Raw genomic sequence first — 144,179 nt, 5'->3', positions numbered from 1 at the left:
ACACCTTCGCCAACGCCCCTGTTAATATATTGATAGAATTTTAAGGTTACGTGATGATAGCCTGTTGGTTCATTACGTTTGTGTTACGTGAACGCACCGTTAGAGCGAGTTGGCATGTGATTGGTAGAGAAGGGTGCGAGGAGCGGAGTTGGCAGTGTGCCAGCAGACGGTTTACGGCAGCTGCAGCGCCTGCGGCGCGTCTCCATGGCAACAGACGCTGATCTTCTTTGATCTCCTCCATGAGGTGTCTCTAACGGGACATTGTACTGGACAATTTGTTTGGCAGTTTTTCGGGGGGATTTATTCAGAAACGATGAGATGTTAACTTTCCAAAATGTAATTGGTCCGTGGACAAATCACCGCTGGCGATTTCAAGTGCGATTTTGGTGAATAGTTTTGCGAAAAGTTGGTCAAATTCACAAACACTCGCACACCGGAGGTAAAAATACTAAAGAATAAATTTACAAAACCCGTTCACACTCATCCATAAGCTCTGATCATAACCTTCCCTCTTCATTTCCTTTCCTCTTGTTCCAGGTGTCTCTCTTGTGTGAATGGAAAGTTCCCATGCCACTGGTGCAAGTATCGTCATATGTGCACGCAGGACGCCAGCGACTGTTCCTTTCAAGAAGGACGCGTGAACACCTCCGAGGTTAGTGTGTCAACACGCGTACACACACGCACACACATTTCTTGGCAATCCAGAACTTGCCCAGTTCCACTTCTGTCTTTATGGAAGAGACCAGAATACCTGGAATCAACCTCACACCCCAAGAAGACACGCAAAACCTCACATGCTTGAAACAATGGCGGTCTCTCTTTGAGGCAAGCATGGTAACTCATTGTTTACACCTTTCTCTCTCGCTGAATTGTTAAACGAGAGCTCATATTGTGTTGATGTATTTTCGTCTTCTCTACCAAAGAGACTAGTTCATTCTTCAGAATTTCAAATAAATTTTTATACTGTTGGTTGTCAAAGAGAAATTAGTCTGCATCAGGTATTTGCAACCTTTATGACCAAATGAGCCGTTTTCATGATTTTCCACCAATGAAATTTGTCTGGAGCCACAAAACATGATAATTATCTGACACACTGAAAGAAATATGCAATGAAATTGAAAACAAAAAATAAGGTTGCATCAAGGAAGTGTCATAGATACAATTTATATATAGTTCATTATGTTTGTCGCTGTTGTGGCCATCTTGACTTTTTTTTTTCATGGATTTCCCCACTTTAGCCTTTTTATACATCTGGGCTATTTTAGCCTCTTTGGGTATTGAGATGTTTACAGCCGCTGGACGTTTTCCAATGGTTCGAGCCGGTTTAACGTTTCCTCTTTTATCCTTTGTTTATCCTTCTTTCCTTTCTTCTTTTAATCATTCTTTTCCTCAAAGCTGTTCTGTCTGTTTTAGCTGCTTTACCTTCATTAGCCATGCAAATTAAAAGAATTAAAACAGATATTTATTTACATTACTTATTATGAAAGGTTCTGGGAGCCACTGCAGAGGGGCTGAGCAGGTTGTAGACCCCTGGTTGGGCAAGTTGAGAAACTTTTTTGAATTTGTGATAATACTTTGTGATGGATCAGATTTTTCTAACTGCACAGATACTTTGAAGAAACTTCCAAGTCATCTATGAATGTAATTGAACTGTCTTGATGTCGGGTCAAGTGTCCTCTTTTTTTTTTTTTTAGAAATCGAAATATGGTCACCTCGCTGTAAACAACAGTTTATACAGCACGTACACACGCACACACACACACACACAAAGCATACCCAAACATCAATGAGCACATGTAGTTAAACACGGCCTTACTCATAAAGAAAGATTCCGATGCACAAAACAGCCCATGAATACATTTATGAGCACAAATGCACCCGTGTACAGTGGCGTAGTAACACAGAGGGTGCAGCTGGGACTCTGTGTGTGTGTGTGTGTGTGTGTGTGTGTGTGTGTGTGTGTGTGTGTGTGTGTGTGTGTGTGTGTGTGTGTGTGTGTGTGTGTGTGTGTGTGCGCGCGCGCTCCGCTGCGAGTGCCCCAGCAGCAGCTGCCGTACTCCAAGCAGCGTTGGATTTATTCACTTATAAACCATGCAAATATAACATTTGGGACGGCGGCGGCGCTCCCATTTGCATACTCATTCACCACGACTGAAGACTCTCATCTGTCCAGGAACCAAGGCGTTCTCGCCGCCGTGCCACTCTCGACGAACTCGCACAAACTCTGAAATTCACACCGACAAGAAGAGCAATAGATATTTTAGGACTTCTTTCTCCTCTCAGCCGCCTTTCTCTCCTTCGCTACCTTCTTTCCTCACAGTAGCGTTACGTGTTTCACGAGTTCAAGGGGCCATACAAGTACTCGGAACCGAGTATTTGGCCGAACTCCGTGTAAAACACCTCTGTTTATCTCTCTAGACCTCACACATCCATCCAGAGTGAAAAGTTCACCAATTCACATCAATACGTCACATTTAACCGCACAATTGTAATGTGTGTCCTACCTGTGACGATACTCTCATATACTATAAGTTTGCAGTCATTTAATTCACTCCTGACTGCTTGTTAACCAAACTGGAAATCCACGAAGTGGTTTTAATTGGTTCGGTGAATCAGTATCTGCTGGTTGTGAACATGTGCAGTGAGCTACAGTGTGCTTATTGGCTGCAGAGTCCGCTAACCAGCTGAGGGTAAAGTTAAAAAAAACAAAAAACTGTCTGTGTGGTATAATTATATTTTCTCTCTGCACCAGACTATTAGTGGTATCACTCTGCCTGCTGTTGTCGGTCCCATCCATCTTTGTAGATAAATCTCAATTCCAGTTGTTAAACATAACAGTTGCAACCTGACAATATTGCGGCGCACACACTGATAAATGTAATGTCTGCCGGTCGGAGCAGGTGGACTCCTCGTAGTTCAAAGCCCGGGGCTCGTGCCCCGGTAAGCACATAAATTAAAGCGCTCCTGCTCGCTCTGCTAATTACTATTGCATAATTCACACATCCTTGTAGAACTGAGCTACCGCACCCCTGCATTTTAATATATTTCCAAACAAGTGTAACCATGAGAGGAGCAACCAAAGAATTAAGCGTGTTGATTTTGAGTGTTTGCTGCCGGCAGTCTGGTAACTGTAGATTTAATTATTAACTGTATATAAATCATCCATCCATCCATCCATCCATCCATCCATCCATCCATCCATCCATCCATCCAAGCACTGGGTACCCGTCATGCGCACCACCGTCTAACTATGCTTCTCCAACATAAAGTACATTTCCGTCACCCGGATCACTTTCGGAGCCGCATTTCTAACTTCATGTCGAAGAAAGCCAGTTTGAATGTTTCCATCAGACGGCTCTCAGCCTGGCTGTGTGGCTGGTTGTATTCCGAAAAACACAGCATGTCATGTATAGTTTACACCGAGTAAATTCTGTGTTTGCATAATGACTGACTTCACCTCCAAATGGAGTCATACAATCTTTCGAAGGGATGAGAGCGTGTGTGTGTGTGTGTGTGTGTGTGTGTGTGTGTGTGTGTGTGTGTGTGTGTGTGTGTTTGCGTGCGTGCGTGCGTGTGTGTGTGTGTCATTTCTATAGAACTGCATGGTGCTGCTGTTGTAAGGATTTTGTCAGTGGATATTTGTGTGTGGTGGAGATGAGGCCGGGGGGGGGGGGGCAGACTGAGAGTTGGGGTGCGGGGCGATGACACTCGAATCCAAACACAATATCAGGACATGGCTTGCCCTCGTCCCAACACGTCAGCCTGACAACCCAACTACATCTCGTTTTGGAGAGTCAGCCCAATTCATCCTCTATTTATTTATTTATTTTAGGAGGGTGGGGGGGGTGGGGGGGGGGGGGGGGGGGGGGGGGGTTCGTCACTTTCTCCTCGCTCTCTTCCACTCTATCTCTTTGGTGCAGGTGTTGCTATGGTTACCAAGACACTTTGAATGTCAGAAGGGGTTTGTTGAATTTTGATCGACACACACACACAAATACACAGCCTGGTACCATCCCCGCATCCTCACGCGGATTATTGTCATTATTGACGGAGCAGACGGAGTTGGGCTTATGTGTGTTCATTGAGCAGGGGTAACACTTTATATGCCCGCTCGGGCTCGCGGCGGCGAAGCTTCTACGTCACACATTTATCTCTCCCAGCCTTGATTTTGTTCCAATTTGCCAGTCCGTAGCCCCTGCTGAAAGCAATATTGCCCATCACGGCTGCCTGCGGAAAAAAAAAAAAAAAGTGTCCCCCCCTGTGTCATTAGCAGTCAGTTGCCAAAGTGATTGAATTCACACTACACTGGTTATCTTCCCAAAGGCATTTGTCATATTTCTCGAGGCTGACTTCACTTTATATCTGATCAAATTCCTAGCATCTGTGAATCCGCGGCACAGGTAAACCAGGGAAATGCACATAAACAGATAACCACTAATGCATAACCCCCCCACACACACACACCCCTCTTTTAGTAAAGTAAGTAGAATTCTCCGCCGTCACCTTTTACATTCACAAATGTATATAAATCAGTGGCGTTTTTTTTTTTTTTGACAGCAGATAAACAGAGAGGCACATTAGGGGCGACCAGGCAGAAAATTGCCAAGAGTCGGGAGAAACACTTGAGAAGGCCATCAACAGAAATGCATATAAACACAAACAATGAGAGAAACAAAACACTAGTAACAACAAACAAACGCAGAGACAAACAAATTCGCTCTGCCCCAATGAACGCCGGCATCCGGGCACCGGCGGAGTCGACCGGGCCGGCGCCGGGCCCGGGAGCTGCTACAAATGACTTAATTTTAGAGTCAAGGAAATAGGAAAGAATAAGACAATATTAGTAAAAAAAATAAAAAAGCAACAAGGAACGAAGTGATAGAAACGCAAGGCTTGTTCCCGCTTATTCGTTTGTCCACGAGCTCGCCTGCTTTCACTCATTTATTGATTGCAGTTCGCCGGCTTGTTAATTAAGTCGTTCATTCATTTTGCGTGTGGCTGCTTTTCAACTCTGGATATTTTCATGTCCCGCAAAAGAATTAATGCAGCGCATGATTGACAGCAGAGACACAAAATAGCTGCCAAATCACATCCCCTGATGGGAGCTTTGACAACGAGCAACTTATTTTTCTTTTTTCCATTCTGTGTGTGTGTGTGTGTGTGTGTGTGTGTGTGTGTGTGTGTGTGTGTGTGTGTGTGTGTGTGTGTGTGTGAATACAGTTTCACCTCTACTTGTGACCTGAAGGGCTGGTGATTGATGATACCCTAGTTGCGTCCTTGTTGTTGAGTTTTGTCGGATTCTTCTGAAATATGCAAATTAGCCAGAAAGGGATGTGTTTTAATATAATGCGATCAAAACAGCTGAAGGCGGACATTTCACCTCAGAAGCTGTTCGGTCAACGCCGGCACCAGGACGTTAGCAGGAGATGCTTCAGGCTACAAGATGGTTAAAAACAAATAAAAACCAAGTTTCCAACTTCTTCAAATGTTCATCCAATTATTAAGTTGGGAATTGGAGGCGCGGGTCAAACCCTGCACTCTCCGTCACATTCCTTTGAAGCTATTCTGAAGCGTTTCCTCATCCATTTTTTTGCTGTTGGGCAGTTACAAAAAGCCACTGGTAACTTGCTCATCCCATGTTATTTCCAAGATGGTGGTCCATGATTTACCTCCGGTAGACGGTGTAAGGTTCCTTTCGGTAGCACGCTGGTGCACAGCTCCGTCAATTGGGGTTTAGGGTTACGTGACCTCCAGAAAGTTAGTGACGGGATGGCTGAGGTAGAACAAAAGCCGAGTGCCAATCCGTTGCCTCAGATGAATATTCATCTTCTGATGATGTTTTTCTCAATCCAGCGCCTGGTGGCTGTGGCGGGGGCGTGGCTTTGGCTGTTAGTTGAGGAAGGGGCCTTTCACGTTCGGATAGTCTCGGACTCGGTTCACTTGGGAGGGAGGATGAGCCGAGAATTTTCACACCTTCATTTGGATCGGGTGGCGTTCATGCTTACCTTTGAGACCGCATCAAACCGCCTGGACAATGATACGCAGTTACAGCAGCTGCTGGTTTGGGGGCGCCAGAGAGGGAGTAAAGAAGAAACACGACTCGTTGATTGGTCCGAACCGAAACCGGGAGTCCTGCCGCTTTAGCCCGTGGTGGCAAGGCTCAATCAGAATGTTGCAGGTTCAATTCTCCATTAATACCACATGTTAAAGTGTCCTTGAGCAAGAAACCAAACCCTAAATTGCTCCCATTGGATGGATAGTGTGCCTTGCATTGAAAAATAAATTTCCCCAAGGGAATTAATAACGTATGATTAGTTAGTTAGTTAGTTAGTTAGTTAGCTATTGGTGCTATGACCAGGCTTGTTATTTTTCTCCGTTCAAACCGGCAGTGTGATTTTATCAGCTACTTATCATAGCAAGTGTAGCTGTGCTGACAAAAGCTCGTCGACAGGACCCTCCCACACCAACAAGAAGTTGCTCCATATGCACGATAGAGTTCCTTGGCTGCCATTCACCACCATTGCAAGTTTGTGCACTGGTTGAACTGCCTTTGGCAGGAAATAACACAGAACACCCCACAAGATAGTTTCTCTTTTTGTCACGCTCCAACCGATTCCTCGAGCAATCCAACTTTGATTCTTGTCCAAGTTGCCCGAGATCTTCTCTTCCCGTGCTTCATCTTGAGGAGTTTACTGTGTCCATGAAGCCTAATGTAACCCGACACTCTGCAGGTGCCAATTGTCAAATTGCATTAATTCCCTTCTCAGGTTTTTTTGTGGGGACTTTGTTGTTGGGAAGGGGTTGCACTAATAATAAAAATAGACCCTTGACCTCCATCAGCTCACCAGAGCGCCTTAATGTAGCTTCTCAACGCATCCTAGAGGTTTCATAAAGTATGATTAGTTGAGTTAAGCACGGCAGCACTTAAAAGGATATGATTGAAATTAAAAATGCCTTCAGTATTACAAGACACTTTTCCAAAGTTTGAGGGGCCTGATGAGCTTCGACTCGGTACTTCAGTCCTGACAAGTCTTGAAGCAACATGAACTCCACTACTGCAGCCTGCAATCTATAATAAGTCTCAGTAAAAGTGTAACTTTTAAACCCAGGCTGTGTCAGGTTGTTCTTTTACTGTCAGCAGTATTGAGGTGTTGATATTGGACCAGTCGATTATTTATTTTTTATTTTTTTCCAATTTATTTATTCAGGCTGGAGAAGAGCGTGGCTTCGAGTGGATATTTATTTGGGCCTGATGTATTCATTAAGAAGCCGCCTCCGTGAAGTCGTCTGAATCTGTCAAAAGAAGTGCTCATTATGAGCAGGAGCTCGCTCTGCATCAGCTGCTCTGACGGAGTTTAGTTAACCATGGAGGCGCTGACCTTTTCAGCGTGTGAAGCTGGAACTCGCCGGCTCCGACTGCTTCCAGTGCGATCTTCTCTGCCTCTCTTCTTTCTTTCTATCTTTCTCTCTTCTTTCTACATTCTATCTCTCCTTCAGTTTCACCCTTTTCCTCCCTGGTGCGCGCTCTTGTTTCCTGACCTCTTTACACCCGGTGAAATACAGTAGGTTCCATGATGCATTGCTGCTGCACGGGCGGGACCGGCGCCGCGGTTGCGTTGCCTCGCCTCATTGATAATCATTAGCGAGCTGTTTTAGGCACTCGGCGTGCAGGAGGTGAATATAGATATGCGGATCATCGCTGGCCTCCGTGCGGCTAATTAGAGGATGCGTCACCATGATGAGCGAGTCGGTCAGACGCTCGTATGTTCCTGTCAAGTCGCGGCGCTGCGCCAACGCAGGCAGGAAGAGCAGGTGCGCGGCGTGCCACGCTCGTGAACCCGTTTGTGTGCCGCCGCCGCGGGGAAAGTGCCGCGTCGCGCCGGTCTTCTCCTCCGTACCGACCTCCCTCTCTGATCCCTCACCCGTCGAGCTCTTCCCTCCCGTCCTCCCGCTCCCTCGTCCCCTCAACAAGTCAATTAGCAGCGGCTCGACACCGTCTCTCTTTGTCTCTCGGCTAAGGGTGTCAGACTTACAGCTGTCTCGCCATTGTTTCTGCTATGCTGGAACTCGGGCGGGTACACTGCTCAGAGCTGCCCAGCTCAGAGGCTTTGGAGATGGTGCTGGCACAGATTGAGCTTCCCTTTCTCCCTCTGGGTCTTTCTGGCTGGAGCAGTGGGGGGGGGGGGGGGGGGGGGGGGGGTTGCCTGCTACTGATAGACTCAACTGCAAGTGTGTGTGTGTGTGTGTGTGTGTGTGTGTGTGTGTGCTCGCGTGAATGTGTACGTACACGTTAATTATTCAAAGTGTATTAAAGCTTAAAGATGCATCTCCAGATGCCTCTCTGATCGTCGGCGTGTTTAATGGAGAGAGACAGATGAGACGAGAAGCGAAAGGTGGAGCATCCACAATAATACATAAGGGTAGAAGTGTGGCGGTGGCCTAGTTGTTAAAAGAAGCGAGCTTGCTAAAGTAACCAAAGGCCACATTTATGAATGTCTTACACAACACGGAAACCGGGAACCGGTTTCACTTCTTTAAAATCTGCTTTGTGATTTTTTTTGCATTCGGCCTCTTCTGGTCCACACTCCTAATCAAACGTTATTATTTATTTCTGCTCTCGTTCACCCAACATGCAAACTGTAGCAGCACCTGTCTTCTTTGAGAACTGGAAGAATGGTGAGTGCAGCTTTTAAAAACAAAAAAAAGCTCAAAAATAATATCTGAATAACTTACCTGGGTGTCAAGCACGTAAAATAACTACATGGATTCTCTTTAAAGAAATCTGGTTGAACATTACGTGAAACCTTTCAAACAGTGCAAGATTAATGCTCTGTTTACAGGACAACCTTTCAAGTGAGAACACATCCTTTTGACATTTTCCTTTCAGAAGAGTTTTGCGTTTACAAGGCATTTTGAAAAAAGATGTCCATTTACACTGAAGTGGCAGAAATGCTGAAAACCATGTGGTTTCCGGGCCATGAGTTGGCGCTGTTGGATTGTTTTTGGAATGAAACCACACACACACACACAAACATTAACAGCGGCGAGGGAACCGACATTCGTATGGAGAGCTGACAAAGTTGGATTGTTATAAAACTCATAGGCAGTAGCAGCGTTTCAGAAAAGGTGAGTTTCCATGACGACGGAGTCGGGGCATTTTCGAAAAGTTGCAACTTGGGAGCCGTTCTCAAAAAGTCCGAGCACTGTTTTCATCAAAACGGACACCCAAAACGCAACAAACGTTTTCTGTTTTCACTTGAAAACGTCATTTAAACGCTGCCTAACAAGTGGAATAGTAATAGAAAACACATTATAAGAAAATTTTTACATAATGTTGTTTTTTTTTTTTCCTATCAATTCTATTAAATGTCATTATACTCATTATAAATATCACATGCTTGACACAGTTGTTGAAGGCCTTTGTGAAAACTGAACATGATTGAACATGTTCTGAGTTTTTATGATGTAATAAAACGAAACAAAATGAGGAAGAAAAAAAAATGGAAATTGCACCATCCAAAAAGATTCAAAACTGACAAATTTAAGACACGGCTGTGTAACGACTGGCATAGACAGAAGGACAGGAATGATGCTTCAGATCTCGAAGCAGTCAGGAGATGAAAGGGTAGCAGGGAGTGGTGACGTGGCCTGGTGACTTACTGTATGTCTCTTTAGCATCTACTCAATAATTCTTTGTCATTTCGCTCCTGCTATCTGTCCTACTTTAATCCTTCCCAGAAGTCGGGCTGCTGAAAGTCAGTTAATTGTGTCATAAGTGTACATTAGAGAACTTGTGTTTGCCTGCATAACAAACAGGAAAAATTCAAATGCCACAGTTGATTAAGTGCCAGACAAGGATTTGCAGAAGAATCATTTCTATATTTCTTTTTTTAACCAATATCATTGTTTAATGCTTTCCGTTTGTTTATCGCTGACACCCGCACAGCGGGGCTGATCTGTTTCTATGTTTTTAGCGATGAATTGGGGCTAATGGGGCAGAAATATCAAGTGAAAGCCGCATGTAGGGCTTTTGTGTATGGCAGTCCAAACTGTGCCTTCCTGTGTTGTTTTTCTTGTCTGACCTTACGTCTCCCTCATGCCAAAAGGCTTAATGAAGCTCACTGCAATGCGGCTCTGAAGGCACACAAGTAATCACATGTGGGAAATTGGTTTTGAAAGAGTTTTGATGGCGCTCGCTGTCTCACTGGGTAAATTTAATGGCCATCAAACTGTTGAATGGTGCACTGAGGAGGAGAAGGAGAGCAAATTAACTAGGGTATAAGTTCTCCTCAGTCCATTGTGCCGCGCTAACCGAGGTGATTTGGCAATATTTTCGAGCAACCTTGAAGTGGGAATGCGTCGGTGTTTGTTCAAAGTGTGCCACAGCGCTTGTAGCATTTTGTACGTAGAAGTCCTCCATTTTGATTTCTTTGTATCCCTGGGGTTGAATCGGTTTCACATTTAAAGGGGTCATATTTCGCAAAATTCACTTTCTAATGGTTTTCCAACAAAATTATTTGTCCCCATACCTGGAATGACGCCCCAGAAGTGAAGACAGTCTGTCCTCTCTCTCCCTGGCTAGTTTCAGTTTTTAAAAAGTGTCTTGCTCCAACCAGCCAATCAGAAATCAAACCCTATATAGTGTCATCGGGGGTTCAGCCAATCCCAATCAAGGTAGGCCCCTCCCCTTTGACCCTCCCACACTTAGGCAGCTTTGCTCTGGCACATGGCACCACGAGAGGAAGTACTTCCTCCTCTTCTCAAGATGGGCATGTGTGGGTGGAGCCAGTCCAGCTCACACAGACACAGCAGATTCTGAATGCAGCTCCTATGATCCAATAATGGATGAACACCAAGGAAAAACTGCATTTGGAGCAATTAAGTTTGAATACAAGGTTTTTGGGCCAACGAGACCATGTGAAAGTGTTGAAAAGTTGGATAATATGACTCCTTTAACAGATTCCCCCCCAAAACTCTTCAAAGGCTTTTGAGGAATACTTAAAAAAAAAAAAAAAAGCAGAAAATAAAAACCACTGGGGACAATATTGGAATTAAATAGATAATCGCACCCAAGATGGCAGACAGCCAACTGATTCAACATGCAGATTGGTGCGGATTTTATTTGATGTTACATGTAAGACCTTCAATTGAAAAAGGTGCGAACAGTCTGGATGCTTGTAACATTTTCAGTCACGGTGTGTCACAGAATCTGATTGGCTTTGTTCTTTTGGCACTTAGTACTGGTAGAAAGGGGGAAAAAAATCACCTCTGAAGATTCTCATGCAAGTAAAATGAAGAAATCCCACACTGATTGAGCTGTAATGAAGCTGAGGTCTTGCTTATGTACATATATTTACCCAACTATGAATATTTCACTTTATAACAAAATCCTCTGTCTTCGTTTTTAACCGCGTCCGTCGTCTCTGCTGCGAATCCCCCAACAGGGCTGCGAGGAGTGGGTGGACACTCCAAACGGCTTCCAGCGCGGTTCAAAGTGCTTTTCATTGAACAGAGGAGCTCCGACTCCAGTGGGATGGGGGGTGCCTGCCCTCCTTCCACCTGAGACTACGGCTGAGGAACTGGGTTCATTTGAGCAAAACAGATGAAAAGTTTTCTCGTCGGAACGAAGCGCAGGAGATGAGTCATGGATCTCGAATAAAAGATGAAACGGGCTCTCTCGCAGAGACGAGCGATTGCTTTCAAAAGTTTCCTGGCCCTGGTGAATTTGCATGCCAGATACGGTGGCGCCTTTTGATGTGAAGTTCGGGTGCTTGTGCATTGTTTAAGATTATTTTCTCCTTCATGTCCTGAGATTAATGATGGGAAACGTACAAGATCAGAAGGAGGCTGCGTTTATCATTGGCCTTTATACTGACCTTGAAAGGTTGGATGATACTTAGTTGGGTCACCGAATTCTCTTTTTATTCACTGGGTCATGGTCTAAAATTGGTTGAGAGTCTGTTTTTGGTTGGTTCCCAAGGAGCTCTTTGTCATTTTCCACTCACAAGATTCAAATTCATCAAATTTTGATCCTGCGGGCTGGAAGACGAAGAAAAAAAAATGAAAAAGAGAGAGAGAGAGAGCATGATGGCAACATGGGACTCTGCTTAGTGAGGCCATCCTAAATAGTTTCTTGTTATCTGGCATGTATCCACTGTGTCACCCTCAGAAATACCCACACACACACACTCGCACAAACGGAGTGTGTATCTGTAGAGGCTCCTATCGATCCACCGACTGATGCTTATCGTCTACATCCTCCTCTTTGACCATCCGGACCTGATAGCAAGCAGATAGACACACAATCGCGCCCGGTCATCAGAGATAGCAGGCAGGGCCCCACTTTTCTAATGGAGACTTGTGATGAAGAGCTCTGTACAGTCAATGGAGTGGAGGGCTTTTCCCAGTGGACACCGTTTCTTTTCTGTCGCTTCATTCTTGTCTAGAAGTTAAAAAGGGTCCGAATCTGTCTGAGACTTTGTCAAACCTACATGAAACTTAACCGTTTTTTATGCATTGTTCATTATTTATTTTGATTTATACATATATATCACTTTTTTTAACTGTTGCTTTTGACAGTTTTGTCTTTTTTCTCATTTTAATCTCCTAACTTCCAGTTTATATGTGCTGTGGCCAGTATTCTAAATCCATCCGTTGATTCTAACCAATGCCCCCCTTGGATTTTATTGTGTAAACGCATTTTTTGAGGGGCTATCACCTTCCTCATTAAAGGTCACTTTATGTCGCAATCTCCCATCTTTACCTTAAATAAGTAAGCTCTATAACTATTACTAGAATATAAAAAAAGAAAAAGCACCATGCTTCTTCTAAGTCACAAAGTGCTATTATTTAGCAACAAAAAGCATTTAGGCTCATCACTTCTCGTAATTCTACAAATGTGGAAGGTAACCCTGTCCAAGTTAGTGAGCTCAAGACGAGCCTCGGGCCTTTTTTTTCCCCAACACTCACATTCAACACTGTAGATTTGACCTAAACTAGAGTTTAGAGCCGACGTTCGAACTGCGAAGCTGAAAACTGAACAACTGTGAACCAAGTGAAATTGCAGTTTAGTGTCACTGACAAGTCTAGAGAACTCTTGGCTGGAAACGATGGCAAACATCGGGGAGCGGCGAACAGAAGGTCAATACTGAAGCGATAAAAAGCCATTTGTCTTCTTGCCTTTTCTTGGAAATATCGCTCATATTAAAAGTATTTTTTTCTCATAAGAAGTGATTTCAGTTTTACATAATGAAAGTGCTTGGTCTTACTACCTTGTGGGGCTTCCTACACATCCTATTCTGCAGTAGTAGTTAGAAGTTTCAATATGAAATAACACTTTGTGAACCATCTTATTCGCAATAAACTGCAGACTGCCACATTTGGATGCGACTTGTCAGACATACTGGAGCGTTTAGCTACTAAAACGACTGGTACTTCCCCCAGGACTTGGTGAAGACCTGAAAAAAACAGAACTGGAAGAAGAGAAGTATTACATCTACATTCATCAGATGAACAGAATTATCAGTAGAATTTCCCAAGTGGCTACTCCATATGTAAAAATAATTTTTCATGCAGAATATTCTACTGTAGGCATGAAAGGATAGAGTAATCTAATAAAGAATAAGTGTACTTAACTACATCCCTCTGCTTCTGGGGCTACCTTAAGGAAGAACAGAAACATATTGTACCAGGATTTATGCAGTACTTCAAAGCTTCATTAGCTAAATACTCTACTTTGTGACTTCAGGGACGACCTTTTTTTCCCGCAGAAGGCAGCAGAAGAGGACTCCCCGTTTGTTCTTTAAATGTGAACCTAAATGAAAGGATAAAAAAATAATTAAAAATACAGACATGAGGCCTCAGTAAAGTGCCACAGCTTTAAGAGCAATATTGACTTACACTCTTGAAAATATGTGAAAATACACAACAGATTATATTGTGCAACATATTTATGGAATAAGGAAGGATGGGTTAGCTCCAGCTCGTCCGTACTTGCAGTACCACTTTGTACCACCAGGTGGTGTAGTGAGTAGCTGGAATAGAACGACCATAGGTGCTGGTATTTGCGATTCAGATATTTGTGATCCGGATACAATTCCACCCACTAAAACGGTGAGAAGTGATTTCTGAGAAGCGAGATAAGCCGCTTTGGGATCAGAAGATCACAGGTCTGAATTCCACGGTGGACCGGTCACTACTGTGACCCCCTGAGCAAGACCCTTGACCCGCATCAGCTCCCCCGAGAGCGCCGTGACGTGTCTGCCACCACATCCCACAAATAAGATGGGCTAAGAGGAATTTCCCAATGGGATTAATAATGTACAATTAGTTAGTTCAGTTAGTAAAAAGCAAAAAGTATTAACAGCCATGCTGAGAGACCGACTGGAGGCTACACACAATAGCAATAGTGTTTCTTAATTTTCACACCATGAACTTTAAAAAAAAAAAGAAAGAAAAGAAAAGCAGTTCCATGTTCTCGTGATTGCCCCTGTTCACATGTTGGATTTTATTATTCCGCTTGCATTATGGCCCACAAGAGTACCACAGCACGGCTGCAGCAGTGATAGAAATCAGTTTATGTCTGGCCTTCAGTTGACCTCTCCTGCTTGTGTTCTTATATAAAAAGATCCACGGCATTCAGTACATTGGCATCCTCTTGGGAGGGGGTCTCATCGTGCGGCGCGCTCCCCGAGCACATCAAGAAAGAGCGGGATGCCGCGATGTATGCATCGATGAAGCTTTCTTTTTTTTTTTTTTTTTCCATCTCTCTATTTTGACTCGTTCTTATTTGCTGCAAGCCCGTAAAAGTCAGATAAAATAAAAAAGTAGGTAATGAAGTGCCAGAGAGGCAGACTTGGAGAGGAGGTGGTGTTTGAGTGGGAGAAAATATTTGAGCAAATCTACATATACTCTGGCTTAAATCACGTCTGTCTGCTGATTGAATGGAGAAATCTGTTGGGATTTCTCCCATGATCCATTGCACATCTGGCGCGCTACTTTGCGTTAAGCTTATTCTCTAAGGGGGGTAACTATATTACCATTGAGGAGTGAGACATTGCTTAACACATGACTCCTCCGCCGTCTCTCCTGGGAGATGTGGTCATCATATCAGGTCTTTTTTTTTCTTTCTTTCTTTTTTTTGGTGTGTGTGTGTGTGTGTGTGTGTGTGTGTGTGTGTGTGTGTGTGTGTGTGTGTGTGTGTGTGTGTGTGTGTGTGTGTGTGTGTGTGTGTGTGTGTGTGTGTGTGTGTGAGAGAGAGAGAGAGAGAGAGAGCCTCGGTCGATGGGGTCTCGCCCCCTCCTTTCAGAAACGCTTCATTGGTCTGTAACGCTAATCCATCGGGACCCTCTACACTGTGTTGACCCCCCCATCCCCATTGACACACGCACACATAGACAAACACGCGCAGACGCCCTCATCCATCATACTCAAGAGGTTGTCCGTGAGGCGGCCTCATCGGTGGCTGCCGGCAGCCAATCGGACCACTCGTCTCTGACATCACCGGAGGTTGCGATATCTCGCAGTGGGCGAGAGTGAAATGAAATATACACGACTTCAGACGTGCCGCAGCTAAATATAAGTTTAGTAAATGTCATGTTAGTATCTTTCTTTCATCCGTCGCATTAATAAGCTCACTTCTTTGTCTTTTACCTCTTCCCAACGCGTCTGGGTGGTTAAACTTGCTCTAACCAGACTCCCTTTGTCTGCACAAGGTCTTCAGGCTGGTTTCTTTGTGTCGCACTGCCCTCTGTTTGGATGGCCTGCTCGGCGCACCGTCTCGAAAAAACATCTCGCCCCAGCAGCCAGTGAAGAGTGAAGACGAGGGTAGCAGAGATCCGAAAGGGAAGGTGGGTGGGGGGGACCAGAGCGAGGGGAACGAAAGAAAGAGTCGATCGGAAGACGCAGCAGAGCAGCATCTCAGGCAGCTGGAGTTCATGACTACAGGCAACACAGTGGTTAAATAAACCACAGAGCAGGTAGGGAGCAGAAGGCGAGGGGAGAGAGGATCAGAGAGGAGGAGAGGAAACTTGAGGCTGAGAGAGGGTGGGAGCCAGATTGGTAGGAACACTCATCTGTCACTGAGGGAAATAAATATGACCAAGGATCCAGCAAATGTGTGTAGACTGTTGCATTTTTCATTAAGCCGGTGTTGAGGCGCCCATTCAACGCGAACGGCGAGAACACCGGCAACTCTCAAGAACTCTCGGCATCTGTGGTCCTGCTTCACCTCAGGCGGGATATCAAAAGCTGGGATTATTCCTACGTCTCCATCTTGATCCAACCAATTCCTGAGCAGAAGTGATCCTGTGTCTGTTAGACTAAAGACTGAGTGTCGACTCAAAGCTGTCAAAAAACACATTGAATTCCTCATAAACATACAATTACATTTATTCGATCATTATCCGGCTTCAATTCTGAGATACTCTGGTCCTTCATCGTTTTATGCCGCCATCATGTCCGTATGTTCCATATCAAATCTCACAGTAAATCAAACCTGTTGGGACATTTTGAGAGTTTGGTGATTTTGGCCATGTTCTGGTAAAAAAAGAAAAAAATACTCCAGTTTGGTTTTAAATAACATAAATTCAAGCCTTTGCTGTTTCTGAAGAGATGTAACGTGTTTGGTCAAGTCAGGTAGTTAAACGGTGTTGAAGTAAAAAAAAAAAGAGATGTAGAAGTTTGATAGATGGACGGAGACTTTCATCCGTCACCACATTCAGTCTGATAACTGAAAACTCAGGTAGCAGAATTTACCTGACGGAGTCTTTGAATCCTACTTGGGTTCGTTTTGGAGGAGCCACTGCATCATCTATGTTTTTTACAAGTCAATGCCCTGAATGTTCATGTTATAGGCATTGGATTTCTTCATTCTTGTCCTTGTTATTATCATTTAACGACTCGAAGTCAGACAGCATATACTCTCTCTTCAGTTATATTCACAACAGCAAGTATTGGCGAGCGATCATTGGAGATATGGTTTTTGAATTGATTACAATAATGTATTCAACAACTGTCGGTCTTGGCCATCTGAACCCATTATCAAGAGAATTGCATATCCAACTGTGACCAGTCAAAAATGCCAATAAGGTAACATAATAGTTCTCTTTAAAGTCTTTGGTAATTAAAGGACGATCAATTTCAAACTGAAATCCTTTGCTCCCCATTAGTGGAGTGGCTCTAAGTGCTGATTTTGCCATCTTTGCCATCATTGTGAGTTTTCCAGATAAATGAAGGGTCCCACTAAGTGCAGTGTGAGTGGTTTTAATCAGGGCAGTGAGCATGAACCCCCTGTAGATTTCCTAAAAGACAGAAATCACATTTGTTATTAAGTGTGGCTGGAGGTAAACAGTAAAATTATCCACCTGGTACGACCGCATATAGCCAAAATAATCTCATTAATTGAGTATGCAGAGTAAAATATACATGAATTCTTCTTTTCCGTCATAAAATAATGACATTTTGCCTGTATTATTGTCAATTTCTAAACCAAATCAGTATGCAAGCTAAGAGGAAAATAAACATTTGGCTATAATGCTCTCTTTGATATTTGAGATGAACAGTGTGCAGGCCTCTTGATGCTGGAGGCAGCTGCCAGACACCCCGGGAGAGATTTCACCCCGGCAGTATAGGAGAGGAACTTCGACTAATTTTTATTTCTTTATTTATTTTCTTTCTGAAGGCTTACCTTTGCACCTTTGATCACAGTATCTGTGTATGTGGCCCCGAGGCTACTGTAAAACACTCCACAGGCCTAAGCACAAGCTTACTGCGCAGTGCCAGAGGGTAGATTTAGCTGGAGTGGAAGCTCGAGGTGTGTGTGTGTGTGTGTGTGTGTGTGTCAGTCTGTTACTGGTATTTTGGGCATTTCTATCGGGATGGAACATAGTCGGTGTTTCCGTGTCTGTATTACTCGTGTGGGAATTAGTTGAGATCTGAGCGGTGTTTATGACTCCCATGATGCCGAGCTCCACCCCTGCCTGGCTCTGTCGGGAACTTGACCCCTCTGACTCGCATCCACCAGTTTAATAAACGAGTGGACGACTCCCAAGACCTCGCCTCGCCTCTTCATCTCCTCCTCTCCCCTGTCTCGCTTCAGCTGACTAACCCTTTCCTCGCTGGCAGTTTATCGCTGCACAGCTCCTCCATCAGCGCTCGTCCATGTGCAACCGCAGTAAATTCACCTCGAAAACGCTTGTTTTTGTAAAGAAACCACACACGTGTGTGTGTGTGTGTGTGTGTGTGTGTGCAGAGGACAATACATTATAAACATTAACGATGGCAAGTGCGTGGACATTCGTATGGACAGATGACGAAGTCGGGATGCTGTTACGTGGAGTCTCAATAATAAATGGAGAATATGGACTGGGATTCATGCCACTCTGGATGCTGCCATTATTAATGACCATCTACTGAGCAACTGAGCATGTGCAGAGGAACTGTTTACTACACTGCAAAGAAATGGTATATATATATAAGATATATACACTATATTAGAAAAGAAAATTACATAAGATAAGTGAAATTATCTGCCTGTGCTGCAAGTAATTTTGACTTGATAAGAAAAAAGATTTTTAAATCCAGATTTGAAATTATACTGGTAAATAAATGACTGAAAATAAGTGAACGATTTTTAAAAGAAGCAAGAAATTATCCATCATGTGTAAAAATACGATTTCAAATCTTGGCAGGTGCCAAATAATTTATAGTGTGTGGCTGTGGTGGGTCCGTCCCCCCCCCCCCCCCCCCCAGTTTCCATGGTAACAGTCGGAGCGTTGTCAAAAAGTTCCACCCCAGGAGCTTTTTTCCAAAACTTCAAGCACTGGCGTCATGTGAACAATGAAAGATTTGCGTTTCGCTTTCGTGTGATGATAACATGTTAACATGACGATGACGTCAACTGAACCAGGGATCAAATATAATCAATAAATCAAAGTCATTCCTATTGATCAAAATTAGAATGGTAGAGTCAGTCTCTTACAATAAAGTAGCTGCTGTAATTCTAATAAATCTTTGTGACAGGCAGGTAAAGATCATTTGTGAGAGCGGCCTCGCTGTTCTTTCAAGAAGACGTATCTTAGATGGAACTGCTTGTAAATTTTGCTCTCAGGCCGTCTGAATCTGTTAATTTAATGAGTCTTTGCTCACCGAAAAACTCCACCAAGCTTCTTTTTTTTTGTGTGTGTGTGTGTGTGTGTGTGTGTGTGTGTGTGTGTATCCAAGTGTATCCAAGCAAACAACATCTAAAGGTTGTAATCCACGCCACTACAAGGGAGAGAAAGATGATGCTCAGAATGTAAAGATCCAGTGTTCGCGACGTGAAGAAAGGGGAGGGCAGAGTAAGAGAGGGATCAGAGAAATCCCCCAGGTGAAGAGATTGTTGCGTCTCTTTGTGTAGAACCGCTCCGCTATCTGATGCAGACTCAGCTCTGACACCTGTCACCACTGCTAATGAAACAGCTCCCACAATTCTCTGCTCCCCAATCCTTTGTTCAATCTGTGTGTGTGTGAGAGAGAGAGAGAGAGAGAGAGAGAGAGAGAGAGAGAGAGAGAGAGAGAGAGAGAGAGAGAGAGAGAGAGAGAGAGAGAGAGAGAGAGAGAGACCCTTTATGTGTTTGCGCAATTGGTGTCTTTGTACGATAAATGTCGACCCGAGGTGGGGGGGGGGGGGGGGGGGTGTTTGTATGTGTGCCGAGGCGTACATGTGTGTATTATCATGTTTCTCAGCAGAGTGTCGCGCTGAGCTTTTTATTCCGACTGTGATGCACCAGTTAGGAGAAACAGACCCGGGGATAGCGCATGCTGCTGAAACAACGGGGTGCGGAGAGGCCATTGGAGAGGCACAGATGTGGAGTGGCGTGTGTTTGTGTGTGTATGTGTGGGTGAAACCGAGTGAGATTTGAATCTTTAGCAGTGTGCTCAGATGTACGAACATGTTTAAGGACCAGTAATTGACCATTTCATTGACGGTATCCCAATGAGACGAAGCTTTCATGTCGCCGCACCAAGATGTGGTATTGTATGAGGCAAGGGTGTCAAACATAAGGCCTGCGGTCCAAAAGCGGCCCGCAACGGGCTTCAATCCTGCCCTCACACCATCAAGAAAACTGTGACAATATTTTTAAACAAATTTTTAACACAACACTGCGACCGTAGCTGACATATCGGGGATGCTGGTGTGAAATATCACTACCTTGTTTTTGGGACCTTTCACTGTATTTTGCACCACAAAGTATCATAAAAAATGGCTTTATGTTGAGATTCTAGTCGTTTTTGGGAGTAATTGTTTGGATACTCTTGGTAACAACAAAAAAGTTGCCCACAAGTGGCATGAGGTTTGTAACAAACAATCATGTAATTAAGGCCAATCACTGGGGATGCACCAATACCAACACCAATATTGGGGATCGGTTCGATACTGCATGGAGTATTCGTACTCATACTGGGAAAAAGATCCCAGAGACAACCCGTCACGTTCTACATGACGTCACACGTCAGTAAGTTGCCCGCAGATACGCAAGGGAGCACGAGTGAAATCAAGAGAAAGACGAATGTAAGACAGATTGTAAACTATGTTTTGCCACAAAAGTGTTTCAGAATAACTGGCCTCCCTGTTATTTGGCGACAGACTTTATTTAGCGTCCGTCGTTGCTGCTGGTAACATCAGATGTTAAAATAAGACTCACACAAGGTACAACACTTTGTACCTTGTAATTCCGGTTAAATGGCGTTCTCTCGAACAACTACAAACTTTCTAATATCAGCTGTTTTTAGCTGCAACAAGGGACTCTAAAGATAGTTTGTCACCAGTTAACAGGGAAACCAGTTGATGCCAAACACTGGCTATCGCTCCAGCTGTGCTACATGCTAAGGAGTTTTGGGGCTCACACACTCGCGATGCTACATGCCACACATGATTAAAGTATGACTGATACACTCGTTAACAGCGAGCTGGAGCGTGTGGCGGCGCACGGCGCGCTCGGTCCCTCGGTCTGCAGTCTACAGTACGCAGAAGGCCGTGTGTAGCGTCTGTTTACATACTGCTCTTAGGCTAGTGGAGATACGTATAGCGTCACCGCAGAGGCTGTGTGTGGCGGAGGTTTGCGGTAACGTCCAAATGACAAATTTCACTTTCTTTATGTTTAATCTTTAAAAAAAAAAAAAGTTCCCATTGTATCCCCTCTTTGAGAAATGCCTTTTCAAATGTGAGCCACACATTCACTGAAGAGTAGATCAAAGTGATGCTTCTGACCTTGATATGGGTTTCAAATGTTCCCCTCTGTGCCGTTTTACCCGGCATTCTCCCATCTGGTGCCTGTACAGTCGTCACCTCTGGCGATGGGAACGCGCTGCGTTATTGTGCGAGGATCAGAAGAGTGTCCCGGCGCCATTACGCCCAAAACTCACTCCACCCTCCCGCCACACACACGCCCACCCGCTTCCTCTCTGCCGTTCCCAGGCGAATCTTCAAGTCATTACTGGTGTTCCATTAGGCGCCGCCTCGGCACAGAGGCAGGCCCATATCGAGATGAGCCCGTTAAGCACGAAGCTGCTGGTTGGGCTCAACTTTAGCTATCCAGCCCTCCCCACCCCCCCTCCTCCATCACCATCCCCACCCCGATAAAACGGTGTGGAGCTCCCACTGATTCATCACTGCGAGCCGCCGCGCTTCCTGTCCTAATAGGAAAATTATAGTTTGCCTAATGGCGCTTTAAGTGGAATGTGATTTAATTTCGCAACTCCAGTTAAGTATTTGTACGGCTCTCGCGATCGGCATCTTCGGGTGAATACCAAACAAGTTGGTGGATGGGACCGGTTCAGTGGTAATTACACGTCTGATGATATTGCAAATGCACGTTTTCCCACTTAAACCGTCGACAATGACTTTACTGTTATTCAGACTTTTCCACGAGAGGCATTTAAAAAGCTCCATATGATTGGGTAAATCACCACTATAGTAGTGAATGAGGACGACACTTAAATCAAGCATTCCCAGGAAAACAATTGCAATTTTTTTTTCAGTCTTTGTTGTGGAATGAGGCTCCTACTGTGCTTTTTATATGAACAAAGCCGAACAATCCAGCTTAACGGTGGTTTACAAGTTACGGAAAATCAATATTTGAATACATTCAATAGTTTTGTCTGTAAAAAAAAAGATGAGAGCTTTTACTTTATTTTACGAGTAATTGAAAAGAACTACTTAGTTACTTGCGAGGGTATGTTTCAAAGTTGTTGTGTGTGTGTTGCTCACATGAACTGAACTGTCAGCACCGTTAAGAAGAAGTTGCATTCTTCACTTTATCAGTCAGCTGAAGGCAGACGCTTGTGGAAGCCATTTTTATATATCTCTTCTTTCAGGATTTGAAATATTATAGAATTTTTGTGTAGGTTGAAAAAAATATATCCTACTTTCTTTGTTCTTTTAAAAGGTATTTCTATTGGTGGTGTGTTTGATCCTTCAATATCGGCTCTTCCTGTTAAATGCGAATCCTCCAAGCGCTGGATTGTTCACCCGCTACGAGGGAACGTGAGCTGGGCTTCAGAAAAGTTTGTGTTTACATGGCGACATTTTGAAAACAATGTCCGTTTACGTCGACGTGTAAATTGAAGCTCAGGTGAAATGTGCTCCACCCTCTTTGTGTTTTGATGAAGGACTCTGGACAGATGATTTACTGAGACAAAGAGATACCGCAGCTCTCAAACTGTCCAACAAAACTAACCCAAAAATAAAACAAGCTGAAATGAAAAGAGATGTAATTGTTACATCTTTCAATCTGGAGCGATGTCCGCCGCATATTGTCCTCAAATATACTAAAGGTGGAAAACTCTTTTGGTCCCATTAATATGGCACAAAGCTCCCGTACTTGCCAGATTGTTATTGATTGAAAAGCAGGCGAGAAGGCGTGGAGTTGGAAGCACTGACCCCCCCCTCAGTCGTCTCCCTCCCTCCTCTCTAATCCATTAGGAAACAGGGACGACACTAATTCTTACCACCCTGCACTGTAAAACTGCTCCAGTCTAAGCGACACTGCCTCAGGCTCTCAATTTTGTCGATCCAGGAATAATTACAACATCCTTTGGTGGATTCTTTTAGGTAAAAAAAAAACAAAAAAAACATGCCTAATATCCATAAAAAGCTCATTAATGTGGAGAAAGGGCTGATTCCAAAATGGCATGCACTGTTTGAGACTACCACATTCCATATGGAGTTCTACAGAAAGAAGGCGAGGAGAGCGGATCCTTCAGGGCGTTGATCGTTTTGTAAGCCGAGGTTTTAGCCTGATGGGTTTCAGACGTGTGGATGGACGCTCCAGGGACGCAGAGGAAATGATTCTTATCACACACATGAGGTCAGACCATGGCGATGGATAAATATGACCAAGAATCCATATAAAATGTTGCAGGAATCATTCCTCAAACCAATAAATTAGAATTGTTGATTATCTCGAGGCCAATTCTCATGTATAGGCATTAAATAAGTCCACTTATAGTTTCAGAGTTTTTGCGTTAAGTCTTGGGTTTGATCGTTGGGCCTCCAGGTCTAATCGGGGTTCACGTGCACAAAAAACAAACCAAGTTGACACAACAACATCTCAAGTGAAAATTCATCCTTTTTTGTTTCAGGAAAGTTTTGAAAACGTTTTGAAAACGATGTCCGTTTACACTGAAATGGCAAAGACGCTGACAACGGTGTAGTTTTCATGTACTGGTGGGTGTTGTTGTTGTTTGCAGAGAACAAAACGCTATAAACATTAACATTGGCGAGTACACAAGCATAAGTGACGTTGGATTGTTGTTCCGACTGACACTCAGGACTACCAGGTCCCAGGAGAATACGGACTGAGAGACGTGAGCATTGTTGTTACAGACCATCTACTGAGCATGTGCAGAGGAACTATTTACTACGGCCATTCTACGGTCATTGTTGTTGTGTACATGGATACACAAAATGCTACGAAGGTTTTTGCCGTTTCACTCGAGTTTCAAAGCTTTCATTAAGAAAGGCGGCAACACTGCCAATGATCTATCACCGTTTTTACTGCCTCTCTACACAACTCCACCAGTTGTCGTTTTTATCATTTTCAGGATGACGTAAAGAGCAATACAGACATGAATCATTGCTGAATTTGGTATTCTCCGTACTGCATTTTGGGCAACTTGAACAAGAAATAAACTGCCTTTAATGGTATTCGCATTTACATTACAGAGCTATCATGGAGGAACTGCCATTAATTTCAATAGAAGAAGAAATCAGACAGACAGGAAGCCCGGCTAAGTTACGCTAACCAGCAGCCTAACGGTTTGTCGGATATCAATCCAACTGTCAACTGGAAGTATTTTAAGAACTTAGATACTGTCTCTCTTCTTGTACGTGTTGTCTGAGTTCTTTTACCTCTTCTATGGCGAATCAGGTTATAAATCATAAAGCCGATGCTCAGTCAGGAAGATTATCTTGTTAACAAAAAGCGACTGTCATAAACTTTTTTGTGTGTCACATGAATTGTTCTTCAACACATCAAACACCAATAGAAAAAAGGTTTTCTGTGGAGAAAACCAAGGTGATGCCAACTTCTGGCATCTTCTTTCTTTCAGCTTGGCATACAAAGGAAAAACAGCGTCCCCGCAGCAGTTTTCTTTTTTTCCCCCTGGAGAAGGAAACTGTTATTTCTTGTTACTTCATCACTCGGGCAGCGTGTCCAGGACATTCTGTCTTCACATCCCCAAAAAAAGATTTCGCAACACTGATTGAAAAATACTGAGACGTGATTGTAAAATTGCCGATTTTTCCCTCACCTGCAGGAGTGTCCTCAGATCCTGCCCTCCACTCAGATTTATATCCCCGCCGGGGTCATGAGGCCCATCACCCTGCTGGCCCAGAACCTTCCGCAGCCTCAGTCCGGACAGAGGAACTACGAGTGCATCTTTCACATCCAGGGCAGCACGCACAGCGTCCCGGCTTTGAGGTTCAACAGCTCGAGCATCCAGTGTCAGAAGACCACGGTAAGAGCGCCACACAAACACAAGACACAAGCATTAAAGAGCGCAGTGGAATAATAAAACCTCGCAGAATTGATATAATCTGCCGGTCAACGTCATATAATGATACCACGAGCAACCACCCCACCTGACACCACATTACGGCAGCTTGACTTCACCAGACATCCGACCACCAACGGCCCATCTTATCCATGAAGGAGGAGCGTAAACCATAGGCTTGTGTCAGTGTGTCAGCTCCCTAATTTAGATCAGGTGCAGTTCTCTGCAGCACTTACTAATACTTGTATTCCCACAGGGAATGCCAGGCAAGGCTATTTTTAACTAAAGCCGAGGACTCAGAACCAGACAGTCTACTTTACAGAGTAACTCTTCATTTAGAAGCAAAACTACTCGTGTTGATTGCCGATATTTCACTTTATTTTAGGGATCCACCGATACCAGTACTGGATATTGGGCCTGATACCGCATGGCGTATGCATACATGTAAAAAGTTCAGAGTATTATGTGACGTCATGGCATTTAATTAACACTTGTCTCAGTACTCGGTATCACCAAGTAGCTAAAGTTTAGTGCTCACGCTTTGTACTTAAGAAAGTGGTATCGGTGCATCGCCACTTGTATTATTCAGCAGATCATAAGTGACAAGTCACAGAAAGTGAACAACAGTGCTGCTGGTGGGAAGTTATTGAATCTTGGTTTGTGTGAAGGGAAACTCTGACGTTCTTTTCTGTATACTAAGTGTGTGGTTGGTTTTAAGTTTGTGTTAATGCCATGTCGGTCAGCATTATTATTATTATTATTATTTTTTTCGTCTCGGTGGAAAGAAAGTTTCTCTTTGAAAACCTGTGGAATGAAAGCGTCGACATTTCCTCAAAGCAAATTTCAATATCACGTCAATGCTGCATGTGTAGCCGCGAGCACCGGTTCCTCAGCAAAGCAATTTGAAACGCAACTTTTCAACTTTTCAATGGGAATTCACCACAAAAAATCTCATTATTTCTCATATCGAGTCACGAGTTTGAAACAATATGCATTAGATGCTCTACATTTCATGTGCTTATTGTTTTACTTAGTATCGGCAAGTTGTACTGCCAATACTGTAAAGAAAACACAACTTTCCTTACCATGACGAGACTTTACGACACAAAGAGAGTCACCATGAGCCTCCCTGGTCAAATGTTGACACGTCAGCTTCGTCCCGCCACCCTCTCCTCTTTCCTGCTGCTTCATCCCGCCTCCTCACCTTCACTCAAACTGTCGCCACTAATAGGCAGCGGCCATTTCGCCCATGTTCATTTCCTGAGCGCCGATCGGGGCAGAAGGCCGGAGGCAGGCATTCTAACGGCGCCAATTGTGACTTAACTTAACGAGACACGCGATGAACATGCGAGACGCGCGACGCGACGCTCGCCCGTCTGGCGCGGCCACCGCTCCAATGTGACGCTGTCGCAGGAACCGAGCTCCTTTTCTTCCTGCCGGCCCGTCTTACGCCTCGTACGCAGTCGCGGGTCATTTGGCCGACTCCCGTGCCGTCGGCAGGCTGGAAACACGTCGCTTGATTTGTCGCCGCTCGCTGCTTTTAAAGCTGCTTCCAGTCGCCAGCTTTAACCCCCGGCAAAGGGGAAGATTGAGCGAGGCGTTTCGATCCTCGAAGTCCTTCCGCCTCCGATGCTGGATGGTGACATTAAAAAGTAGTCACACCGACGTGTTACTGAAGTTGATTTCCCAGATCACCGTGATGGCTCCTACAGTTCCTTTGTGCTACTCGGAAGGTAATTTGCGCATATTTAGTGCGCCCGTGTCTCCGTAATTGCTTCACACAAACCCGAGTTCTTTCAGATTTGACTTTTTTCGGGGGTTGTTATTACTGCTTTTAAGCAGATCTGTCCTCGGTGACCTGACGACTTGAAAGCCGGTTGAATGGAGAACGAGCCGAGAAAATAGTAATTGCCGAACATCAATTTGAATATTTGAATAACTTGGTCAAAGTCGCAAGCACGAGTCATTTTTCTAAACCCAAATTAGGCTCTCCCTCCTGAATTTGAATGAAAACTCCGCACCTTAGGCAGGGGGAGGCGCAGACGTACGTTTCAGCCTCGATCAACGTCTCGACACTGACGCCTGCCAGAAAGTGTCACGTACAAGCCTCCTTTTTTCAGAACAGTTGAGACACTGTTTGTAATATAAATGAAAACAGCTGGCAAATCCTTGATAAAGCAGTTGAACCAGATTCATGGGTGAGGTTTGGACGTGTTTGTCTGGGCCGTCACTTCAGACCTGTCCGCGTTGCGTTGCCCTACCAGGAGCTTTTTCTGACAAAATTTTTTGCAGTCCGAGTTTTGGATGCCTTGAGGAGAGACACCGTTTCATATCTTCAGTTTCACCAAAACATGACAGTGAAGCCAAACGCTGGTGGACCAACCAAGTTTTACAGAGATATTCAAAAAGGAATCTTTAAAAAATTTAAGCAAAGGGTAGCTTTCTTATGGTTTTTTGTTTTTTTTTTCTTTCAAAGTAGGCAACATTTTGGGAAATCCCATGAGCGTTGCTGAGGTGGAAACCACTGAAATGCTTTCCAATCCCTCATGTTGTTTTGTTCCGTTTCACAAAAAAAAAAATAAAAAAAATTAAGTGTTTATTTAGCACACAATCTTACTTGATTTACATTTTACACAGCGTCCCAACTTCTCTGGCACGGGGATTGAGTACACATAGCACACATCGAGTTTCCTCTTTGTTATTTGAGGAGCGACAATGTATTCAAAGGCCTCCCACTCCTCCAAAACCAGCGCTCACTCCAGGAAACATCACCGAGCAGTTTGCTTCCCCTGGTGTTGGAGCCACTCGAATGCATTCATTACTACATCACTGCTTCTGCTGAGAGCTGCAAATGCTGGAGGACACACACACACGCACACACACGCACACACACACACACACACACACACACACACACACACACACACACACACACACACACACACACACACACACACACACACACACACACCTTCCTCAGTGCGCTCAAATGTTTTCTGAAATCTCAACGTTATCTCTGCAGGAGTCTGGAAAAATAGTCAAAAGTACAGGTCTCAACACAACTTTGCAGCTGTTGATGAAGCGAGACATAGGAGGCCAAACACACACACACACACACACACACACACACACACACACACACACACACACTGGTGCAGTGTTAAGGTGGTGCGAGCGAGCCCGCTCCCCCCGCCTCCCAGCTCGTCAGGTGGGACGGTGATAGGATCCAATTAAGGGAGCTGTAGATAAAATGATGATGGATTGCTGTGGTGTGGAAGACTGACAGACACAAACACACACAAACATGGCAAATGGAAAAGAAAGAAGAAGAAAAAAAAAAGAGACAAAGAAGGAGAGAGCCAAAGAGGAGGTGAGGGAATTAAGGGAGCAAACAATGACGGCGCCACAAAGAGCGCGATGGGAGGAAGAGGAGGAGAGAATGGGAGAATGAAGAAAAGACGGAGGGGAGGAAGGAAAGACTAAGCTCAGCAAGCAGACTGAGGGGGAAACAAACAAATGAGGGAGAAACAGATGGAGAGAGAGAGAGAGCGGGTGTATATGGAATATGAAAGACGTGCATGTGCGGGAAAGTGGTGCTGGAAGCGAGAGGGAATCGTGATCCGTGAAAAAGTGAAACTTGCTGAGATTAACTGGAACAGCAGCGGGAGGAAGGACGTCCGGGACAGCGGGGGATTGGCGACAGAGTTTCTCAGCCGTGTCGCGGTTAGTTTTTTGCAGACGTGCATTTACGGTGGTGCGGTGGAGGAGTCGGACGAGAGGAAGCGACAAAACAAGAAAACTGATAATGCGACATGGTTTGACCTCGTCAAACCTGGTAAATCGGGACAAGAGAGGCAAATGTGAAAATAGTGGAGAGTGTAGCACAACTGCTTTGCTTTGGGACAAGTGTGAAAGAGAAACTGTTTATATGACAGCTTCAAAGGTGGATTTTTTTCCTAAAACGTTCAGACTCTGTTTCCATGGAAACGGGGGAGGGGTTACTGAACTTATCTGAAACACTGCTACTGAGAGGACCAAATAAAAATAATAATCATGAAGAAAGACTGTTTAAAGGAATTTCAATGTTTACAGTGTACTCTGTAAACATTCTCCGTGATGGTTTGATTACATAAAAACTGCTGCCCCTATTGGCCCGGCATGCCAACTACATCATTTTCATATCTTCAACACGGACATAATTTCCAAAATCGTTGCCATGAATCTTTTATGAAATTAAAACACAAAAAGTTTACTTAAATATGTCTTTTGAGGGGGATCTAAATCTAAATATCTAAATTCTTATCTGATGTGTAGCATTTTAAAATGCTACAAGATGAAACCACACAGGGGGCTTTTGATGGGGGCTTTTTTACGCCTCGTTCAAACCAAATAAGGTGATTGTAGAACGTGTGTTTGTGCATTTGTGTTTTTCCTGCGATGGACTGATGACACGTCCAGGAGTTATTGTCCCTCTGAACTCAACTTGATGGATTGGATTGTGGTGTTCAACAGCCCAGCTGTATGGGGGTCGACCAAAACCCTTGTTAATGTTAACTCTCACTACACATTGGTTTGTTTTACTAACCCTTTACGAGGACGTGACATATTTGCGAACTGCTTATTTTCTCGGGAATTTTTTTTTAAATTATCACAAGTTACGTAACTTTTGCTCTAAACTTCTCACAATCACACGTACACTGTTTTGTGCTTTGACTACAAATTGCCTTTAAATATGAGAAAATGTTCAGTATGATTACAAAATATTTAATTGCATTTATCGAATGATTGGTTTGTAAATAAGACATTGGAGTAGCCGATCTTTGGGGTTTTCTACTCTTATCCCTGAGAAAAATGTTGTTAAATATTTATTCCCTAAATAAGCATCTTAAAAAAATTATAAATAAATGTTTAAAAAATGAGTGCATTAAATTACTTTCATCCCTAAAAGTATTTCAACAATAAGACATGTTGACCTCATGTCGTTTGATCTCTTCTCCGTTTGGTATTTGGTCGCATTAATTCAAAAACTTCCTACTATGGTGGCGATGTCCTGTATTGAAGGTGCAAATATTTTTGCTTTCTCTTGCAACTTTGACCCCGTACTTCTTACAATATGTGCACGGAGGAGAAAAAAAAGAAAAAAAGAAATGAGTTAGGAAACATTAATACAGCACGACAACAGACAGAAGATCCATCGGTGATTGAGAACCGGCACGCCGGCGAGCATTGTGTTCAGTATTCTCAGCGGGGAGGTGTGTGTATATGTATCACAGCTGGCTGCGACTGGGATTGTAAAGGTAATAAATCACAGAGAAAATTAGCCGGCAGTAGATGTACACTCATCCGTTCAATCTTACTGTCTCTTTGTGCATTATTTAGCCCCTCACCAAACACTGAAACATTGAACTTGCATACTCAAATACACCAGGGACGCTGCGATGTGCGTCGGTGTGCCCTGGATTGTTCGCAGGAACACACACACACACACACACGCGCGCGCGAGTGAGTGGGATGCTTGCAAGCTGTGGGAATATCTACTGGTTTGTTCGTGAGTAAACACACACACACACACACACACACACACACACACACACACACGCACACACACACACACACACACACGCACGCACACACACACACACTCCCTGGGGGATTGGAAGCCCATGGTGAAGCAGACATATGGAGATTCTCCACATGATCCTCTTCCTAATCATGTGGAGCCGACAGAGACTGTAGCATCAGCAACAACCAGCAACCTGCTTTACATGATTTATTACACCCACACACCCACATACACGTAAACATAAATACACGCACACACACAACCACACACACATGCACCGACGCAGTAACTTTGCCCTGTACGTCCGCACATCCGGAAGACTTCCTTGGTAAATTTTGGGAGGCCGACTGTCATCCTGGACTGAATCCTGGACTGTCAATTACAATGCAGTTTATATATAAAATGTGTTTTTGTGTATTTAATTTACATCCGTTGAGTATTTTTTTGGGCAATCCAGTCAAGTAGATGATGCTTAAATTTCACACGACGATCATGTTTGTTAAGACAGATATTATTCAGGGGTGTTTTGGTGCGTGAGCATCAGTTATATTGATGCTTTGGTCGGCTGCACAATGCTCTTCATCTCCACTAAAGGAACGTCTCAGGTTTATTTTTTTCAGTAAGGTGGTGTCTTGTATGGGCAGAGTGTGCACACCCGAGGCCCAGACTTCAGGTTATAGACCAGGAGTGTGAAACATAATGCCTGCAGGGGAAAACCGGCCCACCAAACACTCCTGCAGGCGGACTTTAGGAAAGTGTGAAATTCATTATTTAAAAGAAATATATATAAATTATATTCCTAATTTATCTTTAGGAAGACAAATTAGGAATCCCGATTGAATTCCTACAACAACCTCATCATGCAGCCATCCATCTTCTATAGTGCTTCATCGGCTAGATCTGACCCCATTGAGGTAAAACTGAGCTGGATTAAGTTTTTTGGGTTTTTTTTGCGGTGAAATATTATCAGGACGATAATAAAATGTGATCGCTGAAAATCGGAGAAGGGGTAGGATTGAATAAAGTGGTTACTTCTTTCAATTTGAATTGAACAGATGAAACATAAATTAGAGGGACTATAGCAGTGTGTGTATGTGTGTGTGTGTCCGTAGTGTATTTTTAACACTCTCAGGTATCCTTCAACATGACTAATTACACGGGGGTGACCCGAACATGGATACACACACACACACCTCACTTTTTTTTACCCAGACCCCCTCCTCTCCAAACCCCTCCGCCAGCCAGCTGCTCTGTTTTGTTAACATCGGCAGTTTTCACTTCATCCCTCTCTCTCTTTCTCCCCCCCCCCCCCCTCTCTCTCTCTCTCTCTCTCTCTCTCTCCCCCTCTCTCATACACACACACACACACACACACTCCTGCTCTATCTATTCATACAATCCGCGGAGACATGCAATCCATGGAGACGATTCATGTAGCGGGAGAATAAACGAGTGTGGGAGCAGATAACGAATGAACCCGAGCCAGGCTGCTGTGTTACTGTAATGAGGCCAGGGACGGCTTTGTGCTCACCTTGTACTTTTTACACCTCCCCTCCCTCTTCTTTTTTCTCTCCCCATGTCACCTCACCCTTCCTCCCTCTCCTCCTCCTCCTCCTCTCTGCCGTCTCCCTAAACTCCTTCCTCCCACTCTTAATTTCTTCCTTGTTCTTCTCCGACCGTCCCCCCATGCTAGCCCTCGCCGTCTCCCCTCTTTTCCCACTTTTGCTCCATCCTCACTCTCTTCAGATCCCCGCTAATCTCCTCTCCTCCGTCCATTATACGCCTCCCTCTCACTTCCTCGTTATCTGCTCTCGAACTGTCCTCTGGACGCAACTTTCTTTTGCCACAACCTCTTCTTTTCACCCTCTCCTTGCCTCGACCACATCCTCTCCTCTCCTCCAGTCCCCAGGGGTGGGGAAGGGGAGGGGAAGGCGGAGGGGGTTTCTACGCTATGAGTTGTCTCAGGTAGATTAATTACATGCAGTGACATGAAGGAGCTGGCCAGAGGCTTCCATAATGAGTCTGATTACTCATCTCCAGCAGCTCCGGGCGCTCAGGGGAGGGAAGTCAGGACAGCAGGCCAGCAGAGGGACCTCTCAGTAGACAGAGGGGGGTGGAGGGGTGGTGGGGGGGTGGAGGCACCTTTTATCTACTGCAACACCAACAATGGAAACACTGGAACCACCATGCCAATGAGCTCAATATACTTCGACTGCTTTACAATGAGTGGTCAGTGTTACATTCTTTTATGCAGGAACACGGCCACAGTCTGTGGCCGATGGTTCGGGTAACCAGCAACCCTCCAAAAAACCAACCATTTAATCTTCAGTTGACGAAAAGAAAACACTTAAAAGGGGGATATTGATACACCGAAGCCAAGGGTGAAACCCAGTGTGGCTTGGCGGAGACACAAACACACAATGAAAAGCAGGAAATGAGGAACATTTGATGATCACTAACACAAGAGATGGCAATCTTCCCTCATTAAGTGAAGAGTTTGGGAAAGGAAACATGATTAAGGTGAGGTTGCTTTCAACCTGAGAGTCAGAACAACAATGGAGAGGATGCTTTTGATCAGGCATTTTCTATTATCGAGGAACTATAGTCTCATTAGTTACCATGCTCCTTCTGTTCGTCTTTGAAGCCGCCGAAGTTTGAAGCCTAAGGCAGACATTCAAAGATCAAATTCAACCGATTTGAGCTCAGAGGACTTGATTGCTCAGGAATGAGAGCTCATTTCAGATTTTAGTGAAGAGCACATTGACTTTCGGGAGCAAGACAAAAGATTGAACGAAACAGAAGACTTTCAAATGATATTGTGCTTTCAAATGCTTTTACTGGCACTTAGTGTTGTACCTAACCCAAAACCAAGACAAGACCAAGACCACAGACTCCCAAAACCACGACAAGACCAAGACCACAGACTCCCAAAACCAAGACAAGACCAAGACTGCCCAGGGGCAGAGAGACTGTGGCAAGACCACGATCTTGATAACGCTTCAAGAGGAATTGGTCCCAACACACAGAAATGACACAAAAGGCCACATGGGGTTCTACTGAAAACCCTCTTCCACTGCCTTTTCTCTTCAAAGTTCATTCCCTTTTTTCCTTTCTTGTTGTCCAGCATTAAATCAGCCTCCTCAGGAAGCGAGTTAGACGACGGGTGACCGGGTGGCACAGTGTCAGCGTGTGGTTTGTGTCAGCACTTTAAACCATGTGACAGTATGAATAAAGCATGATGCGGCGGGCAGCAGGGTGGGCAGGGACTGACAGGGGAACAAGCTCGCCCTGTGTTTTGGTGACGGCGGACACGTCCGAGCCCTTAAAGTTTAATGGGGGCCAGGCCACAGTGAGAGGAGGAGTGTGGGCATATGTATATCTGTGGTTTTGCAGGACTCCCATACACACGCTTTTAGCCGGTGGGATGTAATGGTGATGCTTATAAAGTCAATAGCCAGCCTCATGTGTGATGGATCAGGGTCACGCCGAACCAGTGGGAGAGGATTAACTGTCGTTGGCCCTCCCTTTGTGACGATGCTTGAATCTCTCTTCTGTGGAGCAGCTGACCTCAGAGAATCCTGTGGTTTCATCGGTTTCTGTTGATCGCATCGTCTCAGAGTCTCAATAGAAGTTCAGACTTCCCACATTCCTTCTTCTGTGGTGGCATACAATGTCTCCTTTTTACGTTTTTCCTCTTGTTTTTGGGGTTTTCATTTGGCTAGTTATCTTATCTTGTTGGCCTCAGGGCTGAAGCAAATCTATGACTATTAAAACAAAACTTTAGCTTCATCTGTATTGTATGTCAGCTACAAACAACCCGTCATTGTCCGTTATATTTTACTATTGCCAACCAGAACGTGATAGATCACCAAAGACTGGAATTAATAGAGTGCTGTTTGCGGTAATCCACATCAAATAACGTTTGTTTCGATGTAAACAGACATTTTCTTCAAAACTTTGCCGCGTAAACACGGAATTCCTTTTAGATGCTTCTAAGATGCTAAAGGTTTCAAGGTTTTCCTGACTAATCAAAGGATCAATGACATATATCTTATTTAACAAATCATACAATTTGTCAATGTTTGTCTGACGTCTTCTATTGGTCTGTGCTCCTGAGGCACCTGAGGTCAAAGTTTAAAAACTAAATGTATAGTTGTGAATAATATCCATAGTTATGGACAATAATTGTATGTTTGTAATCAGCTCTGATTGAATAATAGTGGTCCGAGAATAGAACCTTGGGGTACCTCATACATACAATACTACCCGAGTTTAAAGTGTTCTTTTAAGACTTTATGTAGACTTCCAAACAGGCAAATCCCCCTTTTTGTCTTTCCTCTTCATTATTTTCACCATCAATTGTGGCACCTGTGAATGACCTACAAAGATCTACGTCTATTTGGCGGTTTAAGCTGTGGTGGAACAGGAAACTTAAAATATAAACATCTCAAATTGTCTTGTTGATGTTGTTATTTAACTGAAAATCTGAAAATTATACTTTGGATGAAGGTCTTATGATTACTTTGAAAAAAAAAAAAAAAAAAAAGCTCTTCTGGTATGCTGGTGACTGCCAACATTTAGTCTTGTGACGAGGTTGAAATAATAACGTTTCTTCCAACGGTTCAAACTGCTGATGTCCAACGTCATGTCTGGCAAAGTTTAGATAGAAGAAGCCTTTTTCTAAAAATGTGAAGACTGTTTACTAACCTTGGGAAACCTCTTCATAAAGACGCAACAGTTTTGAAAACATTGGTTTCTGTCAGCCTCATGATCTTTCCTCCGTCTTCCCACGTCAAGTCCTGAGTTAAGAGTTGTGCACATCACTTCCACTGTGTCACAGCTGATTCCAGGGTCAATTCACTTTAATGCAATGCAATATCGAGACACCTTGACAGAGGGAAAACCCAACAATTCCAGATGAGCAAACATAGGAGATGGAGACTCTGCTGTTCTGGTTTGGGTTAGTAGATAGGAAGGGACAAAAGGATAGAGCAGACCGATTTTTGGAAGGGATTTACAAACTGGTTTTGTGTAGCGAGTAAGATTTTTTTTACTCTTGTGACTTGCACGAATTATGTATCACATGAGTGTGAATGGCTTGAGTGCAATTTCGGGTGCAAACTTAATCAAGTCTTTTACAAAACTACTTGATTCAGAAAGTGATCTTTCACTTCTTTGTTCAAGCACTTACAAACAAGAATGTCTTACAAACCAGATCAATAAAATACTTGTTTTTCAGGGTCAAATGAAATTCAGAAGTTCTCTATTGTGTTGTCCTCATCATGATTTCAAAAAGAACTTCACATATTTGGACTGATTGTTTCCAATATTTCAATATGAATTGCTATTTTCTTGTGGAACACAATCTTTGGTTGACAACAATAAGGCAACAAGCCACAAGATCAAAACGTTCACAGGGTTCCATTCTGAAGCCTCGGTTTTGGGCCTGTAAATAAATTGCTCGAGTCGACTCTGTTTTTCCTGACTGTGGTATGGACAGTTTAAGTACGGCGAAAATGCCTTGACCTCGAGAGGTAATATCTTCTTGATTCACTCTGAAACTTCAATATCAGATATAGCGCTTGTAATCAGAAATAAGAAATTTCTATATTTCAGTTGTTATTAAAGTCAGCAAAGTTTTCCAGTTTGCCCGAGCATTTTGTGTCTTGAAATGCTAGTTTTCACCACAAGATGGTGTACTGAGTCTCGCAAAGAAGCAGGAGGATGAATACTTTGACACATCGATAGCTGAGATCCAGGAATCTCTGCATAGACTGTGCTGTTATTCGACAGTAATGCGTACCGAGAGTAGAACAAATCAACTTTTTAGAGCGAAGAGGAGGAAAGTTTTGACTGTACCGTGTGTGTGTGTGTGTGTGTGTGTGTGTGTGTGTGTGTGTGTGTGGGGGGGGGTGTGTGTGTGTGTGTGTGTGTGTGTGTGTGTCAGGCTGCCTTGCCCGTGCGGGATGGTCGAGTGCCGTCGACCAAATCCAGTGTGTCAGCGAGCAAATTGGAAATGCCAATTTCACTTTACAACCGCCCCATATCTTATCTCTGCCTTCCCCTCGTCCCACCACTTAGCTCATGTGTAAATGTGTAAAACACACACACACACACACACACACACACACACACACACACACACACACACACACACACACACACACACACACACACACACACACACACACACACACCAGTGCTCAATCTCTGACTCCCTCATCTGTCCACATCCCCTCTCTTTCCTCCTCCTCTCCTCTATCTGCCCCTCGTCAGCCACCCTGTCCCTCCTCCCCCCTCTTCCCCCCTTCCATGCCCACTCAACTGTAACCCCATCTGTTATTTCTCCATGTGTATTTGTGAAATATGTCTGTTTTTTTTTTTTTTTTTAATCTATTAATTTTTTTTTTGGGGGGGGGGGGGGGGGGGGGTAGATATATGCATGGATGCCTTCTTGGATCTGTGTCGCCAGTAACTCACCATGCAAATGAAACGATATCTCACACGATTCCCAGTTTGCATCAGTTCTATTATAAATCAGCAGTTTTCCTCCCTGTCTGTTTGTGATTCCTAGTACGACTATGACGGCGGCGACATCAGCGACCTGCCCGTCGACCTGTCGGTGGTGTGGAACGGCAACTTCGTCATCGACAACCCCTTCAACATCCAAGGTAGGGTTTTTACTTTGACCTATTTTGCCTCTTTTGCTGAGTCACACTACCGCACTTTGGGCCAGCTGTGGCTCAGTCGGTAGAGTGCTTGTGTTTCAATCGGAAGGTTGCGGGTTCGATACCTCATCTCTCAACATGTTGAAGTGCTCTCGAGGAAGCCTCAACCTCCAACTTCCCCTATTGGATTAATAGAGTGTCTTACATGGCAGCCACATCCATTGGTTGCAGTTTAGCAACTAGAGAAGCGACCTTGGGCTCGCATCAGAAGTTTGCAGGTTTGAATCCCACAGCGGACAAGTTACGACTGTGGGTCCCGGACCCATGAACCCCATCAGCTCCCTGGAGTGCGGTAATGTGACAGGCCACCACATCTTTTTCCTTTTTCCAAGGGGATTTATTAGGCATGATAACTTTATTCTAAAGGGGTCATATTATACAAAATTCACTTTCTAATGGTTTTCCAATAGTAGTATGTGTTCTCATACCTGGGAATGATGCACCAGAAGTGAAGAAAGTCTGTCGTCTCTCTCGCTGGCTTGTTTCAATTTTTAAAAAGTGTGTTGCTCCAAAGAGCCAATCAGAAATGAAACCCTATATAGTGTCATCGGGGGTTTAGCCTATACCAAACAAGTTAGACCGGGAGGGTCTCCCTTGATTGGGTGACCCTCCCACAGCTCTGCTCTGGCACATGGCACTATGATGGGCATATGTGGGCGGAGCCAGTCCAGCTCACACAGACACAGCAGATTCTGAATGCAGCTCCTATGATCCAATATTCAAATGGATTAAAAAAATCAAGAAAAAGCTGGATTAGGGGCAATAAACTTTGAATACAATGTTTTTGGACCAACGAGACCATGTGAAAGTGTTGAAAATCTGGATAATATGACCACTTTAAAGTGAGATGACACTGGTTGTACATCTCTACAAGAATAGAGAAAATATTTCTCTCTCCCAGGGCTGAGAGAAAAGATTATTTTTTGGGGGCGAATAAAGTTCTCGGCAGACCTTTCTTATCGTGTCGTGCCCATCAACTATTGTGTGATTAAATGAGTGTGTTTAACGTGAAAAGCATTAGCACTGTGAGGGCTTCCGGGGAATTCCGCAGATGAATGAAACGTCCGAACTAAACAAGTTTCTCGTTCCAAGTAATGTATTTGCTATAAAGACGTTTTATTTCTCTTTCCTTGAAGCAAGGACACTATTTATTTTGTTCTCTCCCCCCACTTACATAAGAAATCAGCAATTTGGTTTTTGACAGGCATCAGAGAGAAAAGGTGAAAGTGTATCATTTGTTTGAGGGGGGAAAAAAAACACTTCCAGAGAGAGGCAGAGCGAGTGATTGATAGACGACGATGATAGCAAACAAACATCCAACACAGAAATTAATAGGGATGGATGTTGGAGAGGAAGATAAACAAACAGAGAGAGAGAGAGAGAGAGAGAGAGCGATAGGCAAGAGAAAGGATGAAGAGGACGAGCGATGGGCGGATGACAGGGTTGATAAATGCAGCGTGTAATGGCGGAGGGGGTAGGCGCGAATGAAGGGATTGATAAAGAAAAACCCAAAGCGACACGGAGGGATGGCATTTATTATTTTTAATCGCTATTTGCGCATGGAGTGGAAAACAATTACCAGTTCTAAATTCTTGATCAAGTGGAATGCATTGGGTTGGCGGAGGCTAATGATTTTAGACGTCCCATTACACAAGATAATACAAGTCCCGCTCTCAAGTGTGTCATACAGATTTTTTTTTTTTTTTTTTTTCCTTCTTTTTTGTTCAGAATGTCTGCACGGAGTCCCATTAACTAGCACTTTCTTACTCTACTCTTCCTCTCATGCTTTTTTTTTTTTTTTGCTGGTGTTTATTCCTTCAATCTCGCGTGTTTTGTGTCGTGCGTGACCTCATTTTGATAAATGTCAGACACACAGTTCATTCTGCAGATTGCGAAGAAATTAGTTACTTATCGGTCGTGACCCAATTCTCTTGCCCATGTCGGGATTGAATTTTGTGTACGCAGCGATGTATTGTAGCTGTCAAAACACAATAAATAATCCTGCTCTTTATGCAATCAAGTAGATTGAGCCTATAGTGGGATTTTCACGTACAGTGTACCGTAGATTTGATGGCCGGTGTTGTCCTATCAGATAAGCACTGCAAAGTGAATATTCATCTCTGTACATATATTTTATTTTCACAAATAGTCAGGATTATAGCAATTTAACATCTGGAATGGGATGCTTCTTTTTCTAAAATTCAATGTTGCATCATTTGCTGCTAAAAGCAGTGTGTGTAGCAGTGATAAGGACTGAGTGACAAACCCTAAAATGGAGTATACTGTGCTGTAGTCTGAATGGAAATCTATTGTGCCTTTCAATCTTTTGTCCAACATGTAGGCCAATTTCTCATGTATTGACGTCATCCATATCTTTTTTTTTTTTTTTTTTAAAGTTTAGCGAAATTCATTATTTTTTAAATATGTCCATTATAACATTCAGACCACAAATGGGTGAATTGAATGATACTGTTCTTGTCTTTATCATTGCATATTTGAGTGTTTGTACCACGCAGCAGCACGGCACGGTACAGCACGGCAAAACGCATCCAGACCCAAATCTGTTGCGTCGCAACCGCCGCGTAACGACGCGGGTATGTGATGTCATTGTGTGACAGTAACCCACGGGACCAACACGGAACACATTTGGTGCAGCGGCACTGCTCAGGCGTCCAAACAAAGCCGTGAGCCTCTTTGAGACAGCTTAGGAAACTTTTTAATTCCGAGAAGGGACCTCGTCGAAAGACCGCGGTGCCTTGGAGCGCGACGATATTTCAATATACCAAGTTAACAAAACAACCAGTGTGTTCAAAGTGGCGTCGGTGAACAACAATGACAGGCCTTATATGACCGATGCGCAATTTAAATATCGCGGGCTTGTCGAGAGTGACGATCGTCACTGACCAATCAGCTCTACCTTATGGGACAGTAAAGATGTGCTGGGTACCTCAATGGAAGGGTTATGAAAATGTTTGTGTCTGGGTACGGTACCTCCGGTACTATCCACGTCTTTTGTCAGTAGAAACAGAATCATACTGGCACGTTTCATATGAAAACTCTTCCGGTTTACGTTTTCAGAAAAGTTTCGCATTTACACCTCGAAATTTTGAAAATGATGTCCGTATACATGGAAATGGTAGAAATGCTGAAAATGATGTAGTTACAATGCCAGGCCACCAGTTGGCGCTGTTGGTTGCCTGTGTAATGAAACCACAAGAAAGCAAATCGCTAGAAATATTGGCGAGTACAAGGTCATTCGTATGACGACCGAGTTGGATTGTTACTCTGGATGACTTTGACACTCTGGAGGCCGACATTGTTGTTATTGTCTAACTTCTCATGCTGAAGAACTATTTACGAAGGCTGTGGCTGCGCGGGAGCAGTGTTTCGGAAAAGTTGTGTTTCCCCGTTTCCTCGTAGACGGGACAGATTTTTTTGTTTTTATCTGTGAATTATGAAAAAAAAAAAAGAAACGAAGCAAGATTGTAGTAAGATGCTGAGATTATGCAAATAGTGAAGAACTATGTAAAAAATGTATTACCAAAAGATTACTGATATAGTTGTTTACTGAGGCTTATGAGTGTGTTACAACGTTGCTTGTTTGAGTTTTTGCCATGGATTTTTATTTTGAATCATGGTTGTGTCGTGTCTTTTGATTTTCCACGACTGCTTCTTCTTTTTTATATATTTGTGTTGTGGCTTTTCCATTGTGGCAAACCTCCTGACACGCCGCAGTGTGAAATCCAATTATATTAAGTTCAAGTGAGTCTGTGAGAACTTGATAGATGTGTTTGTGTTATTATGGCAGTGACGAAGCAGGATTTGACGTTTCAGGTGGCAGAAAGTTTTCACGGGCAGCATCCGAGGCTGGTGGTGTATGTTCATAAAACAAAAAGACAAAAAAAAAACTATAAAAATCTAAAGACTAAACCAGATATCAAGGTTAGGCATGAGTCATTAGTGTGAATGAACAGCGTCATAAACGCCTCGCCGATTATTTCACACCAAAGCCTCACTGAATACCCATTTCCATTAGATAAGTTCTGTGTAATTCTCAGTGTTAAAGGTCTAATACTCTTTAAAAACACGTTTTATAAAACTGTCGTCACTCACGCACAAATCTCACAAAGGCCCTTCTCCTCCTATTTCTCCTCCAGTAATCCCTCCCCGTTTCCCGTCCCCGCCTTTCCTCTTGCCGCGTTATCCGTCTGCGGCGCCGGCCCGGCTCTGCCCCGGTGCAAAGCAGAGATGTTAATGTTAATTAAATCATTCATTTGGTTCAGATTAATTAGCGCCGCGCTACTTTTTAAGCCGAGCCGTGGCTAATCAGATTAGGCCGAGCCGAAGGGCCGCGGCGGGCTGACGGCAACGGGGTAGAGGCTTTGAAGTCCGGCCTCCGTCTGTCTGCAGGGGAGTCGGAGGAGGGCAGAGACTCCTCCACGCTCTGATGCTCTTCTTTTTTTCTTCTTCTTCTTCTTCTTCGTCTTCTACTTCTCTCTGTTTTTCCACTCCACCCGATCTCAAATCTGTTTAACCGGTGTGACGGCAAACAGACCTGCCTGCAGGTTCTGGCAGCGGAGCATCGGCTGAGATAATTATGACGGCGATTAGCAGATGACAAAACATGAAGGCATCTCCACTACTATCTCCTCCGTTTCCTCTTTTCTCTCGCTCTCTTTGTTTTCTCCCCGGCCCTCGCGGGGCGACACCATCTTTAAATTCATTACAGCCCGTGTTGCCGTTTTGTTAACAAGCGCAGCTAAAAACTTCTCCTCCCTCTCTTTCCCGCTTCCTTTCATCTCTCTCTCTTCCTTCTCAGGTGTACCAGGCTTTCATTTATTTATTTATCTACTTATTAATTCATGGTTTGTTTGGGTTTTTTTTACTTTTAATGACTTTTTTTTCCACTTTGCAGACTTTTTTTTCTTTTTTTTACATAATAAATTCCCATTTCCCCTTTGGTGCGTCTGAAGACATTACCTGTTGAATTAATTTCTGTGATATCCCTCTAAGGCAGCTTTTTTTTTTTTACATCCATCCATCGCTATTTACCTGCAGAAACAGTTATTTTCTCATCGTCACAGCCTCGGAGTGGGAATAATCACCTACTGAAGGTTTGAGGTGTTCTGTGGGTGATTAACATTCATTTATGCTGTTCCTCTGCTCTCGTGCTCAGGCTCAGAGACACATAAAGTCCTGATTACTTTTTTAATATATTTTTTTACCTACCATCTTTCAAATTCAGTGCTTATAAAACTTCTCCCTTCTTTAAAACAATTTTATATTACGTACTAGACCTTTGGCTATCCAAAGTAACCTTCACCGCAAACCATACATAGCAAATAATCCTAACAAAGGCGTCATACCAGATTATAAATAAATGTCGAAGCGTTTCTTGGCATCAGCCAAATTCTCATTCTCGTCCACAGCATTTCTGCCTCTGTAGCAAAAGTTCATATTGCCATTCACAAGTATGAGGTTCTAAAATTCTAAATTTAATAGTGTTCCTAAAGCAGTAATAAAAGGTGTATAAACCACTAAAAAAACCAAAGTAAAATCCTAAAATGTCCCATTGCCCTAATTGGTAGCTGGTTGTAAGAGACGCTTGCAAAGGTGTCAAATTTGTTAATTAACAAGTACACGGTCAGAAACTTTTTCTTTAATACTTAAAGTTTTTTGTCTGATATTTAAAAAAGAAGGGGTGTTAGACTGAATGCTGCAGTAAACAACATATTTAGTTGGTTTAGATATATACGTAGATGTTTTCTCTACCGGCCAGTCGCCATCGGGGAAGGTAGATCTGCTTGGTTAAGTTTGAAATATCAAGAAGAGCATAGACCTTGTATTGCATTGTTCTCTACATTCTACCTTGTACCATGAACTTTGCATTTGTTCTGCACACATGTTCAGCTAATTGGTCTGTTTCCGGTTTGTCTTTCCTCACCAGCCCACCTGTACAAGTGCAGGGCGCTGCGGGACAGCTGCGGGATGTGCCTGAAGGCCGACCCCAGGTTCGAGTGCGGTTGGTGTGTCCAGGACAGGAAGTGCTCCCTGAGGCAGGAGTGCACCGGAGGAGGGAATTCCCACCTCCCGTTGCAGCTGTCCGAAGGCGGAGGGTGGATGCACGCTACGTCTGGGAACAGCCGCTGTACCCACCCCAAGATCACCAAGGTAAGACGATGGAAGATGATGTATGGGTCCGATCTAATCGTTCCCAGTGAAAGGAGCAACAGATTGCCAAATTGGGAAGGAATGTCCATCCCCTTTTAGATGCCTGCACCCAAAGATATTAGGCCACAAATGTAGAAGTAAAAATATTTGCCATACCTTCTCGAAACACACCAACTCTTTATGTTGATGCAAAATTGACTCCCTCTTGAAATGCAACTGAAATTGCTACGAGAAAAGTTTCTCTTTGTACAACCGTTAGTGTCTGCGCAGCACTTTCTGAAAGTTGGAGTTAGATGCTGCAGCGCAACCTGATGGAAAAACCAGCAGGAGCTCTGACCTCTGCGCCGTGCTCAGTCAAAACACAGCAAATCGTAACCTGACCAGGCCAACGGTGCCTGGAAGGAAAGCCTAAGCACCCGGGACTCTTAAAGTTAGACCTTTTATAAGACTGTTTACAAGCCAGTTTGCTATTCCTTCATCACCATCATCAACAGTATATACTCACTAAAAACTACAAATCACTGTGTGCATAGTCTTAGATACTTCATTTCCCACATGAGCAGAGTAGGGAAAGTCAGCAGTTTAAGATACTTGCTGATTTTTCTTTAATTGTTAATATTTGGATGGATGATGTGACAAACAGACCTGTTACTACTTTATATTAACTCTTAAACCAAAGGTAAAATATTCTGGGGAAAGTAAATTCTCGTAAATGGTTGGTCAGTATATAATCAGTGATTGTACTCTAACATTGAATAATATGTAGTACTTTTAACACTTTGTTAGGCAAGTGACTGGTGAATTTAAAATTTTTCCTCTAAAAATAATTGAAAGTTTTTTGTCCTTTGATCGACTGGTGACCTGTGCAGATTGTACCCTAACTCTTAGATGGATGGATGGATGGATGGATGGATGGATGGATGGATGGCTACCATCCTGCAGGAAGTATCCTAACTCCACGCTTTACTCAAACAGATTGCACTTTCAGTTGATCAACAAGGAGTAACTTTTACGCGAACCAGAGTATTCCAATAAGGATTTGGCACGCTGTAGCCTCAGAAGAAAGATGAACCAGAAATGCTTCTTTTTCCATGTTCATTTGCTCGCTTGTCGTGATTGGAAAGAGCCCTGAGCCCCTACACGCTTAAAAATGTAGATAGGACGTGTTGGTGGAGGAAATTATCAAACATATCTGTGGAGAAATAAGTCTGAATTTGGCAAAAAAACAACAACACAATCCATCAAATCACAAAGTCAAAGTTTGAAGTACAATTTCAAAAAATCTCGTTCCTTCAGTTCCTTTGGGGTTTTATCGAACACTAGAGTCATGTCAAGATGACGACACAAACGCACATACACGTCTGACGCCGCTGAGGTGAAAGCTGCACAAGTCAACAGTGTGTTGTCGGGGGCAACGTCACGTTGTGAGGAAGAAAGGGAAAAAGGGGGAAAAACAAGCCCCTCCAACATCGTCACTTGACAACAACCGAAAAGAAAAATTCCTCTGATCAAACCGGTCTCCGGTGATCCGGTTCTGAAATCACCTGCGCTGAAGAGCAGCGCAGCCACTTTGGAGCGGAGCATCATAATCCCGTCAACTCGTGAAGACTGTAATGTCACCCGTGGAGATCCAAGGCTGCTAAAACCTTGATAGGGGGTTGCGTCAGCTCTCTTTGTTGAAGCCCCCGTGGTCACAAAAGCCCTACGTGTCCTGAACCCCCAATGAAAGCTGCTCCAGTTTAATGTGCCGCTATTAAAACACACACATGTTGGGACCTTGCGCCTGCCCTTGGCACAGAAATGGTATTATTACTCACTGTTACATCAAACTGGGCCCCCGGGGACCGAAGCCATGGGAAAGTTTGTTTATTTTTTTTTATTTCCTCCGACTGTCTTTTAGCTGTGTTTGTTTTTTTAAAAAGGATGTCTTTGTAGTGATGTGGGAGACTGTTGGGGTCAAAGCCCAGCATCCGTCTCTCTCTCTCTCTCTCTCTCTCTGACTGCACTCATGAGTTTCTTCTGTTCTTCTATTAGTCTGTGTCCTGCCTTCTTTTTGTGGCTCAGCTTTCAGTAGGTGTTTTCACAGCGGTTTAAAAACATGTGGGAGGGTGAGCTCCCGCATAGGAAGCACACGTTGAAGTCTTCATGTGCTAGTTCGATGTTTATGGTCTGTTAAAAGGGATTTTATTATGCATAATTTCACTTTTCAACAGTAATATGAGTTCCTCTACCTGGGAGTGACGCCCCAGAAGCGAAGAAAGTCTGCCATCTCTCTTTCTGGCTCGTTTTATTTTTTAAAACGTGTGTTGCTCCAATAAACCAATCAGAAATCAAACCCGATATAGTGTCATCAGGGGTTCAGCCAATCCCAATCAAGGAAGGCCCTCCCCGTTGACCCTCCCACAATTAGGCAGCTCTGCTCTGGCACATGGCACCACGAGAGGAAGAACTTCCTCCTCTTCCCAACATGGACATGTGTGGGCGGAGCCAGTCCAGCTCACACAGACACAGCAGATTCTGAATGCAGCTCCTATGATCCAATATTCAAATGGAGGAAAATCAAGGAAAAGCTGAGTTTGGGGCAGTAAACTTTGAAAAGAATGTTTTTGGACCAACAAGACACAAGTGAAAGTGTTGAAACACTGGATAATACGACCCCTTTAAGTACTGATATAACAGTTCTATGTTATGATTAGGGGTGGGTGTTGGTTCGATTTAGAGTTGAGCACCTCTTTATAGTCTCTAGTCATGGCTTTGGGATAGAGGTTAGGTTAGTAATTGCCCCAATAAAGTCTAATTCCTACTCCAGCCACAAACGACACGCAAAAGGCTTTACGTTGCCGTGAACCACATCCGCAAAGTCTCTGTGAAATTCTCACAATGACTCTGCTTGTTTCTCCCCATTGATTGTTTTTTGACTTCGACTCTCTATGGCGAGCTGATTAGACCGTCTGATTCTCAGGGCTTTGGAGACGGTGTGGACTCTTAGAGCAGGAACATTGTGACGAATTGATTGAAGATATCAGGATCCAGGAACTATATTTAAGTACAGACTTGCGCACCCTCACAATACTAAACATGTATATCAATGTGAAGGACGAAGTGTATGTGTGTATCCAGGACAGCACATATGATGCATCAGGCATGTGCAGGTTTCAGGCAGCCCGTTTGTTATGTGTCGCCATAAATGTGTGCATTAAATATGCATTTGCAGATTTATGTGGACATGAGCGCATACCTGTTTATCTGTGTTTACGTATCCACGCTTGCTGTGTGCACACACGTCGGGCGGGAAATGGAAGCGAGCGCCAGAGTGATGCGTTTCAATATTGTAAAACATGCATACATGTGGCGTGAAGCCGGTGGTAATAAATGTACAATGAATGAAATGGAAAAGTGAATTACATCTCGATATGCACATTCTTGTTCAAATTACACGTTAAAGTTGCTTGATTCGGGAGAGGAAAACATTATGAGACACTTGGAATTGGATTTTCTTTTAAACGTATCAGTAGAAATAATTGAATTAACTTTTAAAAGAGTTATGCTAATTATGAGAATATAAAACGGTGAAGCTAAATCCAATTGAGTCGCATGAAAGATGCATTTAATACAATTCCACAAATTTTCTGTCTAAAGGAAGCAGCTCTGCCAAATGAAAAAGTGCAGTCAGTTGTAAACACATGACCAATGTGAAATTTCATTAAAAAAAAAAAAAATTAATTTCAACAATATTATGTCTATTTACTATTTACATCTTCAAAGGCAGAAAACATTTGTCCAAATGTAGCTGGAAATTAGACATTTAGCAGGCTAGTTCATATTATGATTAGAATACAAACGTTTCTACAACCTGTGAATCCTGATCACCTGAACAAGATTTTCTACATGATGCAGACTACATGGTGCGCCCCTGGTGGTCAAATAAATACATTGCAGTTAATGTCATAATTTCTCACAGCTGGTAAATTTAATTTTGCAGACCGGATTGGATTCTCTCGGGAGGTTTCTGACTCCCAGGTTCTGATACCCCTGATTTAGATCGTTTATCTGGTCTAAGTATGTATATCTCAATCAAATTTCACACTTTATTGTCCCAGAAAGTTAATTGGCATGAGACAGGGTTTGAACAAAACAAACAAAAAAGTTTATTTCTAAGAGAAATGCCAAATACAGCAGGCATTTATAAGTTCTTTATGATTCAGTAAAAGTAACTACTTTATATATATATTATTAGGAGTTAAGGCAGAGCAATACAGCATCATCTTTTAACAACCATAAGTTAAATATAACTGTACCTTTGAGATGCTTTGCAGTCAAAATAAATAAATAGATAAATATATAATAATCATTTTGAAGAGAAAAGAAAACCCTAAAAACTTTGGACAAAACAAACAACTAGAATAAATTAATCGTAATAAGAAAAACAATGGAAATAGTAATGAGTAAAGTATGAAATACACAACTAAATGATTACTAATACTGTAAAATGATGAAGTCTTCACTAACAGAGCTCTTCTAGGTGAAGAATGAAAAGATGTTTGTGGAAATACATCAGGTGTCTAGTTTGAAGTGGCTTCATGTGCAAAACCAAAAATCCTTTTTACAATATCACAGTCTGACAATCAGCCCATCATAGTGCACATTTGAAGATATTTGAAGATAATCATGCACAGTGTGGCCAAGAATGCCAGGACCGAAGTCTGAACCGCTGCCGGGCCTCCGAGGCCCCACATGATGTCCGTTTCCGCTCAAACCACAGACGGATTACCGAGGTTCTGAACACTCGCGCTAAGAATGTGGATGGGGAGCTGTTCTGAGACCACGGCTGCAGTGATGAGCTTCGATGTGGTTGGATCTGTAATACCGAGCGACGACCAGCACTTCACCTCCAGAAAATGTTGTGGTCGGTGTTATTTGGGAGAAGTGGTCAAATAAAGGATAACTGATGTTTAGTGTAATAACATTAGGTGGATCTATTTCCTTGAAATGCTAAATGATGTATGAATTCAGTTTGGCATTGCAAACCTCATAACAGATTCCATTTTGAGGGTGTGACTGCATGAGAAAAAGTCTCAGTCTCGTCATGTCTTTCTACTATATTTTCTGTACAGTTGTTGGTCACCGCAGCGTCGGAGTCGACTCGAAATGACCGCTGAGCTGCCGGATACGTCTGGTAAATCATCGGCGATCGGTTAAAACAAATCTGATTCCCCCTGACCGCACAAGAGAATAAAATGCAGCATCGGACTGAATAAGCGAGGCGAGGCAGTCATTCTGAATGTCATGCTATTAGCCAATCAGAGTCCAGTGGTTAGCGGCCGGTGGTTGGCAGACACTGTGTTGGACGAGCGTGAGTCTTTCGCCCTTGTGGTCCTCGTGTCACTTGAACACAGAACAATTATTTCAGACGTTGTTTTTTTTTTTTTTTCTTCCAGTTTCTACGTCCTCGAGCCTCTGAGTGAATGTGCTTCTGTTGTATCAGATTAAAGCGCCCAAACCGCCAGAGGTCCATTTTCAGCTTCAGGGAGTCTGTACTTTACATAACCCAGGAAGTAAGTGGTGGTGGTGGTGGTGGTGGTGGTGGTGTGCCTGATTGTACTGGCATCGTGTCAAATCACTGCAACGTGAATCCAAAGCTGCTTGAGGTCCCATTTCCACACTGTGGCGTCTCCGCAGGCCCGCAGGCTCGCTGAGTGCCGGTTATCTTATGCGGTGCCGCACTTCTCCACCTCCAAGATTTTCAGGCTCCGTCGTCTGCGCTGCGCCGGTCATGTTTCAAAGCCGGACCTCCTCCCGTGGTGTTTTCCAGGGGACGCGTTGCTCGCTCAGGACTGCTTTGACAGATTCTTTGTTGAAGGATGAAGTGTTTGTTGTTGGTTAAACCCAACAAGGTTTTAGGGATGTTAAGATTTCCTCTCCTGTTTCCACAGAAACTTGAGCTTTTTGACAAACTCCCTATGGACAAGTGGACACTAATATTTGCTGAGCGGCTTAAATACCAAGGTGTATGGCTTGACATGTATTCGGTGAATAGCGCTTCTCTTCTCTTTAGTAGACTAATGCAATGTACTCTTGACATGTTTCCACTGGAGTCTCACGTCTTGGTGAGAATTGCCTCCACATCACCGGCTGATGAAAGAAACGTCTTCTACCGCCACCAGAGGACGTTTCTGACAAAGGCGGGATAATTCAGTCAAAACATGTCAAAGTATGTATACTTTTATACAAACTGAAGCCATAATGAACTTAATTCAACTATGTTTGCTGTTTTTTTTTTTTTTAATTAACTGGAGACATGGTGACAAAGCGTTTGGTCTGAATACCGTCCCTTCACCCGTCCGGTTACTTTCTTTGCAGCGTTTTCAAAATGAGCCACCGAGGCTGTAATTGTAGGTTCTTTGTAATTCTGTAAAAAGAAATAAAACGACATTTTTATCAATGATTCTGCCAACGAATCAGCATTTAAACATTCAGTTTAAAGTCCCGACAGTCCTATTAGTTGAAACTTGGCGTTGGAGTTTAGTAACCTGCTGCTGTGCTGCTTGTTCCACTTTTAGTCTGTTTCTTTTACTCTGCAGTAAAAAAAATTTTAATCTACCTTCACTTTACGTGCAATCATGTCCAAAAGCTGTGTTTTCCATCTAGGCCCCAGTATTTCTAAGGGAACTGCACTTTGTAGGAGACCATTATTCTCCAAGCAAAGTTTGTATTCTGACTAATGTGTATTTCAAACTGCCATTCCCTGTAATGTCTGAAAAATGCTTTATATGCTGCAGACACCATTGGACATTAGTGGTGGATATAGACATTAGCACCATAAGAGACTGGTGTAAATGTAACGTAGCGATGTATGGGGTCTATATGGAGGGATTGTGAAGCTTTCTGCCGTGGCCTGGTAGCTATTATGTAAGATCATGGTGTGAAAGTATAGGTTGCCATATTCTTCACTGGCCTTTTTGTGAATACCCCACAGATAATGATGGTAATCCCTTTAACAGCACCCGTCTCTCTTTTTCTGTCTCTCTGTGTGTGACTGTGCCAGTGTTTATATCAGCGAGCCACCAAGCCCTGGGATATAGTGCTTTTTTTTTTTCCTGTGGTATCATGGCTTCATTCTTCCCAAACCATCTGAGGCTCCATTTCCACACCCTGACATCTGCTGTCCATATCGTACCCTGGAGCTTAATGGCGACTCGCTCTGGTCAGTGTTTACCAGCCATTGTGTTTGTGGGACCAAAGTTCCGAGGCCCTGCCGGCGCCTCAGGTTCCAACGTGAGTCAGCTTCCAAATAGTAGGCAGCATTATCCCCAGCCAAACGGCTCTCTTTCTGCCCCCTCCTCCCTCGATCTCACGGCTAATTCACCACAGACACTGTTGTTTTGTGGGTTTACTGTGTGTAAATCCCAAGACGCAGCGCTGGTGTCTCCACACTAATGGACTCAGTCATTGCGAGGATTATCTTTTTTTTTTCTAAAAACACGTCGTTGTTGTCCATTTCGGTGAAGGTTAAAGCATAGTAAAATTGTCTCTTTTGTAGTTTACTGAATTTCTTCCAATTGTGCGCCTTCCAATGTGATATATCTTCCAAAATGTGGATTCTCCAGGCAATCTGTCTGACTGTTATTTGGTGGATTGTTGGCAAGCTGAGGATCAGGTTCATTTAAAAAACAGTAATTAGGTGATTACATTGGATTTAGAAAGATTATGAAATCAGATGTGCAATTTTGTGCCACTGTCTCATCTTTTTAGATGATTAATAAATGAGGATATGTGGGACGGTAATGGTGAATCACGGTCGTGTGCAGGCACACATCTGTAGACTCACCTGTCCTGTCAGGAAACGCCTCAGTTTGTTTGATCATTTCATAGAAATTGTACTTTGTTAGCTTTTTATTTTAATTTTTTGCACAATGGGACAAATTAGCTTCAGTTATTAAGTATTTATAACAATCAGTTATAGTAACAAAAAGAGGCAGAAGCTCTGAATCCCCCCCTTCCAACGGTTTTCAACAATGAGGCTCCCAAAACTCAGAATGTAACTGTTGAGGAGGATGTTTGACTGGTGCCCTTCAGCAAGGCATTTAAAGCCACTATTGTGAGATTGAATCTCAGTTGGAACTTATTTGAAAGACAGAGCGTAGAATCCCGGCCTGGCCTCCGTACAGGGCTGGAGGACTGAGTGTGTTTCCACACCGGGGCTGTCGGCTCAGCCGAGCAGCGCTGGAGAACAGGGCAACAGGCAGATTACACATAATTACCTTGTGAAGCTTGTTAGGGATTACGCTTGTCTGTGTGTCTGTGTGTGCAGGTCTTTGCTCTCACAGTGTGTGTGTGTGTGTGTGTGTGTGTGTGTGTGTGTGTGTGTGTGTGTGTGTGTGTGTGTGTGTGTGTGTGTGTGTGTGTGTGTGTGTGTGTGTGTGTGTGTGTGTGTTTATGACAGCCGCCGTCCATCAGTCTCCATATTTGTCTTGTCACAGCGCACCTGTCCCCGTTACGCGCCATAATCTGGCGAGATGAATCACATTACGGCCGGGCGATGCGGCCGAGCGATACGCCGCTGCAGCCCCCGTCGATGAAACCAAGCCGCCGTAATAAGTTTCAATTAAGTAGAGTTTGGTTCCGTATGTCAACACCGCTTGTGTTGTTGGCTTCTGCTTATCTCGTTTTCAGTTAGGATTTTTATTTTATTTCTTTTCTATGATAAAGACCTGAATCGGCACAATTTTTGAAAGGATGCTTATGTATTTGTTTTTGATGTGGTTGTGATGTGGTTCCCATATGTCCTCCTCCTCCTTCTCCTCCTCCTCCTCCATCCTTTCTGACTGCTGTCCTCCCTCCGCCTGTGTTCTAGCTGTTTCCTGAGACGGGGCCCCGTCAGGGCGGGACCAGGGTGACCATCTTGGGTGAGAACCTGGGACTGCAGTTCAGGGACATCCAGATGGGCGTCCGGTTGGGGAAGGTGCCCTGCGTGCCCGTCGAGGAGGAGTACGTGAGTGCGGAGAGGTACGTCACATTACGCACTGATATATTCCTGCCCAGGAAACCCAGAGAGCAGCCATCCCTCCTGCACACAGATATCCTCTCTGACCAATCTGAACGCCGAAGCCGCCTCGTTTGGTGGCAGCAAAGACAGCGCCATCAGGTTGTTGGAAATTCCATCTGCCTTTCCCCTCCATTACTCTCAACATATGCTCTTTCCTTTTTTTTTTTTGGCATCTCTCTCTCTGTGACATTTACTCCTCTGCGGGGTCTACACGGCTGAGGGATTGAGTTCATCCAGATCAAACAATCTCTCCGTAGTGCAGTTAGTTGAGAAATGAGGCATGTTGAGATCGAGGGGATCTCTATTCAAACATTGCACACACATCACTTATTCTGCACGTTATTCGCGACATCCCAACATGACATCGTGGTAATATTTGTCCCGTTTTTTTTTGTTTTTTTTGTCGGCGATCCTCGGCGATAGATTTAAACCTCCTGTCCGAGGCGTTTCGTTGCAGCGTGCCGTCCACAGACAGCATTCTTTGGTCACGTTCACTTTGCATCGCCCGGCGGCTGCACGCACACATCTGTACCTTTACAAACCCAAACCGTGAATTTGAAAATATAGAGAAGCCTTTGGACTTAATAAACTTGTCTTCCTCTTGCAGAATAGTGTGTCTGCTCAACGACGCCACCGGCTACAGGGTCCAGGAGGCTCAAGTGGAAGTTTGCGTGAGGGACTGCGTCAACGATTACCGGGCCCTTTCCCCGAGGCCGTTCACGTTTGTGGTAAGGACCCGAGAAAGAAAAGTCCTCACAAGGTCTATTGTTGGATTAGCTCTGCGGTAAATAACTCGCTATACAGTGATGTGTTATTGGTAATGCCGCTCGCCCTCAGCAGTGTCGAGGTAAGAAGTGAAGCTTAAAGCTGCCCACTAATGCTTCATTCACTTTACTTGAGTGTTATCTCAAGCAAAGAGCCGCTCTGAAATACACCTGACTAAATGAACACCACTGCTGCTAATGCCACTGTTTGTCTTTATATGTATGTGTGATGTTGTATAGTTGAACTGTTATTTTACTGTCTTTTATTGTTTATTTTTACATTCTGTGTAAACGTGGCCTCAGTCACAATTGAAATAATCACATTCCTGCATTGAACCGACAGATCAGAACCAGATGACACGTTTGGTTTGGTTATAGACAAACAGAATCATTTGGAGTATTTTGCACATTTCTGATTGAATCTTGGTATTTTTTTATTTTATTTTTTTCCTTTGTTCATTCCTCCAGACTCCCTACTTCACCCGCATCCAGCCGTCTCAGGGGCCCATTTCGGGCGGCACCCGCGTCACCATCGAGGGGAGCTACCTCAACGCCGGCAGCTACGTGTCCGTGAGCATCGGACCGCAGCCTTGCTACTTCAAAAAGTGAGGAGGTGTTTTCTAACCCTCTAAAAGTCACACCCGGTGTAAAAACAGGAACCGCACAGGGTTTAGATCAAACTCGCACAAATGAGTTCATAAGCCATTTCAGACTTCTGACTGGAGTTATGGTCAATAACAACATTTGCATAAATAAGGGTTTTCTGTTTGAAGATCTGTTTATACTTCACAGAAAGCTATTATCATAAAGATGTTACATGCACATGTGAGTGTGTAATCGGTGTGTCAGGTCAGGTTGTTTTGTGTGTGTGTGTGGGTTAACAACCTGTTTGTGTGGAGAGCATGCTTGTAGCTTGCAGACATGCGGCATCTCTTTGTCTGCACTCACACAGGCTTTCTCTAATCTTTCGCATGGCAAAAAAAAAAAAAAAAACATCCAAACTATCAGCACAGTTGCTTGCATGTCAAATGCATGGATTAGCCTCTCACAACTAATCTCCATTAAAGCAACCGTACGCGAGCTTTGATGTGGCGGCGGCAGTCGTTTTTTTTTTTCTCCCTGCCGCAGCCTCTTCACCGTAATCCCGCCGACTCCACTTCGTGGCGGCGGCTGCTCGCTCACCTCGACTCCATCTTTATCTGTCACACCCCGACGCCGCGGCTTACGATTGGGGCGTCTTGTGGCGATTGCTGGGAGCACTTGTGAGGGCTGATATCAGAGATTCTCCATCCCTTTCTGCTCACACTCTGCCCCCTCACTGTGTGATTGCTGTGGTATATGGAGGCACAATAGAGTGTGCGGCAGTATGTTAAAAGTGCACACACACACACACACACACACACACACACTCTCACTCATATATGTACACACATGCATTGACTCTGTGAAGCCGTGGCCCAGAAATGCAGCCACCACTCAACTGTGCTAAATACATATTAGATAATGTAGCAAGTGGGGGGGACTGCACTCAAGACTGCAATTCAAAATGTTATTTTGCCTGGACCAGTGAGCCTTGACAGACACACACACACACACACACACACACACACACACACACACACACACACACACACACACACACACACACACACACACACACACACACACACACACACACACACACAATCACACTCACACATACACACACACACACACACACACACACACACACACACACACACTAGTAGTGCCGTCGACAGACTTCATTAGACATGAGTTTGAAGTCCTTGTTGTTGATTTCCACTACTCTAAAAAAAAAGAAAAACCATTTCCACTTCTTTCAAGACATGTTTCATTTATCACAACACAGAGAAGCATTATTTTGATTATTGTCATTTTGAGGCAGCCTGATATCGAGACCACATGTGTAGCTGGCGTCACCTGGAGAGTGAAAAACATGTTTTAGTCTAACTTATACGTCTGACATTGGCCAAGGACACATAGACATCACATTGCAATCTGGTATAAATGCAATCTGAAGGGTCAAAAAGCACATGTCCAAGCTTTTACATACAAGTCAATCGATATAGAGTGAATCAACTCATGGCATCGGTTCCCTTTTGGCAGAGGTTAAGAGTTTGGGCTAATATGAGGGAATGAAACATAAACAATCCATTGGAAGATGGTTGTTTCAGTGTTGTTCAAGGCTAAAGCTGGCCACGATCAGGATAATGGGTAATGTGTTTGATTCCCCTGTGATTAGGATTTTTTCTTTTTTCTTTTTTACCATAGTTCCTGACACTGCAAGGATTCATTCTAACGTTGTACATACAGTGAATTGATTACATTTCCGACAACTGGCAAAGGTAGCAAATCATTTGAAAATTGAATTGACAATAAAACTAAACTTAAAGTGCCACCTCACAGAGGTGTGTCTCTGCCATTTAAGTATTCTCGTAAAAGGTGGTGGATGTCAGCTTTCTAGAAATGCACCTTTAAAAAATAAAACCATCTGACCTCTGGCCACCAAAATTTGATACTTCATCGTTAAGTTAAAGGGAACATGTTGAACAACTCTGAGATATTGCAAAAATGAAAATATATAGTCAGCATATCATTGACAATTGGTCAATTTTGAGTGAAAGTGAATATGTGTGCAAGATTGGATGACTTCCGTGTGATTGCATTAATGACAGGAAGATCAGACTCACATGCAACCTAAAACATGAATCTGTTCTTCCGTTGCTGCTTAAAGGTAGAAGCATTAATGAATAATGGATTATTGAAGGTGTGTTATTCCTGAAAATTGAGTGATTCTCACCGATCCGCAGGTTTCAGTTGTTTTCCCTTTCCAGTTCACCTGACAGGAAGTTATTTATGGGGCCTCTGCAGAGCCAGTCAGTTATTCCTGACCTGTAGGTTTGTGACTCCTCAAGAGTTCAGAGTCAATGATCTGGGTTTCATATCGGAGGCAGCTTGCTTAATGTGTTTATACAGTTATTATTTCTGCTCTGCCTCGAATTTGGTTCTGATCCAAAGCTCCTAGAGTCTATCAGGCAATATTTAATTTCATTTATTCTTTTATTTATTTTCATTGAGACGATTGGTTGAATTACAAACCTTGTCTGGTTCTACGGGCTGGTAGCTTCCAGAATTATCTCATCAAACAGGCAGGTTACATTACGCTTTAAAAAGCTGCAGATTAATTGGATTCGGAAAAAAGACATTAGTAACCATAGAAGGGAGTCATTTGTCAACTCTTTATCTTGGACCTCAGTATTAAAGGAATGGCCGGGCTCAGGAAAATAATCGCTCTCTCACTATATTATGACGAGTTTTTAAAACGATTCGACTCACCGGGGCTGACTTATAGCGAAGTGTACATATTGTACTGAACATGAATTCTATACCTCCCCATGACAAAGACATGTTCACAGCTTTCGAGCACCCCTGATGGAATCGCCGTCCTTTCCGTCTGTGCAGGAGGAATGCCCGTGAGATCGTGTGCGTCACGCCTGCCGGACTGACGCCGGGCAGCTCCTCCGTCTTGGTCGACATCGACGACGCTGAACTGAGAAACCCCGAAGTGAAGTTTAACTACACCGACGACCCCACCGTGCTGAGGATTGAGCCTGATTGGAGCATTGCCAGGTAAGCCTTTGTGTTGTGTGGACACTTACTCCACTGGATCGCTGCCTTTTCATTTGTACTTCGCATTAAGCCCGTTCAGGAAACATTGGCGTACAGAGGTAACAAATCTGAGGGATAACCGACTCGCTACAGCAGCAAATATCTGCTGTCGCGGCGATAAATCCAAGCGGGGTTGCGGAGTTCTTGTAGGGACGTCAATAAGAGGAGCAAAAGTCTAGTTTCCTATCGGAGTTTGGTCTGGGAGGAGTCCGTAATGAGTGCAGGGTGGATATTCCCTCAAGCTCGTGGCTTAACGAGATCAGAGGCTGGTCCTTGACTTTTACACAACTGCTTGTGATGCGGGAGCACGGGCAGGGCAAAATTGAGGAAGTGTTCTTCAAGCAGTCTGAGCAGACTCAAATGCTACATGAGAGCTCTGACAGCGAGCTTAGATGGAGGTAAATTGGCGATGCCTCCGGAGATTTCTCATCCGACGCAATCGGGACATTCTCAGTGGAGGAAATCGGCGGCGGCAGCTGAGGCTGCAGCAGCAGCAGCAGCAGCGGCTTGTGTCATCCAAAAAGTGGAAAGAATGCAAGCATGTCGGATTATACAGCCCATTAACTGTTCGAAAGCAATCAGAGATTGAAAAGGCAGCTAATGCTGGTCAGCTGACGGGTGCGTGCGAGGGACGTTTCCTCTCATGAGCGATTGCGCCAACGAGGGAGTCTGATACTCGGCTCTCTGCAGCCTGTCACGCTGCGCTCGATCTCAGCAGCTAAATAAATAAAGAGTGCCACGGCTCAGCATTGAACATGACAGCGGTGTCACCGGGGAGGGGACGCACAAGCAAACGGTCTCACATTAAAGTGGATTTACTGTCAGGGAGGGCAGGCGCGCGCTCGTATTGCTCTTTACGATGGATACATGGGTTCGCAGTGAACAACTTGGCTCTCACCTCAGTGACTTCTCCCAAACTCACACTCAGCCTCAGCAGCACTTTGAGTGGGAGGTGGGCCGTTGTAACGGAACCGCAACGATCACTGATTCTGTGCGCTTGCCTCTGGCACGGTGCAACGATTACTATCCTAGGTTCCTGTTTCATTTGACGATTTTGGGTTTGGCAAACCTTTTCCGCAAGAAAACGCAAAAAAAATTGCAAAGTGGAAGGGATTTTGGTGGAACTGGGAGCACAAACGCCAAAAAACACAGCAAAACGTGTGGAAAATTCAGTTATGGAGTGCTATGTCTTTTGTTAACAATTCTACAGACCGTTTCCGTAAAAATCAACCAAAACAAAAGTATTACTGCCCATTCAAAGCAGAAAGGCATTTTGGTATAAAGCAAAAGTATAATCGTCAGCAGCGAGCAGCAGGAACGCAAAATTTCAAATGAAATGTTCTAGATTTCATAATTAGTGGGGAACAAGTGAGATGCAATAAAGTTGGAAAACTCCCCGTTCAATTGTCACGATGGGATCACCTTCCAGTAAATGCATTCATCAGTGAGATATGTGACTTTTACTATTGGGTATGTTCCTTTCGTATAGCTGCTACGCATTTCCTTTTTTTTTCTTCTTTTTTTCAAAATAATCCAAACTTCACAAGAAAAGAGAAAAAATGATAGTAGAAGCTCATGTCCTGTCATGTTTGCACCACCAGTGGTCATATGGCCTCCTGCACCTTCCAGATGCTGTAAGGTAAATAGAGTTCCCTTATATACCGATTGAACAGTCCGCAATTGTTAGTCACATTCACCCGTTCACACACACACACATTCACACACCGATGGAGGCAGCCGCCGAAACCTCACAACCTCCAGAAGTAGAGCAAATTGTCGTAAGAAGATCCTCCTAACACAATCACACCAGTTGATGAAAGGCAGCATGGAGCCCATGCTGTTATGTTAATTTACACCAAATTGTTGAGAGGGCCATCTGCGAGTCGTATCGTAAATTAAAACTAATGAAATCATTTTTTGTCATCTTACGCTGAGTCTGTGTGAAATGTAGCCTCGGTTTCTTGTTCTAAGCTGACAGGAGCGACTCCCGGTGAAAAGGCCTTCTGGTGCTGCTGTCCATATATTTCAGGGGTTCTTGTACGCAGGTCACCTCGTCTGGCACCAAACGCCCAGCTTGAGTTTCTGATTCGGTCTTTTCCAGTTGTTGCAAAAGCAAATAAAAGGAATCTACTCTCTTGTCCGTGCAGTTGCCAAGACACCGTAAACTTCCAGCAGGTCTGACATTTGAAGGGTATTGCACCTGCTTCTGTTCACCACGGTATTCATTGCTACCTCAAACACCCACTGATTAATGGCACCTTGTATGATTTAAGTCCTGTCTGGCTCTTGTTCCAGCAGAATATTTTGTCCAATTAAAAACTACCTCCTGTGATTTGGCAGTGGGTAAAGATTTTCCCCAGATTGATGGTTTTATTCACTCAAGAGCAAAGGCAATTTCAGTGTTTTGTTGCCCACCTGTCATGCAGGCCTATACCCTCCATAAGAACCTGGTCGGCACGGTTTCCTGCTCCGTAATCGCCGCCAATGAAGGTTTCTTGTGCTTTTGTTTGACTCCGATTTAAACCTTGTGGTCATCTCGCCCCGTTTCCCCTCCTGCGGGCGCCTTCCCCGCGCTCTCCTCCTTTAACTTGCTTGTCTTTCTCCCTTCCCCGTTGTTACTCATCAGCAGATTGCAGGAGATAGAGGCAGGGCTTGTTAGAGAAAAGTGTTGATGAATCCTGCCCGGTTCCCTTTTGCCCAGTAGGTCTCGCCAAGAAGCAGCTGAGTCCCAATCACTGCCCTGCTTACCCACTGTGCCGGTGTCTTTGTGTGCGCTTGTTTGTATGGCAAGTTCGAAACTCGGGTTCTGCTTCAGGAAACGCACTCAGGGGTGATGATCCCACATAAAAAAGAGGCACGAATGCAGACATAGACACAAAGCGTCCCGCTGATTCCCAGAGTCCCTGATGTTTGGCCCCACATCCCTCCTCCATCTGGCTCTGGAAAACAACAAAACAACTCACAAACACACAAACAGCAGCCCCAACTGTGAAAAGAAGTAGCCGGAGTGGTGCTTTCTAACTGGTGGGGGCTTTAATTTTAGCCGGCACTCCGTGTGTCACCTCACAGGTTCAGGTAGAAAGTCGGAACAAAGCACCGAGATGCAACGCTATATCGCTTCATATCTGCCTCATTGTCTGCCTCCGTGCAAATACATGTACGCCTGCCGAGCTTCGTCGCCGCCGCCGCTGCGGTCGGGAAAATGATAGCGAGAGTGGATAAAAGACAGTGAGAAGAGAAAAAGAGCAGGGGTGGAGAAAGAGTGCATTATCATTGCGCCTGGCTGATGATGTTCCATTTAGGAGGAAGACAAAGCACTTCAGAAAGAAATCAATGAAGAGTGCTCGTCTGGGATACGGCGAGGAGATATTTGGGCAGTGGCAGAGGTTAGAGAAGCGATTTCTGGAGCTAAATATTCAAGCAGACACGGCAGATGATATTACGAGCTGAAGGAGTTGCAAACCTCAAAACCCAAGGTGCCCTTGAGCAATACATTCAGCGGCGATGCAACTGAAGTACAGCGATGACAAGGCACATCCAACACTGTCCTAAATGTTGGGATTACTGAAACTCCGCATTTACGCAACAAAGTTTCAAGTGAGAACTCGTCGTTTTTGTCTTTTCGTTTCAGAAAAGAGTCTCGTTTACGGCGCAACGGTTTGACAACAATGTTTGTTTACATGGAAATGACAAAAAAATGCTGGAAATGATGTTCTTTTCGTTTTGTGCCCCAAGTTGGCGCTGTTGGCAGTTTTTATAATAAAACCACACACACATGCACACAGAGAGCAAAACATATAAACATTAACGACGGTGAGTTCACAGACATTCGTCTGGAAAGACGAGAAGTTGGATCGTTATTACGTGAACTATGAAACTACCAAGTCCCAGCAGAATATGGACCGGGAGTCAGGACATTGTTTTCCAATGCCCAACTTCTGAGCATGTGCAGAAGAGCTACTGACTACGAGCAGTATAGCAGAGTCTCAGAAAAAAGCTTCATTTTCCACAGAGACGGAGTCAGAGCATTTTCAGCTGCTCTTGATGTGAACAGATATAAGTTCCTTCTTTCTCGGTGTCACTGCAATGCACCTTCCTAGTTAATACTGACATCAGCATGATAGTTTTCTTAGCGTTTTCCTGCTCTGAAGCTTTTGAGCATTCTCTGTTGTTTGAAGAACCAAAAAGACGTCTGATGGCGAGAGGAGGAGTTTGACCAGAAGCCATGTGTGAACACGGGAGTGAGAAAAAAAACAAAACAAGGCATAGTGAAAGAGAAAGAGGAGGAAGAACAGGCAAGAGAGAAACACTAACAACACTGTTCGGATCCCCCCCCCCCCCCCGTATCCCCGGGAGTTTATTCTGATTGTCTTGTTGTCGGTTCCCTGAAGCATGTACCTGAGCTAAAGAGACTCACTTAGACAAAGAGAAGAGCAACAGGGACAGAGGGACTCAGTGCAAATATACATCAAACTGAGGAGGAAACAGGAGGAGGAGGAGGAGGAGGAGGAGGAAGGGGAGTCAGTATTATAAGAACTGTGGCTATCTTCTCCTGTGAGGCATTTTGCAGCACTGACTTCTAATTAAAAAAAGACACTCAACTTCTTTATTAATCAGCTACCTTCCACTCTTGAAAGAGACCAAAATAATGTTTTGCTGGGTCACTTTTTGAAGTATATTCTTTGGCACAACTTATTCGCATTAAAAGTGGAATGACCAAGATTAAAAAGAGGGGTGGGGGGGGGGGGGAAGGATAATTTAAAGAGTTTGGATGGAAGTTTTACAATATTAGAATTTAAACACGTAGCGTTAATTAAGGCCTGCCCAACAGAACGGTTTTGATTTGTACAAAATGAATGTCACTGCGTTATAGCGGATTTTCCCGGAACTCAGCCACAATGAATTGAAGTGTCTCCCGTCCAGATATTTAAGCTGAATTTGGCACTTGGCGAGCTGAAGCAGAAATTACAGAAATACAGCTTTACACAGGGGTGGTGGTGCGAACACCCCGTAAAAGTAAAAAATATTTTTAAAAATCTTTAAAAAGCAGCTGTCAGAGCTCATGTCAAACAGAAGACTTGATGCCTCGCATAACATCTACAGTCAAATCTTAAACATGCCCACGTTATCCAAGGAATGAAAGAGATCAGCGCTCCTTTGCCAGTAATGGGCAACCTGCCAAAAGGAAAATAAAGACTCTGAGAAGCCCAGAAGAATAGCCAGACATGAAGCCTTTTATCTACCTACAATGCAAAAGATAGAGCGCCTACCTTTATCATTTATCCCCCGTCCCACCCTATCATTACCTATTGTTAAGTCTGGCTGCTTCGGAGTGAGAGATGAATGTCTAGTGTTCGCCTGCCACAGTCTCTTTTCAAGATATTAAGAGCTTCTGTCTTTTCTTTCTTTTGCTGTATCATTTACTCTGCTCTTGATGTTTATACAATAAGTCTCTCTGGGTAAGTGTCAGTTTAATGTCGAAAGTGAAAAATATCACCTGCGTTAGTGCACAAGTCAGCGGGGAGTTTATAATAACCCATCAGATGTGTGTTGCAGGGGTTAACATTTTTTTTTTTTTTTTTTTTTAGTTTTCTTTTAACTCCCAAGTTATTCAGAATTAAATTGTGTTCTGGTGTTTCCAGTTGATAACAAGTGGGAAAACTCCATTGAACACGGGTGTCAAGCATAAGGTCAAACAATGATAGACGCAATAGACAAATCGGCAGGCATACTGTAAACATTTCAAAGAAAACATACATTTCTTAAGAGCAGCGGACACAACACAATACAGACACCCGAGCTGAGACGTTAGTGATGCTGCCATGACAGATAGCTACGTCTATCAAACTAACCTCAAAGACAAGCTGTCAAACTGAGTTAATAAAAACATGCATCACGCCACAGCTTTAGGAGAAGGTTTTTGGACATTTTGCTGTATTTTGCAGCAGCAGGTTTCATGAAAATTGGCTTTATGTTGAAATTGTAGGAATTTCTGGTGGAAATTGTTTGGTTCTTTTCGAAAGCATCGACATTTTCATCACGTATACTCTGCGCCACAACAAAGATAAACTATTTCACCTGTCCGACCCTCTCGAGATGAAATCGCTTATATGTGGCCCCCATGAACTAAAATGTGTTTGACACCCCAGATGTCAACTCCATGACTAACTTCCCAAACACGGACGAGCTATAGTCACAAGTCTCAAACGGTGCAAAACTCTTCTAAGTGGTATGGAAACTAGAAAAAACACTTTCATCTCTGTATATGGAAAGGTTAGCCTTAAAGTTTCCGTAAGTCCGAACTCAAAACTACAACATCTTAGATGCAGGTCATTACTTGCTCGTATTTTAAGAGTTTGAACGTTTTGCCTCTGAGGATAATTAGTATATGCTATTTGACATCAAATGTGAATAAAATTCATTCAGTTGTTGCATTTTTATGTATGCCCTATAAACGTTGTGGTTCAGATGGTAAAGTCAGTGTGTCGCCATGTCTTTCTTTCGATTGGTGTAGAAACAGAATGAATTGTCAGCATCAGCCACTGCAGCATAACTTCATTGATGCAGCTGCTAACGCTAACTGTGGAGAATCCAGCAAGTTGGGTGGTGATATATATCTAAGGGAAACCACATGTACCAGGTCCATAAGTTTACCAATCAAATTGTGAATTCAATGGGAATGACAGATACGATATTGGGATAAAGTCAATTTCTAATAGTTATATTCCACCAGCCTTTTGATGGGCCTTTGGTACTCCACAGTGAACAAACATACAACTGATTTAGATGTACCACTGAGTGCGTTTGTCAGGTCCTGTGAAAACTACGTATGGGGAAAAAAAACAGAAAAACAATCTCCACAACTTTACGGCGTTGCCAAGAGCTTGAGCGCAGTGGTGTGCAGGGTCAATAAAGTCCTTCCGTTCACAGGTGGCATCACCCAGAAGAGAGCTAATACCACCAAAGGTAACAATGGAGGGAGTAAATCTCAAAAACACTTGTCTTTAAAGTGTAGCTGGAGAAGGCAGCAGGAAGGCTGAAGGATCCCAGAGCTCCAGATATGAAGTGAAATGTTAGATCCTGCATCCAGCCAGTGAGACGCCTCTTCTGTGAGATCTAACCGGCAGCGTTGCCAATCTGCAGACAGCACCGAGGCACAGAAATACCCTTTGGATGCCCACCATACACTTTCAAAAACACTTTAGCATCCACTGCGCAGTACACATTGTTTATGACTTCCTCAAGATACTCGGCTTTATTCAAGTCTTTTTATTTCAGACAGCGGCGATAGAGACTACAGTATTTCCTCCCTCCAGGCACTTAAAAACCTGCAGAAAGACACATGATAGAGAATCTTATAAACTATATTTCTCTGTGGCATGGGGAGCCCAGCAGCAGTGAAAAGCTGTGATCTCAAAGTAGAAAACCGAGTAGAAGGAACTCAGAGGCTGGAGCTGTCACTGTAAAACAAGGCAGGCCCGAGGAAGGGAAGATATCATTGAGAAAAACCTCATGAATCCAATTTAAGTGTTGCAGCGAAGAGAAAGGTCCAGTGCCATTCACTTCTGGATTCAGTTTTTCCTTTTCAGCTCTAGATATGAGCCCACCAATCATTTTAGGTGCCATCACGAGAGGACACCATGGTGATTAGAAATTTCCCGAGACTGTCCCAAGAATCACTTGCCAGTTTGACCGATTGAATGTGCCAATGAGCCATTGTTCCAAAACCACAAGCAAAGTCAATGCCGGAGAAAAAGAAAGAAATCCTTCAAGAATGGATTCAAGCAAATAGTAAATTCGACACAGAGAGGGTAGAGTCTGCCGTCGCACAGTGCTCACTGACAAAACCACACTTGGGACTGCAGCCAAGTTGGGGATTGTGATTTATTGTGTTCGGTCCATTGACCTTGGCCGGCTCAAGGCAAACACATATTTACTGGAGATCACAGTGTTATTAAAGTAGGTACAGTATCACTGTGGATCTCTTTTCCACTGCTCTTTTCTCAATGTCGCAACTCCCACTTTCTCGATTTTTCTCTTTGTTTCACACACATTTTTAATCTTTTATAAAAAGGTGTGAAAGTAGCCGCTCCTGGCTGAGCTCCAACTGCCTCATATACTCACAAGTGTGACTTAAAAATCTCCCTTTTCGGGCAACAGAAGTCCAGAGCACTTTATACCCATTAAGCACACCCTATAATTACCAAAAGAATATCAAACTGATCACAGTACTATTGTCACATTTCTAGCATTATCTTATGCGACAGTATGATTTGAGGGTCCATCGTGTTTTTGAGTAATTCCTTCTGTCGGTACAGCTCAGGCCGCGGGCGACTTCGAATGCCTTGGTTTGAACTTGGGTAGCGTGAACTCACGTCGGCGGGTTTTCTCTTTCTTTGTCATCTGCCTCCACACAGCACTTCCCAGGCCGCCAGACTTGGTTTTCAAATGAAAACAGACACATTTCGTTGCGTTTCGAGTGTCCGGGGTGGGTTGTTGCTACTGTGCATGTGCACTTCTCCATGAGCCAGTTGGTCGATACTCTCCTGGGACTTGGTAGTTTTATAGAAGATAGTCATCCATAGTAGCAATCCAACTTGGTCGTCTGTCCAATGTTTATAGCGTATTGTTTTTCTGCGAGCATTTTAGTGTGGTTTCATTAGTAAAACAAACAACAGCACCCACTAGTGGTACAGCACGGGAACTGCATCGTTTTCATAACGTTTCGTGAAAACCCAAATTTTATCTGAAAGGAAGACGCAACGACGATGCATTTTCAACTCAAACGTTGTGGGGCCCGACAATGAGGCTGGTGTCAAATTACATAGACAAATTAGAAATCATTGATCCTGCATGTTGGCAGGTGCAGATGACATGTATAGGCTTTCATTGGTGGTTGTGAAAGGATTTGTTTCAAACAAATCATGAAAAGAACCGTGGAGGTTCCGAATCTGGAAAATCAGTTCCTTTTAGCTTCTGTGCTTATTTTGTCATACGATCTTGCGGTTCATCGAGTGAACCACAAAACCATAAGCTCGTCTCATGTCGAACAACCATTTATGAGCTTTGCTTTGGGATGATTTGTCACACTCTGTTCCTCTGAGACACCACAAAAAGTAAAAAAAAAAAAAAAAACAGCATCAGGGCACCTTGGATGCTTTGCAAAGACGATGATCTGTAGCCATCAAATTTAAGTGCTACCAATCAGTTAAAAAAAAGCCCTTGAGAGGATCTTTCTTCCCAACTGGGCAGTTCTTTTTTTTTTTGCTCTTGTGCTGCTTTCATCTGATCTTTTTTTTTTTTTTTTCTTGGTTTTCTCCTGCAGTGGTGGGACTTTGCTGACGGTGAGCGGGACCAACCTCGCAACCATCCGAGAACCAAAGATCAGGGCCAAGTACGGGCAGGCGGAATCCTTTCATGTAAGTACTGATGTGACTGGCACGCTCACAGCAAGGACTCACAGACTATCAAGCGGGAGTTACATTCACAGACAAGGGTTTTTTTTTTTAATGTGCCGAATGTAAATTCACAAACATGCCCGGGCCTACAGTACACCGTCCACATTATTCAGATTCACATGTACACGCAGTGTATTATCAAACGGACTTCTTGACGTTACACCGGCACATCTCCAAGCAGCCACTCCTATGCACTGTCGAAGGTGGCAGACAGTCTGTCTGGGAGAGTTGCTCACGTCTCCTCTTGTTCCGGCTCCAGCTTCAGACATCCAACGCTACCTCGGGCCATATAGCATTTCAAATGTCAGCGCACCACATGAGTGTTTGTGTCACTGCACCATAAAAAAAGAAAAAAAAAAAGAAAGAAGAAGAAGAAAAAGTCATGAGAGACGGTGCGAAAAGGAGGTAGACCATATTTTAGGTGGATTAAAAGAAGAAGAAAGAAAAAAAACTCTGGAGTTTCCATTTGAAGAGTTGAAGCGTTTCATTGGTTCCATGGATAATGTTCACCGGGCACTTTGGTGATTGTCACTTTGAGTTGAGGCTCTTTAGTAGTCATGGTTAAGAGCTGAACTTCAAACAACACTCAGGCACTTCAACCTGCAGATAAAGCTGTCACTTATTGAGGCAAACAGCCGACACGGTGCATCCCACACAGCCCTTTATCAAAGCGCTACTTTGCACTTGAAGGACATTGCCGATGTTTTGCCATTTACCGCAAATTGCGCTTAGATTTTCTGACCTTCCAGACAGCTCTGGTTCCATCCCAACGCAAGATAACGATTAACTTCGCGTCTTGGACTTTGCATTTTTTTTGGTTTTTGGGGTCGGAGTGGGACCGAACACCAGTGAAGCCGAGTCTAAATCACAGTCATAATCAATACAGCACTTTTTCCACCGAATGCAGAAATTCACATTAGCAATTTACTGTCTGAAAGGCTCCGGCGGTCCTCCGAGCGGTCTTGCAAATTGATGCAAACACGGCCATGACATCATGTATTCATGTATTCTCCCAAGCAATGATGTAAATACTCGCAGGTACAAGCAAAGGAGCGGGGCACGCTGCCCATTATTAACAGTTGATCATAAATTTGCAAACAATTTACATTTCCAATAGGTCTAACAACAGCGTAGTTTCACAGTGCATTGACTTACAAAACGGAATGGGTTATTATACCCAACAGATCCATTTTAGAAGAAATTATAGCCCGCAGGTTATTCTTAGTATTTCTAAAAGAGGCGTCTGCTGCCGGTTCTACTCAGTACCTAACCATCATGCAAATAGAGTTATAATAACATTACTATTCAAGTGTTTAGAGTGGTGTTTAAAAATGAATTTACTTATTCCCAGTACAATATTTCATTAAATCGTTTCTCCTGCTCATTCTGATCTATTTAAATTATTTTTTTTTTTGCCGCTTCCCCAGAACTGCACGGTGTACAACAACTCTGTCATGGTGTGCTTGGCGCCGTCGGTGGCCGACTCAGAGCTGGGCTTCTCCGAGACCGGCACCGGGCCCGATGAGATCGGCTTCTACATGGACAACGTGAATGCCCTGGTGGTGGTCAACGAGACCTTCAGCTACTACCCCGACCCCGTGTTTGAACCCCTGAGTCCGTCCGGGGTGCTGGAGCTCAAGCCCACCTCGCCTCTCATCCTGAAGGTCAGAAAGACTCACTGGGTGTTATTCAGTCTATTTTCACTCCTCAATCCTTTTTATCGGCACTTTGACCTGAAGCTTTGCTGGTTTCGCGATTATTTATGTGGGAGGCTTTTGTCATGAGGAGACTCAAGCATTAATTCAAATATTTCTGATTCTGTGTGTGTCGCTATCGACTCCAACGCAGAAAGAACACTTGTGACGTTGACTTGGTATTCCAACATGTTGCACGTCCTCGGTATGACGAGCTAATGTTGCAGTCAAGACCACCTAACCTGAGACCCTGTCAAGACCCAGACCAGAGCATCCCGAGACCAATCAGATGGACACATGAGTTGTATTAATGAAAAGATTTAGCATGCTCAATTATTCCAACAACTTTTAGAAATAGTTGTCTCGATGTATCAGTCACTGTAAATGTAGAAAAGAAGTTTTCTTCCAGTTCTGTGTTGTGGATGAATGTTGCCTCACCGAGAGTCGATGTTTTCCCCGTCCAAGGATGTCTAGAAAACCTCCAAACATATTGAACCAGTGTCGTATTAATAATTGCGAAACCTATACACACAAACACGCCCCTCGCGGGCTCATTTTTTCCCGACCACTTTGTCGAATGTGTTAACAAGGTCTTTCACAGGAGTGAAGGAAACAGACACACACACACACACACACACACACACACACACCTTCACAAATTCATAATTGAAAGCTGAAAGCAAATGTCCACACCTTCCAAGGCCAGTTTCTGTCCTTCAGTAACCAGCAGCTACTTCTTTGACTGCCGTCCTCTGCAGCCTGAAGCCCTCTTAAATAACAGTCCTTTCAATTTGTGTAATTAATTTCTGGTGCTGGAAGGGCAGCGTGGAAGCGTGCGGGCCTTCCGGGCCAAGAGATTTGGATTTATATTGGTTTTCGTTTTCATTACTGGTGATTGGACATAAGTATGTGAAATTAATTGGCAATTTCTAAGCCGCCTGTATGTGTCATTGTATTATCTGGCTGGGCTCACCTGAAATGTTTAGCCAAAGAGTGACTGAGGGGGAATTAATGCGGCTGTCTAGGGCCAACTAAATATATATATATATATATACACACGGTATTACTGATATCAGAATTAACAGAAATAACCAGCAGGATTAGTGTCTGGAAATAACTGAAGGAGGTTAACAAAATGTTTCAACTGCGTGCATTAGAAACTTAATCATGTGGGTTATGGGGAAACAGGCTTTACAGAGAGTGCACTCCACTCAATGAAGAGACAATATGAAATTCATTTATTTTAGATCAATGCCGAACCGATGCGCGACATTTGCATCGAATCGCTGCTCCTCGACTATCTCTCGCGTCATCGCCAAGGCTACTTATTCCCGTGAAGGCTTTGAGAAGCGGCGTAACCGTTTGGTAATTTATATTTTCAAATGATAATTTATTAGCAAAGAGTAATTGCCAGATCTCTTGCTTGGCTTGTCAGTGAAAACTGGCCCTAACACACTGGAACCTGCTGATGATTAGACCAAAAAAAAAAAAAAGAAAAGCAATTTGGCGAGATGGGACGTGCTTCTCAGATGCTGCCCCCGCCACGCAATTAGTTTCTCATCTGTAGCGTCAGGCATGTTTTTATTGAGGTGTGGTAATGAGTGAGTGAGAGAGCGAGAGTTGGAGTGACTGTAGAAGGGCGGCGGAGGAAGTGTGGGACAGACGAAAAAAAGGGCTAAAAAGTGAGGCAGCCATTAAAGTGAGAGAGGTGAAGGAACAGACTTTGTCCCAACGTCGAAAGTGAAAATGCATCGTTTTTTTTGGCGTTTTCGTTCTAGAAAAGTTTCGTGTTTACAATGTCCGTTTATACGGAGTGAGTGAGTGAGTGAGTCACTGAGTCACTGAGTCACTGAGTCACTGAGTGACTGAGTGAGTGGAGACATAGTAAATTAGTATCCAAGAGTGGTTTAGAAACATTAAAAGACAGAAGGCCTGTAAGGGGGGGGAGAGAGAGAGAGAGAGAGAGAGAGAGAGAGAGAGAGAGAGAGAGAGAGAGAGAGAGAGAGGAGAGAGAGAGAGAGAGAGAGAGAGAGAGAGAGAGAGAGAGAGAGAGAGAGAGAGAGAGAGAGAGAGAGAGAGAGAGAGAGAGAGAGAGAGAGAGAGAGAGAGAGAGAGAGAGAGAGAGAGAGAGAAATGATGAATAAAAATCTTCATGTTTCAGGAGCCCTTCACTTCCCCATGTGTGTTTTTGAAAACGTGTCCCTGCGTGACGCTGCCTGCCTGTTGTGTTTATGTGTGGCAACATCTCGGGGTGTTTGTGTGTGTGTGTGTGTGTGTGTGTGTGTGTGTGTGTGTGTGTGTGTGTGTGTGTGTGTGTGTGTGTGTGTGTGTGTGTGTGTGTGTGTGTGTGTGTGTGTGTGTGTGTGTGATGGGATGCATGTTTACAGGGTTGCAGAGCGGGCTCGGGTGGCAGCCTGCAGAGACGATGGGATTGGAAAACGGAGTCTGTCTCTGTGTCCCACTGTTCATTCAGCGGGACGCACGGCAGCTCACAGTACCCCACCCTCCCCCTCCTTCTCCTTCTCTCTCTCACTCCATCCTGTTCTCCGTCGATCTCACTCCCTCGACAACCCCGCTCCTTTCCTTTCCCTCTCTCTCTCCACCTGAAGTGCTCCTTTTTTTTTTTTTTCCATCTTGTCCAACCTCTCTCAAAATCCTTTCTCCCCTCCTCCTGATGTTTTCATGCCACATTTCCTATCTGTCTTGTTTTCTTTGTATTCATCTCTCCCCTGTTGCTTTTTTGTTTTCCTCCCGTTACTTGGATTCATTCTTTTCACACCACTAACTCTCCCCCCCCGACTCCCTCCTACCCCCCTCTGTTACAGGCAGAGCGTGTGTGTGTGTGTGTGTGTGTGTGTGTGTGTGTGTGTGTGTGTGTGTGTGTGTGTGTGTGTGTATGCGCATGAAATCGGACAGAGCATTGAAATGAAGAGAGACTGGAAGCGAAATCGACAAATGTTAGAATTTACACACTTCTGTTCTGACTTTCTGTCCGCTAAACTGAATTCCACACTCAGTGTGGAGCAGAAGTAATGCATGTAGGTGTGTGTGTGTGTGTGTGTGTGTGTGTGTGTGTGTGTGTGTGTGTGTGTGTGTGTGTGTGTACACTCAGCCACCACTTCATTCTGTATGATTGTACAAAGTCACACACGTTGACACTGTTACGACTTCACAAAGACCATGCACAGTTCATGTAGTCCCAGCTAAACGCACCAAACTACAAACAAAATGCACACGACACACGTGCACATACACAAGTAGTTATAACTGCCGTGGCGTCATTGTTCACCGCTGTTCAACACAAAACATCCGGCCGGTCTCTCGCCCGTTCCTCCAGTCTGTAAGACGCTGAACAGAGTTCACACACCAGTACAGATCTTCTCATGTTGGATTTGTTTTCATTAAAATGTTTGGTCATCTTGTGTCTGTAGTCTGCTCAAATCATCCCAATCTGCAGTCACTGATAACTCTGAAAAGTGATCCCAGCTGATGGGAGTTGTGTGATGCGTTCATGACCGCAGGAGACTCACTGATTGGTCAGTGTCATTTGATCCTGCACTACAACACAAACCGACTTTAGTAAAAAGCTTTTCTTCATTCTCCGTCTAAGTAAAGTCATATGAAAAGACCAACATCTGGAACGTGTTTGGCTTAGAGCTTAAAAAAAACAAAAACATTTAGGAACATCGATCATTGTTTGAATGATCCAAGAGACTTGGGAAGCAAGTGAACACTGGAGCACAAGAACGATACTGACACACATCCTAGAAATAGGATGGATGAATGCAGATAAGAATTCCCCCAAGGGGATTAATGAAGTAATACTAGTTTTCACCAGACTTTAGTTTTCAAGGAGCGAGGACGCAGAGTGGCACATCGTCACCCACACTCATAACCTCACAGCTTACGGTCGTTTCAAGTTCTGGCAAGCATGTGGTTGGACCGTCTGAGAAAGATCCAGAAAGATAATGCGCGCTCAGGAACATACCAGCTCCACCACACCCAAACACAGAATCAAACCGGGGTGTCCTCTCCCTGATTGGTCCTCTACACACTGACATTGTTTGCCGTCCCAGATGAAAGATAACAATCACGTGAGAGCGGTGGTGATATCTTTGGTCTTTGGTTCAGGCAGGTTCTTCTGACCAAAGTCAACCCTGCCACAAGATTCTGACAGTGTCAGATAGTTGGGTAACTGCTGCTGCATCAACTAACGAACCAAGAGAAATGCAACTCTGGCGCTGAACACGTAGAGATGCTTTGCGCCCCAAAGAAACGTGTCAAAGAAAGTATGTGGGATGTAAACAAGGAACACAGAAGGAAAGAAACTCTACAAGAACGAAGGCTACGATCACGCTTTGGTAGTCTCTTTTTCGTGGATGGATGGCGCGCGCTTATCCTTGTGCATTTAATGGGTCATTTTGAACCTCATTCCCCTCATTCACTAACAGAAAAAGGGTGATTTCTATCAAGGTGCATTGTCATTCCCAGAAAAAGTTCATATATACTTTAGTAGGAAAAAAAAAAAGAAGATGGTTGGATTTTGGGGGTTTGACCAAAAAAGAACCAAGAAACAACAAATCATTCTTCTTTCTCTTTGTTTAGGGTCGCTACCTGATCCCAGCGGCGCCGGGAAACAGTCGGCTGAACTACACGGTGTTGATTGGAGAGACTCCCTGCGTCCTCACGCTGTCTGAGAGCCAGCTGCTGTGCGAGTGGCCCAACCTCACCGGACAGCACAAAGTCACGGTCAGAGCACGACTCCTCCCTCCTCCTGTTCTTCATCCCGCGCTCACCGACACCTTCACAGATTCTCGCCCACTAAAATGACCCATGACTCTTTGCCTCGTGTAGTTCTGGCGTGCAGGGAGCATGTTTTTAATCAGTGGTTCTTAAACTTCAAGAAATTCACAGTACGGAACCGATTACACAGCATTTTCATGTGAAAACAGAAAAGTGTTGTTGCATTCACAGTTTGTTTATATTCTCCTGGGACTGACAGTCAACTGTCTCGTCTGGCCATATGAAATGTCCGAGCACTCGCCATTTTTATATATTTATAGTGTATTGCTCTCTGTGCAGATGTGTGTGTGTGTGTGTGTGTGATTTCATTACAAAAACAAACTTACAAAAAACTGCGCCACCTTGTGGCCTGGAATGCTCGCGACATAGTTTTCAACATTTCTGCTGTTTCCGTGTAAACAGGCATCGTTTTAGAAATGTTGCCCTGTAAAAGAGAAACTTTTCCGAAACAAAAATGCAAAAACTGTGTTTTCACTGGAAACAAAAACAGGACCTAAGATATTTTGTAAAAATTAAGCGAGACCTGAGCTTTTAATTTGACGTGTCTTGTTGTTAAGAGTAAGACTTCCTACTGGTGAAGTTCCTAGCAAGCAATTACTCTGTCAACTAAATCAAAATCTATTCAGAATCATTCAATTAGTATAAAAATATGTAAAACAAAATTTAGCGCAATTTCTAGTCAGGTAACTTAAAAATGTATCCTCAGAAAAATGTTGTCTATGTTGAAAGCCTGTAAAGCCTTTAGTCACAATATTCAGCGACAGTGGATATTTTCAATTTTAAATTCTTTCTGAAACAGCAAACATGCCACCGTTCTTTTTTTCTTGATGAAGATTAGAAACCCGGCTCGCTTAAGAAGACGATTTATTTTCGTTTCTGGTGGCACTGTTCGAATCTGTATTCGAATCAGAAGCTGTAATACTGTTTGATGGCTCGGTAGCTCCGACTAGTGGCAGGCGGGTGAATGACAGTTAATTAGCACCTTGTGCGTGGACAGAACCATTTCTGATGTTGAGCGGATGTTTAACTCTTTAGTTATTAGAGTCCACAGCCTTTCTTTACTGCGATGTGACGAGTTCCAGAGCGGGGGAAAATGTAAAACGACTGATCTAGAATATAATCTGAGCCGTTCCTCTCTAATATAATCTCTGTGGTTAAATTAAAACAGCAGGATTCAATCTGAAGGCATAAAGGACAAAACAATAACACCTTCTCAGTGTGTCCACCGCAGACCTCTGGTGTTGTTGTGGAAGTATGACAATAACCCCTCGTGTCTTTTTGAAACAATTTCCTCTGACAGAGCAGGGATGCACCCTGCTGGGCATAATTAGCATGTTGATCTGTTGAACCTCTGAACCTGTTGCTCGATGTCAGGAAGAGCAAGTTTCTGCAACCACCCTATATAATGGGTACAGTATAGGCAATTTAAAAAAAATTTTTAAATCTTGATCTACTTTTAATTCATCTTCATTCAATTCATTGGAGGAAAAAACCATGTAGTAATCATGCTGATTAATTCCCTCTTTATTCTTGGAGTTTAGTCTTTTTTGTGACTATTTATTCTCAACATTACGTTCTTATTCAGGCTTGTTTAACTTTATTCTGTGCAATTCACATTTAAGATAAGTTTGAAAATGTTTCTTTCATTGTTTTCATTCTTTAATAAATGTTGAATACGTTTAAACTGACAAAATTAGAATATTAAAAGTTGAATGGTCAGCATGTCAGGGGTGAATTTGAAATATTCCAAATACATCTTACACTTTTTTTTATTGAACAAGAAAAAACGTTTGTTTTGGAGAAAAAAAATATTTTTAAGATATTTTCTTTTGTTTATTATTATTATTTTTATTATTATTATTATTATTATTATTATTATTATTATTATTATTATTATTATTATTATCTTTCAACACAATTCTAAAAATATTTAATCTTTCTAATAAACATTTGAACTTTTTAAAAGCCTTTTAGAAAATGTTTACATTATTTGTTTTACCGTTTAACCTACCTCTGAACATTTTAATATATGTACAAATTTTGACTAATATATTTGAACATGTATGTACGTTGATCTATATTCTTCTATTTCTAATCTAGTTAGTCTTGGGTTTTAATTATCATTGTAATTATCATTTCCTCATACAGTGTTAGGCTTTTATAATTTGGCATTTTTGACTTATTCTCATCATTTATCACCTCTTTTTACATTTCTTATTGTTAACTTTGCTCTTGAAATTGCATTTTTGACGTAACTCTTAACATTTTCATATTAAAGTCGGGGGTTAAGTAGCCACGCTCACAAAATGAATAGACTTTTTTCTCTTTTTCTGTCTTTAAGCTTAATGTCAGCAATCACATCCGCTTCAATGTCCAAACTGTACGTTGAATATGTGCAGCAGATCTGCGGCGCCGCGGGCCCGTTAATGTTGAGTCGGATCCATTAAGTGTTTGAAATGCCATTTCTCACGGGGCAATCAATCGCTCCTTCCCATAACACACTCAACATGACCACGGCGAGCCTTTAAAGATGTCTGCCGATGCAAAACTGCGTTTCCTTCTGTGCACTGAAGCGTGCTCACATCAGCAGCTGTGCAGGCGTCAGCGCTTCAGACTCCCTCTGTGCCCGCTCCCTTTTTCCTCTCTTTTTTTTTATTGGCCTCACTTTAATATGACGTCGTGGACGTTTAATAGTACATGGAATATATTGTACCCAGACCTCAGTAAATCCCCAAACGCTCACCTCTCATCAAAGCAACACTCATCTCCGCTCCATCCCACTCCAGCGCAGACACTTCTAGAAGTTAACTGGTGAAAACATATTTGTAATCAATGAAAAACATCTGCAGTTTGCGTGAGTGAGACTGTTTTGATGTCTTTTTATCTGCACAAAGGTTGAATTTGAAAATGTATAATAATAGAAAAATGGCCAGTAACGGTACCTGCCAATGATTTTATCATCATTTTATCAATGTAATAAAGCCCATAATAACTTACCAATAGTGTAATAACAAATTTCACATATCCCATTATCATAATTGCGTTTTACCGTTAATGTCATAAGTTGTAATAGTTTTTTTGTTTTGTACAGTTTGCTTGTGAAAAATATGTATATTGGATGTGATAGTTGTCATTCATTCATTGAGAATACAAACTACAACACTTCTTTTTTAGGGGGGTAATTGGTCATTTTAGGTAATGTTATTGCTTTTTTCCAATAAGAATTCAATTATTTTGATTATTTTTATTCTGGCATTATTTTTTGTTACACATCTATATAGCAAAATAGTCCTGAAATGATGGGTTAACACAACGAGTCACTGAAAACACAACTTTATGAAAGCATTCCACACGTTTTGACAGTGTTCTTCCGTCTTCATCAGAAACGTTGGGAAACTTGCCAGAGGTTACACACATATTTTATTTTAAATCCGAGTTCTCCTGATATCTGTCTTACTGGATCTAATTCATGGAGCATAATAGCTTGTTGTGCTAATTCACCAATTAATTTTTTTGTCCTTCATGAAAAACAGATTTATTTTCCCAATTGAACCATGTAAATCACTTTATCTATTGTTGACACTGTAAAATTACTTCAGACCTAAAATCCGCCCGTAGAAAACAGCCCAGTTCAGAATAACCGCTCTAGCATTAGAAATGCGGCTGATAATGCTCTCCATATTTTAGTGGTATGGTTTCATCATGTAGATGTCCTCAAGGATTTCTCTTCATTTTTTTTGTCCCGAGAAAAATGAGACTAAACATCTTTTAATTGCTCTTAAAAAAAAAAAAAAAACTTGTTTCCGTTTCCCAGGACTTTCGGTAGCTGTGCACTGTGATGAGTTAAAGCTGATTAATGGAGGCTTGTATCGCGCTTTCACAACTAATTGCCAGTCTAATAATGAGCTTCTGCATCCTTCCACCTCAACGCATTTAATTCATGGGCCCAGAAAATGAAGTGGAGCTGAGTGAGGGCAGACTGTGAGCTAAATTATGGAGGACAAATTCAGCAAGTAACGACAGTTTACAGGGATCCACTACAGTTTACGGCCATGACGGAGCTCTGCCGACAGCGGAGCGCTGTGCTCCAGCAATGCAGACACAGAAAAGGTGGAATTAAGATTAAGGTTGTTCCTCCGAGATGAAGACACTAAGCTTGTCTCTCAGCTCTAATCCGGGAACCTCGCACATCCTCTGAATCTTTCTGATGTTGAAATTTCGTCTCAGGAAATCCAGCTAAATGTGGCAGTTCTGTCGCCGCTGATGCCAAGACAGTTAAAGGTAATGACTTTGAGGTTGGATAACAATGTCCATACGTCTTGGAAGATGTTATACTATTCAGTGGATACATTTGTGCTGTTCCCTTTGGGGAAAAAAAGTGTAAAAATGTCAAACTTAAGTTTCCTTTCATCTATTACTTTATATGGAAACTGTGTTGGGAGTCATTCAGAATATTATAATAAAGTTGAAATCTCAACTTTTCTGAATCACGCAGTATTGCACATGTGCACTACAATCCCCGCCAATCGTGTTTCTACACATGTATGAATAGACTGACAACAGCTGACGCTGGATGATAGCAGAATACTTGTGCCGCTCATTGAGTTGACTGAAATTGTACATTTACTCCACCATCATCTGCATACGTGGATATTGAGTGAGTGTATATGACATAGAAAAAGAAAGTGTTTGTGTTGCTTGAATTTAACAATATGTTTACTTCACCTTCACCTGGATCACATGGAGAGACACATTTCTCACATTCACCAGGTACTGAGTGGGCGTGTCAAGGAGCTTTTGGAGTTTTTACATGTGTGCTTGTATTGCAAAAATAGACCATTACAAACTTCTGAAGAAGATTCTGATGAAGTTCTGAGTCGATTATGGCCTAAATGGTGAGAATCTCAAGTATTCCGACTCTTTTGATGTGTCAACTAATGTTTCATTTGTTAAAGGCCTTAGATTTTACAACTGTCCAAGACAGAACGATGGTGTAAATAGGGGAGAGGTGGTGGTGTTTTTCTACTTTTCCATATAAGGCTTCTTTGTGGCCCTTTTCTCAAAACAACCATTTCTGTCTTGAAACCAACAGCTGAGTCCAAACCGGAGGAGTTCGCTCTTCTGATGGGTTAAACATCAGCGCTTAGTAGGTTGTGTTTTTTTTTTTTTTCCTCCTATTTTATCTTATCAGAAGAGGATCCGTTTGATCTTCTCTATGAATTCACACAATTTTTGCAAATCTATTGCAATTCATCACACTTTTCTGCAATATTTGAGTCCGCGATGACCATCTTTTAGCGATACAGTGTGTAGCATTAATTATATTTGCGTTCCAAAGCAAACGTTACGCTCGCCTCGCGCAGATCAGTTGAGCTGCCAGCCGACTCCAGACCCAGACCCCTGATTCTCCCCGACGGGAGCAGGCTTTCAAAACGGCGGCGTGGCTCCTGGAGCGGAAGGTCAAACCTCACCCGCGTGGCTCGCCGTGCATACATTTGGATGTCCTTCTGAATACGCCAACACGGCCTCCCCATCCTCTTCTTCTTCTACCCCTTCTAAACCAATCCCCAACGTCCTTTCTCCGTCGTGTCACTATATCTTTACGACATTTACTCCCCGCGAGCTACAGCCACTATACCTAGAAAGCCACTGACAGCGCGTCCATGTAATTCAATATGATCGCTCTCCACAGAACCAGCCAGCTCCGAGGTGGAGCTCCCTGGGATTTTTCTCCCTCATTTCTCCCCCCTTCCTTCCTTTTTTTTTTTTTTTTTTCTTTTTCTATTTTGAACCAAACGTCATGTCGAATATCGCCATGACGCGATGTGTTGGCGGGGGTGGTGGAGTTAGTCCTTCATCTGACAATAGCCCAAAAAAAAAATGGGAAAAAAAATCAAGCTGTCTGTTTCTATCTCTTCTGCTGCGGCTACGTCAGGCCATGTTTGCGGATGGCGTGCGTCGCTACAGAGAAGAAGGACACAGCTGTATCAAAGTGATGTTTCCTCAGTAGGGTGACCTACATACGGGGGGGGGGGGACCCCAATGGGTGTCCAAGCTTTTTTTGTGTATGTGTGTGTATACAGTACGAATGTGTGTGTCTGTGATGCTCAGCTGTGTGTTAGCAGCTGCGCGCCGACCCCTTGAGTTCTCGAAGAAACTTGTTTGTTGTTTTGGCCTTCAGCTTGTAAAGTTCCTCCCTGCCAGTCCTTCAGTCTGTCAGGAGAATAAAAATAGACGAATGCCTAGACAATGTGTCACCGCCTTATTATTGCCTAAACTCGTGTCATCTGAGGATGCGATTCATCCCCCGAGGTAACTGTTTTACATAGAGCAGCGACCTCAGGTTAGATATTAAACACCAACTGGCAACGCGAGGGGCAAGAAAACAACACCACAGCCTCACATTTCCCTGTTCTATCACTTCGGTTATATATTTTGCATTGAAAGCCGACTGTTAAAAAACATGAGCACAGATTTGCTTTGGGCAAACTCTCATTTTATTAAAGAAAAAAAAAGAAAAAATCTCACTTTTGCAGTGGCAGCACAGCAGACGGCTGATCTACAAAGCGTCGCCCCAAAATAAACATGTAAGGAGTCATTAATATTTAAATCGAGTGCCCTTTAGCGGTCCGTTTCATGTGGGAACATGTTAAGTTGCTGCACGAAAAGTGACAGTCACCGAGTCGTTCTTTTGGAGTTTTGTTGTTATTGTGGCGAGAGGTCTTTCTTTCCTCTGCAGACACTCCGACTCGCTCCACCAGGTCAAGCACGGGCGCCGCTAACAACAATAGTCCCTCCAATCTGGTTCAAGCAGCCACCAGACACAACCACAGGAAATAGTGAAGCGGCTAATTGATATTCTGCGGATTTGATCAGGTTTACCTTTGTTTTTCTGACCGTTCAGCCCCCAAATCTCTGCATTTTCTCTTTCTGCTGATGGTTTGGAACAACCAAAGTCATTTCTACTACTTGTCATGCAGTTTTGTCATTGCCATGCAATGTGTTTTATCTCCACTGGGACCAGTTCTGAAGTCTTGCAGGGCTGCAGGTGTCGGCTAAATAAGTGATTTGCAATAATGGTGTTGGAAGAGTAAGCACATATGACTAACCATGAATATTGACCTTGTTGGTTTAAGTCATTTTTCCATTTTTATTTTTCAATTATTTTTTAATTTTACTTTTTTCTGACCTGGTTTGATGTAATGTTGAATTAACTAAAGATCTCCAATCTCTGCCAAAGCATCTGGTGTTTTGACCTGCGGAACATTTGCGCACAGACACGTAGAATTCATCACAGTTCAATCAGTCTTTTCCACCATGTTGATCACGATGACCAGTAACTCCAGATATCAGCACACCAAAACCAGCTTCAATTTATATTGTAGCCATCGGAGCCCTTGATTCTTTATTGCAAGAGACATATTCACACTAAACATCTTCTGATACAAGCTTTGCTTATAAATTAGTATTAAGAAAAATTAAATTATAACCATGAACAAAGCTTGAGAGTTAAATAGACCAATAGATATGCTACTTGGAGTTAGAATATGTGATGTTTCAGTCTCATTCTGTGTGTCTGCGCCTCGCCTCTTAACGAGGCAAAAGATTACTATCCTAGGTGCCCGTTAAATTTAAAAAAAAAAATTTCTTCCACTGAATTTTTGGGGCGTTACTACTCCTGCACTGTTGGGAGCGCGTACACAAGCAGCATATCAAAACGCGCAGACAATTTGGGAATGGTATATTAAAGATTCAGCAAACCGTTTGCGGAATGTTTTGTTTATTCGATTATTACATGTGTATTTGAGAATATATATTTTATAGAAATTAATTGGTCAGTTGGCATAACAATCCAATTTTTTAAATCTTTTTTTTTCTTTTCCTGTAATGCTATTATTTTATTTGTTTGCTTTTACATTGTTAAAAAAAGAAAAAGATTGAAAATTCAAGTAGAATCAAGTCCCATAAATGGAATTTCCTTCTATGATGATACACCTTTGACATTACATGATGGTTCATGGTATCATGCAAGCAGCAAGACTCCAAGAAGGCTTTGAATATAACTTTAAAAAAGCATTTTCCACCAAAACAAACTACTGTAGCGACTTTAACTAACTAGTCAACACAAAAGAAATACAAGCAGATTAGCATTTGCTGTAGTGAGAAAGCGTCTCTTAGTCACACGAAACGTAATTCAGTTCAGCAAACACACGTCTCTGCAATCCGATCATGTCCAGGCAGCTAATTGGCTGCTTAATCTGAGCGGAGCCGCTGTAATTGTCTTTACTATTGCAAATTTAATTTGTAGGTATTGACTACATTGATATTGATATAAGGGCTTACTCCACTTCATGTTTTTTAATAAGACTTTGATAATGTTAACATGAAAGTGTACTTAAAAGAACTTCAAAGTGCATAATCACACCTCATTTGAATCGGTTATCAACCCCCCTGGTGGATTGCTTGATTTGATGGATTCCACCACTCGCTGGATCTGTGTGTGTGTGTGTGTGTGTGTGTGTGTGTGTGTGTGTGTGTGTGTGTGTGTGTGTGTGTGTGTGTGTGTGTGTGAGTGTAAGTGTTTTTTGTCTGGGATGCTCTGTACTTATGTAAATGTAGTTAGAAAAAAAAAATATTACATGTGTTTGACTTCCCTTAATTACCACAGCTCCTTGGGGAGAGATTTAAATGGTGATGATTATTTTGTTTGATTACTTGTGTGCGTGTGTGTGTGTTCATATACAGTATGTGTGTGTTATGAGTGTATGTTAAGACTTTCTGCAACATATTCTACTCTGTTTTTAGCCGACACAGTCATAAAGCCTCAATGTTTTAGTTTTTTAGTTGTTGTTTTTTACCTAAATTGATTACTTAAAGGTCCAGTTGCGATATAAATCAAACCAACCAATATGCTCTCACTTCTGTTCTGAGCCTTCATTTTAAAGATGAGATGGTAAAAAATACATGGACTTTGCAAATTTGATAAAATTTCGCTGAGAATATATGTGTAATCCAACATGGCTGCCTTCTGTTGACGTCACAATATTCAAATTAGCTGGGTCAATTTACTTAAATTTTTTGTTAGTTGTTTTCATTCATCCACTTTCAGGTTACAGCTTTCTTAAATCCTGATGCCTAAATGATTTACTGTCGCTAATTCGGACAGGCTTTACATGGCAGCTGTCAGTGTAGAAACCACATCGCAACGGGCGCCGATTAATCCACAGGAGACATTTGTCCATGTTTTGTTTGTGTTTCGGAAATGGGATGAAGTAAACCATGTTGTTTGTCCCTTCAGGACTCCTTGTATCACTGTTGCATGAGCCCCAGTAACATCGTTTGACCATTTTTGCCTCTTAAATGACTTAAATAGCCGAGAAAACAACAAAAGTGTTGCCAGCTCTAAAGTTTCTCTACGGAGCTGAGATTGTTTGTCCGAGTCCGGGCAGTTATTAGTTGAATGCTAATGGTTCGTTGGCGTTTGGGGGCGGGGCTTAGCCAAACATCAGTTTCACGCAAACATCGAGAATGAATAGACTACATACATATATTGTTGTCTTTTATCACAGGCGTGGGCAAAATTCCCAGTTTCACCAGAGAGACAATACCACATACCACAGACAATCCCATGGTGCTGTGCTGCTGGTACGAATCCCTAGAATGGACAGGGGAAGAAGTGGGAATGTCCAACCGTAGCGGATCCGTCCATGCAAATGCTTTTAGCCAGATAGCGGTAACAAGCAGTAGACGACAGGGTCGCACCGCAGCCGTCAGGTCAGTACCCACGCACTCCACTTCCCTCCCCTCTGATCACCTCGTCTCTGCTGTGTGTGTGTTCAGATCCGAGCCGGCGGGTTCGAGTACTCCCCCGGGACCCTCCACATCTACTCCGACAGCCTGCTGACGCTCCCCGCCATCATCGGCATCGGCGGAGGCGGCGGCCTGCTCCTGTTGGTCATCATCGCCGTGCTGATCGCCTACAAGAGGAAGTCGAGGGACGCCGACCGCACGCTGAAGCGGCTGCAGCTCCAGATGGACAACCTGGAGTCCAGAGTGGCCCTGGAGTGTAAAGAAGGTAGGCAGTAAAAAACAGACTTTTATCCACACTGAAACCCGCACCCCATTAGGAAATTACTAATGTAATGGCGAGTGCATTAACGTCTTTTCATCATAAAATTATGGGTTCCATCAGCAAAAGTGATAAATCGGTGACCGTTTTTCATAAACTGTTGCGAGCACTGGGGAGTAGAAATTAACAGAGCCGCCAAAATCAATAATTTTTTTAATATATATATATATTTAAAGACGGCGTGTAAAGCAATTTAAAGGTTGCTTTTATCCACTCTTTACTGTCAAACCATTACTTGCAACATCAGTATGAAAATGGAGCCTATGGCTGACTTGCTTAGCTTAGCAAGGCGGCGTTTCTGTTTATATTTCAGCATTTTCTCAGAACAAAGACGTGCACTTTTTTTTTTCATCATTTTTTTTTTTTTTAAATATATATTTTTTTATATTGTGTCGGTAATCTCCTTCGACTAATCACAGCTGGTTGCCCGGAGACCTGACCGTGATCACAAAGCAAATTATTCCCACACATGAGTTTATTAACAAAGGTGTTACAAAATATCATGCTAAGGTAATTCGACCTTTAACATTTCCATTTTTTATAGTATGTCTTACTGCGAGGCTATTCTCATTAAATTACCCACAAATCTAAAAAAAAAAAGAAAGAAAGAAAAAAAGCAAATGTCAGCGACAGGGTAATGAAGAACACTGCCGCCACACGAAGTACTTCCTTCATTTACACCCTCTTACAAAGGAGCTTAGTTAGCGAAAGATGGAAGTATAGCTGAAATCCTGGGATAAGACAGTAGTTTGGTGAATTTTCTAAAGGCAATTTTTGTAGAAACATAGCTTAAATCGACATTTTATAGCTGAAACTGTTGTCTTGGAGGGAAATGTGGAGAGATTTATGAGTCTGTATAAATGTGAATGAAGCTGCGGAGATGGAGGAAGAGGCGCAGATCCTGTGATCATTACCAACCGCAGGGAGTCTGCAGGGTTTGTTTACTGAGGCAAGTGCATAAGTGTGTCACAGCTGAGTCATTGCACATAAAAAAAAAAAAAAAAAAAAAGGAGCTTATTTATGTAGATACAAAGCTGTATTAATATTATACGCACGTAAACAGAGGGAGCCGACAGCCGCGTTTCACTGAAGCGGAGTGGAGGCAAACCGAGTGGTATGGTTTGTATGGCGTCAACGTGTTGATACGACAGGAAACGGCACACGGATGAATATAGAATTGTAAAAAAACAAATGTGAGTGGGGGGAAAAAAAAGAATGCGATCATGTGCAAATCATTTTAATCCCCGATTTGATTAAAAATGCCGAGAAATCTCAAATATGGAAACTGAGGAAGTTTGCTGGATTAGAAAATTATACACACTCGTTTTAGATTTGACGGCATTTGGAAGCATTTAGAGGCAGCTGGGAACTGAGGAGACCAACTGTTGTTGTTTTGGAATGTTTTCCCACTTTTACTCAGAAAAGTGATTTTCCCCCTTTGTCTTATTCACTCCTATTATCTGAGTGTCGCTCTGGAGGGTCATCTGAGCAGCCGTACCTTTTTACTACAGAAGTATGCGGTTGTAATACTCGCAGCATTTGGATTTAGCGTCGTCCAGCTACATTTAGCAGCGAGGAAACACTGATTTTACTGTTTCTTTTGCTCCAAACTTATTAATATTCTTCAACATAAAACGGGCTGTACGCCAGACACATGTGAAACGGATAGAGGCCAATGAGGAGTATGAAATGGATGCCAGATGTTAAAGGTCGCACATTATAGAATTTTTCAACAATTTCACAAAGGCGTCAGAGGTCCAACAGTGTTGAATTCAAAGTCTATTTTCAGTTTTTCAGAACAAATGTTTCCCTGTTAACCGGTGACCCTTTTAGCATCCCTTGTTGCTGCCGATAACAGACGTTCAAAACCCGAGAGAAATCCAAAGCCGTCCCGAGGAACAGCATTCAACAGCTTTTCCAATGAAGTTTTGAAGTGTCGTTTTGTAAGTCTTATTTTAATATTTGCTGTTACTCGACGCTAAATGGAGTCGGTCACCATTTAACAGGGAAACCTCCTCATCTGAAACTGGTACAATGTTCACGGTGGATTTATCGCGATGACTCGTCTAAACAGTGTCGCTCAACCAGTTTGTACCATGGCCCAGAAGGAGAGGCTCCTGAAGATGGTGAGTTAAAAATATTGTATGTCTTGAGTCATTTTCTTAGTTTGGTCGTAGTGTTGTTACAGTTACTAGCAAATTATTATTAAACTGAATTTATTCAGTATATCAGTGAGGTAGCACTCCACTGCCAGAGGGAGTGGTTGATTCCCTGCATGATGTCATGAAGGGAAAAAGAACTGCATCGCCTATATGAGCAAACGCTCGCTGAAAAGTGGAGCAAGCAAGTGAGGAGATGACAGACTTTCTTTACTTCTGGGGCCTGGTACACAGGCTATAGGGACACACATCACTGTTAGAAAACCATTAGAAAGTGAATTTTGCATATATAGGCCCGTTAATTCCAATGCATTGAGCGAAAGTATAAAAACAGACACGTCTTTTTTCCGTCTTGTGTCGGGTATAAATGAGCCTTCCTGATTAAGTCATCTTTTCCTTGTGGACTAACTCACATCGATACCGTTCCACATGCTGCCTTTAGAGCTCATAACAAGATTGATAGTCCGTCCTTCTAGCCTGAAGAGCACAACATGATTAAATATTGTCGTGTATTTACTCACCAGATCAACTTACACTTTGCCTCAGTCCATTTAAATGAGCTCGGGTCAAAAGACGAGAGGAGCAGTACTCAATATTTATCTTACCTGACCGACCAGAACTCATCCTGTGGGGATTAAGCGGACAGGAGTGCATTCAAACAGACGGTAATATCAATATTGTGTACATGTATTCTTTCTACATTAATTAAGACATTAATAGGATCTAACACACGGCTGCACCATCGCCCTCTTTCACTGTGGATGTACTCATGAAGTAAACAATGGATATTCTATGTAGTCATTTTTACACTCAATGCAGCGCTGCCTGAAGGCCTGAAAGACATGGACATCCAATATTCGTTTTCACTTTAATGTGTCGCATGCAGAGATTTATCTGAGGTTTTGTTTGGATGATGTAATTCTATTTCTCTTATCACGCTTCACCTCTGAATTCATCAGCAAGATCGTTTGATGGATTGTGACACGCTCGTATCGTTCTAAACCTTCAAAACACACTATGTTTAGATATTTACTAATATGTGGAGTCTTTTCCATTTTATGTGGGGGTCCCTTGTTTTTAAAAGGTAGAAAAAGGTGAAACATTAGCACATGTAAGATTTTTCAACTATTATACAATTTATTTTATTTTTTTTCTGTCACACCAACAGTACTGACTGTCTCCATTCTAATTGTTGTGTCTTATCAGGGATGTACAACCTATTGCAAGTTTGGATATTATCAACATTTAGCAAAGAAGGACTGAATTATGATCGATTATGTTTATGTGTGATGGTCTTAACATTGGAAATGACTGTAAATATGAAAGATAAGGGCAAATATTCACAATTTATTCACAAAAACGCATCAAAAACAGTCACTAGATTGACAGTCGCAATTATTTCACACATGGTGGCCACAGGACTGAAATCAGAAATGAAAAGAATCAGGGACAAACGATCAAAAGAAACGAATAGACAACAACTGCGTCGCTTTTGAAATACTACTGCTGGAACTGCAGATGGGCAAGATGCAGAAAAAAAAATGCTGGTGTAAATTCGGGGCAAGAGAAAGAGCACTGTTATTGAAAAGGAGAAAAGACATTAACATCATCTGCGAAAGTGCTTATCGCCTGTTCAGCAGTTATGCAGATTTTCCTGATTATCCACTCTTTACCCTCAGTTCTTATTCACAATGTACACATTGCACCATAGACAGCTGTTGTTCCACTGCAAGCCTGGACTGGAAACATTGACGTCTGTTTTGACGTCGGTGGTGACGGAGCACGTTTTTAGAGCCGTCAGTCATCCAGGAGTTCGCAGCACGAGGGCGAGACCGCCTGAGGAGAGGCGGGAGGAGCAGGCTGGGCTGCTTGAGGGTAGATGGTGTGAGAGGGCAGGAGGGCAAAGCAGCGAGACGATTGTTTGCAGGGAGGCTGAGAGAAGGAAGGTAAGAAGGAGGCTGCAGCCGCGGCTGGATGAGTGATGTAAGGACAGCCCGGGTGTTTACACTATAACGACACAGGCCTGGTACGAAGTTCTAATATGATTACACTACACATCTTGACACTGGAGTCACAACTCTATCAGCCGCCAAGGATCGGCTGTCAAACAGCGACCGAAATAGCGTTTGATATAAGAAGTGCTACATTTTCACGGCCACCGCTGCTCGCACCCTCGCGGCGGTGACATTTTCAGAGAAGTGTCGCTAACCTCGTTGCATATACGGTATAGAGTGTTTTTTTCAGGGGTTTTTTTTTAAAGAAAAAAATGCTTGAAAAGTCTGTCGTCTTTCTGCAACGCTGAAACACTCGATGTTTAGCTGCAGTGACAGCTCCCGGGAGTGCGGCGAGGCTACCACCTCCTTTCCAGGAACGTCCCCGCCCCGCCTGCTGCACTCCCAGCTGGACTGTGGAGACGAGACGGCGCGCGGCGGCAGAGGAACAGATGAAGTGGGCGGTCCGCTGTGGGTGCACAAGAGAAGTGTGTGTGAGTCTTGTCACACCACCTGTATGGGGTCCGACGCTCCAGAACCCTCTCACCTGCCGGGTCCGACCTACTTTGTGGGGACCAAAGTGCAAAGGGGTCATTGTTGGGCGCTTGTATGCGACGATTTAGGTAAAAGTGAGTAGAGTAAGTCTACGTCAACAAGCTTTCGTTCTGAGAATCTTGAGAGAAAAGAACCTTTCAGTTGGAGTCAGCAGTGAGAATTAGGCATCAGACTGAACACCATCGTCCAACATGTTCTCACAGCTATGAATACCAACTGCACTGAGTCAGAGCAAGTCAGAAATATCTTCGATACGAAAAGCTTCTTATACCAAAATAAAGATTCAGGAAATGAAAACTGCCTTTAGATTATGTGAATCGCATCAATTTTTGTTCCATGCTAATTCAAACCGCCGTTGCCTTGTAATACCTACACAACATCGTTTCAAGAACACGTTTGCACAGAAATGTCCGAAAAGTGGAAGGTTTTTGTAGTTGGACCACTAGTTGGTGCTGTTGTTTGGTTTGTTTTAGTAATGAAACAGCACACACATACAGGACGAGAACAATATTCTAAAAACATTAACATTGGCGAATGCGTGGACATTTGTATGGACAGAAAGACGAAGTTGGATTCCTATTATGGTGACTCTCAGTTATTAAACTACCAAACCTTGTGGACGTGGCCCTGGATCCCCATTGGTGTGACGCATGAGGCCATGTGAACGTAGAAGTTTTGTATGGCGGGACATCGGACAGATTTTCGAGCGCGAGATTGTACGACTTTGTCCTGCGTTTAACCTGCTGAACTCAGCTGTTTGTTACTTCTGATGCCACATCCGACGCCATCGTTCCGCTTCGAATCGAGCCAAACACCTGTTCCCCTTCATTTAACGGCTTTGAAATTAGCCAAAATTTCAAAGATTTCGTTTTTTTTCCCCTAATCCAACGACAGTCCTTTGGGCAAAATGTCAAATTCTTTCCGAGCAGCCATTGCCAACATGTTTTATCAGCATTTACAAAGCTAATGTGCAACATAAACTTTGTCTCAATGTTGTATTTCAAAAGTGAAACAGAAATGGAAGCATTTTCCTCCCCTGGCATCACAGACAAACAAAAGGGAACCAGTTCATTATCTCTTAGAACGCTGGTGGCCTGCACAGCTGCTGTTTAGAAAAGGTTGTCGTCTTCTTTCCAACTGCCTGATTTTGCCGTCATGCATCATTTTAAAAGACCTGCCAGCCAATCAAAACCGTGTTTCCCAAAACCATATTTTTGCCATTTCTGCCAGAGTCCTTTTGAAGTGGAGCCATTTACCATCTGAGCAATAAATAAGACTGATTAATGGGTAGAGGAGAGACGAAGTGGAGGAGAAAATAGAGTTGAGAATATGGGAGCAAACCTGCCTAATTTGTACCCCCTCAGCTATCTCACCCTTCAATAAATTCCCCACCACTGTTTTGTCTTCAGTGTGATTAACCCGCATCCTTCATCCTGAGTTTCTTGTTTTTTTCCAGCCTCACTTCTTTCCCTCCCTTTTTTTTTCTTTTTTTTTTCTCCCCCTTCATCTCCTCGCTTTTCCTCTTCTCTCCGTCTCTCTTTTGGACCAAACAGTCCAATAACAGCTGGGGGAAATTATGCATGAATACTCATCCGTCGCTCTCTTAATAATTATCCACTCATGCATTTAATTGACTTTCCTTTTCAGGAACTTTGTTTTCTCTCCCTGGTTTCCTTATCCCCCCCCCCCCCCCCCAATGTCATTGTTGTTTTAGTAGTTTCTGATTGAAATCTCCCAGACTAAGACTTTCGAGGATGACATTCAATTTGCTTAATTCCTAAAGTGTTTCATTGAAATGTGCTTCACTTTATGTATTCTTAGTTAGAAATGCAATTAAAAGTAGATTTCAGTCTTTTTCAACCTGGCGCAATAACTTTTACTTTATGAAAAGTACTTGAATAGATAATTCTGGAGTCCTTATTATGATTTAATGTCCATCCGTCCTTGCATTTGCCCATTCCTTGATCCTGTCTGCGTAGTGGTCCACATTTATTGCTTTCGTGGGTATCTCGCTTCATCACCGTTGACCTTTATTCCTCAGCCTCACTGCCTGACTCCATTTTTAAGACTCCTCCACCTGATATTATGCACTATTTGCACTGTCTGTCTATATTACAGCCCTTCCGTAGGGTATGGCAGACTCCCTATCTGGCCCATGTGTCTTGTTTACTGTGCTGTCATCATGTGGTCTTGCACTTTCAGCTAAAGCTTTTGTTGTTATCGATGTATCCATCTTTGGGATCACAGCCGTGAGTTTATCTGTTAAGAGAGGGAGCATCAGTTACTGGGCTTTTCATAAAAGTATTGAAATAGAGGTCATCTGTTTAATAGACTGGTGGGTCTTGCTTGCAAAACTGTCTGAAAGTATTTGTCAGGGCGCTACTCTCCATCACTGACCGTGGCACCAATGTGCTATTCTGAAGGTCAATGTGGCAAAATGTGCTACAAAACTGTACAGACTTATTAATAGTCAAAACAAACTGAGTTGAAATTATTTGGGACTGGTGGTGTAGACGAGGCAGGTATATAGCAAATATCCACTTCTTTTTTTTTTTTTTTTTTTTGTTTGTTTGGTTTTTTTTGCAAATATCCACTTCCCCACTCAGCAGTATCTACGAGACACAATACCGTTTCTTTTTTTTTTACCTAGGATGACAAAGCCATGACTCACCCTACACTGCCTCGAATTGGCTCATACTCGCTCCATTCACTGATTTTACTTGGTTAATTTCTATGTTTAAACTGCAGCGCGAGAACTGACAAGCCAATCAGGGGCAGAGTAGGGTGGTTCATTACAAGGCAAATATTGCTCATATAATTTAATATAGCCCATAAATTATACTCAAATTATGTGAATACTCTCCATGGATTTCCACTAAACAGAGTAGCTTTACATGCTCGTTTAAAAAAAGAAAGAAAAGAAAAGGCATTTTTGTGCTACTTTCAAATAAGGCTAAAACCAAAGGGTTACCCACTTCTTAAAGGACCAATGCACCACCGTTTGGAACACGTGGGTGAGGCTTGGTTACGTGATTACAGGATTCACTATTCTAGTTCATGACCTGAGAGCTAGTCCTTCATTTAGCTGCAACAAGTATGTCTAGGAAAGCGCATTTTCATTATTCCAACCTGAACTAACCAGTAGTTTGTTCACATGGAAACAGAACCCACTTGATGACCGTACATCAGCGAGCAGCGGTTCGCGTGATTACTGAGTCTTAAAACTATTTAATTTCTGTGATACAGTTTTACACTCCTTGAATACATTTGGATAGTGAAACATACAGTAGTTAATAGGTTGTGATAGCTTCTCTAATTGAAGACTCTTTGGCTCTTATTTTCCCCCCCTCAAAAAGTCAGCGCTGTCGAGGCAGCTTGCAACGGCGTAAAAGTTCACCAAAGTCAGACTCAGTTAGCTTTCAGGAGACGGTTCATTGATAGTGACAGGCCCATCCAAACGAATTGATCTCGATGCAAAATTTCAACAAATTAAATTGTGGTGTGATGGGGCCTTTAGGAGCAGCTTTCCCTGCGCAAGTGTGGTACATCCACTAGTCCACGAGCAGGGCAAATTGGGACTTCATAGATATATCAAGGCAATCTTTCCATTTATTAAAATCTCTGCAACATTTATGATGTTACAAAGCAGCAATGCAGTGAGTGAATGTCAAACAGCTGTGACATTGAAAAAGCTCATTCGAGCTAAATCAAAAGATGTAACTGGTGATTTATTTCAGAACTTTTTGTTTATGATATAAACTTTCTTTTTAATAGTTTAGCTGGATATTTCCACTTCTTTGTCGAATCGACTGAAACCTTGAATCTTTCTCTGCAGGTTCAAGCAGATGGCATGTGTGGACTTGTAAAGTTTAAAAGAAGGACAAAGAGGCAAAAAGGCAGAGAAGTAATAAAGGGATATGGACTATGGAAAACTGTCATGAAGAGATGCATTCAACACAAGTTGAAATTCAAATCAACTCAAAACAAAATGTACAATAATCCCAACACAGAACAGCAACACTGACTAAAACGATACATGGATATTTATAAAGAGAAGAGCGACATGGCTGGGCATTTCAGAAAAAGTACAATGGAAGAGGATACCTTCAAAATGGTTCCTATGAGACACAAATGCGTTTTAAGAGCGGTATAAATCTCTCAGGATTCATCTTCTTTATCTCACGATGTCTCTTTCTCTGCAGCTTTTGCCGAGCTTCAGACAGACATCCACGAGCTGACCCAGGAGCTGGACGGAGCCGGGATTCCCTTCTTGGACTATCGGACGTACGCTATGAGGGTCCTGTTTCCCGGGATCGAAGACCACCCTGTTCTCAAGGAGATGGAGGTACGGGTCAGTACACCACCGGCCAAACTCGCAGCAAACTAACCAATAATAATCAACCGCAGTCAAAGAATAATTCAACTAACAGCAATGAAAAACAGTCATAACTCATACCCGGAACAGTTTGACTCAGCAGAGAAGTGTTTTGGAAGTTTAAATGCGATGGCTTCAAAACATCTTTCTGGCTTTGCTTGTCTGATACATCAGCAGCTTTTTATCCAACGGCGGGCTTCATCAACAGCAGGGGCCTTGAAAGGTCTTAAGAAGCGAGATGAGACGAGCTCCAGACGCTGTTCACCTTAAAGCAATCACAGAGTCTATAATTTACTTACTCCGTATTAATGCATTCAGACCATTTCAATGAGAGCAAATGACTTTTTCAAAAGCCTCGGTATCATCATTAGTCCGATCTCACATGGGACAGACACTCACTATGTTCTCCTAATGTGGATAAGAAGCAAGTGTTGCTCTGGTTTTGCTGAAAAGAAATGTTACATAAGACATTTAAAAAGAAAATGTCAAGAGAGCAGGGTTGGGGGGCGGATAGCAAGGGGATTTGAGTAGATAGGGAAAATGGAACTCAGGGTTAGCAGGATTGTTCCCTGCATTATACATCACACTTAAGTTACTAATTGAACCAGTACATGCAACCACCTTGTCAGCACAGCCGGGTGGAGATAGTGAACCTGATTTATCAAGACGTTTTACCACCGAGACCAAGGGAAGTAGAATTAATCGGATGTCAACATAAACTACTCTCCTCCAGAAGCTTGTGGGGGGAAAAAAATCCAGGAGAGCCAACGCTTGTAATCAGCAGTATCATTAAGATGTAGAATCTGGTGCTGCTCCATTGACTTTGATTGGAGCGTTGACTTTTTAGAGTCGAGGAATAATTTGTTTGACCTTTTACAGCTTAATTTAATCGCTCTAATCCAGAAAGTGGATTTATATTCTTAGAAGAAGAAGAAAAAAAGCCCTGTGGGTGGTCTCATAGCTGTCACTTGCGCATTTTTCTTTTTTTTTTTGATTCATTCCTAGTGATTCACTCTTGGTTATTTTTGAAATAAGAGCCGGTTGTGTCTCCCCTCTGAAGGCTTCTCTGCTTGAACTTTAATTTACTGATGCTGCCAAATCTGAAAGTTGATGAAGTGGCTGCAGAGTGTTGACCAACTTACTGAAACTCTTAAGATACTCTTTCCATCTGGTTTGCCTCAACCGAACCACTTTGTTTATAACCTGTATAATGTGTGCTTCAAAAGATATGAGGAGAATGATTGATTGGAAAAATTTCATTGAAAACGCTGCAGTTTATATGTTGTTGGAGAATTTTCGATGCTCTCTACACACACATGCAGGATACAGGCAGGACAAGACGAGACTGCCCCCGTTACCTCAATCTCCCCTTCTTAAGCTACTCCCCATCTAATTAGTACTTCCCCAAGGCCTGGTTTCTGCGTCAGTAAAACACTGTGAAGTCATCGTAAACAGCATGATAGACAACACGGCATCCTCTCTGGAGTCAGCGAAGTCCGCTAATCACTGATGGAGTGACAACAGGATGGCAAAAGACCATAATATGGGGCAGAGGGCACCCGAGAGTGGGGGATGACCAAGGCCCATCTGTGCCTTCCTTAGATAACACTTTTACAAGACTGACTCTGTATCGACAGGTCAGAGAATCTTAAAAAGCCTTAAGATTTCCCATAACATATGTCACACCACTAAGTGCTGCAGTGTTTGGCTAATACAACCACCTACACATTTACACAGAAAACTGTTCAGTGTGAACATTTAAGCTCCTTGAAACTGTCTGTTTTCATTGTGTAAATCCACTAAGGATCTGGCGTATTTAAGAAATGTGTATCCACGTATGCAGATGATAGTGTAGTAAATGTTAGTAAACATTGGAAAATAATAATAATGATAATAATAAAGTCCCCTGGCTAGCTCAGTTGGTAGAGCATGAGACTCACAATCTCAGGGGTAGTGGGTTCGTGTCCCACGCCGGGCGTCACCTTCCTGTGGGCTCACCACCTGCAGGAAGGTTCTTAATCAGTGCATTGTGACCCGCGACCCGGAAACGGATAAGCGGAAGAAAATTAATGAATGAATGAATGATAATAATAATAAATTGTACTAAAGGTCACTGTACAAAAGCAAAATGAGAAAAGCACATAAAATACCGGTATGGAAAAAAGCAGGATGTTGGATTTACCATAAATATGGCCGAGGGGCAGGAGGTAGCTGATGAAATGGAGGGGGCCCCAGGACAGAGCCCTGGGGCACACCTGCGGTAACTGGGATTTAAGCTGAATGTTAAATTCAAAGAAGTGAGCACCACAAACATCTGGTTTTTATCATTATTATCTACTCACATAGTTGCAGGGCTACAAATTTCAGAAAAGTTGTGTTTTCTCTACTAATTGTTGCTTCAAAACAATCAAAATCATAAAGTAAAAAAAATATATAATTCATGTGTTTTCCCTGTTTCCACAGGGATGGTGAGTGGGACATTTAAAAAATGTTGCACTCCAGTTCTCATAGCCTTCCAATCAAACGCAGCGCAAGTCTATTGTTTTCACTTGAAAAGGTTGTCCCTGAAACCTATAATGCATCAATTATTCGCTGGCAAGCTGCTTTCATCTTACAAATTTGGATCTGCAGAATAGCTCAGGCTCATTTTGCAAAAAACAAAATAGCTTTACGTAAATTAGTCCTACACTTTTTGGAAGTTTTATTATATGTTGATGTGTAGAACATTTATTTGTGTTTAGCTGTGCCCCAAAAACTGTACTTTTTAAAAATGGTTTATCGACTTCAAAGTGTTTGATATATTTCCAGAGAACAGGTCAAATTAAGCTTTGTGTAAATCTGTGTGCCTGTCTCTTTAAGAGGCAAGGCGCAACGATTAATACCCTAGACGCCGGTTCATTTTTAATCTTCATCTTTTTCTTTTTCTGGAGTTTCGACACGGGGGCACCTATTGTAAACAAAAAGCACATCGAAATGTGGGGACAGTTCGGGAACAATGTGCTATTAATTTTGTTAATTATGTGGCAAACCATGAAATTGTAGAATTGCAAGAAATCTGCGAAACATTTGCCAGCCAAAGCGGATGGGATTTTGGGAAAAAACTAAATGGAGGGGATACACATTTTTTAGCTTTTCTGTGCACGTGGGAGTAGATCCATAGTAATGGTGAATCCCAAGGCCTATGTGCCTTTGGGCTTTGGTTAATCACAGGTTGTCTACCTTCTTGATAAATGTTATTGAATATCAAGAAGCTATGTCAAGTTGCGCAGAGCAGATGGAGCCAGACAGGAGGCGACCACACAAGCAGATCAAATCCTGTTTAGTTACTGTAACATTATTTCAGATGTGGTGGACACCGATCAGAAGACGGAAGCACCAAACACATAGAAATGAAATTAAAATAGGCAACGTCGCACTCAAAATATCCATTTGGCTGAATGCAGAAGGCTTTCAGAGCTTGTTATACACACATCAGCAGTGTGTCCCATTGTAGCCTTTATCATTAAAATACAGCTGATATAATCTCCCACGCTGTGGATTGATAACAGATTTCTTATCATCGGAGCTTAGCAAATCCAGGTATTTAGAAGAATATAAGCCACAAGCCTTGCTATTGTTTGAGCCTTGTGCGTCTTTGGCACAAAGGGTGGGATAATCCAAATGTTTGATTGGTTCAAACCCTTTTGCCCGAAGCCGTTTCTATCAGCATTAATAATTCTCTCGCTGCGGGAAAACCAGTCGACCTCATGTTTGCATGCGGCTGTGTGGGTGCAGGCAGATTTTGTTCTATTCCTCGCGCCCTGAGATGAAGCTTCACCAAAAGGAGAAGAAACTAATAACCTTTTGTTCTCCGTGCATGTGGAATATAAAGGGTCAGAGATATTTAAACCTCTCAATCAAGGAAGACATTCCTCTTTCTACCACTGAGTGTTGTCACGTTTCACTCGTGCTTCCACTCACCAAACGCACTAGAAATGGCGGCAGTTTGCGTCCACCTGTTCTCGCCAGTTATCTCGCTTTCCAGGTGAGCCTTTTTAACTTTCCCCTGCAGTGTTTCTGAGTCTATCTGGCTCAACGGGGGGACACACAAAATGCAGAAGTACTCAAAATCCCTCCTAAATTGTCCTATTTTCTTAGCTTTTTCATTATTGTACCTACATTTCTGACAAATTGTAGATTTTTTTTCAAAGTGTAACATGTGTGATGATCAACATCACAGAAGTCTGGTTTTCAAGTACAAAACTTTCATTTGAATAGGAATAAAATAATGCTTTAAATTAAAAAAAAAACTCAAAGCTGGGCAATAATTCTTTAAAAAATAAAATAAAATCCAAATATGTCTGGTGGTGAAATTTTCATCCATCAAACAAAAAGACCATAACCAGGATGTAATAGAACCAAGAAGTGTTTGGTCTTTAACTCTTTTTTTAATCAATTAAGTCCATCACCAAATATTTATAAATCTAATAGCTAAGACTGAAAAAGTGTTCAGATACTTCCAGAAAGTTAAACACAGCTCACCTATAAACCCAGCCTGTAAACCAAACACTACACCAAGTCAGACTTCATTGAGCGAGGCCGTGGTCGACAGAAGATCTTAAAGAAAGGTCGCAAAGTCAGGCCAAGATGAACCACAGTCTCTCTGGAGTAATGTTCTTCCGGCGCATGAAATTAAGTAAAAGCTCTTTGAAAGATAGTGGAACTACATTGACAAAGCACGGCAGAAGCAGCATCATGCAGTAGTGCTGCCTTCCTCACTAGAAAAATACGATGATATTAAGACAAATGATAAAATTTGAAGACGACCAAGACGTTATAGAGAAAAACGTCCTTTGCAATAAGGATTGTGATATTATTCAGCAGGACTATGAGCCAAAGCACCACACCCAGAAATAAGTTTCATACCTGAGATATGAGACGTGGATTATATGTTGCAACAACCTCAAAAACCAAAAATCAAAAAAGGCCTGTCTGCTGAGCAGTTATTAACAATTCAAATGGCACTTTTTGTTTAATCTTCTACTTTGTTTTCCTTTTGAGATTCTAGCTTGTTTGCTTTAAACGTATACAAACTGGGAATGTTTAGCCCTCAAGGCACCCAAAAACAACCACACAAGAATCTGGACGTTCACCTGTCTTGGTCTGATTGACCTTCCAATGACATTCGGAGCAAGTTAAGATCTGCTGACACGCCATCCTAAGAGGTCGTTAACGCACCCAGAATGGAGGCGTCGCAGAGAATCCCGCTGCCAAAAGGTGCGTTAAGCTTCGAGGAGGATATTAGAGAGTGTGTCGTGGCTACTGAAGGTCCTTCAATCAAGCACTGGAACTCAAGGACTTTGGACATTTGCATTTATCAGGGAAGATGTCCTGTATGTAAAGCTTCAGCACCGGGCATGCACTGAGGTAAAGGGGGCTTATGTAGTTTATTGTTATGTCTAGACTTCCGTCCTTCCTCTGTATTTCCCCCCGAGGGATTGCTGGTGTAATCCAATGACTTGGGTAAACCAGTGCTCTAGCTTTATTGCTCTGTGTGACTGCGCTCTCCCTTAAGCTTGACACACACACACACACACACACACACACACACACACACACACACACACACACACACACACACACACACACACACACACACACACAGACACACACTCACACACAGACACACACACGTGTGCGCAGTCCCGCAGATATATGTATGCCCTTAAAATTTGCCTCAGAAATTCAGTGAAGACTCCGCTCGCTGCATCACCATCTGTCTCTATCTAATCTCACTCTGTCTTGCTCGCAGTGTCCTTTTTGAAACACACACACACACACACACACACACACACACACACACACACACTCAGTATATTCACCCCGCAGGCCCAAGAATCTCATTTAGCACTTTACGGAGAGGCCCAGACACTTTATTATGGCGCATCAGAAGAGACGAAGAATAGATGTTACAGCGGATGACAATAGAAGGGAGGGCTGTGTTTGATGTAGGTTTGTGTGTGTGTGTAAGAGAAAGAATTAAAAAAATGAGAGCAATGGCCGCCGGAGTGAAACGTGGAGTGAGTGAGCGTCACTCTGTTGATAAGTACTCGCAGTCAGGGTACACCTCGGTCACCAACCCCCCCCCCCAATCACAATCCCACCATGCCCCGATGCCTCTTCCCCTCGCCTCCACTCCTCTTCATCTTTCCTGTCTGCCAGCAGCGTCTCTCTCCTCTCACGCTGTTCTGGTTAGTCAGATTAGACTCCTGACACTTTTGAGGAAAGTTCCTCCAACAGATAAAAAGTCGAGAGCTTCCGCTGGTCGCCGGAACCTGGTGAGAGGGTTCAGTTCAGGGCTTGATGCAGCTCGTACAGTCCGGCACTGAATGTAATCTTGATTTAAAGCCTTGATATCAGGACACAGCGAGTGCCAGGCAGCTGTGCAACCCGGACGGGGACGGGACCATTAATAAAGTTCCCGATATTGAAATCATTGGACGCTTTTGAGCCAATGCCATCCTCGTTCTGGATGTCACAGTCGAGTCACAGCGGCTGCTAAAATCATTTGAGGTGAAATACACGGCACACAGCAGGAGCGGGAGGAGCCAATCAGTGTCACCTCGCCGCCTAACGAGCCAATCATAGCTCATCATACGGTGGAGAGAATTGTTTGCTCTCGGATGCCCGGAGTTACACACACACTGTTTCTGCTTTTGTAACAGGTGATGTTTTCAGTGTTTGGTGTTCAACCACTTCTGGTTGGCTCTGAGATGAATGAACCCTTCATAGTTTTTATCAGTTACACATGAAAGTAACTGTCAAGCAAAGACTGAAGAATAACACGGATTAGACAATACCACAAGATACATTTATTGATGCAGTTTATCCATTTTTCTCATGCAAAAACGAGTTTAGGTCACAAATGAATAGATATTTTAATCATATAACACATGTATCCGTATTCTAATGGGTAAAGTGCACAGCACAAATTCCACAGTTTAAAGGTTTTGGGGGATTTTCCTGCAGAATTTAGCTTTTAAGTAAAAAAAAAATGTTTCACTTCCATCAAAGAACGCACAACATGTTTTAGGTGCATTAGACATTTTATTTTCCCCCATTTTCTTCATTTTTTCTTCATTTTCTTCATACTTTAACAACTCGACTTTTACATTATGTGATGAAGATCTTTCATCCAGCACAACCTCTGAATGCTTCACAAACTCTCCGTTCACATAATTCTCCCCAAAATGCCTCCCTTTTCTCCATGTGGCGGGTTTCAGCTCTCTTGTGATTGTCGCGTCTTTTTGGTTTCATTGTGTAAAGACAGCGCTCCATCGCTTGTCTCGGAGTGCCCGATGTAACTTTCCTCTGTGGCGGTGGCTTCCTGCAGGTCCAGGCGAACGTGGAGAAGGCGCTCACTCTGTTTGGCCAGCTGCTGACCAAGAAGCACTTCTTGTTGACGTTCATCCGGACTCTGGAAGCTCAGAGGTTCGCCGTCCTTGTCTGAACACATTCCTACACGACTGCGCTTCTCCGTCGTTAAACCAAACTGCAAATTGCATTTGTGAAAGCGCTTATGTGTGAACGTGCTTCCAGGTCCTTTTCGATGCGGGACAGAGGCAATGTGGCGTCTCTCATCATGACGGCCCTGCAGGGAGAGATGGAGTACGCCACCGGGGTCCTGAAGCAGCTGCTGTCCGACCTGATAGACAGAAACCTGGAGAGCAAAAACCATCCCAAACTGCTGCTCAGGAGGTGAGGAAGATGAGGGAGGACGAGGCGTGAATGCTGACGACGCCGCGGGATTTTCAGCAGTTCTTCATGTCCGCATACAGCTTATTGAAATTTCTTTTTGGGGTTTTGTTTACAGACCCCTGCATGAGCAAGTAAACATCCGTCTTCTTTGTAGATGGGTGAAGTAGGCTGAGCGTCTCGTTCCACTGAAGCAAGACGAGCAGATTTCCCAAAATGCACCGTGTCCTCTCGTGCTGGGACTTCTTTGTGTAGCGCAAAAATGGAAATAGTGTTTATACTAGTAAGAAGGGCTGTGTTATTGCAAAAATCTGGAACAGCACTGCAGTTGTGATTCATTATAAAGTTGGGAATCGACATCGTGTATAGATACATGGAGACATTCTGTGTGTCTCTTTGAATTATGCTCGCTGATTTAAGTTCACAATGCAATACCTCGAGTAAACCTGAATTGATTCTGCAGTATTTAACAGTTGTAATTTGACACCAGCATCTCCTGCTTGACTATATGTTAACGTGTCAAGAAGGACTGCGTGTGAATGGTATGGTTGGACAGTGAATTTAATTGTAACATACAAAGTAACGTCGATTTGTGATGAATGGATTTCCAGAACTCGAGCCAGAAGTGTAAGTCGGCAGTACTTCTCCTTTTCAGCTGGTACTCCAGTAGTATCCATCCGATCCGATCAAAGTCAATAAACTCAACAGTTGTTCAGCGATCATCACAGACATTCCACATTATCGCAAAAAGAAATCTCAGAATAGACATCTGAACCACTTTAATCAGTCTTTTGACAAACTTCACATGTTCTAACGTCTGAAATGTCTCACGGTTTATCTGCAAATGTATTCCCCACCTTTAGTCAAGTCTAACTGATTACATTTACAAAAGCATCCGTATCCAATCTGTGGTTCCCAATAACCCGAGATAAACTGGAGGTAAGAGAGAGATTAAAACAGAAACTTCCTCAGATTCTTCACTTTATTTGTACATAAACTACTTAAATTGCTTTGAAACCATGACAAAGGCTGTTGGGACAATAAGCTTAATCAGCAGCGGTACGTCTGCTGTGGGGACGAAGTAAAGACGACGTCTCTCCGGCCTCCAGCCCCGTCTCTCATCGTCGACTTTTCTTTTCACCCTCAGAACGGAGTCGGTCGCGGAGAAGATGCTGACCAACTGGTTCACGTTCCTCTTATACAAGTTCCTCAAGGTGAGGCACCAGCATGTCTTTGCACTGTTTGCTTTAAGAGACAGTACAGGCTCCTTCGACTCTACTGTCTCTTGTCCTACAAGGGTTTTCCTGTTTGCATGATGCACGTCATCAAAGCCTCGCTGCAGCTTCTTTTCTTTTCTTGCATTTTCTTGTTTATGTTTTCCCCTCGGTTGCTCAACCCCATTTTGGGAAAATTCCCTCTTGCTGCCAAGGCATCCTCTTTGAGCTTCACGTCGTTCCATCGCTCTTTCGCCTGGCACCATTATCCCGCCATCTCTCTGCCTTAAGGTCATGCGGGTAGCGAGGGTGTCGGACGCCACCACCCCCACCGCCGCTCCCTCCTTCATCCCCCCTCCTCCTGCCAATCTGATAATTGTTGTATTTCATTATAACATGTTACCTTACTCTCTCATCTTGACAAATAAATTGTGATCATAATGCACGAAACTTCAGAAAGACGAAACACTTCCACATTCTCAGTGATGTGGGCACGCGCCCGTCTCTTTGCTGCCACAGGCGTCATTATATCCTTCAAATGTAAATGTCAGCATACAATTAGGCGGATCTAATAGAGCCGCCACGGAGAAGTTCCTTGGACGAGCAACAAGAGGCGGGGGGGAGGAGTCGGAGCGCAGCGGCGGCGGCGGTGCGACGCGCGCCGGCTCCAGCTCGTTAGCAGCTGCCCTCCTAATTGGGCCAGATGCTAACGAGTTCCTTAAAGGCGGCGATACGAAAAGACGAGGCGGGGACGGGGTGAACGGGGGTCATGTTAGTTGTGGGAGGGGGGAAGTTAAAGAGCGAAGTGATGTGGCAATTAGCTGAAAGACTGGAAACCCGGGTGAGGCACAGGAGGGAGCAAGGGAGCTCAGCGCATGACAGATAACAACAATTTGCCTCTGATGGAAATGATTTGGAGCAAATGAAGGAAAATAGAATATCAAGGAAAGTGTTGGCTTTTTAGAGAGCAAATCTTTTATTTTTCTTCTTTTAGTTTAAAATGTAATATCATAAATACCATAAACGGGTTGAGAAGTTACAATTTTTTAAAAAAAATGTTCTGGCCAAATCCTGACAGCAAGATGGAAATAAATGTTATCACATAACAGGATGTCTACTGTATGATGAATTGATGTTTAAATCGGATTCACATTCACACGGCAACGTTTTGCAAACGACGTCTGTTTACACGGAAACGGCAGAAACACTGAAAACGACGTCGTTTTCATGTTGGGCCACAAGTTTGCGCAATTGTTTGTTTTTGTAATGAGCCCACACACACAACAATAGTCAATGACAATAGTCATGACACTGGTGGCCACCATCTCGCACATATACAGAAAAAATATTCACTATGGCCGTGGTGCTCATGCGCAGTAGCGGTGTTTTAGAAATTTACGTTTTTGCCCGTTTCCAAGGAGACAAGAGTCGAAGGCCATTTTCAGAAAGTTGCATTTTCAGTGGCTCCGAAGCAACGTCGTGTAAACAGATCCTGCAAAACGCAAAGTTGTGCTTTTTTACTTAATCACGAGACTCTAAAAGAGAGAGGAAGAATTGAGGAGCGACAGAATCCCGGTCCGGTGGCGGACATCAAAATGAAGTTAAATGGGGGGAAAAAAGAGAGAAAAGGTGAATCGTTGAGAGTGCTTGGAGGTTAGACAGATAAATTAGTACTTTACCTCATGCATCTCTCTCTGGCTCTGGCTCTGGCGCTCTCTCACACACACACACACACACACACACACACACACACACACACACACACACACACACACACACACACACACACACACACACACAGAGCTTGACGAGAGTTTAATGATCGGCGACGCGGCGCTCAGGGAGATGCTTCAGACTGAGTATCGGGCGCGAGGCGTCCTCTCTCTCCTCTAAAGCGCTGCTGCTTCAGTCACCAGTGTTTTCCTTTCCTCGGGCCCAAGTGATGACTAATGACACTATTGATTGACAAGTGTCTTTGATGGAGGGGAGAGTGGGAAACATATTTATAACATCTGTGTCTGGTCGCATCAGCTCAACCACGAGAGAAGACTGAAGAGATTTATATAACGCCGCTTTCACAAGGAAGGCGTTTACGTAACGGCACCGCTGCGTCCTTCAGACTTCAAACCCTTCCCGAAAAGATGCCTCAGAATGTGATGTCTGAAATGACATTCACATCAGTTTGATTTATCTTAGGGAGGAGGAGAGAGCAGGGTGAAGAGAAGACAGTGTGGAGGGGTTTTAGGCAGGTCATTTAGAGGAAACTGACCCAGAATCCACCTCAAAGTGCAGCGAACAGCTGTTTCTGCCAAGCAAAACGCTAAATACAGCCAGCTGATATCTGATTGGATTATTGATATATAACAAAATGTGTTATCGAAGCTTCTGGGAATGATTTGATACTTCATCTGAGGACGCAGAACTACCGACCACAACTGCTTCTCATTACGCAACAAAAGGTTGTTTCATTTAATTTGTGTAGAAAGAGGTGCAATCTTTACACAATAGGGCTGCATTGTATTGTGCATTCATGTTCTACATGTTAAAACTTACTGAAGGACGTGTGGTGCAGAAATCTTCCCAGAGTTTAAAGACGTAAAAGACATTGTCTTTTCATATTATGAGTTTCTTCGACTCATATGTTATAGATAGTTTGCAGTAGATTGCCTTGCACACTGACTTGGACTGTCTGTCTAAAGCAAATAAACGTTCCCCAGGATGGAAGGTGCCTAAGGTCCATGCGCTTTGTCGAGTACTCTTTTGTAAATCTACAACACAAATACATATTATCAAAAGGACGTTTCAACAGACTATAAGCAGTCAAGGTGGCATAACTGGCTTAATCACAAAGCTAATATGAAACCGGTTAGGCTCGCTTTGACAGGAATTCGCCGTTGTTAGCTTAGCCTACCTTGGCAATCTTCATTACCATTTGACCAAATTGTCGTGCAAACAGAGAAATAAGCTGGAATTTAGAAGCTCACAGTACTTGCAGATGTTGTCTTGGTGTAGAGGGAGGACAACAGAGGAGTTGACAACTTCAATAAACTCTCTTCAAACGATGCCTGTTAAGACCGCGACACAGTGCAACTTTAGGCGCTGGTCTTACAGACAACCTGTGATAAAATTCAGACAGTGTCAGATATTTATGGTGATGCTGCTGCGACCTGCGACCTGTTTCTTACATTAACATGAGGTGTGTTTTGTTGGAAAATTTAAGACCACAACAGTAAATGCTAATGTAAAATGCTAGTAGCAACTAACAAGTACTTACTTCAGGCGGCCTTTGCAAAATTGGCATGATGAGTTGGCCTCTCTCTCCGAGCCTCGACTGCATCCATATTCCCCTTCTTCTCCTTTTTTGGGGATTTCTCTCCAAACACATGAACGCCTCAATGGATACAACTCCATTGATGTGTCATTATTACACAATGGTGTATTCGAGCGCAATCACGTCGACTCGCGTTGTGGTCGACTGTAATTCAGCTTGAGTTTTCTTCTTGCAATCCGCACACAGCAAACTTCATGTCGTGGCCCAAAGTTTGTTTGATTCGTGTCGTACCGTGTGGCGAGCTGTGACGTTATAAGATTGTTGAAATCGTAGAGTCTGTAGGAGCCTTTAGACACACGGATGAGGCATACCGTGTTCACCGTGTTTACTTCTGGTTTATCGTGTTAACTGCTAGTTTGTGATCACTTGAACCAACAACACTGCAAAATTGGCTTCTAAATCAATTTGTGATGTCACAAACCCTGCTTAAAAGTCCCGCCGATTTAAAAACTTGACAAACAAAAGGACTGAAAAACTTTCCCTTCAACCTGTTTAATGTGACAACAGCGTTTTAGTTTGAAACGGTGTGGTAAATGCACATACATCAGTCAGTAAAGTGAAACTAGGCGGTGGAAGTAAAACACATTTTTAAGTGAAGGAGGTCTTTAAGTACGAGTATTTTCTCGCATACCTTCCCTCATCTTGCAGGAGGAACGCATGCTCGCCATTCCACAAGCGTCTCCCCTTCAATCAGTATTCTGAGCTGTGCCACATTTAAACACTTTCTGTTGTGACTGATTGCTCTGCAGACGTGTACAACACACATCAGACAGTCTGTTTTTAGGCCTTAGTTAGTGACGCATTATGTAAATCAGGCAAAACGTGGCCCGAGTATACTTTACCCTTTAAGCAGCAAGAACTGTCGATGTGTTACCAAGGACCCGTGTTGTTGATATTTTTCTTGCAATTTGCAAAAGATTGAAGTCTTCTGAGATATTTCATAAAAGCGAATGCTTCTGCTAAGTACCTTTAAATACTGTATTTTAGGACGTTTTTATTGTATTCCTCTACGCCACGGGGATAATTCATGAGACGATAAAAATGGAAAGGGGAAAAAAAAATGATAGTGGCTCACTGGGAGGTCTTCCTTTCTCAGGACTCCCAACAATTACTCCAATAAACGGATCTGAGAGAGGAGATTTGCCGCTTTGTCTGAGCTGCAGATAAGTGATGGGTTTCTGCCTCCTTTCTCACCAGGAGTGTGCCGGGGAGCCTCTGTTCATGCTTTACTGTGCCATCAAGCAGCAGATGGAGAAAGGACCCATAGACGCCATCACAGGAGAAGCCCGTTACTCCCTCAGCGAGGACAAGCTCATCAGGCAGCAGATTGACTACAAAACACTGGTCAGTAAATTCGCCGCGTCTCCAGGCTGGGATCGTCGGCTTCGCTCTGTGAGCCGTTAACTGTTGGTCACATTTGACGGAGAGTGAAGTTTGACGAGCTCGCTCGTCCAATTTGGAAATGGGTTACAGGACAAGTGTTACTGTGTACCTGACCCAAACCTGCCCGTGGATGTGATTCAGTAAAAACTATACTAACTGTCCTCGCCTCCGATGAGTGAAATCAATGTCAATGTTTTCCGTAAAGGAATATATACCAATTTAATGTTACTTATATGAATATTTAGCATTTGAAAAACACAACACTGCAGTCACAGTATGTGTCGTTTAGTCTGTGTCTTCACTTTTGTTAATGAACCCTCTCAACATTTTGTGAATAAAAAAGACAATTTACCAAAAACTTCAACTTATATGTAGTTCTATACATCATTTACACAATGTAAAGCGAGGCTTTACTTTAACACTACTGCTTCTAGCAGGAATGAGCAATTACCTTATTACCATTATGCATTTACTCATTTTTTAATGCAGTTTCTCAATTTGAAGTAAGCTTGTTACTTTTGTCGTAAATGAAAAGGCTGGTGATTTCCTGCTTTAAGTAACATTAACATTAGAATGTAAGCGATTCATTAACAGCCTTACTGAATATAATATCTGCCGCTACACTCACCAGCCTCTGTGGTCAAAATGAGCTGCTTGAAGTTCAAAGTGAGCATGAGAATGGGGAAGAAAAGTGATTTAAAGACATTGAACGTGACATGGTTCATATTCCTGATGCCACTGGTCTCCTGGGATTTTCACCCATAAAGAATGGCAGCAGTTCTCTGGGTCAAAGCCTTGTTGATTCCAGAGGTCAGAGGAGAATTTACAGTAACTCTTATAAGCACTTGTCACAAGGTCTACAGAAGAACATCTCTGACCACACAAGACGGTGAATCTTAAAGCCGATGGTCTACAGCAGCAGAAGACCATCTGATGTCAGCTGAGAACAGGAAACCGAGGCCACAGCTCACACAAGACACTGAACGTGGACTATAGAAGATTGTAAAAATGTCGCCTGGTCTGTTGAGTCTTAATTACTGCTGCCACATTCAGATGGTCGGCTCAGAATTGTGTGAAAACTATCTGAAATCATGGGTACCAACTTGGTTCTAGCTTGGATTACCTAATAAAAGGCCTACAGTGGTGACCTGTCCCTTCGATTTTAACAGTGGACAGGTCACCACTGTGCATCCTTGAGCAAGACCGTTGACCCCCATCAGCCTCCCGGAGTGCAGTAATGTGGTGACCACCGCATGTTAGAAATAGGATGAGTAAATGCTGGTTAAAAAAGACATTTCCAAAAGGGGATTAATAATGTTTAGTTATGGTGGTCAATGAGTTTATACACATTTTCTTTATATCCTTTGCCATATTCTGTATTGGTTGTAGTTATTTCTTGTCAGTGATTTTCTTTCCAAGTTGTGAGGAGTTTTTCAAAAATGTAATTTGACAACGTCCCACCATCGTTAAAAGACCAAGACAGTGTGGTGCCCATACCCTTCCTAGAACTCCATTTGGGTGCTGCTCAGTTACTTTAGCCTGACCCTTTCCCTGAGTGTTAATTCAGGTATGGAATGACTGGTCATGGATGAAATCGCAGAGGTTTGAAAATAAAAGGGTACGAATTGACCAGGAGTTCGGTAAACACCGAGCTTCAACACAAGTTGTGTTTGCACGGAGTGCGACGTTTGGCCATGAACCCACACATCGACTGCCCGCCTCTCTAAACAAAGCTCTTCAGGTTTGGATTGGATGCTCGCAGGCAGAGCTGCTTGTCAGAGGGTTCTGCTCCAGTTGTTTTGGTCGCCACCCAAGTGCGAATGCCGAGTCATTACGGGCCCAAACCGTCTAAGCAGAACAGGAAAATGTCCAGGTTTTAAAATAGCTGAAATAAACTCGGTGTGAAATTCTGTCAGGTACATTCAAATGCAACCAAACAAGCATTCTAAGAGCTCACCGGCTGGCAGGATTACTATTGAAGGCATTTTTTTTTTTATTTTGTTTCCTGACTCTTTGTTTCCTCTTGTTTGTTCTTCTACCTGCCAGACTCTACACTGCGTGAACCCAGAGAACGAGAACGCCCCCGAGGTGACAGTCAAGTGTCTCAACTGTGACACCATCACTCAGGTCAAAGAGAAGCTGCTCGACGCCGTGTACAAAGGCAGCCCCTACTCACAGAGGCCAAAGGCTTCCGATATGGACCTGGGTAAGTCGTACGCACGTATATCTGTTCACACAAATCGCTCAATAGGAATATAACCGACGTGTTAAGTGTTTCTTTGATGCCTGTTTCCCATTCCTGTGCAATGTGTGCAGTTTCAGTAAATGGATTTCACTTGTTGAGCGCTTTTCTACCACTTCGTCACCCCTAAGAGCACTATACACTGCTGATCACATTCACCCATTTACACTCACACGCCAATAGAGGCGAATCCATCCGTTCAGAGCAATTTGATGTCTTGCTCAAGGACACTCTAACAAAGGGGCAGATATGTAATCAAACCAGGTGAAGGTGATTGGATGACTCACCCGCCAATGTGAACCCAACTTGGAGAAAATAATAATTTCCATTAAAATAAATGTACGTGTCATTTTTTTCGTGATTCCAAACTCAATTTCAAAATAGAATAATGAAAAATCTCCCTTTCATGGCAACACCTTCAGTACCGTCGGGGCAAAGTGGGAATCGCCACCACATAATTCAAAGGAGCTGGACAGATGAAACACCCAGACGGATTTTTACCCACACACGCATACACACAAAGAGTCTCACTCTTTCGCAACATCCGCTCCCTCTCTTCAAAGAATGGCGTCAAGGTCGGATGGCCCGAATCATCCTGCAGGATGAAGACGTCACGACCAAGATCGACAACGACTGGAAGAGACTCAACACGCTGGCCCACTATCAGGTACGCACGCGCACGCCGCACCAACACTGGCTGGGCGTCGGCACAAGCCCAAGCCCGAGCTACTGAGACACTGATTCCCACTGTGAGTATTTTTGTGTGTGTCTGTTGTGCAGGTGACAGATGGCTCGGTGATCGCCCTGGTGCCAAAGCAGAACTCTGCCTACAACATCTCCAACTCGTCCACCTTCACCAAGAGCCTCAGCAGATACGGTGCGGCTGCCATTCTTCTCTCCACCTGATCCCATTTAAATCATTCTGTCAATGATTCCCATTCCTCCAAGTACCCCACCCCCGCTTCCACCTCCCACACACGCACACACACGCTCTAACTGTCTTTCATTCACTCTCTCTCTCTTTGTTTGTCACGGCCATGATTGGGCTCCATATTTTTTTTTTATTTTTTTTTTTTTTCTCTTCCCTTACCTCCCCCTGAGTGAATGGCAATCCTTTTTATCCACTGCCATCAGTCCAGGCCAAGGCTATTCCACGGCTATTTCCAAGCGGTCCATAAATGACAGGCATTAAAGTAGACACCTCGATCCCCTGAGCTGACAGAGTGAAAAAAAAGATAGAGAGAAAGAGGACACCGAGCAAGTCAGATAGTCAGAGGCTCAGCATGGTGTATTTCACAGGAAAATTAAACTATTTAGAAGATAGATTACTCTGTGGAAGAACAGATAGAGACCCTCAGATCTGCTGGAGATCCAAAGCAAAACCACCTGTGCAGTAAATCAACGATATAGCTTAGAGTTTAAATCTCTTTTTGGACGTGTGCAGAATTCAGAATATATACATGGCATGTTTTAACTGGACCAAATGTGGATTTTTTTTCGAGATAAACCAGGTGCATATCGCAGAAAGCCCAAATAACTGTTCAAGCCAGTCTCGTCAAGAAAACAGCATGAAGCCACTTCGCCGTGTCTTTTTGCACATTTTCCAAATGACCTGATTCCATGAATTTGAGAGTTCCCCTCCCTAAACAAGTGAGACTATGCATAGACATACTGTCTAAATAAGTTCATATTCCGCGAGCTCCTGCTCAGTCCTGTCTCTCCTGTCGAGGGTCATTTTTATATAAACGATGGAGTTTCTACCGATACCAGGATCTGTGACAGGAGAACAGTTTGAAGGTTGTGAATTCCAATAATCCAGAAGTTGTGAGTGGAACAATAAGGAAGCAAATCTTCAGTATTTGTCGATGCCCCGTTTACAAGGACAATTTCTTCAAATTAAAACGGAAAGGTTTCATTGCGGGTTTTTTTTTGGTGTTTGTTTACACAACTGTGCTCAGAGCCACTGAAAAGGCAATAAAAAAAGTTTCCCAAGGTGGAACTTTGCTCCATGGAAACGCATCTTTTTCTGTGGAAACAGACATTGTTTTCAAAACGTTGCCATGTAAACACAAAAGCTATCTGAAAGAAAAATGCCAAAACGATGTGTTTTCATCTGAAACATCGGGTAAACTGGACCTTATTGCATTATGGGTCCTCAAAATAGAAGCTTTTCACTAATACATTTGACAGCACTTCATGAATACTTTCTTCGGCAGTGGTAAGATAATGAGAGGTCTTCATACGGAAATAAATTGCTACTTGTATATATATGATACAGAAACGCTTTCAATGAACTGTTGTCAATTTCTTAAAGGGGACATATCATGCTAAATCCACTTTTTTAGCCCTTAAATGCATTTTGTTGTATATTTAGAGTGTTTAGAAGTACAGAAAAGTTCAAAGTAGTCTCTTCAGGTGCTCCATTGATATCTTTATATTCTGTTTTGGTCATATTTTGCGATCGGTTTCGATTTTTCTATTCTCTATTACGTTTTTTGAACAATGACGTCACAGTATTCTCAGCGGAACTGCCAAATTAGGACATCGACATTTCGAGCAATCCGCCATTTTTGTTTCTCGCTGCGATTTTGTAGTCCAACCGAAGTTACGAGAGGATAAGTCGAAATGTTCGGTTGTTGGATGTAGTAACCCACAAGCTTCGTTACACCGTCTCCCAGCATCAGAACCTTTTCGAAGTGCCTGGTTGAGTTTTATTTTTCACAGAAATGTACCCACATCTGTGGGTAAGGTCATTTTTGTGTGCGCGAATCACTTTAAGGACGACTGCTTCAGCAACCTCCGCCAGTATAAAGAAGGATTTGCCGAAAGACTTCGTCTGATTGAGCGGTCAGTTCCTTCTATCTATGGAGACGACGAACAGAGCACTTCGGTAAGCTGTATATAACGCTAAAAAGTGTGATGATAAGACGTCCCTGTCATTGTTTTGTTAGCATTAGCAGTTGCACCGTCTTCATATGTTAGCGCTGTGTGCTCGTTTTAGATTATAATGTAACTTCTGTGTTAAATAGTCGTTGTAATACAGGCAGTATTGTAGTAGTGGGCATGGATGGAGAAGTTAGTGTAAATATAGTAACACACCATTGCGTTACATCCATATGAAGACGTTGTTCTGCAGGTGCATCATCGTCATTTTCATCTCGCTCCGCCGGGTCCGACTCTGGCTCCAACATGTATGGCTGGATGGACAAATCTTCCGTTGTTGACATTTTGTAAATAATGTGTGAATATAAAGTTTCTGCGCCGCTAGATAATTGTATCTGTTCTATCAAACTACAAAGATGGCCGAACAGGGTGACGTTGAACCGAGTGTGACCTCTGCAACCTGGAGAGGAGGAGGGGTATGAAGTGTCTCATTTGCATTTGAAGAGACCGCCCCAAAACGAGTTGCTCTCAGAAGCACATCAGAAAAGGGGTTGAAAAGGGGCCTGTGGAGCTATAATAATGAGGAATTCAGACCCAAGCATTGCAGTTCCGCGTTGTATAGACCACAACTGTATGATTTATATGTAAAAAGGAAGGATTTAAAAGCATGATATGTCTCCTTTAAAGCAATTTATTTTGACCATGTTAGAAATACAAACAGAATAATCACACATTAGATGAAAAGGAGGAAAGACACAAAATACAGTCGATAGTAGGTTTTAAAAAGAATGGGGGGGTGGGGGTGTTATAATTCAAGTAATGCCATTTTTTGGACACGCTGTTATTCTACTCAATGCTCCCTGGAGCTACAGACTTCAAAGTTACAGATCATTTTTTGTTTTATGTTATTTTACAAAGCAATAATTTAATCATCTACAACTCTCACATTGTAACAGGCTTGTCAGGCTTCATTGGTGCTACTCGAACTGACAGAGGTTGATTGATTGATAGCTGCGGTGTGAAGCGCTGGCTCAGTTATCATTTAATCAATCAATCAAGCAGTCAAGTAAACTTTATTCATACAGCAGATTTCATGCAAGTTGTTGGAATTCAAACTGACAGACTATTGTCAAGTGATAACAGGTTGCGAAGTGAGGACAGGAAAAACAGGACAACAAAGGAAAAATGGTTAATATTTTGAAGCAAATCTATTCTAAATTAATTAATTCATTTAAACAAAAAAAAATCAAATAGATTTGAATACAATTATAAAATATTAGGATAGATAGGAATAAGTTAGCACATAAAATAAATATCCGTGAAATAAATGAATCCAAAGTCTTTTCAAACAAATAAAAAAAAAAGTATGAATATAGGATTTTAAATCTAAAAGTTGTTTGGTGAAATAATAAATTCTGTCTTTTTTTCCCCCACGAATAACACTGTTCAAATATATCTACCTGGAGCCTCACTGTGCATACACAAACTCCACAGCTGGACATGTCTGTGAGCGTCATCCACTGGCCGCTGATGTTGGCCACCAGTGGTCATGATGGGTTCGGAATCAAAGCGCCACTCGGCACCCCGCCAGGTCGAAAACAGAAAATAAAAATAAGCAGCACTCCACTCCAACCCCACTCTCTTTCACTTTTCCCGCCGCTATTATTCTCCATTTCACCCTTCTCTCGCCTGACCTTTTCGTCTCTCCGTCCATTTAGCTCACCCACCCATGTTTTTCCTGTCATCTCCCCCATATTTTGGCTCCGTCCTCTCGCTGGCCTTTACCAAACAAACAGGGGGCTGCAGCAGACTCTGTTTTTGTCCTTCCACCTTTTTCCTCCTTTTTACCCCAAACAGCTGTGACTCGGCACATAATCGCCTCCCCTCTCGTGGCCCTCGCCCACCAGCTCATTCGAACCCCCCTCTATGCTGAATGGAACAAATCTGACATTCACACCCTAAATAATGAAGAACCTGATGGAGGAATGAGGAGCTTTATGAATGTTGAGAAAACATCGTATAGAAATGGGGGAAAATGCCACTTTTCAGAGACATTGCTACTGCTCATGCGCACCACTGCTGTAGTAAATAGTTGTTCTGCACGGGGCCGGAGTCTATGGACGATAATAACAATAGTGTCATGACTCATAGCCTATATTCTCCTGAGACTTGGTAGTTTTATAGTTGAGGGTCTCCCGCAATCGTGAGAACAATGTCTGTGTCCTCATCATTGTTAATGTTTATAATGTTTTCTTCTCTGCGTGCAGGTGAATGTGGTTCCATTACAAAAACACCCAGCAGCCCCAACTCGTGGCCCAACAGGCTCACTACATTGTTTTCAACATTTCTATCATTTCAGTGGACACAGTCATTGTTTTTCAAAACGTTTCTGTGTAAATGCGAAACTTTTATATAACGAAAACGCAAAAACAAATAATTTTCCCTTGAAAGAAGCCTTAAAATATTCAGAAGGAGGCTCAGCCAAGCAAATGTAGCCTTTTGAGGAAGTTTTATTTTGGAAGTTTTGGTAGACAGCCAGTGAGCCCACGTTTCTCCTTCCAGAGAGTATGCTCAGGACAGCCAGCAGTCCGGACAGCCTACGGTCCCGGACGCCGATGATCACCCCTGACCTGGAAAGTGGAACCAAACTGTGGCACCTGGTGAAGAACCACGACCACTCAGACCAGAGGGAGGGTGACCGAGGCAGCAAGATGGTGTCCGAGATCTACCTGACGAGGCTGCTCGCTACCAAAGTAAGAGCTACGCGGCAGTATTCTAAAAAGTTCATTCCAGCCCGTGGTGGCGGGAAAAAAAACTAAAACCTTTTAAACAGCCATTAGATTCACCGGGGGGGACACTAAAATTCAGCACTGAAACACACACTAATGGAGTCTTTTTAGCATTATCAGCTTTCTGAAGCAGATGCATCCACCTCGACCATTTAATATTAGTGGAAACTCTCAAAGCACAGTGTCTGTGGGTCCTTGAAGCAGTTTAACGCTTATTAAATCACACAGAAACACAAGGTGTTAGCAGTCCTCGCCCTGTTAAATGTATGGACAATATTTACTTTTATACTTGAAGCTGACACACTCCAATGCAAATTAGCTGAATAAATCAAGTAGAAGTGCCACAACAGTGAAATCTGAATTGAATGAAGGTTGGGAGGCTGCAGGCCTGCCACAGTTAGTGGACCAGCTATCTTAGTGAATGAAAATCATGCCACCTAAAGGTCTAAGGTTTTAATATACATGTATGGGAACAGGATCTGCTCATTCTTTATAGTTCCTCCACTCAGGGAATAAAACGTCTTTTTCGAGTATGGTTTAAAAAAAACAAAAACACACAGATTTTTCCTACAATCATTTGTCAAAACAACCCTTGTTAATACACTTATTCATGTTCAACCTACTTATTTCAGACTATTCACCACTACTTTGCTTCATAACAGCTACAATTTACACCATTACACCATCACCCACACTCACAGAGCAAAAAGGAAAGGTTATGTCATACGTCAGTCAGTTTGAAGGTTTGAAACTAATTGTTACTAAGCACGTGTGAATCGAATCAGCCTTCATTTTTGATTGAATCTTTGCAGTTTGCCGTTACTACTCGTCTTTAAGTGCTTTAGATATCTTTGTGTTTGGAAGTAGTATTGTTGAAACAGTAGAGAGACTGTACGTGTGACTGGACTGAAGATTGAAAAGTCATCACTGAGAGTTTGGTTTTTATAGAAACCAAACCAAAGGTAATTGTCCATGACCGTTTCTGAGATTCACAGGTTGACAGCTGAGATCCATGTGGGGATCAAAGTATCCACAGGGTTAGATCTTAAAGGGGTCTTATTATGCAAAATTCACTTTCCACTGCTTAAATGGAATATGTGTCCCCATACCTGGAATGATGCCCCAGCAGTGAAGGAAGTCTGTCCTCTATCTCTCTGACCCGCGTACATATAGGCAGCTCTGCTCTGGCACATGACACCACGAGAGGAAGTACTTCCTCCTCTTCCCAAGATGGGCATGTGTGGGCGGAGCCAGTCCAGCTCACACAGACGCAGCAGATTCTGAATGCAGCTCCTATGATCCAATATTCAAATGGAGGAAAATCAAGGAAAAGCTGGATTTGGAGCAGTAAACTTTAAATATGTTTTTAATAATAATATGACCTCATAGTAAGAAGTATGTAGAGAGACCGTATGTACAGATACACATCAATAAAGATGACTCAAGCACCATGAACAAAGCCTTGAGGTACCACAAGGAGAGGAAAAAGTACCAGATGACTCTCTCTCGATACTCTGAACAACTTCCCCAGTAGAGCTGGAGATTCTCCGTGGCTCTCAGAGATAGAGCTCCAGTGGTTGGTTCGGTTATCAGAGGGCTGAGTGAGATCGCTTGGAGTGAAATAGCAACAGTCCATCAACATGCCTGAGATCTACTTCTAGATGGTTGTGCAGTACTTAGTGGTGAGAGTATCAACTATATTATGGATTGATTTACTTTGTATTGGTCAGAAGGATTTTACCACTAAATAATTAGAGTAAAATGAGTTGTAAACAATGAATCTTGACCTTGAGTGCTGATCAAAATTTACTTTACATTATTAATGAGACTGTTCATGACAGCATAGCAGACACAGAAATTGTCTCACAGAATCAGTAGCCTGTGGACACACTAGACACTCAAATGCGATAAAATCAGTAGAAATACCAAAAATGTGTCGTTACAGAAACCAGGATGAGGTTAGCTGTCATCACAGAAGCAGGCAGTGTGTTGAGACAGTCGGAGTGTGGGATAGGATGGTCCAAAAACATTAAAGTATGTGAGCAGATCATTAGACAATGGATAACATTTAGAAAACCAAGAACACAGCCCTGAGGTACACCCATGGAACTGAAGTATCAGATTTGTTTTGTTTTGCCATCTTGATGCCTTAAATAATCCATTCACCCTTCAGATACCATGATTCTCTGAAAACCAAACCAACCACTGTCGCACTGGTCCGGCCCAAATCTCACAAAGATATTATAAGGATTGACCATAAAGCTGATGGAGTATGAGTTGATAAACTTTAAAAATGATCCCTGGGGGTTTCCAATATACATACAAAACAAAGAGTAAAAACATTTGACACATTCTATATCCAGAAATCTTTGTAAGATGATCCATCCAGCCATATTTCTTCTCTCCTTTATGGTGTCTCAGTTTACCATCGCAGTCCTAATTGCAGGAGGGGGAGGAAAATACAGCAACGGGCAGCAGTTACAAGAGAGCCGGCTTTTCAATTTCCACTGGTAATAAGAAAAACAGATTAATAAAAGGTGGGCTTGTGGTGCAGAGTGCAGAGAGGCAGATACAGAAGGTGGCAGGAGACAGGTAATTTGTTGAGGGATTGAAGATTTGGACAAGCATGATGAAAAAGGAAGGGGAAAAAAAAAAAGAAAATAACAAGGGAGGCAAATGCAATTGAGAAGCTCATCTTGTCCTTGTGTCTCCATGGCCGTGAATGCAGATCTGACTTCTATCAATCGACGACTGGTACAGAAATCGTTCCCGCTCCGTTTTAAAGTGGCTGACTGAATGCAGTCCCCAAACATTCCCTCACTAATGGATTCTGCCAGATGGGGATGGCAGGGAAACAAATGTGTTGTTAGGGAAATTCACTTAGCCACATTTGATGTAATTATGCTGACGCATTGTCAGCGGAGGAATGCGTAATCTGAGCCCAGGAGCTGGGATTCCTGTTTGTGATTGTGCGGAGCGATTCCACTTCATAACCGGACTGTGTATGAATGACCGCAGTGGGAATCCCAGAGCAAAGGATTTCCCATTGGCTAGGAAACGGTACGTTATGTCACACAATGCACTGAAACTGTGGTGCACAGCTTGTACATTTCACAGGTTTCGCCAACCATCCGGCTGAAAATTAGCTTCTGACGTTTTCAAGTGTAAAGTCTTGCGCACCGTGGCCAGAGTAAATCCTTCTCCTGCACATGGACGATAGTAACAATGGCGGCCTCCAGAGTGTCACGGCTCTCAGTCCATAATCTCTTGGGACTATGTCCATACGAACGTCTGTGCACTCCGATTGTTTATATTTATTGCATATTGTTCTGCGCGTGTGTGTGTGTGTGTGTGTGTGTGTGTGTGTGTGTGTGTGTGTGTGTGTGTGTGTGTGTGTGTGTGTGTGTGTGTGTGTGTGTGTGTGTGTGTGTGTGTGGTTTCATAACAAAAAATCAACAGCACCCACTAGTGGCCTAACAGGAAACCTACATCGTTTTCAGGGTTTCGGCCCTTTCCGTGTGAACGGACATCGTTTCCAATATTGTTAATATTAAATATCGTCAAAGACTCAAAAAGTGCAATTTATGAACAAATTATTATTTTACAAAAATAGGTCCTTAGATGAGTTGAGTATCGCTGATGTCAGTTAATGCAGCATCTGCTCTCACCACAGCAGCGCCTGGCAAGACTTTTAGGCTCATTTCAAATAGAGGCTGGTGTTAAATTACCAGCCGATGTAGAAAGAGAATGCTTCTCGGCCGAATAGACCAAAGCCCCGACAGCAGGATTCGGTTGAAAACATGGCGGATGTACCTGATTTCTTGAATTCTTTCCTCCTTCCAGGGTACGCTACAGAAGTTTGTAGACGACCTTTTTGAAACCATCTTCAGCACAGCCCACAGAGGCAGCGCGTTGCCGCTGGCCATCAAGTACATGTTCGACTTCCTGGACGAACAGGCCGACAAACACTCAATCAACGACTACGACGTACGACATACCTGGAAGAGCAACTGGTGAGTGCCACTGTGGATTTCTTTTCTACTGATGGTTTGTTGTGACTATTGCAACACAACATCATCTGTGGGGTAAAACTGAACTCTACTTCACAATGACAGGAAGAGCCGACGTCGCAAAGAATGCTTGGCCACCACAGCTCCTCAACTTTTCTCACACTTCCTGCTTAAAAGCCCAAAAGTCTGAAGGGTAGATGCTCGAATGCTGTCTTTACTTTTTTGCTCTTGTCGCTCCATGAGTGAGGGTGGCGGACTGCCCACACTTATGAATAATACAAGAATAATTGATTGATATGTGGTGGCATTAGTTCCCATTTAAAGTATTAAATAGATAAGGACGTGCCAACTTTGGCTTCGGGATTATACATATTTCTACCCCCGTATTGACCTCACATACATTTACTCGAGTTTTTATCTAATAGATGCTTTTGGCCTCAAAGTTTTACAAGCCCGATAACCTGAATGTGACCCAAAACTCCTCGGCTGGACAGAGTGCTAATGCTAATATTGCGCAGCCCGTCTGCAAAATAGATATTTTTGTGAACGGTTCTGCATGAAATAAATTCAAAATCAATAAACCCACGTTTGCAAAATGCATAGTAGATTAAAGTCGTTGCTGTCGCCGATGCTTGATCCTAATTTACCACCTAATGTGATAACATTTTCAGACGAGCATCACAATATTTGTTTCCATGCATTATTTAGTAACATTTGCTTCATTCGCACAGCATTAGCAGAAGAACCTTATTGCCAATTGCGTTTTCCTCCCGTCGGCTGCTCTCCGTCAAGGTTATAGAACGATAACGGAACATGCAACTCGACACGGTACTCAATCACTGGGTGTTTGTCTCGTCGCCTCCAGCCTTCCTTTGCGGTTCTGGGTGAACGTGATCAAGAACCCGCAGTTCGTATTTGACATCCACAAGAACAGCATCACAGACGCCTGCCTGTCCGTGGTGGCCCAGACCTTCATGGACTCGTGTTCGACGTCAGAACACAAACTTGGAAAAGACTCGCCTTCCAACAAGCTCCTCTACGCGAAAGACATCCCCAACTACAAGAACTGGGTGGAGAGGTGAGTCGGAGATCGGCCGGGTGACTCAGATTAACTACATTATTGTCAAAGAAGAGCAGAATATCCTAAATGTGAAAGTTCTCTTTGAGCTGATGGGAGAACAATGATGAAAGATCAAAGCAATTCTGCTATTAAGCTACAAAGCTAAAAAAAAAAAAAAAAAAAAATGCTGTGCGTTGAACTTTGTGTGGTTTTGGCATTTAAAGGAGAGACTGAAGTGTTGGACAAAATCGGAGCGGAGAAATCATGGGCTGTTATAATTACAACAGCCTTGCTCCTGGTTAAGAAATATAAGAAGCCGTGTATAAGATGAGCAGTAAGAGCTCAACAAGGATCTCTGCTCCGTTCACTTTTCACTTTGTGGCGTTTGTATCGGTAGCAAAACGTCCTCCGGTCCTCCCCTCATCTTTTATTTAGCTGCCGAATGTGTTTAACCCGACTCAAGATAAAGTTTATGCTCCACCTGCGCCTGCCACGAGTCAATTTTTGGGGGATCGCCCAATGCGCTTGTAAGTGTCTTTTTCCTGAATCCTCTTCACAGGCTCTTTTGTTTGGCAGCGCGAGCAGCAGCAGCTCCTAACTCAGTATGGCGCCAAGATGTTAGTCGGAATGAAGGAAAAAAAATGGCATTTCTTTGTTTGTCCTTCACTGTTAGACGCTGATAACCTCGAATTAAAACAGGCGTATCACTAAACTACATTACTGTCCTGTTTTACCCTCCTGAGCAGATAATTAGCCTCTTACCCGGCTGAACTTCTGTTCTCCGTCTTCATATAATTCCTTTCTGTAGTGCTGACCAACCTCCTTGGAACCACAGCCTGCTGCGCGGAGTTAAACCCGGAGCTGGTTGAGTTATGACTTCTGTAAACACACAATGGGATGTGTCCTTAATATGCTGCACCGCCTTTGTTTCAGTGGAGCAATGTGGGCCGCACCAAACAAACACAATCGAATATATTGAGCTCCATGTCGCTCTAACCAACGGCACAGTTCTCCAACTCTCCACTCGCTTGAAAGGGCTACGACGCAATCACATATAATCGTATAAATGTTCGTTGTTGTTCAGCAAAAAAAGAGTTAATCTGAGCAAACAAACTACTTTATTGTATGTAATCCAATAACAAAAAAAAAAAAATGCTCTTTTATAAAAAGAAATTATATTTTTTTTTTTAAAGGTCCGATGTGTGGAACCATAAACTACATGAAGCAATGTGGGAACATTCACAAGAAGTTGTGCACCTGCTAACCTGCTAATCACACTTTTTTTTTTTTTTCCTTGCCACCTTTTTGATGTCCTTCCCACAGGAGAGCGTTGAAATAAACTTCCATAACAGGCCCATTTGTCCTGCCACAGTGTCCTTTAACAAGACACTTAAGCAGCGGCCAAATATTAGGCCTGGGAATATGTATCAATCTGTATCAGCCCCGCCCCCGAGTGGGAGAGCCTGACCACCAGCTGCTGCCGTTTGCGTCCAGAATATTTAACAGCCGCGGGGCCGGGAAGCGCACGCAGGGAAAGCGTACTGAATGCAGATGAGGCGTCGCATAACACTCTGGCATGACCTCTCTTCCAGGTATTACTCTGATATCTCCCGCATGCCGGCCATCAGCGATCAGGACATGAGTGCCTACCTGGCGGAGCAGTCCCGCCTGCACCTCAGCCAGTTCAACAGCATGTCGGCGCTGCACGAGATCTACTCCTACATCGTCAAGTACAAAGACGAGGTGAGCGTCGCCCGACGGACACCGCGCAGCGGAGAGGAGGACGCTTGTAATGGCTTGTCGCTGCCGCCTCCTCCTTTTTACTTGTCTTGACTAATACCATGCGGTCATTTTAATTCAATTACACTGATAACTAGTCCACATCAGCGCGGACTGGAAGGTATTACCACCATTAGGATGCACATTAAGGCATGAGCTCAACGCATTATGAACTTAATGGAGCTTAACCAAATTTATGTGTTTTCTCTTTTTTTTTTTTTTCTTTTCTTCACACTGCATGTAGTGTATCCTGCAGCTGCTACAGCTTGATCAAAACTCAATGTTTCTGTTCATACCAGGAAGCTCTTGAAGCAATAGAAGGAATACGGATCGATAGCTCCCTCCTTTTATGTATGTTGAGTTTTATCAGAACCGTCAGAATCGGATGCTGTTCATCTCTTTCGTAATGCACCGCAGCTTATTTAAAATCAAGAGAGTCCTCTTCTTAAACCAGCATGTAATGAAGATAAACATGATGCTGGAGGACATTTTTGACTGTTTTTTGTACAATAAGTAGGAAGTGGATTGGTATTTCTATGCCTTCTGCGACTCTTGCATCGTGTACAATACTTCCTCACAGTAACTGTAGAGGTTAGGAGAGTTAAAACTACAAACCCAGTCGACGCCATTGTCTCCTCTGATGTCACTGTAAATTGATGTGTCAACCATGTTTCAGTTCAGAGGCCACAAACAGCCAAAAGTCATCTGGAGTGGTAAAAGAGTGCCACAATAACATTTACATTTAAATTTGTAAGGTTTTTCTTTCATGCAGGTGATGAAAATATCAATTACCAGGTGCAAAATACAGTGAAATGTCCCAAAACAAAATGCAAAGCTGTTGAATTATGCATGGCTTTGAGGTTAACGCTAGTTAGAAACGAAGTAGCTGGCCTTCATGGCAGTATGACCAATACCTCAGCTTGGGTCTCAGTTTTGCGTTCTTCAAGAAAAAAGCAATGATTAATGTGCTTTGTTGGTTTGGTGGGCCGGATAGGAGCCTGATGTTTGACACTAGTGTTGTAGATAAACAATGTTCTAAACGGATGATTTGCATTCCCTGTTTTTTTTTGTTTGTTTTTTTAGCAGAGTTAAAAGATTGTTCATTTCAACAGTAACAGCAAATATTGACACATAAATGGACCAAACATTCACGTGGTTCCAGTTGTAATCGGTTATTTTCGTCAAAGCTTTAAACACATTTAGTCTTACACCCGTTGCTCTTCAAAGGATCATTTCAACCATCGTGGGATGCCATGAGTCTATTTCGAGTCGTGGATGTTTACAGTACAGAAACAGCCATACAAAAGTACATGATGAATAGGATCAGCCCTCCTTCCAATGTGTGAGCAGTCGTTTGTGAGCGTTTTTATGAAGAACGTATGTGCACTAAAGGGAGCCTTATATCTATACTGTGCCCCATCCTTAGGCTTTTATGTGCTGAAAGATGTTTCCCCGCCTTCCTCCTCTCCATCCCTCCAAACCAGCAATATTACAGTAGTTACACTGGCTGCGTGCAGCTGGCCCCATTCAAAGCCACTGCTCCCCTTCATTACAGCCTATTATCCAGATGCAGACAGCTGCATGGCGCCCCCATCGCCTCGAAACGCGCACCCTGACCTCGGCCACAATTATACACGGACTTGGTGGCGATGTAAAGAGAACCAAAGACAAAACGCGGCACTCGCTAGCCTTTGTTTACGCCGTGCATGAATGAGACGGCCACGCGTACACGCTGCTGTATGGATTCTCAGTGGCAAATAACACACAATTACAGTGACAACCTTGCATCCCCGTCACACTTGGTAATAAAACACAAACGTATGTTGCAAAAACCTGAGATGTGATGATGCCGTGAACGCTAACTGATCATCGCTAACTAGCGTAGCTTCAAAGCTTTGCCGTTTGTGATGAGTTGTGTGTGATGCAACAGCTATAGGAGAAGTTTGTTAGACATTTCAATGTATTTTTCAACAGAAAGTATTATTAAAATCGCTTTATGTTAAGATTGGAGTCATTTTTGGTTGTAATCTTTTGTTTTGTTAAAATATAGACGTTTTCCTAACGTATACTCACAACAGAGAATAACTTAAAATTTATATTTAAAAGTTATTATGGGACTATTTTACTGGTCCAGCCAAATCAGGATCAACCAAAATATATTTGATACCCCTGCCCTATTGACTTTGAATTACTAGTATTGACAACCCGAGTAAATAAATGAGTCACCATGTGATGAACCATGGAACGGTGGCGACCGCACCACCTGGACTGTATTTTCCAGCTTTTTCCTCGTGCATCAATTTTTACTACCTGCTTGTTGTGAGGCAAACAGTAAAGCTGAAATCTTACTTACACATGGAGAGTGAGACTTTAAGAGGGACACATTTCATTCCCTCTGGGTGATAATAAAGAGGGGTGTTAATCTTATACAAACCCCGATAAAATTCTGCCCTTCTCGTTTGTTGCCTATGACTTTTCCCCAACTTATCTTTTTTAATCCCTTTAACACATTAGCCTCTTCATTGTTTTTCGCTTCTTTGGAAGCCCAAAAAAAATTTGTTTGTATTTTTTCCACTTCAATTAGTCGAGGAGGAGGCTCGTGGGCCAAGAGACTTCGAGAGACAGAAAGATTCAGACGAGTCAGATTAAAGGTTTTGGGAAGGATTTTTTTTTTTTATGCAAAAAACTAAAAAATATTACGTGTGATTTTCTTGGACCAGGCCGGTCTTATTAACGTCAAACCTCCTGTGAGTAACTCACATGATTTGAATTTAGGCCTTTTTTATTCTAACATGAACACGATGTTGTGAAACGTCCGTGAGATACTTAAAGATTCCAGAAGAGCTTTAGACTTTTACAAAATAGATTTTTGGTCCACGAGGGAAATCTTTTGAATTATTACAACAAATGTAAAACATTTCATTGCCATCTGGACACCAACTTTTTGAAGCAGTTAATAGGAAAGCTGACCTCAAACACAGAACGTCTTTTTGTGTGAGTGTTTGTGACGCCGCTGCAGCGGCGGCTGTTTAAACACTTTGAGATCCAGTGTTTTCTCCTCCCCCGTGTCCAGATCCTGTCAGCGTTACAGAAGGACGAGCAGTCGCGCCGACAGCGGCTACGCGGCAAACTGGAACAGGTCATCGACACCATGGCCCTGGCCAGCTGAGGACCGACCAGTCGCCACCTTCATCGCCACCGTCATCTTCAGGAAGCCTCAGCTTGCAGAGCGTCGGCTAACCAACACGCCTTCCCCTCAAACCTTCCCTCCCGATATCCCATGACATTTTGACCACTCAACGTTTTGAAGCCCGTCGTTCGTCACCGACGATCACGACTCCGCGGCGGCGGACTCGGAACTGCGGGGGGTCACGGGCGCCCGGCGGCAGCAGCAGCACACTGGAGGGACGGCGGCGTTTGGGAGTTACGGCCCTGTCAGCCGGGTCGGTTTCCATTTTACTTTTTCTGTTATCGTCTTCTCTGAGCCACCGACCCCGCCACGAACAACCAAATCAAAGGAGAGCTCGGGAGAGCGTCTTATTTTCATCAAGCCCCGCCCCCCTCATCACATCTGGAGCGACAGTCGGGTACTTTGACACACAATCAGGACCGGTACCTGCACAGTGGTGACCGAAAGAACTCATCTAGCCAGGAGCTTGAAAGACTCCAGGAAAAGGTACGAGCTGCTGGCCGAGGCTACGAGCTAACAACAACAATAATAATAATAATAAAAGAAAATAAAAAAAATCCAGGATCAATCAGTGCTCTCTGTGAGGAGTTTCTCTCTTCTGCGGCTGGCCTCCTCCCACCGGGAGATCGGAGGTCAGGCAAAGCTGCAGGTAGAGATCGAGCACGACGCTCAAAGGCACTACAGTAGGAAGGACTCTGCAGGGAAAAACCCTTCCTCCAGCCACCGACTCTCTACCGATGCAGAACTCCGCTGTAGTCCGACAAAGGACCTTTTCATAACTCCTCATTTGATTTCTTACTGCATTTGATTCTTTTTCTTTTTCCCTCCTCCTCCCCCCACCCGCAAAACTGCCTCCTCTCCCCAGTGCTGTGCCACTTGTGTTACTGCTGAATTTGCACAACAAAGCTGAATCAAAAGAGAGGATATATGAAATATATATATATATATAGATATATAAATACGAACCTTTTGGTTTTTAAAACAAATGAAAAGTTGAAAAGTTTTTTTTCCATTTCAATGTACAAAAAAGATACGAACAAGGATTTGATATTTCGAGACGAAAAACACACGGAAAAAGTCGTCCTGTGCCATGTTTTACTTTGAATGTCGTTCAGTGCAAAGACTTCTTTTCATTAGATGAAGAAAAAAAAAAAAAGAACAAAAAACAAAATGTGCTATGATGAAAATGTTGTCATGCTTAGTGGCTGAAAGTGAGAGTTTAAAAATAGGTAAATGGCAAAAATACATATAAACATACATATATATATATATTGCAGACACTTTCTATATTCCATGAGGTCTCGGGGGGGGGGGGGCGAGATCTTTGGCTCCGGAGGGGTTTAAAGAAAGAAAAACACAACTAAAGAAAAACGATGTCAGGGAGCCGCCCATGAGCCAACCAACCTGCAGTGCTTTTGTGTTTGTTTTAGAAAAACCAAATACATCAGGGGTGAAAAAAAGAAAAAAAAGCCGGTCAGCTGACGCAGACGAGACAAAAGTGGTTTTGCTGGAAGCCGGCGTCCCGCCGCGGCGGCAGACTATAGAGGCAGCAGGCCGTCGTTTGAGCCGATCCCTGGCACGCTGCGCTTTACAGCTTCTTCATCTTGGTTTCTGGACCCCCGCCCCCGCCCCCGGTCTCCCCTCCACTTCCTGTCTGAAATATTTTCTGAACAGTGCCATCCTAAATGAAGTTTTTTTTATTTTATTTTGTTGTTGTTTTGTTGGGAGGGTTGTTTTTTGGGGGGTTTTGTTGGGGTTTTTTTTGCTGTGGAAAAAAGTAGACACAGTATTGTCTTTTTTTTCTTTCCATTTACAGCGAACACAGTGAAGCTAAAAGGGTCCATTTAAAAAAAAACAAAAAAAAAATGTGAATGTGGTTTATGAAAAGATAATGTAGCTTGGTTAATGTGAGTGTTTATTGTACCAGTTGAAGGCCTTTCTCCTTTTTTTTTTGTTTTAGGTTGTGTGAATTTTCAAGAGTTTAAAAGAAAAAAAAAAAAAAAGAAGAAAAAAAACCAAGTTGAAATGTTTCCTTTCTGCCGTGTGCTGCTCCACGTTGAATCGCACTGCTATGAAATTCACACAGTTTGAAACGTTCCTTTCTTGAATGACATGGAGGGAAAAAAAAAAATATATATATATATATATATACCGAGAAAGAAAACCAATTTGTCTGTATATACGATCATCCATACGTCATGAATTACAGAGCGCCAAGCCAACCAACAACCAGATCTCACGGATGAGCTGAACAAAACCTTCGCTACAGCAAGAACTGGATCAGGAGACAATACGGTTGAATGCATACAACGGTTCCCTGATGCCTCAAAATCACTTCAGTTTTCTTCCTTTTCAGCAGTGCTTCCCTCAGATTAATTTTTTCTTCCTGAGGTAAAGTGGAATGGCGCATCCCACCAGGTGACGCGTGACTATTTAGAAAACTGGACCGTCTTCGACAGCCACAAAGACCGCGACGCATCTGGGACTGATCCGTCATTCAGTTTGTTTCTACTACAGGCACAGACAGCCAGTGAGAGTCCAGGTATCGTTCAAATATAAGATCAATTATTTGACCAAAAATATTCCATGAAAACGTTCGCCGCCTGTTCAAATGACTGATTTCAGGAGGAAGTTTGAAAGGATGGTTGCACGAACTGACGTCCGTCAATTTGAGACTTAAATCTTCTTTTGATAGTGATTTGCGCCAACCTCCGTCTCTTTAAGGCGAGTCCTCGATCCGTCTCTTTAAGGCGAGTCCCCCAATGAGGATTCAGTCAGTCAGTCTAAAACAAAGTCCAACCAAGGTCTGTTTACGTCGAGAACTTTTACAACCCAAGTGATAAATTCTTTGGACCATCATCAGCATAGACTGAGCTTGTAGTCGACCTTATACGCTAATTTATAAGGTTTTGATACACGGCAGTCCAGGGTGAATGCGAATTAAACGATTTACCACAGCCACCCACGTTTTCAACACTTCCACTTGTTGAGAGCGATATTCGCATTCTGTTGTTTGTTCCAGTGTCGTTAACAGAGACGACCAACGGCTAGCGGGCCGAAGTGTGTAAGCGACGCCGTTAAAGAAGCTCCAGATGGACGACAAGCTGACATATCCTGAGTGAGAATCGTTGGGTCACAGCTGTTTTACAGCATGAAAGGAAAGTGTGACCATCACATTTGGTGCGATAAGGTTTCACACATGAAAAATTAGACCCGATATTCGAAGGTTGTATTGTTGGAATGATTATTATTGGAGTAACTCCTACTTGAAGAATGGTAAAATACACGCATTTTGATCATTTGGACTTAAGACACTAAGTTATAGACCTATACTGTGGGTCTGTCTGTTTTCAACGGCGATCACCTCCTACAAACAGGAAGTCTCTCATCTTTTCATGATTACCACACCTGTACAGACCAACACGCCACACAGCCAAACACATATTTTCTGCTGTCAAAGAAAAACTGGAGTCCCAACAAAGTAGTGGTTTTCAAGAGGTTCGTAGATAACCTCTGATGAATGTGTCTGCGCTCCGCCACATCTCCAGACGTTTCCACCAGACTCCAGTCGTCTACATCCGACAGCACAAACGCGTGTCTGGACAGACGAAAACGTACTGTATGTGCCTCAATACTTGAACCGTTGAACTACACAGGGTAAGACTTCACATACAGGACGGCCTGACCAAAGCTTTACTCATCCACGTTAGGAAAGAAGCCAGAGACAAGAGGGAATCTTTTCAGTTCTTCCACAAAACAACAGTTTTTAGCCATTGGAGTACCGTCCTTGCTGAAAGTTAGACGAGCGGTGACGACGAGGCAACATCACTTCCACGCACAGACGCTCATTAGCGGGATGTGAACCATCGCGCTGATGTTTCTGTTCACTTTCTCGCCTACCGTTTTGATCAAGACTTGTAGAGAGGATTTGTGTGATGCTGCAAGAGGGAAGAGGTTGCGCTTAGTACCCCAAGGGTGAATCTGTCATGAGTAAAAATGGAAAGAAGGAAAAAATGTTGTGTGGGATGGCAGAGAGATAAGGTCCGCTTGGTCTCTTGTGCTTTTGTTCCTTCATTTTTTTTTTCTTGTTTTCTGCTTCGCCACTTGTTGGGGTAAAAGATGAAAAGACTCGGGCAAGGCAGAGGAAGCGCTTTGAAGGCCGCAGTACCGCTTCATTTTCCATTCTGTCACATCTGCAGCATTCTTTTTTTCTTTTCCCTACATAGAAAAAGAGACGGTTACGGAGGAGGGTGGAGTGAGGCGAGAGAGCAGCGGAGGGAGAGATTCTCTCGACGATTGACTGACGCAGAAGTCTTCACTGTGCCTTGTCAGCCTCTTCCCATATAGGAGATGATGCATACCTATAGAGATATAAACATATACCGGACAGCTATCATTTTGATGTACGTGTCAGAATGGGCGGACAATTGCAGTGTGTTGAAAAAGAACCTTTTCCTCAAGATTGCAGTCACGTCTTTGATACCTATACGTGTTTCACATACTTTTATAATAAAAACAGGTTCTTAATACTGGCAGTCGAAAAAGACAATGCAAATAAGACAGACAACAATAATAAGTAAATCATTTTAAATACGCAAAAGATGTTTTTATGGTAATTTAAATTGTCGGAACTACGTAATGCTACACATGGTGAATGTAACAAAGCTTGGGGCAAATAGGTCCCTTGGTAAAAATAAACTTTTATCTTTGAGGTTGCATTAAAATGGCAGCAGTCAGTAGGTTGTCGGTTTGTAAAGATTTTTTTTTTCGTAGCTTTATGGTATTACATGCGTTAGCATTAGGATTGAAGTTGAGCTAAGTTAATTACAAACAGTAATGAAATATTTGTCCTTATTTTACATTTGAACGTGGGATTGAAGAGTTTGAGTTTTGCTAGCGTTGTTATATGACTTAGGTTAGTTTGAAGAGGTGACAGCTGAACACATTTCTAAACCATGGGAGCCGAAACTAATATTCTTACCTGGTGTTGGTTTGCTTAAGCAAAGGAAATTCAGATTTATCTTCAATCTTCAACTTGTTGATCCACATTGGCACCAGTCAGATAAACCATTTAGTTTACAGATTACAAGTAGAAACCATTTTCAGGATGAAAAAAAAAAAAAGTAACAAACTTTGATCTGTGGGAAATTGCTGCAATATCTTCATCTGCTCACGTTAAACGTGACTCCACATGATGGCACTGGCATATTGTGATTTGAATTCGGTCGACGAAGAAACAAGGAAGAAAAAAAAAAAACACGAAATGATTTCAAAAGTAGATTATTTTCTTTTTCTTTTTCACATTATTCCCGCCTTGGGTGATCGCGATGGTCCGTCCAGCGACGGCTGTTCTCGGGTCAGTAGGTCTTTCAGCTGGACGTTGATCCTGTAGCCTCAGTCAGATGTCACCAGTGCAAGAGGGCAGCACTCATATGTGGGATAATTTGGCTCGTCTTCCATTGTTCTATATAGTTTGTGATCAAATCAAATGGGACATATATATACATATATTTATTACCAGTTCCAAGTACCTGCAACTACTATACCAGATATCCATCGGCGCGTCAAAAAAATAATGACGGAAATCCGACTCAGTAGAGGTTAGCTCAAAGAGATCTCGGTTGTGAACCACCGACACACATCCTAATGTACACCAAGAGGTTTTTATATTCTCTAGATCGGTCTCCTTTGTTCTGTTCTCATAGCCACTAGAGGGCGCCACCTGGCTTATCAATATGATCAACTAATCACCAACAGACATTCCGTGACTCCTAAAAAAAAAAAAACATGCAAGAAAAGGAACAATGCCAACATTTCTTTTCTCCCCCTGGCGAACGAGCTGCACATGTGTTCTAATGAATGGAAATTCTGTTTCGCTAAAGATTCTTTTCGATGTAAAAAAAAAAATGCTTTCAGGACCTCGCCCCTGGAAATCTTTCTGTATATTCTGGAAGCCATGTTTAAAAGACTATTGTGAGGAGTTTATGTGGAAAAAGTAGCTGTTTTCAGTTTTGGGCTGCATCATCCAACACCTGCTCAGCGCCATCAGGCAACGTAACAAAGTGACCCTGGTCCATTGTTCTGAACCCCCGAGCCAACCACGCAGGGTTCCTCGCCCCTGCTGGTCCAACTCTCCAAGCTTCCTCACCTGCTCGCCTCACTTTTGATTGAAGTACATTTCAGAGACCGAGAAGAGGACGCAAAAAACACCTTCACACACAGATGAAAGAGGAGAGAGGTAGAAAGGAAGGAAAAAAAAAAAAAAAAAAAAAAAACCTTAAAGAGTTTTAATACTTTATGAATTCTGATACCTTTTTAAGAGTTTCAGACTTGAAGCTGCTGTGACAGGTTTTGGCTGTTTCACGCCCGTGTAAATATCCTGCTCTTTCCTATTTTGCAGATTTATTACGTGTAAATAGACACGCATTAAGGAGAGATTAAACATGTTTTTTTGCTAAATCTGGCTCCTTCTGATGTTTTCATTTCCCTTCTCCCTTTCATACCCCACACAACATCCCTCAAAGTTGTGGATTGGAAAGTTGTTACGAGTCGATCTCGAGTGCACGTCACCACAGGAGAACTCCGGAGATCAAAAGCAGTGCATATGAGACCTAAATGCAGACTTATGGTAGCCTGAGTATTCTGGTGGAGCAGAAAGGGGCGGTTTGATTCCCTCTCTGTTCCACCGCGGTGATGTTGAAGAGGACGTTGACAGAGATAAGCAAAGAAATGATGATAAGCCTTTACTTTGGCTGTCAGGAATCCCTCACGGATGGCAGCAGGGAAGATGCAAAGCTCAGTTTTCGAGTGGACCATTATCCGTCCATCCGTATCCACTCGCTTCCCCATTCATGTGAGAAGAGTGAAATGATCCCGGTGAGTGTCAGACCACTGAGTCCTTAAATGACGCTGTCAGACGTGAGCGCCTTGTCGCGGTAATGATGTGGTGAAGAATGTGCCTTCCGAACCTCCTCGTGCCATTGAATTTGCTTACAGTAGAAATCTTTCAGAATGACGCGATCATTGAGAATATGTCAAATACAATATGTCTGACAGTGAGGGCCACTGTGGGGAGGAAGAATTTAATGAAGAAAAAAAACAACTGAGTAGGCGGCCGCAGCAATGAGTCCTGCATGCCTGCGTCATTAACTTGTGGTTTTAATGAAAACAGTCAAGACTAGTGTGTGGTAGCAGATGATGAACGCCACTCAACTCCAGGCACATTTAAGGGAGGTGAGAGGCACACAGTTTCACATCAAACCATTGGACACCCTTTACGTCGGTGTAGTTTGAATGCTAGACCACCTACAAGGTACCCGACCACAACCACCTCGTCTTCACGGACCAGAGAGCGTCCAGCTGGATGAGGAACCAGTCGGCATCAGTGCCATTCTCTGATGAAAGTCTATTCACCTTGAGAAGAAATCATGGCCGCCAATGATGTTGGGACTTCATGTTGGACTTTGTGAATGGTACAATGATAAGTCATTCCAACCTGAATGACATCATTAATGCCCCCTGCATGAACAACGCAGGCCTCCTTCCATGACAATGCTCCAGCTGGTGGACGTGGTGTCATTAGGGAACGGCCGGGATGCAATGGGAAGCCATGCCTCAGCGGAAAATAAGTCAACTTGTGAACAATATGAGACGTTGTTTTCAAGCTGTAATTGGTTCACTAAGACTCATGACAAGTTATTGAAAGGTCGACATTTTGTGTCAGGGTATACCCTCCTTTTGTTGGTTTTCATTTCAATAAATAGTTTGAGAAGAGGAAATCAATACTGCATGCGTTTACTTAAATGCTCTACTTTCAAGACATGACATCACTATAGAATGAACTTTTTACCTTTCACATTGATTTGACCCCAAAGCCAAACATCCCTAAGTTTGGGTGAGTAGTGTGTCTTGGTTTGTTTTGGGAAAAACCTAAAAGTTTGTCTATTTATGCTCACATCGTTTACATTATGATGTTTTCATATAATAATATTCATTTCACAAGGAATCACAATAATATGAACGAATAAGCTGTTATAAAAGTCATTGCGATGTAAATGTAAAAAAGACAACTGAAAGTTCTAAAACAAATGGATATGTCTACACACTTTAAAAGTAGAAATCAGAAGCTTTTACACTATATAAGACTAGCAGGCCTCCTATAAAAAAATTTAGTTGTTACACCTGCTGGGATATTAAGGCAATAAAAAGCATTATAGTCAACTGCATCACTATAAGTTCAGCATGAACTAAAAAATGAAACATGAACACATACAGTACATGCAGCAGGGAATCTTAGTGTAGGAGAGGTGGTCTAAATCTATTAACTCTGAGAGTGGGTCTTACGAAGTAATCATTTGATGAGTTTTATCCATTCTTTATGAGGTACCCGAGGCAAGGTATTTAGAAAAATGGACGTTTCCCCCTGTACGTTTAAATAAAAAAATAAATCTTCATTTACACAAACCTGCATTAAAAACCTGGTTAAGAGCTGCTATGAGCATGCCACACCTACAGGGGGCAGTGTAGCGAGATGCATAAAGAAATGCTAGCCAATCAGATTCCTCGAGCAAACACAACACAGGTTGCACACATGTAACGCTAACGTCGCTAAAGCTAGCACCAGCATGCTAATGCTAAGATGCTAGCATCATTAGCGATCTATTGTGTTATTTTGGGATTTTATTTAACTGGTTGGATAGCGAGTTTCAGCAGCTCGTGAGTTTTCACAGGTAATTGTTTTCAGTGATTTGTAGCTTCGATTACGTGTCAACAAAAGGCCCAGGGGCATTTAAATGTCACTTTTTTCAGTTGTTTTCATTGTTGTGTAAACAATGGCAGAGCCACTATTTACCACATCCCACCTCGGCGAGTTACTTACAGTACTCTAAAAAACCCAAAAAACAAGCTGTAATAATAATTCTAAAATGATGTAATTCATGAAGTGGCTTTCTAAATGTGTAAAATTCAACAGTACTTGTATGACGATATTTCCAAATGATCCTTCTTGTTTTTTATGCCACGATGGTGTAAACAACTGTAGACCTGAAAGTCTGCCACGGTCTCCTTACATAGGCCAGTGTCTTTTCTTTTACATCCTTCCTTCCAAGAACTAGAAAAAAAAAAAAAGTACTGATCTCTTGTCACGTCTCGCCATTACCAGCTGGAGGATGGAACATTTAAAATGTGGCGAGCCCCCTCCCCCTGGGGAAAATGAGGATTTGACAGGCAACCCATCAGTCAAATTAAAAAGTCCATTAGGAAAACATAAAGAGGAGAGAATCAGACCTCCGGAGAGATTCTGACCTGGATATCGCAGACACCTCGTCTTTGTTCTGAATGGGATTGACCTCTCTTTATTATCCTAAGTGCTTTTTTTTTTTTTTTTTCATTCCCCGACTCTCCTCTACTTGCGGGGCCATTTCAGATGCTTATTTTGTCCTCTTCGGGACAAAAGCTGAGAATGGATGGACGGCAGATTGCACCGTTGTTAATTGTCTTTTAATATCTCCTTCCTCACTTCTTTCTACTTATCTAGGTACCTCTCTCCCTATGACTGACAGCTTCTTCCGCTCCCTGCATCCTCTCCTTTAATATGCCTCATGCATTTCAGTCGGGCTCCTCGCTGGAACACTTGTCACAGCAGGCGGAGCTCCGCGGCGCTCAGATAAAGCTTCAGGTCGCACACGCAGGCGGCAGACACCACCTCCCGGCGCCCGAGGCCCTTCTGTCTGGCTACGTGTTCAAACATCTCCGGGCATCAGATTACCATGTTTGAATTGTGGTTGTTGTGGAAAAAAAAAAAAATCACTTTTCCCCTCTTTCTCTTTTTTTTCTTTTCTATTTGCGCCTGGAGGCTATTCCGGCAATTCAATCACCCCGGCCGCTCTCAACGCAAACACTTGGCCGTCCTCTAAGATGCCCCCGACACGGAATGAAAGGACAAAGTCACCCCACGCCGCCCGACTCCCAGCTTGAGATTAAACTGCGATAAGACTCATCGGCCTCTCCAGAGACGAGGAGAGAGTTACAGTTGAAGGGAGGCCAAGTACAGGGGAAGGGAAGATAAGACAACAAAAGGGGCAGAGTGGGGAGAGGGAATGGAAAGCAAAGGAGAAAGACAGTTTCTTTTTTTCGCTTGTCTTGAAGGGCGGGTGCTTAATACCGCCTGGCTCGAGAGCGCGCTCGTTCCGTCTTTATGAAGGTCCAATAAGTGACGACCGGCAGGGGAAATAAGATGATGGAGCAGAATCGGAGCGGCAGACGGAGTCACGTCTCGTCCTGCCTGCTTCCCGCTCTGTCAGAACCCAGTTGCATGCGGCGCTAAATTGTTCCGAAGCACATCCAGACGTGTGCCCACATGAGTCAAACTAAGTGGAGTTGAGCTTGCATATTTAAACTGATTGCTCATCCCTATGGCGGGAGGGTTGGAAATGTTTTGAATGTCAACATGGGCCAATAAAAAAAATAAAAAAGAATAAACACCAACCTGTTGGTTGTCTAAGTACATGGTTCAGTGTCCTGCTGGACACGACCTGAGCATTAAAAAGATGCAGACTGACAGTATCTGGAATTAAGACTCAAGCTGCTGTTAACGTGCCTCAGATTTGACAAATAATTCAAAGTTAATGTAGTTTTTACAATTCAACTCCATTCTATGTCATGTGAATTTAAAAAAGGCAAAACAATAAGAGAATCTGGGTAGAATTTGAGTTATGTCAACTTTAGTCTCTGAAACAAATACATTATTAAAATCGTCACATATATGATTTTGTTGGACAACGCTCGAGTCGGGAACGTGTATCCAACTGGTACAGAGCTGAGTGCATGCACGAACTCATCATGTTATGCTGGAGGCGAAACCGAATGTTGGTGACAATTAATATCTGCTGGTTCCAGAAAGACAAGTGTGAATCTTTTGTCACCAAGACATCATGACACTGATAGAATAGAATAGAATAGAATAGAATAGAATAGAATAGAATAGAAATACTTCATTAATCCCATATTATTGTGTATTCCTGAAACCTCAATGGACTGGAGTCCTCTGTCAAACACATTCCACAGATGTTTGATTGAATTGCTACCTGGAAGATTTGGGGAAACACCACAATTGTTTCCAGGTGTTCACTTGGCCTACCACCATTCCTGGACCATCTCATGTACATTCCAGAGGAGCAAAACCATCGTTTAAAAACCTCCATGGCTGCATGGCTGATTCACGAATGTTTCTCTTCACACTCCGTGTCCATGGTTCACAACTTCCCATGTTGCACAATGCAATTCAAACAGTTCTTCTAAAATTGTCAAAAACACTAAAAGATGCTCTTTTGCTTGCATTGTGTTGCTGGGAAAACAGTTTGGACTTAAGAAGCCACACGTGAGTTATATGAAATCAAAAGTAGTGCGATATTCCATTCAGGCAAAGTGCGACGGGCAAAGTGTGGGTACGGCAGGACATCGCTGAATTCCAACGAGTTTTGAATGGACTGCAGCGAAATGGTGTAAATGTCCAGGGTGGCCCGGGGATACGTTCTAATGGTTTTGCTGATCCCTGACTCCTCATGCGGCGCCACTACGAGCGCCACATAAGTGGTTTTAAGTGAGACGTCTCAGAAACGACTGGAACTCAGAGAACTTTCACACGGACACTCGTTCTGCCCTCAAGAAGAACTTTAGTAACTTTGTTGATTCACCAGACTCAAGTTTTATCTCTTCTTTGACTTTGTTTCATTGCCAAGTCGCTGTTTGACATTCCCGCCAGCGTTAACTGAACTTTGCCTTAAGCGCCAACTAGCACTGTGTGCTAAACCACAAAATGTAAACATCCAAGACACTGGTTTGATACCAGGAGAAAACAAGGTTGTGACGGAGGAAATCTATCCCAGACCATCAACTGATGTAGAAAAAAAGAAAGTCCAAAGACCCAAACATAATCACAAACCTTTTGGTGTGATGTGTGTGTGTGTGTGTGTGTATTGTCTCGTGTGCTTCCTGGAAGTGGAGCTAAATGGGATCCCAGTGCCAGAAGGTCGAGGAGGTTAAAACCAACAAACAGGACATGTCTGAACTCAAGCAGAGCGCAGTGCTGCTCTCAGCCTGCACCACACACCAAACACCAACCCGACCTTTTGGCCGAGGCCGAGCGGGACGGCAGGAACCAAACAAAGGCAACAGGCTGGCCAGACTGCGGTGCCACACCATCAAGCTGTGAGGCCACCGTGCTGCCTTTGATACAGGACGTAGTAAACATACCCGCATGAAAAACACTGAACACTCCCAAGACATTTTAGAGACAAATGTGTTAAACGTTTTTTTTTTTGTTGTTTCTTTCCAACACTGCGACAAATCTGCCTTTGCAGTTAGTTTTTTGACACTCTTCCACGGTGATGTGGCCAGGTTTTTCGGGCTTGCAGGGTTTTTATTCTGCAGACAGGAGGAAGAAGCTTGTATCCCGTCATTGCTACAGACGGTTCCGCTATTTCGCTCTGGTGAGAAAGTGAAAAGTGCACTTTGTGTTTGCCGAAATCAATAAATCAGGTTTATCCATCACTGTAAATGTTAATCCATATTCTGATTCCACCAAAAAAAAAAAAAAAGGCTCATTTGCATTCATCGGTTAGGATATTTTAAGTGTCGGATTGAAAAATTAGAGGTGTCATTATGTCTGAGCGGCGCTGTGTTAAATGACTACAAATCGCCTCGACTCTTACAGACTTTATATGCTATTTTATTAGTCAAAACGCGGCTCTTTACAGCTCTATACGTTGACATTTTATGGCCTGATCGCCACAAATCGTATCCTCATTGCTCTAAAACGATGAGTTTTATGCCATAAAGACACCATCAAAACATGTCGCTCTTTATAGCAGTTTCCTGCAAAACAATGATCCCATCATGAAGTACACAAACGTAGTTGACATTAGTACCTGCTTGCACTGTAGTTTTCAATGTACAAACTGATATTCCTTGCGACTTTTCAGTGGTGTGGACGAAAACATTTATGTCAGATGAGAAGAAAGGCTTTTACACAGAAGTCACATTTCACGCTGAGCTGATGATGAAGTTGAGGAAAATGCATTTTAATGCAATTTCACCAAAAGAACTGTCCACCGGCCCTCTGCTCTTCACAGAGGGACGGAGTCGCTCTTTTCTGAGAGCGAACGCGGTTAAAATTGACTTTCATTGCACCGAGCGAGATCAATGAATTCCAGAATAGCACCCATAACGGAGTTCCTGTAATACTTGAGGTCTGATTGTAAGTGCTTCTCTGGCAAGCGGCGGATGACGGACCACCGCGGCCAGTGAGAAATGCGGCATTAGGAATTCAGCTTGTAGTTCAGCCGGGGCTATTTTCACCAGCTCTCACCCATCCCCCCCCCCCCCCCCCCCCCCCCCCCCCCCCCCCGCCGCTCGCCGTCCCCGCAGGAGCTCCCGTCACCTTTCCTCTCCCTCGCCGCCGAGCCGTCCGCGCACTTTCATCTCCTTCTCTCCTGGCAGGATGGAGGGATGCCGGGGGAAAGCTGACAGAGGAGAACAAACCCGACTAGACAAACTAGTCATCCTGGTCCACCCTGCTGTCCTCGCCCCTTCCACTCCCTCGCCCTCTTCAAACCCTTCTGCCGCCCCTCCTCTTCCCCTGCTATTGCTTTATCTCTTCTGACCTCTCCACCTTTCTCTTCCCCGTCTCCCTCCCTCTCTTTTTCTCATGCCCTTCTCTCCCTGGATCATATTATGGCCTGGCTGCAAGCAGCGCTGTGGTATTGGAAGCAGCATGGGGGCTTGAGGAGTCATCTGGTACTAAGCAGAGCTAAGCCCGGCTTCCGAAAAGCATCTTAGCACTTTGGACTGGAAAGGTTTACAAAGAATATCAGATCAAATCTTAGTTAGATGGCAGCTCAGTTTTCTTTCTCCTCCGACTCGCAGTGTCTGAGGCCAAACGCTCAGCTTACTCAGTCTAAGATGATTTTGGAGGGGTTAAGTCAGACTCCATGCTCATTTGGCAGCGCATTAGCAAAGTGTACAGTGGCTCCGGTTCAAAGTGCTGTGAAGTTCCCCCGCAAGAGTCGGGTCAAACATTTGAGTACAACAAACTGCACTCTGCTGCTTCATTAAAAAACTATAGCATCGGGGGGGGAATAGCACTTTTTCAGAGCAAAAAATTGTTGAATATATAAAGTGTTAACTTGCAATGAGGGAAGCACATTCCAAACTTTAATTTCTACATTGTGATGCAGGATTGAACATTTTCTTGAAATGGGAATGCTGCTGAATAGTCCCACTCCCACTCAGTGGTGTTATGTTCACTCCGTATAATGTGGATTTTCCACTTTCCTGATTAGAAGTTGCAAATTTTTGAAACCCTCTGAATCAAACATCATTCAATGAATGAATGAATCGACAACATTTGAGCATCAGAAATAGCCATGTCTTGATTCTGTGATAATCCAACCTTATTGCAATCAAGCTGCAATTGATCAGCTTAACATGAAAAATTTCCTGAGAGTTAAAAAAAACCAAACCCTAATCCAATCCAACTTTATTTATAAAGCACCGTTGAGGACACCACTGTACACAGACTAAATAAGATGTAAAAGTGTACAGTTCCCTCGTTCACATAAAATAGATAAAAGGTACAGACAGTGCAATAAAACAAATATTAAAATATTAAAAATGATTATTATAGGTAGTATAAAAGACAATAAAAGATGAGTAAAAACCATATGGGGAAGTGGCTTGTTTGATGGACAGGGTGAAATCTAATGATGATTTTGTTGGATTAAACAAGTTTAGTGCAGCTTTCTGAATAGTTACCTTTTTATCCTGGTTTTTCTTTGTAATAAAACCACACACACTACAACTATTTAGTACAACCAACAGCACCAACTAGTACCAGCACCAACATGAAAACTACATTATTTCCAGTCTATTTGCCGTTTCCATGTTAAACGGACAATGTTTTTAAAAGATTGCTGTGTAAACGCGAAACTCTTCTGAAACGAAAAAACAAAACGTTGAAATGTTGTGTATACATAGATCTGTTTTTAAGATGGATAAAATGTGCGGTTGAGTGAGAGGATCATCTGTACAACTTCAACTTTCCGGCTCACTTTGATCAGAAACTTTCATGTTTCTTTCGACACCATTTTCACCGACTCTTTCTTGTTCAGCTACTTGCGCTCTTTAGTGGAAACGAAACCTTTTTCCTGGCGTCTGCAAAGCTTCTCTTGCCTGAGCATGACGCTTCCCTCCGCCACTCGTCATCTCACACTTTGCAGGTACGATACCAAAAAAGCATGTGGCCACTCAGGCTGAAGGTCGAACAAATGCAGAGCCTGCAGTTAATAAGATAGCGATTTTAGATTAGCACCCCTGAAAAGGTCCAACATAATCAAGACTTTAACTGTTGTTCTCTGCTATTAAAAGGCAGGTAATGCACTTTTAAGAGCCACATAGAGCTGAGGACAGCAGAGGGCTGCTGAGTGCTACTTTCCCTGCATACCGAGTTGATATGGTTTCCTCAGATAAGGTCAAGCCATTCAGACTGTTTATGTCACTTATATTGCAAAGTACAGTCCTCAGTCTAAGAGCTAACAAAACTCAGGAAAGAGCTTTGGTCCAACGATACCATCTCCTGCATGATATTAAAGACCGCTTTTAAGACAGTGTCACAAACATAGGGAGTTTCTGCCTCTTTGGGAATGACAAAACAAAGATTCCTCTAAAACTCACATCGCTCAGTTCATTCCACTCAAGACCGTCAGATCCCAGCACTCGCTTCTGGGGTGTGTCAGGGCTCTGTCCTGGGGCCCCTTCTCAGTCGCTTTCCACCTCATTCATAGAATTAAAATAGCCTCCGGAGATGTGTTTTGGTTTGGGAGTTTTCTGCTGCCTCATTGATAAACAACAATAAAATAAATGGTACAAATAGCACAACAGTTTGCTGTTGGAAACAGTTTGGCATTCAAACATCAAGTGACTCAGGTTCCAAGTAATGTAGTACTTAATGAAGCGGAAGAGAGAGAAAACCTGATCTTATCAACTTCCTTGTTAGCTGTATCATTTGTTATGGAATCAAACTCGGCTGTGACTGAAAGAAAAGAGCAATTAATCTATTTTCATCACACTCATTTTCAAAAATTGTGATTACGTTCTTGTTCAATTATTGACAGATGTCAAAGGACAACAATGCACAAGATTTCCACAAAAAAATCGAATTCATTAAAAGAAAAAAAAAAAGAGGGGCACAGCTTTACACGAGAATGAAATTAAACTAAACTAATAAATTAACTCAAAAGAGGAAAATGGACAATCAACCTGAGCAAGGTAAACAGGGTTAACATTCAGAGAAAACAGAACACGTTTTTGCGTTTTAGAAAAGTTTGACATTGACACTGCAACATTTTAAAAACGATGTAGTTTTCATCTTGGGCCACTAGTGGGTGCTATTGGTTGTTTTTATAATTAACCCACACACATGTGCAGAGAACAATTAGCTATAAACATAAACAATGGCCAGTACACCAACATTCGTATGGACAGACGACCATGTTGGATTGTTATCACGGTGACTGTCAACTATCAAACTACCGAGACTCAGGAGAATATCTACTGGGAGTCATGACACTCTGGAAGAAACGTTGTTATTGTCAATCTAGTCATGCATGTGCAGAAGAACTATTTACCAATAACAAAAAACACAAGAACATCAAGGAACAGGGCAAAGAACAACCAAAATATCACCCTGAAGAAATGCGTCTTAAAAGTGGAAATTGTTCATGAGCCGGAGAGGAATAAAGTCATTTTGTGAATGAGAAAATGTAAATCCTATGGAGGAAACAGGACTTTGAGAGTTCCTATCAGACACATCCTAAGGTTTCCTCAAATCATCCTGGGTACTAAAACTTTGACTTCATAGTAAATTGGCACAACAAATGATTGGAAAAGTAGGTAGATGCGTGATTGTCAATGCGAGTTCGCCCTGTCATCGACCTCCGATCTCTCTGGGATCTCCTCCATTACCCCACGACACCAACCTGGATAAAGCTCCTTTAGAAGATAAATGGACGTATGGATGGGTGAATGAGCGAATGGAGTTTTAATAAGCCGAAGCCAGTAGGATGAGTCACAGGTTTTATTGTAATTGTGAAGATTTGCTCGGGTTCGATCCTCGGTTCACCATGTGATTCCAGAATCGATCGTGCAGCTCAGTTGAGTGGATTTTATCGCCTTTTTTCTTCTTTTTTTTTTGGCGAGCGCGAGCTGCATCTCTGAGCGGCGAGTCCTTGCGAGCCAGGACCGTCCTCAGCCATCGCTGCTTCCAGCATTTTCAAAATCCCTGGCTAAAAGCAGAGTGATGAAACCTCCACGGCTCGGGCATGAGCACGGTTGAAAAGACTTCCTGAAGAGCGCCGCGCCAGCCGCCGCAGCCTTTCTCTTCTTCTTTTCTGCTTTCCACTCATGCCAAGATCATTGCTTTTCTTTTTAGAGGTTTCAAAAGGGGGAAGCGCCGCTTTCTTTTTCCCACATTTCTTTTCACTGCAGCACTGACTGGATGTTTTTCTTCAGTTTGAAATGATTGGGTTATTGACCACCCAACATTCAATTTTCAATTGTCTGTGCTCTGAAATTGTCTTTGAGATGATAATGTGTCTGCCCGTACGAAGCAATAATAAATCTGTCACACCACAAATTAGAATGAATGAAAATTATGTAATTCTATATATCACACATACCATTTTAATTGTTGTTTGTTCTCATCATGTCCATTGAAAATTAAACTCGAAGATCCCAAGTGTTGCCGATTATTGGCTGGAGGTGGGTCCGCACACGGATTCAGAGTGATGAATACACCACATTCACACGTAATGAGTGTGTACTGCGAGCAACACAACTGAATGGACGATCGTCAGAGTCCAACAATAACAATAATCATAATCCTGAATTATCCATGAAAGAATGTCTTCGCCGATCAGTTTGTAACACTTCTCATTGGACAGCGGAGTGTCAACGGCTACATATTAGAAACAGTTAGTCTCACTTTGATTTTTTTTTTTAAGTCTTATAAATTTGACCTTTAGAATGAAGCCTGCCACTTTAGTTGTGGATTATTTGTGTCAACATATGATGCGGCAGTGGTGGTCCAGAGCCGAGAGAAGCTCCCCTCTGGAAAGCCCCCCCCCCCCTGGGTTTTTACCTTGTGTGGGAGTTTTAATGGCGTCGCAGTGTTAAAAAACTGCCAATAGGTCATCCTGACCCACCCTCAGATTTCTGGCACTGCTTATGACACGATTAGAACCGTTGATGGAGCGTTCCATTGTAAAAAAACAAAACACAGTTATGAATGTATATCAAAAAACAGCTACGCCAATAAAACTTAACCTGGGTGCAGCACAGACACGCAGCTCCGTCCTCTCTAACACAGGTGTTTAACAGATCTGCTGAGACATTACTACACAGGCTGGCATGTCTCTAGACACCTTCTACATGAGCTCGTATAATTTTCTCCTCCATACTACTACATGCATAGACTAGTATGATTTCTTTTCCCTCTACACCGCCCACCACATCCTAGAAATAGAATGGGTCAATGCAGAAAAAAAAAAATACAATTCTCCAAAGGGATTGATGAAGTATGATTAGTTTTATTCATATCATTGTTGGAGTAAATTTAAAATCAAAATTGATTGTAGAACTCCATCCATCCGTCCACTATACCACTTTATCTAGTTCAAGATGGAGGTTTTATGAGTTAATGCTGAGTACACCTTGGGAAGGTTAACAGTTATTGATTACATAATGTGAAAAACAGGTTTCATGATGGTTACAACATTTTGACAGAATCTTTGCAATTTTGTGCCAAATACAATTTTTTCTACAGTTACCAGATTTAAAGGGTCATATTATGCAAAATTCACTTTCTAATGGTTTTCCAACAGTGATATGCGTCCCCATACCTGGAATGACGCCCCAGAAGTGAAGAAATTCTGTCCTCTCTCTCCCTGGCTTGTTTCAGTTGTTAATAAGTGTGTCACTCCAACCAGCCAATCAGAATACAAACCCTACAGAGTGGCATTGGGGGTTTAGCCAATCCCAATCAAGGTCCCCCCTTTGACCTTCCTACAATTAGGCAGCTCTGCTCTGGTACAGGGCACCTCAACAGGAAGTACTTGCTCCTCTTCCCAAGATGGGCATGTGTGGGCGGAGCCAGTCCAGTTCACACAGACACAGCAGCTTCTGAATGTAGCTCCTATGATCCAATATTCAAATGGGGTAAAAATCAAGGAAAAGCTGGATTTGGAACAATAAACTTTGAATACAATGTTTTTAAGACCAATGAGACCATGTGAACGTGTTGAAAAGCTGTTAAAAAAAACAAAAACAAAAAACAAGACCATTTAATAAAAGGTAGTTGGTTCTTCAAATAACGGTCACTAATGCCTTTTTGGCATTTTCAATAACTTGTTCTTGAAACAAGCCACAGTCTATCTCATTTAAAACTTTGTGTCATCAAATTAGATACGTCAAGCTGGAAGAAGTGCAGAATACATTATGGTATGAACGGGTTACAGTAGTGCCGTTGCTATTGGCAGCAACTATTGGCATGCATCAATCACTGGATTCTCAGGGGAAATTAGTACACAAATACAACAAAGGGTAACGATTTCACATAAATGCTAACGTGTGAAATGAGTAGAGGGGATACTCTGTTCATGTTCACTGTGCTTATTATTAGCATTAATATTAGCAGAAACTGCTGCCCCATTGGTTACCATTTCACTAAACTCCTGTTCATCAATCCTGCTGATAACCTCATGAAAGACGTCCCACTGTAATTAACCGTGGGATTAGTTAACATACAAACAGCAGCAGTCAGAATATATGAACGCTCGCTGCTCTATCAAGAGCTAACATTTATCAATGCTCATTTATGAACTGACAACAAGAAGAAAGCAAGAAAACAGTTCTTGAAAGAACTATTCAGAAGAAGATCCATCCATCCATCCATCCATCCATCCATCCATCCATCCATCCGAGAGCTGGATACACCTGGACAGGTCTGTACAGTAAACAGTAAAACAGACACACACACACACACACACACACACACACACACACACACACACACACACACACACACACACACACACACACACACACACACACACACACACACACACACACACACACACACACACACACACACACACACAATTTAAAGTCCCCGAAAGGTCCCGTCCAGTTTTTGAAGCCATACCTTCCCACTAACCACTGCGCCCCCTTGTGGCCTCGAAAAAAGTTACTCTTATATCCTCGCTCATACATCTTAAAAATTATCTCACCGAATCGTCGTAACGTCAGAATAATGACAGGATCATGCTTTCAATTTACCTGACACACACAGTG

General features: G+C 43.0%; 1 protein-coding gene across 1 annotated transcript; it reads left to right on the top strand.

Moving 5' to 3' along the window:
* Positions 1-24,849: 24,849 nt before the first annotated feature.
* Positions 24,850-123,785, top strand: LOC308113471 (plexin-A1-like; the record flags this gene model as incomplete). Its single annotated transcript, XM_080469789.1, has 24 exons — positions 24,850-24,999; positions 37,173-37,269; positions 43,274-43,497; positions 52,352-52,503; positions 53,151-53,271; positions 53,776-53,912; positions 56,791-56,958; positions 66,323-66,416; positions 67,883-68,119; positions 72,755-72,898; positions 82,793-83,027; positions 91,989-92,137; positions 99,534-99,631; positions 99,740-99,898; positions 101,043-101,109; positions 105,638-105,784; positions 107,870-108,029; positions 108,629-108,732; positions 108,846-108,942; positions 113,511-113,701; positions 117,581-117,750; positions 118,613-118,825; positions 120,400-120,550; positions 123,660-123,785. 24 exons carry the CDS (start codon positions 24,850-24,852, stop codon positions 123,753-123,755), a joined length of 3,561 nt encoding a protein of 1,186 aa, XP_080325915.1. The 3' UTR covers positions 123,756-123,785.
* Positions 123,786-144,179: the final 20,394 nt, after the last annotated feature.

Source organism: Lipophrys pholis (genome assembly GCF_963383615.2).
Source record: "Lipophrys pholis genome assembly, chromosome: 8".
NCBI classification, from domain to species: domain Eukaryota; kingdom Metazoa; phylum Chordata; class Actinopteri; order Blenniiformes; family Blenniidae; genus Lipophrys; species Lipophrys pholis.
Note: the sequence above shows the minus strand (reverse complement) of the source record. Positions and strands in the feature narration are given on the sequence as shown.